The 138,534-nt window shown below is 48.9% G+C and overlaps 14 protein-coding genes, 2 long non-coding RNA genes, 1 other non-coding gene and 2 pseudogenes across 21 annotated transcripts; 10 read left to right on the top strand and 9 right to left on the bottom strand.

Annotated features, from left to right (window-relative positions):
- Positions 1–18,984: 18,984 nt before the first annotated feature.
- LOC120642272 (short-chain dehydrogenase PC-15) lies at positions 18,985–21,865 on the top strand. Its single transcript, XM_039918732.1, has 3 exons — positions 18,985–19,723; positions 20,673–20,832; positions 21,357–21,865. Exons 1-3 carry the CDS (start codon positions 19,366–19,368, stop codon positions 21,691–21,693), a joined length of 855 nt encoding a protein of 284 aa, XP_039774666.1. The 5' UTR covers positions 18,985–19,365; the 3' UTR covers positions 21,694–21,865.
- Positions 21,866–22,395: 530 nt separating this feature from the next.
- Positions 22,396–23,725, top strand: LOC120642273 (chlorophyll a-b binding protein CP24 10B, chloroplastic-like). The gene is made up of 2 exons (XM_039918733.1): positions 22,396–22,724; positions 22,811–23,725. Exons 1-2 carry the CDS (start codon positions 22,510–22,512, stop codon positions 23,358–23,360), a joined length of 765 nt encoding a protein of 254 aa, XP_039774667.1. The 5' UTR covers positions 22,396–22,509; the 3' UTR covers positions 23,361–23,725.
- A 3,662-nt stretch (positions 23,726–27,387) lies between these two features.
- Positions 27,388–29,539, bottom strand: LOC120642271 (putative ETHYLENE INSENSITIVE 3-like 4 protein). Of its 2 annotated transcripts, XM_039918731.1 has the most exons (2): positions 28,238–29,539; positions 27,388–28,006 (listed from the first exon to the last, which is right to left on the bottom strand). In XM_039918731.1, exons 1-2 carry the CDS (start codon positions 29,369–29,371, stop codon positions 27,746–27,748), a joined length of 1,395 nt encoding a protein of 464 aa, XP_039774665.1. In that variant the 5' UTR covers positions 29,372–29,539; the 3' UTR covers positions 27,388–27,745. The 2 variants fall into 2 exon arrangements, with proteins under 2 accessions (XP_039774665.1, XP_039774664.1); XM_039918730.1 differs by having other exon boundaries at positions 27,388–29,539.
- A 4,694-nt stretch (positions 29,540–34,233) lies between these two features.
- On the bottom strand, positions 34,234–35,489 carry LOC120642269 (PLAT domain-containing protein 3-like). The gene is made up of 2 exons (XM_039918728.1): positions 35,253–35,489; positions 34,234–35,094 (listed from the first exon to the last, which is right to left on the bottom strand). Exons 1-2 carry the CDS (start codon positions 35,304–35,306, stop codon positions 34,585–34,587), a joined length of 564 nt encoding a protein of 187 aa, XP_039774662.1. The 5' UTR covers positions 35,307–35,489; the 3' UTR covers positions 34,234–34,584.
- Positions 35,490–35,964: 475 nt separating this feature from the next.
- On the bottom strand, positions 35,965–36,810 carry LOC120642270 (PLAT domain-containing protein 3-like). The gene is made up of 2 exons (XM_039918729.1): positions 36,720–36,810; positions 35,965–36,616 (listed from the first exon to the last, which is right to left on the bottom strand). Exons 1-2 carry the CDS (start codon positions 36,771–36,773, stop codon positions 36,119–36,121), a joined length of 552 nt encoding a protein of 183 aa, XP_039774663.1. The 5' UTR covers positions 36,774–36,810; the 3' UTR covers positions 35,965–36,118.
- Positions 36,811–39,236: 2,426 nt separating this feature from the next.
- LOC120642268 (endoplasmic reticulum-Golgi intermediate compartment protein 3-like) lies at positions 39,237–44,455 on the top strand. The gene is made up of 13 exons (XM_039918727.1): positions 39,237–39,580; positions 40,121–40,194; positions 40,488–40,571; positions 40,716–40,796; positions 41,125–41,205; positions 41,837–41,929; positions 42,054–42,233; positions 42,357–42,424; positions 42,576–42,627; positions 42,760–42,813; positions 42,930–43,022; positions 43,227–43,293; positions 43,877–44,455. The coding sequence occupies exons 1-13, from the start codon at positions 39,439–39,441 to the stop codon at positions 43,966–43,968; spliced, it is 1,161 nt and encodes a 386-aa protein (XP_039774661.1). The 5' UTR covers positions 39,237–39,438; the 3' UTR covers positions 43,969–44,455.
- Positions 44,456–44,706: 251 nt separating this feature from the next.
- Positions 44,707–47,532, top strand: LOC120642267 (lipoyl synthase, mitochondrial). The gene is made up of 4 exons (XM_039918726.1): positions 44,707–45,266; positions 45,918–46,129; positions 46,248–46,627; positions 47,106–47,532. Exons 1-4 carry the CDS (start codon positions 44,824–44,826, stop codon positions 47,226–47,228), a joined length of 1,158 nt encoding a protein of 385 aa, XP_039774660.1. The 5' UTR covers positions 44,707–44,823; the 3' UTR covers positions 47,229–47,532.
- Positions 47,533–62,919: 15,387 nt separating this feature from the next.
- LOC120642266 lies at positions 62,920–63,986 on the top strand. Its single transcript, XM_039918725.1, has one exon. The coding sequence runs from the start codon at positions 63,085–63,087 to the stop codon at positions 63,775–63,777; it is 693 nt and encodes a 230-aa protein (XP_039774659.1). The 5' UTR covers positions 62,920–63,084; the 3' UTR covers positions 63,778–63,986.
- Positions 63,987–84,623: 20,637 nt separating this feature from the next.
- Positions 84,624–85,806, bottom strand: LOC120642265. The gene is made up of 3 exons (XR_005662549.1): positions 85,732–85,806; positions 85,423–85,618; positions 84,624–85,347 (listed from the first exon to the last, which is right to left on the bottom strand). It is a non-coding gene; the product is annotated as an uncharacterized LOC120642265 (long non-coding RNA).
- Positions 85,807–85,827: 21 nt separating this feature from the next.
- On the bottom strand, positions 85,828–88,659 carry LOC120640173 (retrovirus-related Pol polyprotein from transposon TNT 1-94). The gene is made up of 2 exons (XM_039916040.1): positions 86,903–88,659; positions 85,828–85,858 (listed from the first exon to the last, which is right to left on the bottom strand). The coding sequence occupies exons 1-2, from the start codon at positions 88,657–88,659 to the stop codon at positions 85,828–85,830; spliced, it is 1,788 nt and encodes a 595-aa protein (XP_039771974.1).
- A 2,141-nt stretch (positions 88,660–90,800) lies between these two features.
- On the top strand, positions 90,801–94,192 carry LOC120642264. The gene is made up of 5 exons (XM_039918723.1): positions 90,801–91,104; positions 91,233–91,306; positions 92,122–92,251; positions 92,622–92,927; positions 93,632–94,192. The coding sequence occupies exons 1-5, from the start codon at positions 90,979–90,981 to the stop codon at positions 93,899–93,901; spliced, it is 906 nt and encodes a 301-aa protein (XP_039774657.1). The 5' UTR covers positions 90,801–90,978; the 3' UTR covers positions 93,902–94,192.
- A 339-nt stretch (positions 94,193–94,531) lies between these two features.
- On the bottom strand, positions 94,532–94,604 carry TRNAR-ACG. The gene has a single exon. It is a non-coding gene; the product is annotated as a tRNA-Arg (tRNA).
- Positions 94,605–96,839: 2,235 nt separating this feature from the next.
- On the bottom strand, positions 96,840–100,324 carry LOC120642263 (annotated as a pseudogene).
- Positions 100,325–103,669: 3,345 nt separating this feature from the next.
- Positions 103,670–106,850, top strand: LOC120642261 (sugar transport protein MST1-like). 2 transcript variants are annotated; one of them, XM_039918721.1, is made up of 4 exons: positions 103,670–103,890; positions 103,995–104,209; positions 105,209–105,870; positions 105,963–106,850. In XM_039918721.1, exons 2-4 carry the CDS (start codon positions 104,161–104,163, stop codon positions 106,263–106,265), a joined length of 1,014 nt encoding a protein of 337 aa, XP_039774655.1. In that variant the 5' UTR covers positions 103,670–103,890; positions 103,995–104,160; the 3' UTR covers positions 106,266–106,850. The 2 variants fall into 2 exon arrangements, with proteins under 2 accessions (XP_039774655.1, XP_039774656.1); XM_039918722.1 differs by lacking the exons at positions 103,670–103,890; positions 103,995–104,209 and adding an exon at positions 104,217–105,106.
- A 9,036-nt stretch (positions 106,851–115,886) lies between these two features.
- On the top strand, positions 115,887–120,984 carry LOC120642260 (sugar transport protein MST1-like). The gene is made up of 3 exons (XM_039918720.1): positions 115,887–116,252; positions 119,184–120,139; positions 120,273–120,984. The coding sequence occupies exons 1-3, from the start codon at positions 116,117–116,119 to the stop codon at positions 120,708–120,710; spliced, it is 1,530 nt and encodes a 509-aa protein (XP_039774654.1). The 5' UTR covers positions 115,887–116,116; the 3' UTR covers positions 120,711–120,984.
- A 1,384-nt stretch (positions 120,985–122,368) lies between these two features.
- LOC120642259 (sugar transport protein MST1-like) lies at positions 122,369–125,801 on the bottom strand. 3 transcript variants are annotated; one of them, XM_039918719.1, is made up of 4 exons: positions 125,179–125,789; positions 123,862–124,190; positions 123,126–123,758; positions 122,369–123,027 (listed from the first exon to the last, which is right to left on the bottom strand). In XM_039918719.1, exons 1-4 carry the CDS (start codon positions 125,573–125,575, stop codon positions 122,575–122,577), a joined length of 1,812 nt encoding a protein of 603 aa, XP_039774653.1. In that variant the 5' UTR covers positions 125,576–125,789; the 3' UTR covers positions 122,369–122,574. The 3 variants fall into 3 exon arrangements, with proteins under 3 accessions (XP_039774653.1, XP_039774652.1, XP_039774651.1); XM_039918718.1 differs by having other exon boundaries at positions 123,126–124,190; positions 125,179–125,793; XM_039918717.1 differs by having other exon boundaries at positions 122,369–124,190; positions 125,179–125,801.
- Positions 125,802–127,079: 1,278 nt separating this feature from the next.
- On the bottom strand, positions 127,080–129,114 carry LOC120640172 (annotated as a pseudogene).
- A 3,669-nt stretch (positions 129,115–132,783) lies between these two features.
- Positions 132,784–133,491, top strand: LOC120640171. Its single transcript, XM_039916039.1, has 3 exons — positions 132,784–132,927; positions 133,008–133,258; positions 133,479–133,491. The coding sequence occupies exons 1-3, from the start codon at positions 132,784–132,786 to the stop codon at positions 133,489–133,491; spliced, it is 408 nt and encodes a 135-aa protein (XP_039771973.1).
- Positions 133,492–133,500: 9 nt separating this feature from the next.
- LOC120642258 lies at positions 133,501–134,043 on the top strand. The gene is made up of 2 exons (XR_005662548.1): positions 133,501–133,667; positions 133,858–134,043. It is a non-coding gene; the product is annotated as an uncharacterized LOC120642258 (long non-coding RNA).
- Positions 134,044–138,534: the final 4,491 nt, after the last annotated feature.

Raw genomic sequence — 138,534 nt, 5'->3', positions numbered from 1 at the left:
CCCGGAGGGAGCTCCAGTACTGGCGGGTACGTTTTCTGTAAACGATCGTCCCGTCACCATATTTTTTTGACTCTGGGACATCTCATACATTCATTAGCAAGGAGTGTGCCATTAGGCTGGGATTGAGAATAGAAAACACGCCAAATCCATACAATATTCATTCGCCCGGGGGCCAATTAATTACCAACCAAATTGTCAGCTGAGTGCCTCTCCAGTTACAAGGAAAAGGATTTATAGCACATCTTATAGTACTCCCAACTCAAAGAGTGGATATTATACTTGGCATGAACTGGATGAAAGAACAAGGAGTTATTTTAGACACTAATGCACATTCTGTGTACATAAAACCATCTGACCATGGGTCTATGACCTTATCTTTAAAGAACCTTGAGTCAACCACTTCCACTGTGAATCACACTGAGGGCAAGGCTTTGGCTGACATACCAGTGGTGTGTGAGTACCCGGATGTTTTTCCGGAGGATTTACTCGGGATGCCACTGGATCGCAATGTTGAATTTGCAATTGAATTGCAATCGGGAACGGCACCAATTTCCGAAGACCTTATCGGATGCCACCCAATGAACTGGTGGAATTAAAGAAGCAATTGCAAGAGTTTCTCGACAAAAGTTATATTCATCCTAGCGCTTCGCCCTGGGGCTGTCCAGCACTTTTTGTTAAAAAGAAAGATCAAAGCCTCAGGTTGTGTGTGGACTATAGACTTTTGAATGCCGTCACAATCAAGAATAAATATCCACTTCGCCGGATTGATATTTTGTTTGATCAGCTATTCGGGACCAAAGTATTTTCTAATATTGATCTCCGCTCGGGTTATCATCAGATCAAAATCCGAGCCGAAGATAATCCTAAGATGGCTTTCTCTACCAGATATGGACTTTATGAATATCTGGTGATGTCCTTCGGGTTAACAAACGCCCCGGCACATTTTATGTATCTCATGAACTCAGTATTTATGCCCGAGATGGATAAATTTGTTGTGGTTTTCATCGACGACATTCTTATAATTTCCAAGAACGAAGAAGAGCATGCAGAGCATCTTCGCATTGTCCTTCAGCGTCTCAGGGAGCACAAGTTATATGCCAAATTCAGCAAGTGCGAATTTTGGCTCAAAAAGGTACAAATTCTAGGCCATGTCATCTCGGAGGACGGTATTTCTGTCGACCCCAGCAAAATCCTAGATGTGCTAGATTGGAAGACCCCTGAGACAGTTTCGGAAATTCGAAGTTTTCTTGGGCTAGCAGGATATTATCGCCGGTTTGTACCGGACTTCTCCAAAATTGCTAGGCCCATGACATAATTGCTTAAGAAAGGGGTGGAATTTGTTTGGGACGACAAATGTGATCAGGCTTTCCAGACGTTGAGAAAGCTTTTAACGTCGGCCTCTGTTCTGGCTCAGCCAGATATCACTCGACCCTTCGATGTTTATTGTGATGCATCAGGTACGAGTCTTGGCCGCATTCTCATTACTGCCTTTGGCTTAGCCAGGTATTACTCTGGCCTTGACGTTTGTGTGTAATGCATTAAGTACGGGTCTCGACTGCGTCCTTATGCAAGATCAGCAGGTGATTGCTTATGCCTCCCGAGCACTTCGCCGACATGAGGAAAATTATGCCACCCATGATTTGGAACTGGCAGCAGTGGTGCATGCATTAAAGATCTGGCGCCATTATCTTCTGGGCAATCCAGTGCATATATACTCAGACCACAAGAGTCTCAAGTATATCTTTACTTAGAATGAGCTGAACTTGCGCCAGAGACGGTGGTTGGAATTGATTAAGGACTATGATCTGGAGATTCATTATCACCCGGGCAAGGCTAATGTTGTAGCCGATGCCTTAAGTCACAAAGCCAGTTGCAGTTGCATCTCAGCCACAATGGTGTGTGCAACTTTATGTCAGGAAATGGAGAAATTAAATCTAGCTATTGTATCTGAAGGCACATTTGCCAATATCACCCTCACACCTACGCTACGAGATCAGATTGTTGATGCACAGAAAAATAATGCAGGCATGGAGAAGATCAGACAAAGGCTTATGGAAAATGACCCTAGGGCTGCATGTTTTCACCAGGATAGTGAGGGTGTTTTGTGGTTTGATAATCGTCTGGTCATACCTAAAGATTTAGAGCTACGGAAGCGAATTCTTGATGAAGCTCATTTCTCGAGGTATTCAATCCACACAGGCAGTAATGAAATGTACCAAGATTTGAAGCAGCGCTTCTGGTGGACAAGGATGAAACGGGAAATCGCCAGATATGTGTCGGAGTGCGACACTTGTCAGAGGGTTAAAGCGAGCCATTTGAGATCAGCCGGCCTTTTACAACCCTTCAGTATTCCATCCTGGAAGTGGGAGGATATTAGTATGGATTTTATTGTTGGCTTACTCAAAACTTCCAAGGGTTATGATTCAATTTGAGTTATTGTGGATCGTCTCACCAAGTCGGCACATTTTCTGCCGGTAAAGACAACACATACGGCAAAACAATATGCCCAATTGTATATGGACCGTATTGTGAGTCTCCACGGGGTTCTGAAGACAATCATTTCAGACCGGGGTACTCAATTCATTGCCCGGTTCTGGGAACACTTTCACACCGCTCTTGGTACACAACTGATCTGTAGTTCAGCCTATCATCCTCAGACAGATGGCCAGACCGAGAGAATAAATCAGATTCTGGAGGATATGCTCAGAGCGTGTGCGCTCACCTATAGCCAGAAATGGGATGAATGTCTACCTTTAGCCGAGTTTGCTTATAACAATAGTTATCAGGAGAGCATCAGAATGGCTCCTTTTGAGGCATTATATGGGCGAAGGTGTAGGACCCCATTGAACTAGTCAGAAGCCGGAGAAAGGAACTTTTTCGGACCCGATATTGTTTGCGAAGCTGAAGAACAAGTCCGGGTTATTCATCAAAATTTAAAGATTGCGAAATCCCGACAAAAGAGTTACGCGAATAAGAAACGTCGATCTGTCTTGTTTCAGGCGGGAGATTATGTTTACCTGCGGGTCCCTCCAATGAAAGGGGTTCAGCGATTCGGCGTAAAAGGAAAACTTGCACCTCGCTACGTTGGGCCTTTTCTTATCATTGAGCAATGTGGGCTGGTAGCGTATCGCCTGGAACTTCCTGCCCAATTATCCGCGGTTCATAATATATTTCATGTTTCTCAGCTCCGGAAATGTCTCCGTGTTCCAGAAAAGGTGGTTGACATAGAGAAATTACAACTGGAGCCCGATCTTGTCTATCCAGAGCATCCATTAAAATTTGTCGATCACAAGACTCGGGTCACTCGAAATCACACTAGCAACTTCTATAGGTGCAATGGAATAATCACTCCGAGCGGAAAGCTACTTGGGAGACGGAGGAATTTGTTCGGACTAAATGTCTGGAATTGTTACAAGCCTATCGAGGTACTCACCAATTTCTAACTTTTCATTTAGCACCCTCATTAAATCTCGGGACGAGATTTCTTTTAGGGGGTAGAATTATAACCCCCAGGTATTTATCCTCGGTAATTAAGTTAATTAAAGTCATTAGTTTCAAACTCACACGGCAAAGCACAAAACCAAAACTTCTCCTGTCAGCCTGGGCCGGACCGGTCTGACCGGTCGAGACAACTGGTCTGACCGGTTGAACTGGGCTTCAACCATTTTGGGCCCCACAGCATTTAAACCACACACTCTGTCTCTCCCTCACCGACTCCTTCACCCTCACCATACTCAGCTCGCCTGCTGAGGTCTCTCCCACTCATTTTTCTTCTCCAAACCACTCGCGAAAATACTGAATTCATATATAATCTGAGGCTAAAATACTGAAAGTAAGGAATTACTTTAGTAGCTTTTCTGCAAAATAACCACCAGCCAAAAGCCTCGCATGTCTAGATATGTGGGCTAAGTTATACCCACTGGTCGGGTAAGTCTTGCTGTGTATTAGTTGCTCGGGGTTTGTTACCGCCATATTTTATTTCAAGGCACCCAGACGTCGATTTCTGCCCTTGCTGCGTCAAATTTATCCACAGAGATGCATAGGGGTGGGAAGTGATGGACCGAGACCAGTAGGTTAGGAGGCTGAGGGGTTGCACATGCGTGGGCTAGATGCGCACCCTGTCTGTTTTGTTGGAGCGGTCTGACCCGTGGCTACGTGGGGAGCTTCATGCAGACCGGTCTGACCGGTTGGTCGAACCGGTCTGACCGGTTGTCTAAAGGCTGAACACTAGAGGTGTTGTGGGATCTTTTTCATTTAAACTTGGCTACTCTATTGTAAAGTTGTAAATTATTCTATTTATGTAAACTTTGTAAAACTATTGTAGTTGGAGTTTAGTTTGTAAAAATTATGTAGTATTTATGTCGTGTTGTTGTATTTTCAAGTATTTGTCGTGCTTGTACCATTTACGCCCGCCTTCGCGTGGGACTACCGGTGTTGTTTCGATCGGGACGTGGGTTGAGAAAGGATCGCCAAATTAAGCCGTTAAGCTAATGCGCCCAATGAGTTCAAATGACGGCCATTACAATTAATTAGAGTTTTAATTTGGCGGTTCCGTCACAAGAGCCTACCAGGATCATCATTGTTTCATACTCCGCCTGCCCTCAACAAACTGTCCCGATGGTTTTCCTGTTGGAAGTTTGACTCGATTTGTAGAAAATACGTGCAATATTTATGTCTCCAAATAATTTTACTAAAAAATTAGATTTAAATATCTATCTAATGATATTAATTATGCCATAAATATGAATATTTTTTAATATATATTTGGTCAAAGTTATTTATCAGGAAGCAAAAATGATAGATGTTTCTCAGGATCATCATCGTTGCATACCTAATTAGGAAAAAAATTAGTTTACACTCTTGAACTATCATAAAAATCCAATTTTTAAACTTCAATTACAAAATCGGATAAAGGATGCCATCCAACTATTGAAACTGGACAAGTTTGGCCATTAGGATTGTTTCAAAGGTATTTTTATTTTATAAAAATTTAAAATATTTAAATTTAAACTAAAAATTTTATAAGTAATTCACTCTAAATAAAAAAATAAAACTAGTATCAATTTTTTCTAAAAATGTAACCTATCTATTGCCATTGTACTTCAAAGTTATTCGAGTCCAATTTTTTCATGTTCCTAGTATTTAGTTGCTTGTAATTATGTCTATTATTTTTGAACAAATAAGATTTACATAGATCAATAATATATAGGTTATAATTTTAGAAAAATGGTGGTACCCGTTTCATGTTTTCTGATTTAAATGAATTAGTTTTAATTTTTAGATTTAATTAGAAAAATTTTATCTTTTAAAAAATACAAAACCATCTTTTAAACGACCCTAACGGCCAAACTTATCCGTTTTCTACAGTTGGATGGCCCTCGTTATTTCGTTTTGTAGCTGAAGGTTGAAAATTGGACTTTTGTAATATATCGATGCTGTAAACTAGATTCTTCCCAAATAATTATTGTAATATTTATAGCGGGTTGTGGTATATATGGGCTTAATTGTGGTTGCATATGTTCTCATATCATGATGAATGATTTCTGAATATCTATTAAATCTTTTTTTGGTTGATGAAATTTGTTTGAAAATACATGATTTCTACTACACTATTGGTTTACATTTTTTTGTTAATTATTCTATACGTTTATTGATGATTTTGATTTACCTTTTTGTTATATATATTCCTGCATTACTGTGCTTTACAAAATAGAGATAACTTGTTTACTATATATTTTGAAAACATGTGCAATTCTACTACTAGTATCCATTAAAAAGCAGGTGTCTGTCTCTCTCTTGATATATATGACAGCTACTTATCAGTCCACACCAACATTTGAGCACTGATGAGCTCTGAAGAGGCAACTTCTCATCAGGTTCTCAGAAGTCAGAAAAACAGGTAGACACGATCAGAGAGCTTGAAGATGGATCTAACTTTTCATTCAGGAAGGAATCCGTCGGCCACACTTCTGTGAAATATCAACGACGACAATGTGCCCTGCTTCCTGTTTACAAGGATTCAGACTGACTGACTATGAGACCCATCGACAGACCAACCCCAGCAGAAACAGCTTCCGAACCACCCAAATGAGTCAACTGATCAAAACCTCCATAGTTAATAGCCGTTGCTGCAGCTACAACTACTGTCCTATCCACTGCCACTAGTGAAAGAAGTGACTCAGCAGCGCCACCGAAAGCAGACCGCGAGTGGCAGCTGCTGTCGCTGTTCACAGTTCGCAAGAGATTCCTGCACCATCGATGGCGGCCAGGGCCCAGGGCTCGGGTTAGAAGCAGGATTGCAGGCCAGAGCGGATCTCAAATTGGCGGGCCACGGCTAATACCTCACTACGTTAGTGCACTGCACGATCAGTCATCAGTACTCATCAGCAGGGTCGTCGTTTCACCGAAATCACGACGTGATCGCAGCTGAATTGCGTAGGAAGTTTCTCACACCGGGTCGATTCCTGCCTTGACTGCAAGATAGTGAACGGCTTCGTCAATCATGCTGTGGTGGCATGGCATCTCACCAACCTCTGCACTGCAGTGCAGCCAAGGAAGCCGTCAAGACAACCCAAGCTACACGCCAGTTTACCTGCCTTGGATACCAAGCTTCTCCTCTCTCGCTATATATACACACAGCTCTTGCGGTCTTGCCACACTCCTCTGTACGCTTAACACAGTGGACACAGGAGAGGATAAAGGAAGCCAAAAAACGAAACAAAAATCTACAGCCTTTGCTCTTTGGGCCTTTGGGGAAATTAAAGCCGGGACAGAGCAAAAAGATGGCGTCCATGATAGGTGGAGACTTCGCCGAGGCCTACGTCCGGAAGAACGCCTCCAAGGAGGAGGAGAGGAGGGCAGAAGCGAACGCCGTCGCCGCCGCAGATGGCGGCTCGGCGGCACAAGGGGAGAAGAAGGGCAGCGGTGGAGCATCAGGGAAGAAGACTGCTGCGGAAGAAGCTGGCGGCAAAGGAGACAGGGGTGGCCTCTTTGGGTTGATCAGCAAGAAGGTGCATCCCAAAGCTGGCGGACCCGGGGCCGGAGCTGCTTCTTCTTGAGGCCATTTTGAGCTGCTGCTGCTTGCAAAAAAATTTTGCGATGGAATCTTGCTAATTTAAAGTACTAAATGAAATCTATTTATAAATTTTTTTGCACAGATGAGTTGTAAATCGCGTGACGAATCTAATGATGCTAATTAATTCATGATTAACTAATAATTATCAGATGGTTACTGTAACATCACTGTTGCAAATTATGGATTAAGTAGGCTCATTAGATTCGTCTCGCGATTTACAGCACATCTATACAAAAAAAATTTATAAATAGACTTCATTTAGTACTCCATGCATGTGTCGAAATATTCGATGTGATGTTTTTTTTGTGTTTACGGGGTTTAAGGGATAGGAACTAAACAGGGTCTAAACGAAGTCTATTTGTAAATTTTTTTACAAATACGTGTAACTTTGCACGACGAATCTAATGACGGTAATTAATTCGTAATTAACTATAGTAATATTACAGTAACTATTCTCTAATTGTGCGATCAAATATCTCATTAGATTCGTCTTGCGGAGTAGCGCACGACTGTGAAGTTAGTTTTGTAAATTGTCTTTATTTAATATTAGTAATTAATGATCAAAATTTTATATTACAACTAGTACCGGAGAACCAAAGGGCCTGACACTTGGACAAGGTGTGTCTTGGTGTTGGTGCGGCGAGATCTGTCCTCTGCGCCGGTGACCTTTCCGGGCAGGACAGTGCAGTAGCACGCGAGGGCAATGTTTGGTTTTACAGTAAACTTTTTGCAAAAAAAAATCTTATATGCATGAAGTACTAAATGTAGTTTATTTATAAATTTTTTTCAGAGATGAGCGTAACTTTTCGCGACCAATCTAATGATAGTAATTAATTCATGATTTGCTACAGCGATGCTACAGTGACCATCATCTAATCGTGCGGTCAAAGTATTCATTAAATTGGTCTCGCGAATTTACCAGGAGTCCTGCTCCTGCAAGTGGTTTTGTAATTAGACTTTATTTAATACTCTAAATTAGTGATCAAAAGTTCACGAAATTTTTTTCACCCCAAAACCAAACATGGCCGAGACCTAAAATTACTGCTCAGCACCTCATCGCTCACAAACGCTCAGGGGATTAAATTAGAGAAAAAGTCCGCATTACCCCCTAAACTCTGCCTAAAGTCTAAAACTCAACCCTGATGTTTAAAACCGGCTAATTAACAACCCCAACTCCGGAAACCAGACACAAATGCCCTCTCCGCCCAAACCAGTCTGGTTTTGGCCCTGCTGGCATCCACATAGGCAAAACAGATCCAGCCTACCCATTCTCCCTCCGTCGGTGGCTCATGTTCTTCCCTCTCTCTTTCTCGAGTTCCTCTTTATCTCACCAGTCACCAGAGCAAGTCCCAGCTCCCTGCACCGGCGAGTTCAGTGAGGGAGGTGGCGAGCGCGTGGAGCGGGAGCTCATCCTCGTCGAGCTCATCGTCGACCCGCGGTGCCGGAGACGAGGGGAGGTCTTGATCCCTTGTTGCATCACTATCAGAGCTGCTAACCTGCTATCTGTTGTTTCTATTTCTCTGATTCTCTCGAATTATGACTAGATGTCTGCAGCCGCTAGATTGGCTCCTCCATCTTGATATTGACAGCTTGGGTGCCGGTGCTCTTTCTCTCCCCCATGAATTGTATTTCATCTTTTCTTTTTGCGGATAGAATTGTATTTCATCTGAACTGCCATCATCAAGATGATGCAAGTACTCAAAACATTGGGGGAGCAAGTACTCACCTTACAGCACTAGAATCCCCTGCCATCTCTACGACATTTGCTCCAGGATGATGCAAAAACAGAGTCAAAGGAGAGCTGCGTGAACTGGAGGCTGGAACATGAAGGGGGAGGTGGCTGTCGGCATCCAGAGAGAAACCGGAGGCAAGAACTCGAGAAAGGGCAGGTTGGATCAGTTTTCAAGGCTCACGGACACCTTGCCTACGTGGATGCCAGCAGCGCCAAAACCAGACTGGTTTGGACGGTGGGGGCGTTTGTGTCTGGTTTCGGGAGTTGGGGGTTGTTAACTAGCTGGTTTCAAATATCAGCATTGAGTTTTAGACTTTAGCCAAAATTTTAAAGGGGGTAATGTGGACTTTTTTCATTAAATTAAGCTAAGAAGTCATCCGATAGAGAAATGTACCCAGCTTGTTACGCTGTCGGCCGCTTCATACAGGCATACAGCGCTTGCGAGTTGCGACAAGCGTCGGCAGCTGCGGAAACGATTGATAGCTACCTGCTCTGCGCGCTTAGCTTAGGCCCCATTTGGATACAAGTGTTAATGGGGAAAGTGCTGAACATTAGCACTAGTATACTCAAAGAGAAGTGCTAGTAGGATGGGCTAAAATTTAATCAAGACTTATCAGTTATTTTTTTAATATTTTTGAATACTTTTAATAAAATCCTTAGTACGGATATGAATGCTAATATGTGTTAAAGCTTAGCATTTAACTTTAATCCATCAAACAGGCTCTTGATTGCGAAGACATATGTAGTGATCTAATCGCAGTCGCAAAGGATCGGATGAGCTCCGGAGAATTCCAAGCTCTAGTTATAAGGGCAGTCCCAATGCAGACTACACTCATAGAGTCTAAGCCTCAAAGACTCCATCACAAGAAACTATACTTCCCAATGCAAAGTGTGTTATTTTGGTTTATATGGCCCACTTGTCTCTCTCACATTCATTCTTGATTTGCGTGAAGACTTGGAGTATAAATAAGACTTGGAGTCTTGATTTCTCTTTCTCTTTTTTTCATAAATATACTACCACATCAGCAAAACACAATAAATAGGAGGCTTAAACTCCATGATAGAGTCTGGGTTGGGACTGTCCTAAATGCCCAACAGGCCAGCCCGGCTCGGCACAGCATGGGCACGGACTAGGCACAACCTAAAGGAGGTCGGGCCGGCACGCACGTCGTGCCTCCCAGACCGTGCCTCTCCAACCCACAGGCCTAAGCACAGCACGCCATATCGGGTCATGCCGGCCCAGGCACGATGGTCATAGCGGATCGTGCCGTGCTTGGACCGGGCCAAAAATTCAGACCACATGCCGACTGTCGGGCCTGGATTTTTTTCTTTTTTATATTTTTTTTTAAAAAAATTCAAAAATATATGTCCGTTTTAAAATATTTCAAAAATACCACCCGGTCGCCCGCCATAGGCGACAGGCCCTAAGTGTAATTTTTTTCTTCAAATTTGCAACGAGGTCCCTGGAAAAAAAGGGGGCCTGTCGCCCCCCCACGGGCGACAGGGGGGCCTGTCGCCCCCCCTCGGGCGACCACTGGGCCCAGCCCACGGGCGCGGCAGGGGGGCCTGTCGCCCCCCCCCCCCCCCCGCAGGCGACAGGGAGCGCCCCCCCCCCCTCGGGCGACCGGGGTAACCCCCCTTATATAAGATCCAACCCCCCTTCCCTCCTCATTTGAACCCGAAAATTCCACCAAAAATCCAGAAAAAAAGAGAGAGGTGAGGAGAAGGGAAGCAGTGAAGCCCTACCGGATTCAGCACTTGTGATCTGCAGGTTAGTACATTTAGTTTATATATTTTTCTATTTAAGTACTACGCATTTAAGTAGGAGTAATTTAAGTAGGGGTGAGTAATTTAATTTAATTAGTGCTATAGTAGAACCATTTAAGTAGGAGTTTAATGATACTTTAGTTTGTAGTTACATAGTAGTAAATTAGTTTAGAAAATTAGTACTACGCATTTATTATTACAATTGCAGTACTATTAGAGACGTGTTTATAAATTAATTATGATTTAGAATATAATTTGGCATATGCAGTATAGAATTTGAGTGTCATCACGTAGTTATGAATACTTATATGTTGTAGTTGAATTTCATACTTAGTTTTTACGGATTATTGAATAAGGTAGTGAAGTAAAGAGTATAACTCGATAAGTATTATGTGATATACAGATATGTCGAGCAAGATGCAGTTTCAAGTATTTTATGGTGACTACAATGTTATGTATGGGCCAAATGGAGTAGATCTTTTTGCCTTTAAGTGCACATCTAGCACCATAGATAAACCTCTGGAAAGGAGTTTTGGTTCCATATGTAAGTGGCTGCAGCGTGGGTTTCGTGTTGATCCGTTGACACATGTAATCACCGTCCAGTCTCTTGTTAATTGGGAGGTAGAAAGTGAATTATGGGAATTGATGATGATACACAGCACTGATGACTGACAGAAGTATATGCAAGCAGCTCTAGAGCGTGGGTGGCCTCTGGCCATTCTTGTTCAAATTCGGGAGAAGACACAAAATGAAATCCAACATTGTGCATATCAAGGAACTCCGAGTATTCGAAGAGAGACCAATTATGTTGAGCAAGATGAGTCAGAAGAGACAGAGAACCAAAACATGGGACCACAGGGCCTTGCTGATGAGGGAGAGAGGATACATAGCATTGTGGACGAGATGGAGGCAGAAGACCAAACCGCAATAGAGATGGAAGAATATGAGGGCTCATCTGATGACAAGCAGTACTCATTGCCAAAATAGTGGAAGGAGCATGGTTTTGGCAGTCATGTCGCAGAAAATGTACGAAATCAAGAGTGGGAGTACAGAGGGAATGAGGTAGTGCAAGGTGCAACATATCCAAACATTGAAGCCGTAAAAGATGCTGTGAGACTATGTGCAATATCATTGAAACGAGAATTCAGAGTCGTAAAGTCTGGCAGTAAAGAATATGAGGTGAAGTGTGTGAATGATGGATGTCCATGGCGAGTACATGCATTCAAGGGAAAATGGAAGTCAAATTGGAAATGTTCCATTGTGACAGAGCACACTTGTTTGTTGTCAGAAGTTCTTCCCTCGCATCGCAATATATCTTGCGACTTTGTTGCAAAGCAAATGTATGGGTTTATTATGGACAACCTAAATTATGAGCCAAAAATGATTGTTCGACACATTGAGCAGACTTACCAGTACACCATCAGTTATTTGAAGGCATGGAGGGCTAAACAAAGGGTGTTCGAGATGCGGTTCGGCACATACGAGACATCATATGATAACCTACCTCGTATGTTATCCCAGGTTACTGCTAGAAATCCTGGAAGCTTTTATGACACATACCTCGTACCAGCCGTGACTAGGGGACAAAGAATTATGCAACGAGCCTTCTTTTGCATAGGTGCTTGTGTTAGAGCATTTCAGTTTTGTCTTCCGGTGATCTGCATTGATGGCACATTTTTGACTGGAAGGTATAAAGGTCAGATACTCACCGCAATCGGTGTAGATTGCAACAACCAAATAGTTCCGCTCGCATTTGCATTTGTTGAGAATGAGAACATAGACAGTTGGTATTGGTTCCTTGAACGAGTGAAGATTCATGTTGTTGCTGCACGTCCAGATGTGTGCCTTATTAGTGATAGGCATGCAGGTCTGCTGCAATCAATACTGAAATTGCAACGTGGAACTGCGATAACGCCTCCTTTGTGGCCCGATGTCCAAAACAGGTGGTGCATTAGGTATATGGGTGCAAACTTCTATGACCACTTCAAGAACAAGAATCTTAAGAACTTGTTTAAGAGGTTGTGCACCCAAAATCAACAGAGAAAATTCAATGCATTATGGCAGATGCTTGATTAGTTGACTGCAGAGCTAGTGAAGGTAAGGGCATCAGGAGCAGGCACGAGTCAGGCTGCAGAGGCTAGGGATTCAATTGAGAATCCATTTTCACACTGGATTCGAGGTGCACCTAAGGAGAAATGATTATTCCTTTATGATACCAACGGAATACGGTATGGTATTCAGACAACGAACCATGCAGAGTGTTTCAATATGGTTATGCGTTCTTGTCGTGCCTTTCCTCTTGTGGGAATTGTTGAGTTCATCATGTATGGGTGCATGAAGTATTTCAGAGAGCGTTACACGGCTGCAAGCATAAATATCAGCAACCCCCAAATTCAGTTTTGCAAAAGAGTGACACAATATATGCAAGAGATGATTGAAAAGGCCAAACTGCACCGCGTCATATCGACAGGTACAATGGAGCATAGATTTGAGGTTCTATGCAAGGATAGAAGTGGTCGTGGTATCCGTAGAGATAGGGTGGTACAGGAGAGTTTGATTACAGTAGATGGCAAAGCCTTCTGTTCCTGCATGAAGCCTAAGTTATTGCATTTGCCATGCTCCCATCTCATTGCGACATGTGCAGAGTCTACGTTGCAGCCAGGAGTATTTGTTTCACCTTACTTCAGCAAGGAAGCAGCTGTATCCACCTGGGGACATGAGGTATACGGGATTGGAATTGTGGGGCCTTTCACTCAGGATAATGAGAATAAGATGTTTATTCCTGATCCAGCCACTAAGAAAGGCAAAGGCCGCCGTCAGACACGTCGTATTTGGAATGGTATGGACGAGTCGGAAGCAAGCAAGGCACAAAAGGGTTGCAGCCAATGTGGAGCGTTGGGTCACAACTACAAGAAGTGTCCTCAGAATGCACTTCACGATGTTGCTGACGTCGGTCCTTCCGGAAATCCCAGAGATGGAGCACCTCCTACGTTCAGACGAGCATCGGCGAGAATTGCTCGTGGAAGGCATTCGGTGTCATGATCCACAATTGTATTTCATGTGATTTAATGAAGGATAAGTTAGGTGCGGTAGGAGTTAGCGGCCGAGATCCTGCCGACGATGATGACGACTACATGCTCGAATAGCTCAAAATAGGAACCATAGTGTATCTAGCTGCGAGTACGAGATCACAGGTTGCCACTGCTCAGCACGGCGATCACGGGTTTCCCAAATGTCGCATTCTTTGCCCAGACATACGTGACATGTTTAGCAGTGCCCTTCCACCATTTCAAAAAGATGTGACAACACGACAACCACTGCAGCTCACCTTCAAAGCAGTCTCTCTGCCGAGGACGACGAACCTGTCATTCTACAGCGCAGGTCTGTGGCGTGTAGTGGGGAAGGCGGCATCTTGGCGCGATCGACCGAGCTGCATCAATGCAGCGCTGTGAGTCTGCATGCACAGAGATGCATCAAGTAGTCATTTCGAGAATCGAATCTAGCCTTTTCAGTGTTAGGTCAGCTAGCCTCTTCACTGTGTTGTCATGTAGGCTTTTTAGGTGCATTTACACTCCACACTCCGGGTATCAGACCTTTGTGCGCCTATAAATACTCCGAAGTTTGTGAACTCCCAGCAACACTTAATCAACAAAGCTCATTGTATGCCCAATGTCTGGAGGTGGGTCTAGCGGGAAGAATTACTACGGTTTTGGGAAAAGAAAAGGTGGAAGAAAGGGAGACCCCATAATATGGGAGGGACCTCTTGGACCTGATTCCTTTCCGGAACCAGTGTTTGAGTTTCCGCTACAGCAAAAGAGTGAATTTACCAATGAAACTCCTCTTCAACAATACGATAACCGTAGAGAACCGTGGCCAAAATGCAGACATGGTGAGGACTGCTTAGTGTAGATGTGCACCGATGGGATGGATGGCGGTCGGCGTTTCTTTAAATGTCCACACGCATGGGTAATACTCGGTTCTTTCATTTCTTTATTTTCAATGAGACACCTTACATGAAATTTATTTTGCAGTCTTCCGATGCTCCAGAAAACTGTGGTTTTACTAGGTGGGTCGATCCTGCACCAATTGATTCTGTTCAGGAGTTCATCGAGTACCTCCAGATAAAGATCTTTGATCTGGAATGCAAGGTGAACCATTATGAGGAAGTGAGCGAGGGTAACAAAGACGACGAAGTTGATGATACCAGCAATGCTGCCAGTTCGCAGGATGAAGCATGCACTATTCCTTACTGCAACTGCCCTTGTCACAAGAAGAAGGGTCCTGCGCCTCCGGCACCACCGCCTACACCACCTGCAATGGGTGGATACTGCGGAGAAGGCTCAACGCAGTTTGCTACGTGGGGGTACGGCTACTAGGACTACCCTAGTGGTAGTGACATGCTGCATCGTTGTGTTTGTTCTGTTTTTTTTTTAATTTACTTAAGGCATGTTAGGTTAGTCCGGAATCTGTTTACCATAGTTTGCAACGGGTTCTTCCATGCCACTGCATGTGTGATGTGTGTTTCATTATCGTTGTATTATGATGTAAAATTTGATGGTTCACATTATGTAATGCATTTCTTAATTCTTATTTCTTATCATTATATTAATTAAATATGTGCTTTTTAGTATTCTAGTGACATGTTTATACTTCGATGCTCCATTACGACTAAGTACGATTCAAACTCGACATTATGTACATGTCCAGTGAATACAAGTTAGGTACGAGATATATATACAAGTATAATACAACATTAACAATACTAAATGCGAATACATCTTAAACCGATGAACATAATATGTTATAGATCATGGCATGAAATCATCTAGGTCGTCATCCCAGTTGACAAATGGTGGTACTGCAGGTGGTGTAGTATGGCTCGACGAACCTCTTGGCTTTCCCTTTCTCTCTTTTCTGGATCTACGTTCATGTACAGGGGGAGGAACATCATGTGTTGGAGGCCATGGTTTGGGGGGCATGAAGTCATCCATGTCATCATCCCAGTTAACACATGTTTGTGCTGCAGGTGGTGCAACATGACTTGACGAACCTCTTGCCTTTTCCTTTGCCTCCTTTCTGATTCTAGGTTCATGTACAGGGGGAGGAATATCATGTGTTGGAGGCCATGGTTTGGGGGGCATGAAGTCATCCATGTCGTCATCCCAGTTAACACAAGTTGGTAGTTGAGGTGCTGAAGCATGACTCGACGAACCTCCGGGCATCTGTTCTTGCGCATGCCAAGTACTATCACCCGAAGATCATATCCGCCTCATTCGTCTAGTTTGCGGCATAAGTCCTCCGAAGATACATACCAATTTACGGAAATTTGGTATCGTTTTGTTAATCAACTCCGTGTCCTCGGGGTAATCCTAGCATATAATTAAAAAAACAATGTTACTGTTTTATAAATATGGATTCGAAATGACGGACAGGATTACAACTGAATGAGAGTTACCTTAATGTGCATCTCATACACCTCTGACCGCATCCATATCTTACAAGAACTTTGTAAGAATCCAATGATATTAGGATGATTCGCTAGTTCACATACTCTCATGTATATCTTCCGACGTTCTAGCAAGTGTCCCTTTGCATCTTGCGTTGTAATACCTCGAAATAATGTGAAATCTTTAAACTCTACTACTTTGGACAACACCATCTCTATCGTACCATCCGCTAACGGATCCAACTTCTTACTGATAACAAAATGGGTCATGATATCAAGTATTATACTAGATTTTTCTTCGGTTCATGAAAATCTTCCACAATTGGAGGCAGTCATTGCCTTATGCTGCAATATCGATAAGGTACTTTCATAATTCTATTCTAATTCATAATTAATTTAAAAACAAGTCTGTAATAGTACTGAAATTGTAATACTAAACGAGTGTTCTAAAGCACCAAATCTAATTCAGCTAATCCGCTAATTAAATTAAATTTTTATACAATATCAATGGATTCATACGGAAGTTACTGGTAGATCACAAGTACGCAATTCGGCAGAGCTTCGCCGCTTTTCTTCTCCTCACCCCTCTCTTTTTTCCTGAATTTTTAGGCTCAAATGACAAAGGGGATGGTGGCATATGGCGGCCAGGGCTTATATAGGGCAAAGGGGACCCTGTCGCCCATGGGGGGCGATTCGCTTTTTTTTTTTGCCAGGGACCTCGTCGCCCTACGGAGGGGCGACCGGGTGATATTTTTGAAATATTTCAAAACGGACATATATTTTTGAAATTTTTATTTTTTAAAAATATAAAAATGAAAAAAGCGCGTCGGGCCTCGGGCCGTGCGTGCCTGCTGCATGCGAGCCCGGTTGTGACTTGTGAGTGCCATCACGTGGTGGGCCTCTATCGGGCCAAGCCGTGGTGTGCAGACTGACTGTAGTCTTCAAATCCAGCGGGAAGCCACCAACACTAGTTTTTGATTCCTGATAAAAAAGAAGACACTCGATTTTGATTCCATGCGAGTTGTGACGTGACTGCTGCCCGATCTCCATCTCCACAAACTGGTCGCTGACTACACAGGTATGATCGCAATGGTCGGCTGAAAGATTTCTTACCTTAGGTCTCCTCCAGAGGTACAAATACCTAGCTCTAAGCACTCTAAAAGATAACCCTTTCAATGATTGAACTCTTAGCAGATAGCTCATAATATAAATGACCCCACACATCATTCTCTTACAATCTTAAAGTTCGTGTATGAGATTATCTCTTAAATAAGAGAAGAGATAGATCTTCACTTTTAGCACTATTTATTAATTAAAAAAATTCTTCAAACTGGCTAAGAGCAAGCTATTGGAGGAGACCTTAGGCCACTTTCAACAGTGACTACGTAGATAGCTGACGTGGTGCAGTTATATTTTCTTTCCTAAATTAAGACCGTGGATGCAATCGACTGTACCACTAGTTCATAGTTACTGTACCACTAGTTCATAGCTACTGAGTACTCTCTCTTCTTGTCCCCTCCTCCGCGTTAGAAAAAGAGCTGAGTTCGATGGTGACGTCGCCAGCTGTTGTAGTTGGCCTACAGGCAACGGCCGGCAGCCTATACATGTCGACAGCTGGCATGACACAGGGTCGCACAGGCAGCGCCCAACTGGGGTGGACGGACGGCTTGCGTGGCTGTGGCTCGGGTAGCCACGACAACATTGCGGTAGTAAGAGGAAAACCATGCGTTTTGACAGTGAAACAGTGTCATACTTGATCAGTGTCAATAAAAATTTTATGAAGAATTTTATGATATTAAATATCATTAATTTTGCTGACATGTTATGATAGAATTTTATGAAATGTGAGAAGAGTTTCATCACCATGAAACTCATCTGACACAGTCTAGATAATTGTGGCTATAAAACTCTCGCTGAGACTAGTCTTAGTGCAGTGGTATGTTGATCGCATTGGAGCAGTTAAAGTTTGACATCGACGTGAAACCATATCGCCAGTAGCTAGGACACTGTCTTATCCGCCAGCATTAGGACATTTTCTTCTTGTTTCTCACCATCATCAATATAGCACGTGTAACATTAATTAGTAACATAACTGAACACTGAACACAGAGTAGGTATACATACTCCTTCTCTAACTGTCACAGTATCATGCTCTCCCCTCTGTTTTCTCCCCTCTCGAACTCTCTAGTCGCTACAGTTGAGAGAGGCGAATAGAGGTGGGTCTCTTCCTCGCCTCGGTCTCCTACTGGCGGGTGGTGTAGGTCGTAGGCTAGGTCCTAGAGTGTCTAGGGGTAGGTGTCCGGCGGCGGCGGCGTCGTGGCATAAGGTCCTCTCGGGCTCTTCCTCGCCTCGGCGGTGCTGCACTCCGACGCCGTCGACGAGCTCGTGGAGGTGGGTCTCCCAGCGTGGAGCCCTATGTACAAGAGTCTGCCGGCGGAGGCTTGTCGTCCTCAGTGATGGCGGCTGGATCTGGCCTTGTGCTTGGTCTAGGGTGCTTCGACAGCAGCGGGTGCTGTGGTTGGCTGGTGAGTGGATCGACCTCGACTTCCCCGCGGCACGTGTCGACGGCGAGGTTCGATCCATGGTCGGAGGAGCTCGGGGCGTGTCCCCGGCCGACGTTCTTTCATCGGCGTTTCTATCCCGGCCTTCGCGTCGGGTGGCTACTGCGGCTCCTTTCAAAGCTTTCATGCGATGGGGTTCCTCCAGATCTGGGGTTGCCTTGGAGCCTTCTTCATCGGTGGCGGCTGGCGACGGACCGACGGCGGCGGTCGCTGGAGGCTCCTGGTTCTCGAGGATTTCACATGGTCCCGGGACTTTTCTGTAATTTGTGCTTCTCTCAGGGGCCTCTGTGTAAGTTGGTTGGACAGCTGTCCTTGTATCCTCCTGCATATCTGTACTCGTACGCGTATTTGTATGTCTTCTTTAACCAGTAATACAGGTACGTTTAATCCAAAAAAAACTCAGTATCACACTCGTATACAATCTCCCTGTTGTACTGCTGTCTGCTGCTGCCGGCGACGGCGAGGAGTCCTTCACAGACTCTGCTTCGTAACAACACCGCCGTCCGTCTGTGTCACGGAGGACGGCAAGTAATCCGACAAGAACACCGCTGGGAGTCGACAAGAACACCTTCTTCTCTTCATCAAAATCCACGGGATTTGCCTTCTTCTCTTCGTCAAAATCAAAATCCACGGGATTTCTGGCATTGAACGCGACTAGTACGCGAATCTGGGCACGCAGCGACAGCTCGGTGAATCGGCGCTCAACTCCTCGCGCCGCCCAGCAAATAAAAGAGAGTCCAAGAAACCAGATCCCGAACCAAGAATCCCACCCCAACCCCCGGCGATGTCGGCGTCAGGCGGCGAGGAGAGGGACCGGTCTCGGCCGGTGGTGCTGGTGACGGGGTGCTCGGATGGCGGCATCGGGCACGCGATGGCGCGCGCCTTCGTGGCGGCCGGGTGCGCCGTCGTCGCCACGGCGCGGTCGCGCGGCTCCATGCGCGACCTCCAGGGCGACCCGCGGTTCCTGCTGCTGGAGCTCGACGTGCGGTCCGAGGAGAGCGCGCGCGCCGCCGTGGCAGACGCGCTGCGGGAGCACGGCCGCATCGACGTGCTCGTCAACAACGCCGGGGTCCACCTCGTCGCGCCGCTCGCCGAGGTGCCCATGGATGCCTTCCACCAGGTCTTCGACACCAATGTCTATGGTAAGTTTTATAAGGGGAAAAAACGCTTCTTTTGTTCTTCTTGCTGTCTAGTACTGCTTTGTTTGTTGGTAAAACCGTGATTGCGCTGATTGCGATGTTGTCGAAGGAGGACAGAATTTTAGATCCTGGAATCTGAACCGGCGATTAAAAATTCATGGACTACAAAGTTTTGTTTTATTGGATCTACCTAAGTAAAGAGGGAGGGATAGCTATCTGAACATTATTTACATGAGTGATTTTAAGATGTCAGGAAACAATGAATTTTATTTCATCACTGGGGAACTGGACCGTGTGCTATATAATTTGAGTGCTTGAATTGGTTATAGGATAATTTTAAAAAAAGATTTGGTTATAGGATTTATGTCATCCCGTGTCTAGTTGTGTGTGGTCCAATTTCAGATCATATTAAAGAGTCATGTTGCCAGATCTCCTTTGACTACGAAAAGGAATATTGGAGTTCATAAACACAGGATTCAGTAAAATCTGAACCAGTAATGTCAGGGGTTCAATTATAATTTAGAACCCCTCTTCTGTCATCACTGGCAAAACTTGTGCTAAAGATGCATGAACACAAGTGCAGCCAGGTCAATATGATGATGTTTGTTTTAAAACGGGGTAATAAAATTGTCTCAGGCTATGAGCTCCCTGGATTTCTTTTCTAATGTTGGAAAGGATAACCTCTTAAACTGTAAAGTTTTTTAAAGCACAAGAATTGCCAACTATTAGTTTTTGCTCTCTCATCATGGAGGTTAATTTTATCAACCAAAGTGACCGGATGTAATTCCAACTTTCATTTAACCTAGTTGAGCTGTTGAAGAGTTGAATAGTTTGTTGATTTCAATTGATGTGCTTAGATGGCTCGCACTTCTTTTGAGATACTATTATGTTCACAAGTTCTGATACAGTACTTGTTTGACTGCAAGATAACTTTTGCCTATTTTTGCTGTAGGTACAATGAGGATGATTCAAGCTGTTATTCCTCACATGATGGAAACAAGGAAAGGTACAATTGTGAATGTTGGAAGTATTACTGCTTTGGCACCTGGACCGTGGGCTGGTGTGTATTCAGCGTCAAAAGCTGCTCTTCATGCATTGAGCGATTCAATGAGGTACCTATTCTTATATTGACATCTTTATTTCAACATCAAAACCTGGAGCCAAGGATCACAGGGATCTAATTTGCTGTAGTAATTGTGCAGTCAGTTGTGTATAGGCATAAGAATTGGGGTATTGCTTCTAAATACCCTGTTTTAAATCTAAAACTCTGAATTTAACTGCTGGGAAATAAATAAAAGTGACATCTAGTAGCATTGGGTATTATTTTTAGTATTACTAATGACGTCTTTATGCAATTACTTTATCGCTGCTCTCAAGTATCACATCAGCTAATTTGATCATATGGCAAGGCAATACAATACATGCAACATGTGTCAGTTTCCAATATTCTATCGCTTGTTCTTATGTGGTTAAGTCTTTTTTTGTTTATTTGCGTTCAGAAAAAAGTCTTTTCTGTATAAATTTCTAAGAAGAGTCTTTTCAGTTTGCTAGCTGATGGTTTGGATTCTGTTTCTGTACCTCTTTCTTTCTTTCATAGTTGTCATTCTAACTTGATATAAACTCGACTTCACTGTAGGGTTGAACTAAGAAGCTTCGGCATCAATGTGATGATTGTTGCCCCTGGAGGAACAAAATCGAATCTTGGGGATAAATCTGCGGCTAAGTATGATCAAATCAATGAGTGGAAGTACTACAAGAAGTACGAGGAGTCGCTCCGAGCCAGGACGGACGTTTCCCAGGGCCCTGGGTCCACTCCAGCCGAGGAGCTTGCAAAGAAGGTGGTTGCGCTGGCTCTGAAGAAAAACCCTCCAGCTCTGTTCGCTTACGGCCAGTTCACTGCTATTCTGTCCATGCTGTATTACACGCCGCTATGGTTTAGAGACTACTTCTACAGGCTGGTCATGAAATGCTAGTGCCTGGAGGTATAGGAAATATAGCTGCTCAGGCCCAGTTCAGTCCGTAGTTCTCACATACAGTAGTATTTAGTATATTTGTAACAGAAATTCATACACGTTGATTTATTTGTAGCTATACGCTGTATACTTTTTTGGTTGCAAATGAAAAGCTCTCCTGGTTTCTGTGTCAGGGCTGTGAAACTGAGAACATGGTTATGGTAGATTTGTAGCTGCAAAAGTAACTGCTTTAATATGCTGATACTCTTGAATTTATTTCATTGAATTTTTGCGATAAGCTTCTTGTACAGACTACAGAACCAACAGTATTGGTTCTTCCAATTCAAGTGCAAAAATTGCAAAAGATCTTACTGACTCTGTCCCACGCTGAAGCGTCGCCTTGCCCGGCGCCGGCGGGTATGCCATCTCCAGAGGTAAATATCGCAGTCCCAGCTCCCAGGTACGGGACAGCCTAGTAACGGGCAGTCCATCCCTCTCGCCACAGACACAGAGGCAGTGACACCTGCTGGGAGGAGGACCCCAAGTCCGAATCACGAGTGGGAGTCTGCCGTCCACGTGGCGCCCGGCGGCGCGGCAGAATCCGGTGGCGCGCGCTCCCCATTGGCCGGCGCTCTATCCACCCTACCGCCGCGGAGATTTCCGGCCACGGGAGGCGGCGGATCCCTCTCGTGGCTGCCCCCGCGCCGCGCGCGCCACGGTTAAATATCAAACCGCCGTGACGTCTCCAGCAGAGCACCGCCGCCAGCCATCAGCCACAAACTCCGCCGCGCCACGGGAAGGACCTGAAGACTTGCTTGTCCGTCACCAGGCCAGGCCATGGCGCTCGCGTCCACCTCCGCCGCCGCCCCCGCGGCCGTGCTCAAGACCCCGTTCCTCGGGGCCCGGCGCGCGCTCGCCAATGCCGCCTCCGTCGCCGCCAGGCCCGCGCCGCGCCGCGCGCTCGTCGTCGCCGCGGCCGCCGCCAAGAAGTCGTGGATCCCCGCCTTCAAGAGCGACGCCGAGTTCATCAACCCGCCGTGGCTCGATGGCTCGTAAGTCACCTATCTCTTCTTCCTTTCCTAGCTTGTCGTCGGAGACAAAGAGGAGCTGGAACCGACGACGTGATTTCCACGCGCAGGCTCCCCGGCGACTTCGGGTTCGACCCGCTGGGCCTGGGCAAGGACCCGGCGTTCCTCAAGTGGTACCGCGAGGCGGAGCTGATCCACGGGCGGTGGGCGATGGCCGCCGTGCTGGGCATCTTCGTCGGGCAGGCGTGGAGCGGCATCCCGTGGTTCGAGGCCGGCGCCGACCCGGGCGCCATCGCGCCCTTCTCCTTCGGCTCGCTCCTGGGCACGCAGCTGCTGCTGATGGGGTGGGTGGAGTCGAAGCGGTGGGTGGACTTCTTCAACCCGGACTCGCAGGCCGTCGAGTGGGCCACCCCCTGGTCGCGCACCGCCGAGAACTTCGCCAACTTCACCGGCGAGCAGGGCTACCCCGGCGGCAAGTTCTTCGACCCGCTCAGCCTCGCCGGCACCATCAAGGACGGCGTCTACATCCCCGACACCGACAAGCTCGAGCGGCTCAAGCTCGCCGAGATCAAGCACGCCCGCCTCGCCATGCTCGCCATGCTCATCTTCTACTTCGAGGCCGGCCAGGGCAAGACGCCGCTCGGCGCGCTCGGCCTATAATCTGCCGCCGACGGTGCCGCGTGTACTTGTACGCATCGATAGATTCGACCACGATTGCGCGCGTGGTGACTGGTGAGGGACGTTAAGGCTGCGCATCAGATCGGTCAGGCGCAAGCGTCAATGGACATTGCATTGGATCGGTTGGATTATTGGAGGTGAAAGAAGAGCGCGTAGCAGCAAATGTATCTCTGTTCGTGGCTTCTTTTGGGTGGTGTGCGTCAATCGAATGGGGAGTTTTTTTTTTTCAATTTCGTATGTACCATGTAATGTATAGTCTGCATCGATCTCTGTAATAAGGCAGGATAAAGTGAGGACATTTCCTTGATCTCTTAGAACAATGCTAGATGTTATATTGGATTCGGTAATACTAAGGATCAGACGTCCGATGGATCGGACACCCTTCCCTGGAAGCTGAATTTGCGATGGACCGGATGTTCTCGACCGAGCGGTTGAATCCGCGACATGCTAGGTCCCACTATCAGATTCTCCGTCCCCTCAGATCATCGTTATCCTCTCTCTTTTACCACCATGTCCTGCTGGCTAGTGCATCCTATTTTGTATTTTCTTTAGCCAGATCGCGACGCCCCAAGAAACTCGCGGTTCCGGCGGAGGAGCGCGGCTACACAGGCAATTTCAGCGTCCCGGCCTGGAGCTCGCGAGCCTGGAGCAGCGAGGCTCCACGCTGCTGCTGAGCTGGCGGAGCGATGGCTAGCTACAGCAAGCTGCTTGTCAGCGTTTGGAGTGGCAGGCAAGCAGGAGCCGCGGTGGCACTCAATTTTTTTTCTCTCTTTTTCTTTTTTGTTTGTAAAGTTTTTTGGTGCAACTTTTTTGTTTGTTAAGTTTTTTGTTTCATATTTATTTCTAGAAAAAAGTTATATTTTCATAAAAATACTATATAAAGTTATCTTCTCATAAAAATATTATATAATTTTTTGTTTTGAATATTTTTTACAAAAAAGTGTGCCTGTTATGTTATATTTTTTTATCCAAATTTTGTCTCAATTTTTTCTCCATTTCTCATCCAACTTCTTGTTTGAATTTTCCCCTAAATTCTCCTTGATCGATTTTTTGCTTCTATAAACTTGTATTGTATAACTTTTCTTATATTTTTTGTTTCTAGAAATTTATTTTTGTATAATTTTTTACATAAAATTGTTATTTATTTCTGTTTATAAAAAATATTATAAAATTTTGCATATAAATTTTTTTACCATATTTGATGATAGAGGATTGAGGAGCACAGTAAAATGAACGGGAGAATGTGCGAGCTGCGTGGGACCCAAAGATAATGGGCGGGCACAGTAAAAATGGGATGATGGGTCATGTTTGGTTTCAACTATGAATTTTTTTTAAAAAAAGACGAATATATGTATGGAGTACTAAACAAAGTTTATTTGTAAAACTTTTTCACATATAGGTATAACTTTTCGAGATGAATCTAATGAACCAAGTTCCATTACGATTGTCTACAGTGATGCTACAGTAACCGCACCTAATCATCCCCTAATCGTGCGGTTAAAGACCTCATTAGTTACAGTACTACTACAGTATCATAGTTGTGGAGGTAATTTTATAATTAAATTTTATTTAATACTATTAATTAGTGGTTAAAGTACTAAAAATTTCCATCAAAACTTTTTCAGGAGCGAACCAAACACGGCCCATGGTCGTGTTTGGTTAGCCGTCAAATCAAAATTACATTAAAAAAATAAATATCCGCATGAAGTATTAAATAAAGTCTATTTCTAAAACTTTTTTAAGAATGGGTGTAACTTTTCGAGACGAAACTGATGACGGTAATTAATTGATGATTTGCTACAGTGATGCTATAGTAACAATCCTCTAATTACGCGATCAAAGACCTCATTACATTCATCTCGCGATTTACACGGGGGTTGTGAAGTTAGTTTTGTAATTAGACTTTATTTAATACTCTAAATTAGTGATAAAAAAAATCCATAAAATTCTAACCAAACACGGCCATAAACGCAGGACGGCGCTGGTCGGAGATTGACTGCTTCGGCGCTGTGTGTCAGGAGGAGCTGCTCCGGCCACCGCCACCCCTGCGCAAGGAGCTGCTCAGCTGCCGCTCGGGCGCCACGAGGAGCTGCTCCGGCCGCCCCTGCCCCCGCGCAAGGAGCTGCTCGGTCGCCGCTCGGGCGCCCGGAGGAGCTGCTCCGGCCACCATCTCCGCGCAAGGGCGAAGGGCGAGCCGCGCCGCCTGTCGGGCGGGCTCAAGAGCCTGGGTGTGGCCCCGCGCCAGCCGCCGCTTCCCACTCGCTGGCTGCCGAAGAGCACGGGACGAGTGCAGAGGAAGAAGATGAGGAGTTTGACGGCGCTCATTTTGAAAGCGTATGTTTAAAGTGTTTCAGATGTTCCCAATGAATGTTGCGAGTGTTTTACGTGGATGTTGCAAAAGTAGATCTAGATGGTATGATATTACATATGCTTTTTATGTGTTGAGAGATTTTTATCTAGATGTTGCATCTTGAACGAGAGATTTGAATGGTCAATGCAACATGAAACAGATATTACGACGGATTTTTTTTACTCGTGAACGGATAGTTAATAATTTTTTCCAATATTTTTTTGAATATTGCAAACATGGATTATTCATGTTGCAGGTGTCTATTTCTCTATATTGCAAATGTTATTCTTAATGTTGCCACGAACCAACGGAGCGTCCGATAGAAATTTTTTCATGAGACGTCCGGGCGCTGCTATTGAATTTTAACAAACTTTATGTTTTTTCTAAACAATGCTATGTGCATACCGACGTGGGCAGATTCCAACGTAAAAGAAGTTCGCGTGTAGGCTGTTTCTCCCACGACTATCTCATCTTCATTGTTTAACCAGCTCTATAAACTACGATGAAGTTAATTGTTTTGATTTAGTGTTTGGAAGAATTTGTGCCTTTCCGGCTATAGAGATGTGATATCTCGGTCCAGGACTTAATAGGATTAATAGAATATTCATATCAATAAGTTGCAATTTCTTTTCTAGAAGCCGGTCTCGAAAAAACTCCGAAGTTAAACGTATTTGGCCCTGAGCAATTTCGGAATGGGTGACCGTGGTGGTGGAGGGCAGTTGGTTGGCTAATGTTTGTGCAAGTCACCGGAGACAAAGGGGGACGGAGGAGTCCTCCCTAACTTTAATTTTAACACCGATCACTGACATGTGGATCTTTCCACGCGTTAATAACATAAATGCAGATCAAAATGTGCAAAGCAATATAATGGCTGAAATAGAAAAGGGGAAAGGAAAATAGATTGTCGGACCTTCATTTGTGGTACAAAAGCAGACATATTTGTGCTTAATAATATGTCAATATTTGAATGGACAGATCCCTTTTATCAGTGACGGATCTAGAAATAATTAAAGGAGTGCTGATTTCTTCTTCCTCTTCTTCTTTCTTCTCAAAAATTGAGGGGGAGGCTTCATGGTTTTTTGGGGTCTAGGGGGGCTCCCCTAGACCGAGTGCTGTCTCCGCCCCTGTCTCTTATCTTTCTCGGGTTAAAGAAACACACTAACATGATTAGACTTCGGGGGTTTTTATAGACCAGGATGCTTCCTCTTAATAAAATACGGTGGAATCATGGTACCCCACCGGTCGAGTTTAGATTTGGCCTCTTATCCAGTTCTAGCCAAGTTGGGGAGTGATGGAGGATTCTCTAAAAAGTTCAGGTTGGAAGAGGGATTTATCCAATGATGTAGGGTCGGATAGGAAGTTGCAATGTTGATCACGGTCCGGACGGTGAAAGAGAGAGGGAGTGAGTGAGAACGGCTCAGTAGGAGAAACGGAAAACCCTGGAGCAAGGCGTACAGCGATCATCTGCTTGACAAGAAGGCGGTTGCTGATTGCATCAGGAGAGGCGTTTCCTTCTGCCTGACATGATCCTATATTTATCTGACAGGCTGACACCTTGGAACGAACAAACTATTACTATAGTGTTTTGTGGGAATGTGTATCCTGTTGAGAATTTGGCTAACATGCAGGGGCAGCCGGGAGCGATAGATGTACAGGTTGCATGCAGCATCACTTTGCTTTACTCTTGCTCAACTCACTCCGCCTCACAAGACCATTGCACAACACCCCACACAGGTACACACCACCGGTCCACCTGTGGTTACAATTACAAGCGTCTGAATCTTCACCGTGCAGGCGTGCAGACTGCAGCGGCGTATGCGAGGATTCTTACGCTGCAGAGTTTCTTCCATCGTCATGAAGATAGAGCTCCAAATGAACAAACTTAAGTAGCCTGCTTATCTCTCACCAAAATAAAATCAAAAGAACTTGAGGAAATAATTAAAACGGACGCAGGTAATTAACATAGCACTCCACCTAGCCTTATCATCATTCTAACTAACTCACCACTCTAGCAGCGTCAGTCGTAAACCCCCCACTGCCAGATCGGGCTGTTCGTGAAGTCACTCATGTCCACGACGTCAGCGACCCCCAGCAGGCTGCGGAGGAGCACGTCGTCTTCGTGCGCCGGCGCGCCGCCGCCGTGCTGCAGGAGACCGTGGAGGAGCATGTCGTCGTGGTGCGCCACCGGCGGCGCGCCGCCGCTGTGCTGCCCTCGGTCGCCTCCGCCGACCGCCACCGCGCCCTTCGCCTCGTGCTCGCCGTCGTCGTCGTCGGGCCCCTGCAGGCATCGGTAATAGAGCCTCATGAGCTCGTCGATCGAGCTGCGGTCCGCATCGGGGACACACTCTATGTCCGGCAGCGCCAGCAACGCCTTGCCGACGTCGACGCCGCCGCCGCCTGCCGTGCCGCCGCTCTCGCGTCCGACCTGGCGCTTGCGCTTGTCGACGTGCGCCGCCGCAAGTGGCGAGTCGCCGCCGCCGCCTGCCGTGCCGTCGCTCTCGCGTCCGACCTGGCGCTTGCGCTTGTCGACGTGCGCCGCCGCAAGTGGCGAGTGGCCGCCGCCGGTGTCCGGCCCCCTGTCGTCCTCCTCCTCCTCGATCGGCGTGATCTGCAGGGCGCGCTGCGCGTGGCGGTCGAGCGCCTCCTCCCGCGCGATGACCTTGGACCAGGTCTCGGCGTCCCGGGCGCTCATCTTGTGCTGCAGCCGCTTGGACTGCCACACGAGCTTGCGCATCTGGTCGAAGCGCGGGGACAGGTGCTTGATCACCGCGCTCAGCAGCGAGATCTTCCAGGCCTTCTTGAGGTCGTGCGGCTTCCGGTAGGGCGGCGCGCCCTGGAGCGCCTGCGCCTCGCCCTGCGTGCCCCACCAGGGCTCCCGCCCCGTCGGCCACCACGGCGGCGCCAGGCCCCGGTCCAGGGGGAAGCTCCGCTGCGGGGGCTCGCAGTGCTGGATGAGCGCGGAGAGCAGCGACCCCAGCGTGCTGTCCTGGATGTCGTGGAGGCCGTGCAGGAACGACGCCGCCGCCGCCATCGGGCTCCCCGGCTCCGCTGCCTGCTGGTGGGCGGCGAGGAGCGCCAGCGGGCCGGCGCGGTCGAAGCCGACGTCGTCCTTCCACCAGCCGCGGAGGCTGTCGGAGGAGCCGGAGACGGGGACGCCGTCCTCGCCCACGACGCCGTACACGAACCCGCGCGCGTTGCAGGCCTCCATCATCTTGAGCATGTGGCGGATGACGCCGTCCTGCGCCCGGAGCATCGCCTTGCGCCGGTACCGGTTCTCCGGCGACTCCTCCTTGTCCTTGCTGGAGCTGGACGACGCCGCCAGCATCTGGTCGTCCTGATGAGCGGGCTGCTGCTGGTGGTGGCCGTCGTCGGGGTGGGGGCCCCGGCCGGAGCGGCCCTCGAGCTTCATGAGCAGAAGCTGGTCCTTCCACATGCGCTTCTTGAGGTCGGCGATCTCGATGGACTCGGAGCCCGACTCGGAGTCGCTGAAGAGCTCCTCCTGGCTCGTTTCCGGCACCGGCTCCTCGGCGGCGCGGTGGCCGGCCTTGCCCTTGGCGCCGGCCTCGTCGTCGTCCATGGCTGGCCTGCTGGCAGCGTGAGCAGCGGGCTTCTGGTAGTAGTCGACGCTCTCGCCGTTTTCCATGGACTCTCGGTCGGATGTGTGTCTGCTGTCAGTCTGTCACGGTGCAGTGATGCGATGCGGGATTTCACGGACGGGGGCTAGTGGTGATGACGGTCGATGGAGAAAGGTGGTGTGGGGCATGGCGGGGTAGCGATCCACTCCAGCATTCGAGCCCGGCTAAAAAGGTCCGGCCGAATCTCTGCGTGGCGCGGAGAAGGTTGTGGAAGAACGCTCGCCGTGGCAGCGCCTCGGGGCCGGAGGGGCCGCCGGGGGGCGTCGTCGTCTTGTTACTTGTTAGGTACGCACTAGCCGGTAAATCAGCGTGTGCACGTGCGAGGCACTCGCTCGCTGGCTCTCACTTCACTTTACCCCCCATACTGCGAACGCATGGCACTTTCAACCGAGGCCTCAGCGAGAAGGACCCTGACAGGCAAGTCCGATCATGGGTACACACAGACGCAGTACGCCGTCGAGGCATCGACGACGTGATCGATCAACCTCAGCGACGAAGGAACGAAAGCAGAAGCAGAAGCAGCAGCAGCAGGCCGGCAGCACTAGAAGCTTCGTTCATACGGCCGGCAAGTCGGCAACCAAACATCCGACGACGATTCTTGCGGTGATGGCCACGAGTGGAAGGAAGAAAGTGGATGAGATTCTCCATGTCCCGCGCGCATGCTCCCGGCGCGATCCCGGAGATGGAGCTCGCCCGGGCCGGTGCATGCGAGCCATTTGTGACGGCTCCATGCCGCCATTGGCGTCGTCGCTGACGCAGGGGAAGAGTCTCTCCTTGTAGAGTAAGAATGGAAGCTTGGTCCTGTTTGGTTTCTATTCTGGGAATTCTAGAATGGGTTTGACCGTCAATTAATGGTGTCAAGCAAAACCAGTTTACAAAATCAATTTTAAAACTCCTACGCTATGAACCTGACGAATCTAATGAGGCTTTGACCGCGTGATTAGAGGATGGTTATTGTAGCATTACTCTAGCAAATCATCGATTTATTGCCGTTATTAGATTTATTGCGAAAAATTATCCCCATTTCTAAAATAATTTTGTAAATATACTTCATTTAGTACTTTATGTATGTGAGATTCTTATCTCAAAAAATGTGCATTTTAGGATCAAGAATGATCCAAACCTGGCTTGGGCGTTGACTTGTTTAGCTCCGCGCCCCCGAGGGGTCGCGACAGATCTCGCCGCCGAGACTGATGCCGGACGCACATGAGCATTTTGCCTTCGAACTTCCCGGTCGGTGAACCCGTTGCTGCTGGCCACCCGTTCTCTTTCCAAATCGTTGTCTGAACGGGGAGGTGAAGCATTATTTGTTGCTCCCGTTAGGAAGTTGTGGCGGTGATCAAACATCCACGGAGCTCGATCACGTGGCCGAACGTTTAACCCCTCCCATTGCTAAATCGTCAGGCTCACAGTAAACAAAAGACAGCAGCTTTAGACCGTCCACAGTGGAAGGAGGAAATGAAAGAGCAAATACACTGTTTGACACTGTACATGTACTGTTTGACACTGTAGACAGAGAGGACGTGGAAAACGAGGAGGGAGCAAATTTGCTCTTGCTCCCTCCGCTGTGGTCAGCCTTACTACCCCTCTAAGCTTGAGCAGCGGGACCGTCCGGCTCGATTGTTTTTTTTTAATTTCCTACTGTTCAAACAGAAAACGGAGTGAGATTTTGGGTTCTGACACATTTAACTAGTTTTTAATTTTTAATATAAAAATGTACTTTAATTACGGAATAATGTTCTAATCCTGCAAAATATCAAAACTAGGTCCCTTTTGTCCACTTTTTTTTCGCGACCGTGTCTAAGCACGTTTTTCATTAAGAGGAAGAGAAGCAAAGTACAATATAAAGATTGGTTTCGCAGAATGAAAAACAACCTAGTACAGAGTTAGACTATTACACGGCAGTCGATGTATGATATGGTAAACTACCTAAGGATCTATGACACCGTTACAGGTGTCACCACTCCGGTTGTCAGAGTATCCATCCCCGTCGGCAACAAAGCATCCAAGGCCTCAGTGCGAAACACTGAGGGAGGAAAAGAAAGCTTCCTCGAATTGCTGGAAGGATGAGGCATCCGGCGGGTGAGTGTCTGAAGTGAGGCCCAGCTTCCTCGTCATCACATTTTGCGCCTGGACCGTTGGATTTGTAGCACGGTGGCGCGACTTCTTTGGCAACCTCTCGCTTCGGCGGATGGTGAAGTCCTGTGGTTGCTGCCGTGAGCGCCGTCGTGGCGGCGAAGCGACCAGCACTGGTGGGGGAGCCTCTGTACAAACAACATGTGCAAAATTAGCGACCACTTCATTTATCGGCAAACTGGCGTCAGGGAACATCACCGGGGAATGGGTGTCCCCCAGCGATGCATCCACCCCATGAGAGGCGACCGGCAAAGGAGGCGAACACTCCACCGTTGGTGCACCAGCTGTCATCGCGAGCGAAGCAACGAGCTCCTCCAACATGGGGTCAACCCACGCCGGAGGCCCCTCACCCGCGCACAGCTCCAACTCTAGTGGATTAGGCATGGGGGAAATGTATGCAATAGTGGCGTTGTCGGTGCTGTCTGAGAAGCCGGCAGGCGTGCCCATGCTGACATCCCCCACTGGCAAACTCCGGCGCTGCCGACGTCGTCGTCGGAAACCAGCGCCCGTCACGGCACTCCGCACGGGCCCATCCGAGACCATCTGATCGCCTCTGGTCGCGTGCTGGGAGGCCGAAGAGTTGATGCTGCGAACAGAGCAACATGGCAGATCACCTCCCTTCGCCGCCGACCTCAGTCGCTTGCACTCCCTGGCAAGGTGGCCGAAGCCACGGCAACGCAAGCAACGTCGTGGCAACCAACAAGTCGCAACACGGTGCGAGTAGGAGAGACAGTTGAAGCATCTGTCGCGAAGCACTGCAGGGATCCTCAGGACCTGTAGGAGCTATTCTTGGCGATGTTGAACCTTGACGACCGCAGGTTGCGCTTCCGGTCGTGAGAGAATCTCCCGCCACTCATCGGCGTTGGGGACGGAGACTCGTCCATGGCGGCCAAGGCGTTGGCGGGCAGGGATACGGCCCTCCACCAGCCGGGCAGGCAAGCCGTGCATAAGCTGGGCGCGCGGCCAACTGCGTCCCCTCCGTCTTCGCCCTGGTTCCTGCCATCCAACGCCTATTCCATCTCGACCTCGCACCAAGACTAGACGAGTCAAGGTGCGTGATGGGGACGCAGCCATCGGCATTGCTGGGCGACGCACGACATCGAGATAGGATGTGGGGTGGTCGTCGTCAGACCCCTCGCCGTCTTCATCCGCCCATCGACGGCTCTTCGTGCGTCCACCGGAACGACATGGGCGGAACAGGGCCGCCTCCGGTGAGAGAGTGGAGGGGCGCGCTCCCCTAGACCCGGACGGTGGCGACGAGCCGCCGTCAGGCACGGTGGCTCCCCTGGCTGCCTGCGACCCAGCCCCCAGCGCAGCCAGATCTGGGCAGCCAGCGTCGAGGGGGTGACGGCCCGCAGGCTGGGTGGCAGCTCCCACCGCACCGGCCGGCGGAGTCGATGGCCGGGGGGGTGCCCCTGCAGAAGCGGCGGCGGTGGCCGACACCTGCGGCAGGGGTGCGTCGGATCCAGCCCCCTTTCCGAGTTGCGGGGGGGGGGGGGGTGGCCGTGGTGGCGGCACAGCAGGCCGCACCGGCGGCGTGGAGGGCGAGGGGTTGCTGGCGGTGGAGGCATCCTCCAAGACGCCCGGCGGGGGCGGCGTCGGCATCCGCCCGACGCGTGGCACAGCCCCGCATCCCGCGCGCTCGGGCACCCTCGCGGGCCTGGACACACATGGTGGAGGAGGAGAGGGGGACGCGGGGAGGTGAGGGGAGAGGATGGAGGGGGAGGCCGGCGCCGCCGGCGCCGCAGTGGCGGCCGACGGTGGCGGCGGGGAGGGAGCCAGGGGGCCCCTAGGGTTGTCTAGGTCCGAGCCCCTTCTCTTTAGTTTCAAATTTCTCCCCTTTTTTGTCCACCTAGCAGGAGGAATGTAAATTTCATCTACCCAGATGATGAAAATAAGATATTTCGTCCAATAAGACGACGTTTGTTTAAAGTATAATTTCATACTTGACCTGCTCTTAGTGTATCCTAAACTTAGGTCTATTGAATCCACTGTTAGACCATCCACAATGTGCTAGTGAAGTCTGAAAATAAATGGCCCATAGCGAGGAAACACGCATTGTACTCTCCAAAGCTCCTGCATGCGAAAAAAAATTAGCATGTAAAAGCTCGCGACCCACTGGAAATAAAATTTTGTTGTCTTGTTCCCTAGTACCAGGTGGCAGAGAATTCAAATTGCAACCGCGCAGAAAAATCATTGTTAAGGAACAGAGCGTCACTTAAACTTAGCATTAGAACCACAACGGGGATTGATGATTTGATTCTCTCTCTCTCTCTCTAGCTATCACTTTTTGGAGGAATTTATATATATGACCTAATCCAAGTAAAGACATGTTTTGTAGATGGATGGAGCAAGTGCTAACGCCATTGGTCGCATGGAAAAATTCTAGAGAAAGATGGAAACTTTTGTAGTGATATTATAATGCTCAAGAATATAAATGATCATTTGAAAGTGTTTTCAAATACAAACTCATCGATACCAAATTTCCGCGTGATATAGCATACACTTCTACAAGACAACAAGTGTTGGTAAAAAAAATGAAAGCTTGAGTTTCGAAATTTCGAACACATCTTTGTACTGTAAAAGAAGAAAAGAAATGGACGGAGTAGTGTCCGTGAAAGCCATTTCTCGCCCATCTAAAAAAATTCTCTTAATGAAATACTTTCGGAAAAAAAAAGCGACCAAGATGGGCGTCAGGTTTCGAATCAGAGATGAACTGAACTGGATGCAGAATGGGTAACAGGGCAAAGGTTCCTTGCATTGATCGATTCTGCCGACACGACCAAAAAATCACAATCACCATAGCTAGACACGGAGGGGGAAACCAATGCCAAGTGGCAGGAGACCGCATCAAAGGCAAATAAACTGACGCAGACATACAAACAACCTCATCAAAGTCAAACACGAACTCCCAGCAGCGATGGGAGCCTGAAGAAACGGTGGCTGGTTTTATTCTCCCGTACTAGCAAGCACTACTACAGAGATCGATCCGTGACCTCATCGCAGAAGCGCAATCCGATCAGCGAGATCACATAATTACATAGGGGGCGCAGGTGATCGAAGCCATGGAGGCTGGAGCTTCGGTTCACATCGCGGCGGCGGCCTCGGCGTCCTCCCGGCGCTTCTTCCCGCCGCAGTTGTCGACGGTGGAGTAGAGGCGGTAGGGCGACGCGTCGGTGGCGAGCCACTGCTCGACGGTGAAGAGCTGCTGCGCGCACCCGAGGTGGGGCCCCGTGGCGGTGACCTCGACGTAGTTGCAGTACCAGCCGTGGTGCGGGCCGGTGCCGTCGGAGGTGAGGTTCATGGCGCAGGGGGCCTGGCGCATGCAGGGGCCCCGGCCGCTGAAGATGTCCAGGTTGCCGCGCTCGTAGTAGTCGTGGCCGGCGCCCATGAGGCCGCCCCACCGCTCCAGGTCCGCGATCCGGATGCCCGACCCGTCGCCGCCCAGCAGCGTCACCCCGATCTTGGAGTCCGTGCCGCCCTTCCAGATGGACCCCGTGCGCACGTACACCGTGTACACGCACTTGTCCTCCGGGTCCGACGCCGCCGCCGCCGACACGCCCGTCACGGCGCCGCCCGCCGCCGCCGCGTGCGCCTGTCGATCGAGTAGCGGATGATGGTGGTTAATTAATAGTGGATTATTGAAGCAACGGCGGCGCGCGCGGCCGGCGGTGCGAGTGGAATCAAGCGACGGCGACTTTAGAAGCGGAGGGAGCGTGATATGTAGCATCAGCAGGCGAATGATGAGCTTACCGCGGCGGCGAAGACGGCGGCGGCGAAGAGTAGGCAGGGAGGGAGCTTTGCCATGGCCGGGCGTAGCTATCGAGGCTTCGATCGGAACGGAGGAATCTGACGAGGCTGGGAGACAGGTGGTGGGGAGAGACACGGTCACAGCACCGGAGCGAGTGGTGGGGGCGCGGGTCGCCCGCCGGTGGCCGGTGGGGCACTATATGGGGGCAGGGAGGACGACCCCACCGGACGTTGACACTTTGGGGGAGCTAGCTGGACGACGACGGCGAGTTGGTTTGGATCATGGGCGGCATATTCCACGGCTTCTGTTTAGCCATCTACGACTGCGAGAAGGCCAGCAGGGCCCCAGGTCGACCGAGGAGATCTGGCCGGCCGCGTGCACGTGAACCACGACGCTGCCGGCGGTAGTTGTCATCTGCGGTCGCCGTGGCTCCCGACCGGCTTGGGTCGATCGGATCGGCTGCCAGGTGCCGGCGCGCGAGCGTCCACGCTCTTCACAGATCGCGTCGGAGGGAAGTCGGGGTCAGCCGGGGAGCGAGAAGCCTCGGCGTTATTTTGGCCGGCCGGAGTAGTTGGCGGAGAGCGATCGACGACGACGCAGGACGCGAGCGGATAGACCTCTGCCTCTCCCCGGGGGATCCGGGCCCGCGCGCCAGTCACTCGGTCAGCCAGCCGGGAGAAGAGCTGAGCTGCTGTGACGCACGGCACCCAGGTGTCCACGGCGTATAGGGTGGTGATGCGATTTCATCCATCATCACTTGGATTTATAGTTTTTCTTTTCTTTTCCTTTCCAGGCAGGCGACCGCGGCAGACAGCAAGGATGTGTAATAGAAGAACAAACATTTACCCCGAGACACCACAGCATGATATCACTCCGCCGCGGCGCTCTTGGCGCAGGCGCCGCGCTCGGCGTAGAGCCGGTACGGCGGCGCATCCCTGGCGAGCCACTGCTCGACGCCGAACGCGGCCCTGGCGCAGGCCCGGTGCGGCCCGGCGGCGGTGACCTCGACGGACTTGCAGTACCAGCCGTGGTGCGCGCCGGAGCCGTCGGAGGTCAGGTTCACCGCGCACGGCGGGGACGACAGGCAGGGCCCCCGGCCGCTGAAGATGTCCACGCTGCCGCGCTCGTAGTAGTCGTGGCCGGCGCCCATGAGCCCGCCCCAGCGGGCCAGGTCCGGGATGGCGAACCCGCCGCCGTCGGCGGCGCGGAGCCCCAGCCCGATCACCGAGTCCGTCCCGGCCTTCCAGATCCACCCGGTCCGCACGAAGATCGTGTACACGCACGCGTTGTCGTCGCCGCCGCCGTAGCTCCCCGCGGCCGTCGTCGCGACGTGGACGCCGTACGCCGGCGATCTTGCCCCGGCGGCCTGTACCCGCGGAACGGCAGGCGGAAATGGACGGTGAGGAGAAGATGCGCGCGAGAGTGACATTGTCAGGACAATGCATTTATGCAAAGAGAGTGAAGCGTACCAGGATCACGAAGGAAAGGAAGAAGACGGCGGAGGAGAGTGCCTTGACGGCCATACTCAACACTGCAGAACAGATCGAGCTACTATACCTCGTAAAGTTCTACAGAGCTGAAGAAGCTGATGAACTTTGATGATGATATATAGAGAGCGGATTCAGAAACCAGAACACTGTGGGTTGCTAATTTTTTTTTTCTTAATCAGAGGGAGCAGTTGAGCACGATGCTGGCACATGCTGGTCTGGATCATGAACATGTATGTATTCTGCCGGTAAAATTAACTAGGTAGTTGCAGGAATGATGCGGGGGATCAGAATCAGGCATCAGGTTTCGCTCGGATCAGAATTGAAGCAGGTGACCATCGATCGTCATGTGGCGGCGTGGCGTGCGCACGGAGAACGGGGATCTAAATCTTAGTTAGACTATACAGGGGGATCATGCTTGATCATGCGCTTATTGGACGATTTAAGTATGCATTAACCTCTCTGACTCTCTGAGCAAGTGGTGGACAAGTGCACTGAAGTAAACTAAAGTGTCATCCGTGTAATGGCCAGGCTTGTTAAAGTCGAGTTTGTTCTTACATGGACTGCAAGTTTCAGTTCTTCAAAATTCTTAGCTCGCGATGAAGAAGATAGTAGCCGAGACGCTCTGTTTGGATCAGTTTAGAGGTTATGAAACTTGGCTAGTAGACCTTGTGGGAATATAAAGCATTATAAAAGTGAATAAAAATGCTAGTACGTCGTTCAAATTATAATTCATTTGAATAAGACGAGTGGTTAAATTTGAAGTAAAAAAAGTCAAATATTTTAAAGCTAGTAATAAAAACTAGATAAAACTGGGCGGAAACTAGCTTATTTAGATCAGCCACGTTCTGCAAGCTCTAGATGCTCCAAATATAGGACCTTGATAAAATTAATTAGACGGTGCTAGTGCTATTTGAACAAAATAATGATGTAACAGTAGAGGGGGAGACAAGAAGATATTTCTCATGCAAGAAACCGTTTGCCGCGAGAACCAAGGAAGGAGGAAGATTAGGAGAGGAAATGAGAGAGCAGAGAGATTGGATGAAGATTTATTTATTTAAAACCATCCATTGTGAATATAATTTTGTTGTAATGTCTACGTGGCACTATAAGTATGAAAAATGCCTAGTAGTATCGGGTTTGAGTCAATGTTCATTAGCTCATATTTGCAAATATGCATTTAAAACAGCATAATATCTGTGGAATTATTTGATGTAGTTTCTACAAAGTTTCACCTTATGCTCTGTGAGTGTTTCTTCCCGAGTTGTATTTTCAAATAAAAATAATTTTGCAACATGTCAATTAGCAATCCTGGTGTTTGAAAAAAATTTCATAAAAAACATAATTCTAAAAATTGGATCTCAACTATATATTTAATTAAGTGATCCGATTTGATTTGTATGCTAAAACTAACTGTATATAGCCAAAAAATAAGAGTATGAGATTCTTTTTACTCCACCGATATATCTAAAAAAAGTTAGATTGCATTTTTCGTAGAGCGGAAGGAATGTGCAATGTCGTTACCAGTTCGTGCAATGTGCTTCCGTAAGTTGAAGAAAATGGCAAAAGGATGGTGGAAAATGGTTTTCTGATTTTCATAAGACGAAGAAACGAGCAGATACGTAACTCGAGCACGGGGGCATATCATGTGCAATCGGGCTTACGATGCAATCGTGCAATCATGAGATCCAGTCCATCCAAACCATATCCAACGTTGTCCGGTATTTTGTGATTAAACCCTCCCACCTCACACCTAACTCCTCTCTAAATATTTGCCAAAAACACTCTGGCTGCCTCCATCCACCGTCCACGCTGTCGCCGTCCATGGACCGCCGCCTCTGGTCTCCGGGCGCGCCGCCCCACGGCCCCTTCGCTGCGCCGCGCGGGCGCAGCTCCCGACCCCGCCCGCGTCCGTGCCCGCCCGCCGGCGACGGCATGCCGTGCTTCCTGGGCCTCGCCGTGCGGAGGATGCGGCGCTGCGCCGCGCGGGCGACGCTCCTGACCCCACCCTCCTCGCCCCCGCGGTCCCGCGTCTGCGCCCGCGCCCACGCTTGTCGCCGGCGACGGCGTGCCGTGCTTCTTATGCCTCGCCGCGCCGGCGCCGCTCCCGCCCCCATGGTCTCTTGCGCCCGCGCCCACGCACGCTGCCGGCGACGGCGTGCCGTGCTTCCTGGGCCTCGCCATGCGGGGGATGCGGTCCCGCTGTCGAAGAAGCTTGCCGCTGCATGGAGCCTGGTGTTCCTGCCCCCGTCGGACACCGCGGAGGTCTTCGTCGACGTGTTCGCCGCAGCGTCGGACATGCTCGCCGTGGAGGGCTTCGTCGGGTGTTTTTGGCAAATATTTAGAGAGTTGGGTGGGAGGTGGGAGGATTTAATTGCAAAAGGCCGGACAACGTTGGATATGGTTTCGATGGACGGGATCTCTTGATTGCACAATTACACCATAAGCCTGATTGCAGGCGATATGCCCCCCTCGAGCACTGAGGAAGTTTTTACCCTTTTTGGGTTGCCTAACTCCTGCGAAGGCGAAACCCCCTCGAACAAGCCCACAATCTGAAAAAAAAAACGGTATCATGTCCCTGCTCCATTCCCGTATCGATCGAGCAAATCCGCGAAAATAAAGCGAAAATAGGGAGAGGCAGGGTCCGTCTCGTCTCCCCCGGTTCCGCGGCGCCGGCAATTCCCCCGAGATCCCGTCAGCCATGGACGGGCTCCTGTCCAAGCTCCGCAGCCTGGACGCCTACCCCAAGGTGAACGAGGACTTCTACAGCCGCACCCTCTCCGGCGGCATCATCACGCTCGCCTCCTCCGTCGTCATGCTCCTCCTCTTCGTCTCCGAGCTCCGTACGCCTCCCGCTCTTTCCCCCTCTCCTCCCCCTGAGCATCGAATCCCGATCCAGTCCGGACGGTTAGGTTTTTTGACCGTCGGCGATGCTAGATGCGGGCGCGCCAGCGGATGTGTCGACCACTGTTCGCGTTATGATTGTTTGGCGTTCTCCGCTGGATGTGTCGAGATCTCGCGGCGCGGTTAGAGGGTCAATGGATCAAACGAACATGGCAACGCGTATTTTGGTTGCTGAGAGTGAAATTGAGCTGTTCACAGGAAACGTGCGAAATTTCTGATCCATTTGTGTTGATGCAACTTGCAACATGTTGAAAATCGCCGCTACCATTTCCAATCTTGCACACACAATGCTTGGCTTTATTAGAATGTTGAAGTTTGAAGCAGCCTTTCTTATGTGTTTGTGGTTGGCTGCTTTGCTAATTTTGACTCCGTTCCCCCCCCCCCCCCCCCACTGGAATCGATCACGCTAACCAAAGTATCAGTGTTAATTATTTAGTATGCACTACTTGATTGTGACCTGTTAATGTTTTGTCGTGCAGGGTTATATCTTCATGCAGTTACAGAGACAACACTAAGGGTGGATACCTCAAGGGGCGAACAACTTCGCATAAATGTAATGTCTAGCTTTAATTAGAGATTCTCTGGTTTCCTGTAATTCTAGTTATATCTTCAAACTGTTTCATTGCCTTTTTACCGACTGTTGGCAAACAGCCAAAGAACTACTTTTTTATTTACTTGCAAATTGTTCATTCCTTTCTTGTATTTTTCTGTTGGTTATCGTATTTTCCAACTTGAACCTTATCTTTTTTCAACTTAATTCCTACTGATAAATTTGACCTCCTGGTCTGTCTAATTTAAGTTGGACATGAGCTGACATCTACCTTTGCCTGATGTCAAAAACTGCAGTTTGATGTCACCTTCCCAGCCCTTCAGTGTTCTATAATTAGCCTTGATGCAATGGACATCAGTGGGCAAGAGCACCTTGATGTGGTAGGCTTTTGTGTATTATCATTGTTGCTTGAGATATTTCTTTCTAAATATCTTGTATTGATTCGTAGCTGTCATAAGTTATGTATAAATGACGGTTGTTCACTTGCAGTAACTAACTTATTCCGGTTCAATGCTTTTATGTAGAAACATGATATATTCAAGCAACGAATTGATGCCCATGGCAATGTTATTGCTACGAGACAAGATGCTGTTGGTGGGATGAAGGTCAGAATCAGATTAATGCTTGTGCTTTTAATAGTTGCAATTTAAAGCCTATGGAGTATAGAACAACATTCTTTTGAAGCCACATGTGTCGAAATAATCACAAATCAGAAGTACCATGAATATTTGTTCTATACATGGAACTATCCTAGTAGTTTCATAGTATGCCAATGATTTGTTGGGCACCTGTCATCTGATTTAGTACCTTGATACGCCACAGAGTATATATTGAGTTCATCACAAACTTGTCTTCTAAGTGCTTTGTGTTGTTCAAATTCCAACTAGGTTTTGTCATAACTAAAGATGCATGTTTCCCTCCCTTTTGTAACAGATGGAAAAGCCCTTACAACATCATGGCGGGCGGCTTGAACATAATGAAACCTATTGTGGCTCTTGCTATGGTGCACAAGAAGTATGTCTTTTAAATTGCATGATAAAAATTTCATCTCTGACCATATATACAATTGCTTTACTGCCTTTTGTATTGCATGGATTACTTTTGGACTTCACTAATGCATGGATTTATTTTCTATTGTTCATTTTTGTTCTGATCTCTGTAATTTACCTTTCTGTGACCTGTAAATGAGCTTCTTCATCGTTTCTAAGTTTTCTTTGGAAAGAAGGCTTCATGTCACTTGATGCCAACTAATTAACATGTTATAACTGTTGTTGTATGTATAATGTAGCCCTATGTTTTAGTCCTATACTCTTAACGGATTACAGAGCAAGTACCTGATGTCACATATATTATGTGGGTCTAGTCTTTATCAATTTTGTTAGAATATCTTTTCATTTCGCTTACTCTTACAAAAAAAATACAGGACTGCTATGAAACATGTTGCCTTTACTCCATTTGGTTGATATTTTCTGGGGGATGTCATTTAAGATTTATAATGTAACCAATGCCTTACATTGACCAGTGTTTTTTTTTTCGTTGTAAGAATTTGAAGCCTTTTCTTCTCTTAGTTATTTTATTCAGATGAATCAGATTGTTATGTTATGTGATGCAACCTGGACTGAATATATCTCTTAATTGAATGTAGTCTGATGATCAATGTTGTAACACGTGTGAAGATGTTCGGGAAGCATACAGGAAAAAAGGTTGGGGTGTATCGAATCCAGATCTGCTTGACCAGGTACAGCCATCTATTCTGAGTTATAACTACCTGCAACATGCGTAACATAAGATGCACTTTGTGTAACCCTTGTTTCCTTTTACATTTGAGACAATTATCTTGCCTAATGTGCATTGTTCTGTAGTGCAAAAGGGAGGGCTTCCTTCAAAGCATAAAGGATGAAGAAGGTGAAGGATGCAATATTTATGGTTTTATTGAAGTTAACAAGGTTGCTGGGAATTTCCACTTTGCTCCTGGGAAAAGCTTCCAGCAGTCAAATGTGCATGTGCACGACTTGCTTCCATTCCAGAAGGACAGCTTCAATGTAATCATACTTGAGGAAATCCACAAATGATTTCTATAGTTGTGAATGCTGACAGCAAAATTAGTGTTTTCTCACTAGCATTCTTGCACAAAATTAACATTTTATTTTGTTTTACAATTCCAGGTTAGCCATAAGATAAATAAGTTAAGTTTTGGTGATTACTTTCCTGGTGTGGTTAATCCCCTTGACGGGTAGGTTCCTTTCTTCACATGTTATTAGCTCCCTCATTTTCTTCAAAAATATTAACTTCCTCATATGCTGTTTCCTGGGTTCCTAAGTGAGACAGTGTCCCCCAAGAAACCTTAGTGGCAATCTAACTTTGTGTACTTGTAAAATGTGTAGGGCGCAGTGGGTGCAGCATTCATCATATGGAATGTATCAATACTTCATCAAGGTTTGTCCTATCCTTTGATTAATCAGAACAAGTGTAGATTTTTTTTGTGCTGCATCTATTGCTCTTTTTTCTTTTAATCCTTCTACTTGCAACATGACTGAAGTAAGAGTAATTATTGTTTCTCCTTTCCAGGTTGTTCCCACTGCCTACACTGACATAAATGATCACATCATCCTCTCAAATCAGGTCATTTCTTTCTCTTTTCCCTTGTCTGGATACACATTCTCGTGATAGCTGATGCACATATATGTATTTATATGATCTTAAAGTGTTCCTTAAGATTCTGTGACTCATTGCCGCAGTTCTCTGTGACGGAACATTTTAGAAGTAGTGAAAGTGGTCGCATACAAGCTCTTCCTGGCGTGTTTTTCTTTTATGACCTTTCCCCAATCAAGGTACCTATTTAAATTCAACTGTTCTATTGAAGATAGATCATGCTGGCTGACCTGGTTTTCTTGATACTCTGGTTGTTTGATTTTTCACTTTTTGTCCTTTCAGTGATAGGAAAATTACTTTTACGATTTTAGTACTCAAACATGTGTTTTGCATTGGCACTTTTTCTGTACAGGAGTATAATTTGGCACCAATGGCTTTTGCAGGTCACATTCACAGAGCAACATGTGTCATTCTTGCACTTCTTAACCAATGTTTGCGCAATTGTTGGTGGTAATGTTCCTTGTGTCCTTTTTTCATTTATGCTAACTAGCCATTCTCTTATGCGCCTTTTCCTGTATTTATTAACTGCTAATGATTCAGTTGAACATTTGACATTTTAAACATATTTTTTTTCCTGCTTCGACCGTGTACCTTCTAAGCCTGTGTTGCATCACTAAATATGGTTACTGATATAGGCATATGGCTGAACCTGGTATACAACAGCTGAAATTAGACACAAATCTGGCTGTGGATTCTTCTATCCATATTTATTTAGACTATTCCTGACTTGTTGCCAAACTTCTTGCGGTGGACCTGTCAGAGCGTTGAACTCTGGGAGTGTTGAGACTCCCGTCCCAACCTGGGTGGCCGGGTTCAAAGCACGACACCGTCTTATAAGAAAGTCTGTGGGGAGTCCCACATGGGCGAGTTTTTCTTTTTTTATTCCTTTTTTTATCCTTGACTTGTTTCTTATTAGACATAAGGATTATTCTTGAAAATCGTGAGCTGAATATGCAAAATTTCCTGTAGTCATGTCTTCAGGTTATCTAAACTAGGAACTTCTAGGATTGAATAAAATCTTCTTGATGTGCAGGTGTGTTCACGGTTTCTGGAATCATAGATTCATTTGTATACCATGGCCAGAGAGCAATCAAGAAGAAGATGGAAATTGGCAAATTCAACTGAGTTACTGAGTGTTGCCTTCCAATTGCTGCCAATAATTCCATCTTCAGGGCTTCCTTTGGGAGAACTCTAGCTGTGGTAAAGCAAGACGGCTCCAAGCTCTTGGTGCACTTGCATAGTTTAGAAACACCTGCTCATTGAATATCGCACGGTGTGCTTGCTTGCTTCCTGCAGAAGATGCCAGGAAGCAAAATGATCAGCTTGTACACTTCGCTGTCATTCCTCTCTGTCAAATGAAACATTCCAGAGGCACTCCATTTTTGTACGCTGTAGTCTAACAGGAAAACATTTTCTGTGAGATGGTGTTTGTATCATTGTAAATCTGTGTAAGGGGGCACAAGCCTCTTTGTAGGATTTCTTTTTTGGGTTGCGATTATGTTATTTGTAACAGATTCTTTTTCTCAGATGTTTGTAGACTTCACAGATATAAAGAGTAAAAAAAATTGTAAAGACCATTTCAAGGAAAGAAAGTTTTTCTTCTTTGGTTTTCGTTCTCTACTGAGTTCAGCAGGCAAGGCTAGAGGTCACCAAGTCAATGAACGTGGATGACAATGACGTGGATGGCAATAGGATACCGTAAAGTATTCCCATTAGCTCTTATATTTACATCGATTGAAATTTACAGTATTGTAATTTGAGTTGACCAACGATGGCTTCAGTTTCAGCCTTTCAGGTCTTTACGCCAGCTGACCGCCAAGTGGTGCTCCAAGATCGGAAGCAGAATACGTCTTCCAGTGCCCAAAACGCTCTACCGGATTTCGCTTCCATCGAATCCTCTCTTCGACGTCCTCACCAAACAACCCCCCATCTCGTCTCCCACCGCAGCCGTCCACCACGGCCGCCGCCGGCGCTGCAGCCATGCACGGCCGCCGCCACCTCGCGGCCTCCCTGGCGCGGGCCCTGACCCAGGCCCCCTCCCGCTGCATCTCCTCCACCCCGTCGCTCCTCCAAACCCTCGACTCGTCCGTGTCCTCGCCTCCGTCCGCGCCTCCGTCGGCGGGGCGGCTCGCGGAGCTGCGCGCGCGGCTGCAGGCGGATGCGCCGTCGCTGGGGGACTTCACGTACTCGGTGGAGGTGGGGACGCGGAAGCGCCCGCTGCCCAAGCCCAAGTGGATGAAGGAGACCGTGCCGGGTGGCGCCAAGTACGCGGCCATCAAGGCCAAGCTGCGGGAGCTGAAGCTGCACACCGTCTGCGAGGAGGCACGGTGCCCCAACCTCGGCGAGTGCTGGTCCGGCGGCGAGACCGGAACCGCCACCGCCACAATTATGATCCTTGGGGACACCTGCACGCGCGGCTGCAGGTAAAGAGATCCGTCATGCTCATTGTACTGCTTGTTTCTGGTATCGTGTATACAGATGCTTAGGGTGTTTACAGGCGAGACCTTATTTTTGCTATATTCGGATTCTGTATATTAGAAATTGGTATTCACAATTCTCTTGCTTCTGTATGCTAGACATTTAGACTAACAAGCTGCAGTGCAAATCTTGGGCTGTTTGAATTCATATAACTTGATTTCTTCTGGATCTTGTAGATACTTTTGTACTTTTTATGATGTGAATATAAAGATCTTAGCTTCTATGCTGCAATGATGTTATCAATATGACAATATCTAAATTTACAAACTCTTAGACAGCACGGCGTAGTTCTATTTAGTGATAGACCAGTAAAAATGGATGATTTCTATATGAAGCAATTCTACAGGAAATCTGCTTATTCTATTGTGTCTTTGGTGTCCATTTTAGGGGAACCTGCAGGTTTTATGATTTAGGCCACATAAGTACATAATTTTAGCCTGTTTCATCAAAACTTTATTTTTTTGTTGTTGTGTGTGTGAGCCTGCATGACAAGGATGTGATTTCTTGCTGTTTGTGATGTAATTCACCTTTTGGAGAAATGAGCTTAAGGCCCATCTCTTAGTTGCTTATGAATTTGAGAAGTTAACAATTTTCAGATTCTGCAATGTCAAGACATCTCGAACTCCTCCACCACCAGATCCTGATGAGCCTTCCAATGTCGCTCAAGCTATTGCCTCATGGGGCCTTGAATATATAGTCATCACGAGTGTTGACCGGGATGATTTACCTGATCAGGGCAGTGGTCACTTTGCTGAAACAGTACAAAAGTTAAAGGCTTTGAAGCCAGAGATGCTTATTGAAGCACTTGGTAAGAGACATGTTTCACACTGAATTGCTTAGTCACTTGCATGTTAGCATGAAGTCAATCATCTGCCCGCTGTCAAATTACTGTAATATCTTGTATCCTTATACTACTAATTTTGCAGTACCTGATTTCCGTGGAGATCCAAGCTGTGTAGAGAAGGTTGCAACTTCTGGGTTGCATGTTTTTGCACACAACATTGAAACAGTGGAGGAGCTGCAAAGAAGTGTCCGAGACTATCGTGCAAATTTCAAACAATCTATAGATGTTCTGAAAATGGCAAAAGAGTATGCTCCTCCTGGTACCCTTACGAAGACATCAGTAATGCTGGGTTGCGGGGAGACTCCGGATCAAGTTATTAGCACCATGGAAAAAGTGCGGGATGCTGGTGTTGATGTTATAACATTTGGCCAGTACATGAGGCCATCAAAACGTCACATGCCTGTTTCTGAGTACGTTACACCTGAAGCTTTTGAGAAGTATAGGGCCCTTGGTGTTGAAATGGTATTGCCTACCCCACTTGCATTCCTGTTAGCCTTTTGTATTATGCAATGCGTTTATCCCCAAATACAGTTCCTATGCTACATATTATACATGACAAACTTGTTTTCAACCTTCACAGTGTTGTTGTCATACATGACAGTGTTCCTACGCTATTCTTGACCCTACTGTCTCTTTTGTGCGGATTATTGGTTGGCATAAGAACATAGAAAGATCTCATAAATAGAATGTTCTTCCTTCTTGTGATTCTATAATTGGTAACCAAAATTTTGTTGCGCTAGAGTAATGAAGATCTTGGAACTTGCAGTGTCATGTATGCTGCAGCAGTGCTTTGATTGCAAAACACTTGTTGCCCTTTTGGTTCCTAGAATCTTTCTCAGTTTTAATGAGCTTCAAGCAGACCATGGATCATATTTTGCATTGAGCTTGTTTAGCTGGGGTTGGTGACTAAATTTTTCATGGCCTTAATTCTTAATGGCAGGGTTTCCGTTATGTTGCATCTGGGCCTATGGTTCGGTCCTCCTACAAGGCTGGTGAATTCTACATCAAAGCTATGATTGAAGCTGATCGAGCAAAAGGATCCACTGCAGAGTCAAGTGCATAATTGACCCCTTGACATTGCTATGCTGCAAATAAGCTCCCCACTGCTTCATTGTCGGAAAGCCATGCTGATTTCTGCCACCACACATTTCTCCTTTTTTTATCATAGAATAACTCCTGCGGGCTCCTTTATGCCACTCTGCATTGCTTCGCGCTCCCTCGCGAGTTGAAACACTTGTGCTTCAGCAGATCAATTTTCTCCCCTTTTGTGGTCAGATTCATTTGTTGTAACATCACTTTAGGCCATCGCCACCTGTGTATTTTGATTGTACAGAATGTGAATACAGGGCTTGGAACTTGCCGTGTCAGTGGTGGATCCAATCGCCCAATCTGCTGTGGATCATAACAGGAGATGGGTACCTGCAGCAGCGCACAAATCCTGCTGATACACGCACTGCTGGGAGTCAACTGGACTGGGCCATCTTTTGTGCTGTCAACATGGCAAGGCCGTGCCAATGGCACGGTGCCATTGGCTCGTGGATGAGGCGCCTTTTTCTTTTTTATATTTAAAAAAATAAAAATTTTAAAAATATATGTTCGTTTTGAAAATTTTCGAAAATACCCCGGTCGCCCGGCCCAGGGGCGACAGGGGTCCTGTCGCCCAAGCAACGGGCGACAGGATCTTAATCTAATTTTTTTTGAATTTGCAAAGAGGTCCCTAGCCGGGGGGAGGGGGCTTGTCGCCACTTCCCCCGGCGACGGGGTCTCCCACCCTATATAAGCCCTGGCCTCCTTTACCTTCTCATTTGAGCCTAAAAATTGCACCAAAAATTCAAAAAAAAGAGAGAGGTGAAGTATCTTGATATCATGACCCATCTTATTATCAGTAAGAAGTTGGATTCGTTAGCGGATGGTACGATAGAGATGGTGTTGTCGAAAGTAGTAGAGGTTAAAGATTTGACATTATTTCGAGGTATTACAACGCAAGATGTAAAGGGACACCTGCTAGAACATCAGAAGATATACATGAGAGTATGTGAACTAGCGAATCATCCTAATATCATTGGATTCTTACAAAGCTCTTCTAAGATATGGATGCGGCCAGAGGTGTATGAGATGCACATTAAGGTAACTCTCATTCAGTTCTAATCTCGCCCGTCATTTGGAATCCATATGTTTGAAACAGTAACATTGTTGTTAATTATATGCTAGGATTACCCCGAGGACACGGAGTTGATTAACAAATCGATACCAAATTTCCGTAAATTGGTATGTATCTTCGGTGGACTTATGCCGCAAACTAGGCGAAGGAGGTGGAGAAGATCTTCGGGTGATAGTACTTGGCCTCCACAAGAACAGATGACCGGAGGTTCGTCAAGTCATGCTGCAGCACCTCAAGCACCAAATTGTGTTAACTTGGATGACGACATGGATGACTTTATGCCCCCCAAACCATGGCCTCCAACACGTGATGTTTCTTCCCTTGTACATGAACCTAGATCCAGAAAAGAGAGAAAGGAAAAGGGAAGAGGTTCGTCAAGTCATGCTGCAGCACCTCAAGCACCAACTTGTGTTAACTGGGATGACGACATGGATGACTTTATGCCCCCCAAACCATGGCCTCCAACACATGATGTTCCTCCCCCTGCACATGAACGTAGATCCAGAAAAGAGAGAAAGGGAAAGACAAGAGGTTCGTCGAGCCATACTACACCACCTGCAGCACCACCATCTGTCAACTGGGATGACGACCTAGATGATTTCATGCCATGATCTATAACATATGATGTTCATCGGTTCAAGATGTATTCGCATTTAGTATTATTAATGTTGTATTATGCTTGTATGTATGTCTCGTACCTAATTTGCATTCACTGGACATGTACATAATGTCGAGTTTGAATCGTAGTTAGTCCTAATGGAGCAACGAAGCATAAACATACCATCTATCGTATGTAATAGAAAATACGAGAGTGATCAGAGGCGAACGTTGAAGTGTACAAATAAGCGGTCCACAGCTATCTCATTACAAATAAACATCAGAGATACAAACTTCGGATATATCTAACCACCCCTAGGGCGTCGGACCCTCTTAGCCCTCTGCTGGGCACGGACATGGCCCTCGGAGTAGGTGTGATGATCCGGAGACCTCACCTGTCGCTCAGGACGCAAAAGGGGCTACGGTGTCTGCTGCTGAGAGATCCCAAGTGGTGCTCCTCCTAGCTGTGAATACCCCAAGACATCGGGGTCACCGGGCGCGCCAGGTGAGTCTGGAGTCAAGCTGTCAAGTTTGTCTAAGGCGAAGCCCTCGTTATCTGGAACGAACGTACTCGAAACAAACCCTGCGTAACATATAAACGTAAACCAACATATGTTGCGTGGTAAATTAGTGAGTGTATTGAAAGAGTATTTTGTACCAGGTCGAAAGGAGGAGGAAGAAGGTCCGGCGCCCGCATCGGAGTAGAATCCTACGCATAAAATGCGGATGTTAGCGTATGCTCGTGTCTTTCGTCATGACATGTAGAAACCGAAATACGAATCATAAACTAACCTGTGTAGGCCGGTATCTGTGGCCCCAGTACCATCCCTGGATACGGTCCGCCAACTGGTGGTGTCCCTCTAAATATTCCAGTATGACCGAACGCAGTAGCTGGATCGTATCCTATTTGTGATATTAGTAAATATGTAGGAACACTTGATCTAATTTTAAAGAGATATCTACGTTACCTGCAGTTGTGTAGTACTGCGATGTCGGCCCGTGCATGGTCGCCGGACACGGGAACGACGACGAGGCCTGTGACGACCCGTGGCTGTCTTCGTAATGCACACGGCTTCCCAAGTTGTGCACTACCTGACGCAACTGGTCATGCTGCCTCGACCATGCCTTTGTCTGCTCAAACTGGGTCATTGGGGATCCGGCACGTACCCTCGTCAGGTAAGTCGAGCAGTCCGTCTCCATCATGTTGCAATGACGAAACTGCATCCACTCAGTAAAGGAACAGTTAGAAACACATAAATTATCTTATGAATATATATATATATATATATATATATATATATATATATATATATATACAAATATGATCAAGAGACTCACCGCGCCAGCTAGTGCCTCCACGTGGTGCCAGGCATAGCCATCCTGAGGCCTCGCCTGGTGTGGCTGCGGGTGAGTGTCAACATAAACCAGACGAGCCCTAGTCCGGGGTAAGTAACAGGTGAGGTAAGCCCTAAAGGAGCTGTCTGTGTGTGGTCCTGTTGGATGGACCAAGTGCTCGTCTACATGTTCCCATTGGTCCACCCACGACTGCATCTTGGTGAGCCAATCATCATAGCACAGCAAGCCACTCCTTGACAACCTACAAAAGTGGACCACGATGAATCGTTAGATTCGACACGAATGTATGAGCCAAGTTCATTCATAATTACCTGTGGTCCTGGCGACTAACACGCTCCAACGCGGTGGGCACCAGAAACTCCTGGCGCTGCCCAAACTGTCTCCTGACTCTCCATGGGCAATATGCCTCAACCGCGATGTCATAAACCAGGACGGTTGTAGTAAGCCACACGCTCGCATTCGCGGAGTAGTGCGAAGACAGGCCTGCTGGTGCACGGGTAGCCACAACCTCTGGGCTGTAAGGCTTCCAGACAACGTCCTCGGGCGTCAGCATGTCGAGCTCCGAAACAAACTCAGGATATGCGCGTCTAACCTGTGTATGCGCCCAGGACCTCTGCAGTCCGAATAAGTAAAATTAAAAGTGCGCTAATGCATCATGTAACAATGAACAACAAAATTAGATTTGTTGCGAACATACCTGACACCAGATCTAGAGAGTTCCCATAGTGGGCCTGTCGTCCTCCTCGTCGCCGTACATGGCCTCGTGGTAAGGCTCGTGGCTGACGATGGGCCGACCATCGGCTAGCCTCTCGTACGACCAAAGTTGTAGCAGTAGTGGGCAGCCCGCCAGGATAACGTTCCCATGTGTCTTTATGCAGCCGTCGTAGAGTCCACGGTAAGTGGCTGCAAGTACCGCCTCACCCCAGCTGTAGGCCGGTACGTCCTCATCCCCATCCGCAATCTCCCGTGCATACGGAAGGAGAATCCTATCGACCGAGTTGCCATGAATGTTGTTGAATATGATGTAACCAAACAACCAAAGTAGGTACGCCTCCAGCGATCTGGTCACACTGTACTCGTCGGCATCCGCAGCCAACAGGGTAGGCTGCATAAAAAATTAAGATTAATGGTTTGAACCGACAATGCAACATGTGAATTGTAACAATTAAACTTAAATATGCAATGAATACGTACTGTAAACTGTAGGAACCAGGTCTTCGAAGGACCTGCTGCTCGCGGGTGCGGGTTGATCGGACTTGCTTCTTCCACGCGGTCAACCAGGGCAAAACGGGCCTCCAGGTCATCCTTCCACGAGGCCGCCACCACACGCGAACCTACATCCTCCCCGGCGATAGGGAGGCCGAGGAGGTAGGCCACGTCCTGTAGCGTAGGAGTCATCTCCCCACACGGGAGGTGGAACGTGTGTGTCTCCGGCCTCCATCTGTCAACGAGCGCCGTCAGGAGGGATCGGTCGAGCTGAATAGGCCCACCCTCGACAAGACGGCCCAGAGTCAGTAGACCGGACTCACGTAATATGCAATAAACAAAATTGTCGAAACAAAGGGATACCGACGAATACATAAGTGATAAACAATAATATTTCATTACATACCTGTCAACACAATCGTGGTGTATGGAGATCGCCTCCCCAGGTGGACGAGGACGTAGCACCTCTAGGGCTCGTGTAAGGATCACCGGGGTGTCCGACCCTAGAGGGGGAGGGGGTGAATAGGGTCGCTAATCGCTTTTCTATCCTAGGGCTCAATCTAATTGCATAAGATAAACCTAACACGTCCTACACATGCTAGTTATGACTAAGGTTTATCTATGCTACCCTCTACTTACCCCAAAAGACTTGCAACCTATAGTCAATCCTAATCAAACTAACTAGGAAAGTAAAGGTAAGCAAGAAAGAGTAAATGCGGAAACGTAATGCGGTAAGGGAGAGGATATGCGAACTCCCGTGAAGACACCAAGACACACGATTTAACGTGGTTCGGTTAGGACACCAAAGTCCCTCCCTACGTCCACGGCCACTTGCTCACAAAGAACAAGTGTGATACCGAGTCTCTTCGCTTGATCACCGTCTTGCCACGCCTCCAAGGCTCCCGACAAGCAAAGGCTAAGTGACACCAAGTCACAAAGACGAGGTCACCGCCACCGTCTATCTCGAAGCGTCACCACGGCACCGTCTTCACTATCTTGGAGCTTTAACACCAAGTAGGGACCTCCTTCCCCGCACAAAGTGTCGTTGCCACTCCACACCAAGTCGGAGGGTCACACGACGAGTACAAGTGTTTGCTTGCCGCAGCAAGACTTCTCTCAAGGGAGCTCTCGCAAGAACTAATCCCTTCGGTGGGGATACACTCGGTTGCAAATGCTTCATCTACAAGAAGAAAAGGCTCGGTAAGTTTGAAAGTAGATGTGATGAAGGTTTCTTTCTTGGTTATGCATCAAACTCCAAAGCATATAGAGTATTCAATCAAACCTCCGGGTTAGTTGAAGAAACATGTGATGTGGAGTTTGATGAATCTAATGGCTCCCAAGAGGAGGTTGTTGGCTATGAAAATGTAGGTGATGAAGAGATTGATGAAGCTTTGAAGAATATGTCCATTGGGGATATCAAGCCGGAAGAGGTGCATAAAGGCAATGATCAAGGGGGAGGACCTTCCTCATCTACACCAAGCACCTCCAAGGCACCCCAAGTGGATAAAGATCAAGAAAAAGATGATCCACTACCTCAAGAAGATGTGCCAACACCAACACCCCAAGTCCAAGAACAAGAAGAGCAAATTGTTCCACAACAAGTACAAGTCACACAAGATCCACCCCAACGACCATCCACGCAAATACCGCTAGTGAAGCATGGTCGCATCTCCAAGGATCATCCAATTGGTCAAATCATTGGTAGTCCTTCCAAGGGAGTAAGAACTCGCTCTAAGCATGCTTCATTTTATGAACATCACTCGTTTGTTTCTTGTATTGAACCCACTAGCATAGAGGAAGCGCTTGAGGACTCGGATTGGGTGATGGCCATGCAAGAAGAATTGAACAACTTCACCCGCAATGAAGTTTGGGTCCTCGAAGCTCCTCCAAAAGACAAGAACATCATCGGCACCAAGTGGGTCTTTCGAAACAAGCAAGATGAACATGGGGTGGTGATACGCAACAAAGCAAGACTTGTGGCAAAAGGGTTTTCTCAAGTCGAAGGTTTGGATTTTGGTGAAACCTTTGCTCCGGTCGCAAGACTTGAAGCTATCCGTATCCTTCTTGCTTACTCTTCACATCATAACATTAAGTTGTATCAAATGGATGTGAAAAGTGCATTCTTAAATGGCGTTATTAACGAACTTGTTTATGTTGAGCAACCTCCCGGGTTTGAAGATCCGAGGAATCCTAACCATGTTTATAGGTTGCACAAGGCACTCTATGGGCTAAAACAAGCTCCAAGGGCTTGGTATGAGAGGCTTCGTGACTTCCTAATCATGCAAGGCTTCAAGATCGGGAGGGTGGACACCACGTTGTTCACAAAAGACGTCAACGGGGATCTTTTCATTTGTCAAATTTATGTTGACGATATTATCTTTGGCTCAACTAATGATTTACTAAGCCATGAGTTTGCTACCATGATGTCTAGGGAATTCGAGATGTCCATGATTGGCGAATTGACCTTCTTCCTTGGTTTTCAAGTCAAACAAATGAAGGAAGGGACATTCATCCATCAAGAAAAATATACTAAAGATATCTTGAAGAAGTTCAAGATGGATGAGTGCAAGCCAATCAAGACACCCATGGCAACCAATGGGCATCTCGACTTGGATGTGGACGGTAAACCGGTTGATCAATCCCTCTATCGTTCAATGATAGGGTCTTTGCTTTACCTTACCGCATCTAGGCCCGATATAATGTTTAGTGTGTGCTTGTGTGCCCGCTTTCAAGCTAACCCAAAGGAGTCACACCTTTCGGCTGTGAATAGGATCCTTCGGTATCTCAAGCACACCCCTAGCATAGGCTTGTGGTACCCCAAAGGCGCTAGTTTAGATCTCTTGGGATACTCGGATTCGGATTTTGCCGGAAGCCGTGTGGATCGCAAGAGTACCTCCGGGGGTTGCCACTTGCTTGGGCGTTCTCTAGTTTCTTGGTCGAGTAAGAAGCAAAATTCCGTGGCTTTGTCCACCGCGGAAGCGGAATATATAGCGGCCGGTGCATGTTGTGCCCAAATCCTATATATGAAGCAAACCCTTTTGGACTTCGGTGTGAAACTAGATAGGATCCCGCTCCTTTGTGATAATGAAAGTGCCGTAAAAATTGCCAAAAATCCGGTTCAACACTCTCGCACAAAGCACATTGATATTCGCCATCACTTCTTGCGTGATCACGAAGCCAAAGGAGATATATCTCTACAAGGTGTGAGATCCGAGGAGCAATTGGCGGATATATTCACAAAACCTTTAGACGAGAGTACTTTTGTTAGGCTAAGGAGTGAGCTTAACGTTCTAGATGCTTCTAACGTCATATAATTGCCTTGTCATATAGATGCATTTCATATGTACATGAGCTAGGGGCTTGTCTAACCTTGTCAAGATAGTGATGAACATGGGTCTTGCATGAGCCGGTGGTCTTGGTTTTGCTCATGGCATGAAGAAAGGTTCATCATGAAGAAGCTTGACGAGGGTTCAAACTTGACAAGATAGATTTAAATTTTGCAATGCATGTGCTTGTCATATAGAATGCATCCATGTTTAATTTCACGCTTTGCATTGGCATTGCATCACGTTAGTAGCATCACAAGGGAGCAAATCACACTTCGAGAAAGATATTCATGCTAAATATGATATATCATCTCTACAAGGGTGATAAGATCAATGTTGTGCTTTCATGCCTATTGAGTCACGTTCTATCGAACTTAAATTTTCTATCTCTAAGTTCATAGGCAAAGTGGCTCATACATTTGGTTTTTGTGTTTAAACCTCGCTTGGATCTTAATTTGCCTAAGTTAATATAAAAGCTTGCGAGCATTTAGTTTGAGTGTTTGAGGGGTGAGGTTGTCTCTCGAAAATGATCCAAAACTGAGTGTTTATGGCTTTGGCTTTAAGTTTTTGGATCAGAAGTAGAGTTTGTAGTTCAGCAGAAATTTTCTTTAACCACCGGTTAAACCGACGCCTTGCTTTTCATCTCATCGGTTCAACCGGTGCTTAAGTCTTCGTGGCTAGGTTTCTGCAACGCCTCTGGAACAACCTCCGGCCGTTACTCCGATGGATCACCGGTGCTTCCGATGTATGGCGGATGAACCGACGCTTCAGCATCGGTTCAACCGGTGCTACTGCGTGGAGTAAATGGGCCTTGCATAGCCTCTGGACCTTACTCCTGCAGATGCACCGACGCTTGTCGGATGTTCCGGTGCCTCAGTGGCGGATCTTCCGGTGCCCCTTTTGACCACGTTTCAATCTCGTCCAGATCCGGTCAACTTTGCTCCGATGGTTACTCCGATGCTTTTTCTTTAAACCGTCGGACCTTCCGGTGCTTTAGGGTTGGCGGGCCCGCACGTCCTGTTTCTCTTAACCGTTCCGCGGGCCCCGCGAGTCAGTCTCACGCTCACCTTCTTCCTCGCGAACCGCCGCCCGTGCCCTCGCTCCGCCGCCACGCGCCCACTCGCCGCCACTGCTCCACACGCTCCGCCCCTGCGCCGCCGCACGCGCCTAGCTCCTCCTCGCCCGCGCCTCGCTCGCGCCTCGCCCGCTCCGCGCCTACGCCGCCTGCTTCACGCCCTCGCCGCGCCTGTGCACCTACGCTCCGACTCTTCCTCGCCGCGCCGCCGCTCATCACCGTCGCCAACAGACTCCTTTACGCGCGTAGCCCCTCCTGCTCCACTCCTTTGGAGTTTCCACCGCGTTTCGAGCCCTGATTTGAGTTCCTTGCACCTTTGGTTCAAGCGCGCTCAAGGTGTTCGAGCTTTTGCTCCAAAGGGGTTTTCTTCGATCTTTGTCGAATTCTCTTCTCTAATCCTCCAGGGTATGATCTTCACATGTGTCATGTTTCACTTTTCATATCTATCACACATGACCACACATGATCTTTGCCTCTCACTCACACACATAGGCTCTTTAACTTGATGAGATCTATATTAGTGTGTTCTTTCAGAAGTTATCCACTAGAATTCATGTCATAGGCTCAAATCAAAACTTTGTTTTGACTCTCTATGTCAGATGGCTGGTGACAAGAAGGGCAAGAGCAAGATGGTTGTGCAGAAAAAGAAGAAGCACACCCGTGAGGACCGCGAGCGAGAGCAGGCCGAGGCAGTGGCAGATGCAGCTGACAGGCAGGGCTCACTCAGGATCAGAGAGCCTCAGGCTCAGGGGGAGCCACAGCAGCAGTTACGTCGCTCAGGACGTACTCAGACAGCTCAGGCCACACCTGAGTCCCGCTCACGTCCACGGACTCGAGGTGGTGGCACTCAGAGGGGAGCAAGTCATGCACCGCAGCAGCACACCGACAGTCAGACTCAGACAGGTGGTCAGGACAGTGGTGAGGAGCTGCCCGAGGTTGAGTTGTTCGATCTCAGGGGTATTCCAGGACCTAGGGTCAAGAGATTGCGTTATGTGACCCCAGAGCAGTGGTTTCCCGAGCAGAGGGATGTCGGAGTTGATCGTCGTTTTTACACTCTGCTTCAGGAGTCTTTTTACCACACCTACTGCCAGTTGGACATCAAGATTAGTGAGCACAAGATGCTCCACTGGGTAGCTATGCGTGTAGCAGCAGGTGGGACTCCAGTGCTTCCTCTCTTTGAGAGATATGTTGGATTGCCTGCTCTACTCAGTGAGAGGTCCAGGTATATTCGAGAGTGGGTTCGAGTCTTCTACGCCACTCTGTTTATTGAGGAGGACCGGCAGTTTATAGACTTCATGTTCCAGGAAAGGCACTATCGTTTGACCCGAGCACGACTGGCTACCTATCTTGGAGTTCAGATTGCCGAGGAGCCACACTTCATACACTATCAGGCTTATGGCAGCACGGTACCTCCTCGACGTCCTCACAAGTCTCACGTTCCATCTGATGAGGAGATCAGTGTTCTGTTTCAGCAGCCTTTCCTACCTGGCACACCGAGGACTCCGGACAGGCTGACTCCCATGGCACACACTATCCATCTAGCCTTGAGGAAGAGCTTGTTGTTTCGGATTGGATACAATGAGGGGATCACAGCTCTGCAGCAGTGGCTTCTACTTCATATCATGACAGGTCGTGACTTTGACCTAGTCGACTTCTTTATCTGCGAACTAGAGGATGTGATTCTGGATGGCATGACAGTTCACCGTCGACATCCGTTTGCTCATTGGATCTGTTGGATTCTGGCTCAGCTAAGTCAGAATGAGCGTATGGATGAGCTGGAGCACTCGAGGACACAGTTCAGTTTTTACTCACCAGCTACTCCTCGAGACGGTCGTCGTGGCTCGAGAGGCCAACGCCGAGCACAGCGGGTTCTGGATGAGCGTTTCTTGGCTGAGGGCAGAGTTGCAGATGATCCGACAGCAGCCGAGGACGCTTCACTAGCAGCTGCAGAGGCCCAGCTCCCACACTACCTGATCACTGACTCAGAGGACTCGGAGGATGACGAGGACTTCATTCCCACTGTTACCGTCCCTCGAGGAGCTCATGATGATGAGGCAGGATCTTCTGGTGCAGCACGAGCTCCCGCTCCTCCAGTCTCCACCGCTCAGGTCACTCAGCCAGATGCACTCGCTACTATTCTTACTCGGCTCTCAGATCAGCAGGACAGATTTGCAGCAGCTCAGCTGAGCATGCAGGCCGAGCAGGCTCGCCAGCAGGAGGCCCAGACTCTGGTGCTTGAGGGGATTCGACAGCAGCAGGAGGCCATGAGGTTACAGCTTCAGCAGCAGTCCCAGATCCAGCAGCAGATGTTTACCTTCTTCTCGGGATGCTTCGGTCAGCTGTACCGACACACTGGACTGCCAGAGCCTCAGCTCCCTACACCCCAGCAGCTCCAGTTCGACCCCACTGCTCCTCCTCCACCTGCTGGCGGATTCATGCAGACACCCTTGTCATCTTTCCCGGGGTGTCCGACCCTAGAGGGGGAGGGGGTGAATAGGGTCGCTAATCGCTTTTCTATCCTAGGGCTCAATCTAATTGCATAAGATAAACCTAACACGTCCTACACATGCTAGTTATGACTAAGGTTTATCTATGCTACCCTCTACTTACCCCAAAAGACTTGCAACCTATAGTCAATCCTAATCAAACTAACTAGGAAAGTAAAGGTAAGCAAGAAAGAGTAAATGCGGAAACGTAATGCGGTAAGGGAGAGGATATGCGAACTCCCGTGAAGACACCAAGACACACGATTTAACGTGGTTCGGTTAGGACACCAAAGTCCCTCCCTACGTCCACGGCCACTTGCTCACAAAGAACAAGTGTGATACCGAGTCTCTTCGCTTGATCACCGTCTTGCCACGCCTCCAAGGCTCCCGACAAGCAAAGGCTAAGTGACACCAAGTCACAAAGACGAGGTCACCGCCACCGTCTATCTCGAAGCGTCACCACGGCACCGTCTTCACTATCTTGGAGCTTTAACACCAAGTAGGGACCTCCTTCCCCGCACAAAGTGTCGTTGCCACTCCACACCAAGTCGGAGGGTCACACGACGAGTACAAGTGTTTGCTTGCCGCAGCAAGACTTCTCTCAAGGGAGCTCTCACAAGAACTAATCCCTAATCAAGCACTAAGCACTCTAACAAGTGTGCTTAAGCCTATATGATGTACAATGAAGCTCTATGGTGGTTGGAGATGTTCTTGGGTGTGTTTGGGATGTTCAGCAACTCCAGCACACATCAAATGGACGGGGTGAGGCGTATATATAGGCCACCAAGTCTTGTAGCCGTTGCTCCAACGGTCAGCTGAAAAACTGCGTATCACCGGAAGAACCGATGCCTCTTGGTGGGGTAGCGTCGGTTCATCCGGTCACTCACAACATGAAGTAGCCGTTGAAGTCCTGACAGCAGACGCAGAGACCACCGGTTGAACCGATGCAATGCACCGATGCCTCACCGGTTCAACCGGTGCTGAAAGAATCTTCTCCTGGACGCTGACGTCATTACACCGGTGGTATGCACCGATGCACCGTCGGTTGAACCGGTGCTGAAGAAACTTCTCCTGGGCACTTGACATCGTCTCTGGTACAAAGGACGGCCAATGCACCGACGGTATGCTCCGATGCACCGTCGGTTGAACCGGTGCTGAAGAAACTTCTCCTGGGCGCTTGACATCGTCTCTGGTACATAGGACGCCCAATGCACCGATGCCCTATTTTGGACCGTCGGTTCAACCGGTGCCTATAGGCTGACTTGGCTTCGATTCCCTTCTGCACCAAGGTATTATGGCGTCGGTTCTTCCGACTACCACCGGATGCTCCGATGCCCTGGCGTCGGTTCTTCCGGTGCTCCTGAATCGAAGAGCTTTCAGGGCGCTGCCCTGAGACCCGCGAGGGGCGGCTCCCCCTCGACCCCCGTCCGCTAACCGGGTAGCGGAACCCCCGTAGGGGCGGCCCTTTGGGCCTAGCTACGCCTATCTTCTCTTTGTCATCACTTGAACCTAAAAGCCTGAGAATGGTCATCTAAGCAAACACATTAGTTCAAGTGTTGCGTGTGTCATCAATCGCCAAAACATTATATTGAAATATGGCATGAGAGGCCATTTTCGCTACAGCTCGGTGCTCAACTGCTGCAAAGAAAGACTTGTGGCTCGAGTCGATAACTGGGTCTAGCAAGGAGTCCATCTCCATACCTGCATTCAAAAATATATGAGAACACATAGGTACATATATGTTCCATACAAACTGAACGCACGATATTTATACATTACAGATATGTTCGATACAAACTCCATACACGATTACTACATATTACAGATATGTTCGATACAAACTCCACGCACGATTACTACATATTACAGATAGGTTCGATACAAACTGGACGGACGATATTTATATATTACAGATATGTTCCATACAAACTGGACGCACGATTACTACATATTACAGATATGTTCGATACAAACTCCACGCATGATTAGTATATAGGTACAAACTACACACTGGTGGATCATGACACCGAGTGCCTTCCACGAGCAATTCTCGCCGATGGTCGTTTGAACGTAGGAGGTGCTCCATCTCTGGGATTTCCGGAAGGACCGACGTCAGCAGCATCGTGAAGTACATTCTAAGGACACTTCTTGTAGTTGTGACCCAATGCTCTACATTGGCTGCAACGCTTTTGTGCCTTTCTTGCTTCGGACTCGTCCATACCATTCCGAATACGACGTGTCTGACGGCGGCCTTTGCCTTTCTTAGTGGCTGGATCAAAAATAAACATCTTGTCCTCATTATCCTGAATGAAAGGTCCCACTATTCCAATCATGTATACCTCATGTCCGTAGGTGGATACAGCTGCTTCCTTGATGAAGTAAGGTGAAACAAATACTCCTGGCTGCAACCCAGACTCTGCACATGCCGCAATGAGATGCGAGCATGGCAAATGCAATAACTTAGGCTTCATGCAAGAGCAGAAGACTTTGCCATCTACTGTAATCAAACTCTCCTGTACCACCCTATCTCTACGGATACCACGATCAGTTCTATCCTTGCATAGAACCTCAAACACATGCTATAGAGCTGCTTGCATGTACTTCTGCCAGTCATCAGTGCTGTGTATCATCATCAATTCTCATAAATCACTTTCTACCTCCCAATTAACAAGAGACTGGACGGTCATCACATGTGTCTCCGTATCAATACGGAACCCACGCTGCAACCACTTACATATGGAACCAAAACTCCTCTCCAGAGGTTTATCTATGGTGCTAGATGTGCACTTAAAGGCAGAAAGATCTACTCCATTTGGCCCATACAAAACATTGTAGTCACCAAAAAATACTTGAAACTGCATCTTACTCGACATATCTGTATATCACAGAATACTTATCGAGTTATACTCTTTACTTCACTACCTTATTCAATAATCCGTAAAAACTAAGTATGGATTTCAACTACAACATATAAGTATTCATAACTACGTGATGACACTCAAATTCTATATTGCATATGCGAAATTCTATTCTAAATCGTAATTAATTTATAAACACGTCTCTAATAGTACTGCAATTGTAATAATAAACGCATAGTACTAATTTTCTAAACTAATTTATTACTACGTAACTAAAGTATCATTAAACTCCTACTTAAATGATTCTACTATAGCACTAATTAAATTAAATTACTCTATAATACCAATAGAAAAATACATAAGCTAAATGTACTAACCTGCAGATCACAAGTGCGCAATCCGGCAGGGTTTCGCCGCTTCCCTTCTCCTCACCCCTCTTTTTTTCTAGATTTTTGGTGGAATTTTTGGGCTCAAATGAGGAGAAAATGGGGGTAGAATGCTTATATAGGAGGGGAAGGGCCGGTCGCCCGAGGGGGGGGGCGACAGGCCCCTCTGTCGCGCCTGTGGGTGGGCCCCCCGGTCGCCCGAGGGGGGGCCTGTGTCGCCCGTGGGTGGGGGGGGCGACAGGCCCCCCTTCCTTCCGCGCGCCCCCGACTAGGTACCTCGTTGCAAATTTGAAGAAAAAAAATATATTTAGGGTCTGTCGCCCCCATAGGGCGACCATGGTATATTTTTGAATTTTTTTGGAACGGGCATATATTTTTGAAATTTTGATTTTTTAATATAAAAAAAATCGCCGTGGATGAGCGCTTGGTGGAGTGTGGGGGTAGTAGGAGTGTGTTTCGTCATTCGTCGGATCGGTTTGGCATGGTGCCTTGCTCCAGTGGAAAAGGAGCTGACCGCTGCTGCAATGAGTCCAGGAGTATGTGGCGGAATGTGGCGTCGTCATTAACTGGAATGTGGCGTCGTCATTAACTGAATTGGTCAACACCCCATTCAGGGTGAGACGGTGAGTGTAGGTACCCCACCATCATGCTCGCCAGCCAGTGGCTCCTGGGTCAACCGAGCACTAGGAGGAGCGCTCGCCCTCAGCATATGCGTCTTCCCTGTGCTGTGCGCAGCTCTTCGACCCTACTCGGTGTTGAATCTTCCGAGCACGAATCACCTATAGCACGCGTTTAACAATAATCCCCGGAGAAGGGAGATGGAAAAAGAGGGCGGCTAATCCGCGTCTGAATTGACCCGCCGGCTAGTAAACTAGGCACGCGTGAGCAAGCATCGGTCCGAGGTGTACTGCAACGTCCGCCCGTCCTCATCTCTGCTTATCTGAAATTCTGAATCCGATTCAGACGCGCGTAGGCTCCGCCCGTCCTCATCTCTGCTTTTCCCTTCCCCGTGCGTCGACCAATCCAGCCTCCGCTTGGCCACAAAGCGATGCGTCGTCGATCGCATCAGCTCAGTGCGGGTGGTTATCAGAGATTCAGAGAAGCAAACGCATGTTGCTCTAGTGGGAAAAAAAAGCGTCATCGCTGCGTTCGAACCCATAGTTAACCATATCGGCGTCGCCATTTGGCGCGACGCGTCCTTATCTGCCCGTCGATCAGGTGATCGGGGGCGCCCGGCCTCGCCGCTCTTGCGGCTCCTCGACGGCCAAAGGCCAACCTCATCTGCCTATATATTCTGGGGCTCCTCATCATCCTTCTCCTGCCTACCTCATCTGCTCCGCTCGGCGCTCACACGGCCAAGGCCAACGCAGCTGATCGCGTGTGCGCGCCACTAGTTGGTGGTGCTCCGCCGCGTTCTGTTCTTGTTGACTCGTCGTCGTCGCTGGACGCGCGCGCAGCGCAGGGGACGATGGAGAGCGTGCGCGGGAAGCCGAGCCTCGAGCTCGGCGTCAAGGTCGTCAGGGTGGCCGTCCTGGACCCGGCGGATCAGCGGCTGGAGGGCGGCGGCGCCCTCTTCGTGAGGTACTACGTCCCGGCGGGCGACGGGCGGCGGCGGCTGCGCGTCGACACGCGGGAGGTTCCCTTCGGCGGCGGCCGCGACGGGGAGCCGTTCTGGGGCGAACTCGCGCGATTCGAGCGCTGGGGTGACCCGCCGAGCGTTGCGGGCGCTGCCGCCGCGGCGCCGGAACGAGGGGGGATCGCGTTCGAGCTGCGCTGGAGGCCGCGCCCGTCGTCGTCGCCGCCGTCCGGGCTGGCGTCGCTGCTGGGAGCCGGCGCGCGGAGGCGGCGGCCGTCGCGGGCGCTGGCGCGCGCGGAGCTCGCGTGGCCGGAGGACGCGGCGTCGCCGCTGGAGAGGTGGCTCACGCTCGCGCCGGCGGCGGGCCGCGAGCTGGGCGGGCGCAAGGCGCCCCGGCTGCTGGTCGAGGTCAGCAGCACCGCCCGCGCCGCCGTCGCCGGTGGTGGTGGTGGAGGGATGGGGGCGACGAGACCCGTCGGCGCGAGCGGGCTCTGCTGCTGCAGCGCCGGCGACCGCTGCGGCCAGTGCGGGTGGGTCGGCAGCGAGGAGGACATGTTCCTCGCGGCAACGTTCGTCAGTCAGTAGGCCGCGGCGACGCCGCAACTTGAGAAACGTTGATTGGAAAGAAAAAAAATTCCAAGGCGAGTGCATCGTCTTGCTTACATATATAATATTATAGTGCTAAACTGTGCACTGGCTAGCGGTTTGATTAGGGCGCCAGAGCACTTACTATATTGTATTCTTGTATGATACATATCCCACTCGTGTATAATTACCATTGCAGCTTCAGACACTACCGGAAACAACACGTGTGCCTGAGTGCCCGAGACTTTGCCGAGTGTATAATATCGAGCACTCGGCAGAGTTTACATTTGCCGAGTGCTTCAAAAAAGCCCTCGGCAAAAACCTGACACTCGGCAAAATTAATGTTTGCTGAGTGCCGCTCATCTGACACTCGACAAAATCAATCTTTGCCGAGTGCCTCTGATGAGACACTCGGCAAATATAACTTTGCCGAGTGCCTCAAAAAATACACTCGGCAAACATCCTCACGTGCCCCGCACGCGCCCGTTACCGTGGGGTGGCGTTCAGGCCGTTATTGTTTGCCGAGTGCCGGCTACGGGACACTCGGCAAACCCAGCTTTGCCGAGTGCCTGACAGTAAACACTCGGCAAATAATGTCACGTGCACCGCACACGACTGTTACCACGACCGTTACTCCGTTACCCCGACCGGTACCAGTTACCACGTCCGTTACAGTTACTAGTTGCCGAGTGCGAGGTGTAGGACACTCGGCAAAATATATTTTGCCGAGTGCCGTCCATGGGACACTCGGCAATGTTCTGTCAATGCCGAGTGCATTATGCTGGCACTCGGCATCTAGCCACCTTTGCCAAGTGTCTTTTTTGGCTCTCGTCAACGGGTTCTCCCTCGTTCACACCGTTTTTTGGGAAACAAAAGTTTTATCGTTGAGCTTGAATCGGAAACAATTAAGATGTGGAGATAGGAGTAATATTTTTGGGAGGTTTTCTAATGGCATGGCTGAAATTATATTAGGGATGGCATGGTAAAGTTTCAGGTCAAACGGAGAATGTTTGGCGCATGAAATGATAGGTCGAAGAGGGGTTTAGAGGTTAAACCGGGGTTCAGGGGCCTCTTTGTAATTATTTTTGAAAGGGCAAGGGCTTGATTGGAATTTTTGAAAATAATCGGGCTATTCAAAAAGGGTCAGGGGTATATTTAGAATTTTGTTTATATGGTGGAGGGACTAGTTCGCTAAATAAATAAAAGAGAAGGGCTTTTCTTTGAAAGGAACATATATGGGGCTCTTTAGAGAATAGAAAGAAGGGCGGGGGGTTTTTGGGCAAAATGCCCTTCTTCTTCCTCTCCCCCACGACCAAAACAGGGGAGGGGGAGGCCGGCGGCCCTGGGGGCTCGGGGGCGGCCGGGTAGGAGGGGAAAAGGGGCAGGGCGGCGCGGGGAATTGATTCCCCTCCTCGATTTGAGGGGTGGCGGCGGGCGGCGGCGCCACGGCGGCGGGCGGCGGCGCTGCGGGACCCGGCGGCGGCTAGGGCTAGGGGGAAACGGCGAGGGGAGCGAGGGCACCCCGCTGCTCTTCTCACCTTGGGCTGGGATGGAGCGAGGAGGTGCGCCCACGGTGGCCGGTGGGCGGCGGGCAGTGTTGTGTGCGGCGGCAGCGCTGGGAGCTTGGCCTTAGACCTGGCCCCTATGACGTCAGGGCCAATTTGTGAGGCTACGGGCCGACCCAATCTATCATCTATATATAGCCTCGTTGACTTAATAGATATAATAGGTTGACCCATTCAAACATAACATATAGTATAAATGAAGTTATATGTTCATACAACAAATAAATCAGTGTAAATAAGAGCAAGGTAGAGTGCAAAATTATTAAAACTAATATAGTATCATCTAGTGCTAGCTGAAAACTCTACAAACAACAATATTTCCAAAACCGTGATAATGTCATGAACCGAATCATGCGATGCTGAGTATTAGCTCAGTAGGTGAATTCTTTGAAACTAGTGCACTAGCAAGCTAGGTAGGATCGAACAAAGGTGAAGTGGGATTAGATCATTACAATGTTAGATCTGGTGCAGACTTGTCAGTATACCAACTGCCTTGATACCTACTATGGCCAGGCAAGCTGTGTGTCCAGGAGGAAGAAGAAGAATCGTTCTCCGTAGTTGCTTGGTGGCCAGCTGCTCCTTTGCACTTGGGGTTAGCTAGGTAGTGTATGCAAAGATCTGGTTCTAGTTCACTCACCATACAGGATACCCACGGGAGAATAACAGAGATGGAGCGCGGCATGAAGATTCATGGCCGCCGGATGACACTGAGACGCATCGAGATGCCGCCACCGCGCCTAGCTTGCTCGCCTCCATGTTTATCTATCTCCCATGCGTCAGATAGAACTAGAGATAAGATGGGATGGTAGAATAGAACTTGGGATTAAATGGGGTGATAGAGTTGTTTTGGGTCGACCCATCCGGCCCATTGGGTCGGTAGACTCCGGCTTCTATGGACTCTTATCAGACTTGAGGCCGGCTCATATGGCCCATTGGCCTTGCTTTTATGGGTCGGGTCCACTACCCGATGGGTCGACCCGGCCCGTTCCCATCTTGACCCAGGTCCAGCTAATTTATTTGTTGCTGTCAGTCTCAATCACTTCTGTTCGGTTTCTGCATGCACATAAACTTGAGTAGCTTAGCTCACGGCTGTTTTAGTCGAGCTCTTTGATACAGAGCTGCATTTTGAGTTCCATCGATCCTTGAGTGCTATTGTGCTAATATATACCAATCAGTTTCTTGATGGCAAAAGAGTGTACCTCTAAAGAATCTTGCATTTCCAATCTACTTTTAATGTCAGAACGTGCTAGCCGAGTGTTCACTGAATCTACTGTAAATCTATCATTAGCCCTGAAGAATCCAGCCAAGCGCTATATACTGGAGTATGTCACGTTGAGCCGTCAGAGAAACCCAACGACACATGCATTCATAACCTTAGTCTCAGATCAGATCGTAGCATCATACATATAAATATAGCATGTTATGCAATTTCTCAGGTGAAGAACCGTTTAACAATTAATGATATTTTTTCTTTGCTAAAATAGTAGAGCAACATGGAAGTGGAGTGGCTTGGGATTGGTAGCCTCCACTTTCGTTGCTACTAATGGCCACCGTACATTTTATTAGTCCCACTTGGCAATACTTATAATCCACTTGCTCCCATTGTTTTTCAGCTGTCTTTTATCCTTTGCTGCAACTCGATTGTAAACTAATAAGCACATGGGGATTGATCGGTACTAGATTAATCAGCAAGAGTATCACATCTGGATAAACCACCAATTTGCGTCGTTGAGCACCTCAACAACAAAGCAAACCCGCCTCGTCCAGCCGGTGACCATGAGAGGCTAGAGCTGCCAATCTCCTCCTCCTCCTCCCCCGTTTTCCCGCTCACCTGCTGCAAAGAGCACGCCAGTTGAGGAGAGGCGCAGCCAGAAAGAATGGGGTCGAAGACGAAGCAGCCCAACGGCCGAGGAGCCACCATGGGATTTGCCTTGGCGGCGTCTTACAGCCCTTCCGGGGGCGTCTTTGGCCTCTCACCACCGGAAGTCTCGCCGCGCGATGGCCGGAAGAAGAGGTATAGCTCTTTGATTACGGAGCAACAAGAGGTATAGCGCGATGGGTACCGATCAAACGGGTTGATCTTGACGTGGCGACGCCATTTGAAGTACTATGATTTGATCGAGATAAAAGATTCGAGAATCAGAAACTTGATGGGTGCAAAACAACTGGAATCCAATCCGGGAACAAAAGAAAAAGATTTCAATTGCTCAGATTATATTTTCAAAATTAAAATAAATCTAAAAAAGTCTAGATAAATCTTTTAATCCATGAAAAATATATCTTAAAAAAATCTCAAAAATGCCAATAAAAATCTTGGAGATATTTGAGACACGAGAAGTTCAAATAATATACTTAAATCTCGTGAAAAAGATTTTAGAACTTTCCATTAAATGGATTTAGCTCTATAGAAAAAAGTGAGAATAAATGCCAGAAAATTCTGGAAAATTCTCGAAATATTCAGAAGATGGATAATTATATTCAAAATTTTATTCACATCCCAAAATTGAAATTTTGGGGTGTGACACCTCAGCTGCCTTCGTCTGAGGCAGATGCCAAGCCTTGGACCCTCTCTCGGCCGTCAAGCCGGCAAAGCGAGGGTCGGTGCTCCTGATGTGCCGACTCGGTGAGGTTGGCGCGCCTCTGCCCTCGGCGGCTTCTGCAGAGCAAGCGGTGGAGAATTTCTTTCGCGAACCTCCACCGTGCCATGTGGACGCACTGCAGGACTTATTTCCGATGTTGAAGAACAAGAGCAAGAGCTCTCCCTTCGTGGGATAGAGCGTTGACTGAGGGCTACGCTCAGAGCCAGTCGTTAGGTTGTGCGGAATGTGAGTAGTTTATGTTGGAGTTTATCTTTCGGGTTGTGTTCAGCTGGCTTGCCGGCTTGTGTCCATCTGGAGTCCGTTCCATCTGGGTTGTAACCGAATACTGTACCAATTTCTTCTTCGTCTTAATACAATGATACGCTGCACGCGTATTCGAAATTTTTTTTGCCGGTAATATATTGCGGTGATCATAATTTAATTATTGAGTAGACCAAGTACCAAATAATTAAATATCTTACATACCTTTTTTTAATCAGGGGACATGCTGTTTTCATGGGACACAGATATGGATGTTCATTTGCACAGTTGGGCATGTACGGGAATTGAAGGAGAGGAGGTACTTTTCTAACCGGAAGTAACTAATTAATAAGCAAGGCCGGGCCAGTTCTGAATCGGAGCGTACTGGAGGTTTCCTCCCCTTTCTCTTTTCGAATAAAAGATAAAGGTGGCGCTGATCTCTCTCTCTCTCTATAGATAATGTGTACCGTGTAATTCGCTATTGCAAAGGAAATAAAATTTACTCTATCTCTTCAGCCAGAATAACCCTGACTATTCCGACAGTCCAATTAACTTGCAGTTATTATACTCTCTGTCCTAAAATATAAGGTATTATCCTAAATTAGGGTAGTCTAGCTAAGTTGCATCCTAGGAAACTTCAGCGAGATCTATCTACACATATCTGGTGCAAACCAAGGACCTCGTGCAAACCCGTGCAAACCTACTAAACAAAGTTTCAAAAAATTCTGAAACAAATCATGAATGTGCTTCTCAGATTACATCATCTATATATAAAATTTCATGGTCAAATTCGTCTTACTCTAGAAGTTACAAAAAAGACAAATTTGAGATGCATTTGAACCATTATTGTTGTCAGAAAATTTGTCTTTTTTGTAACTTTTAGAGTAAGATGAATTTGACCATAAAATTTTGTATATAGATGAGGTAAGCTGGGAAGCACATTCATGATTTTTTCAGAATTTTTTGAAACTTTTTTTAGTAGGTTTGCACGGGTTTGCACAAGATCCTTGGTTTGCACCAGATACGTGCCAGCAGGTAAAGGCATCGAAATTTATTTATAATTGATGCCAGATGCAATCAGCTAGCATTTTATTCCGGCGGGACGGACCTGTCCCAAGCACGTACGAATTCCATAGATTAAGTGTGTTGTTAGAAAAGATGCTCTTGTGCTGACGTCTAATGGAGGAGTTTGGACGTTAAAAATTTACCACGACGTACTGAAGAGAGAGATGGCTTGCTGGTGTGCACGTGTGATAGGAAAAGTAGTAGAAATTGCTGGAAATAAGGACATTCGATGTCACCTTATGATTTAGACACTGCAGAATAGCTTCTATACATGTCATATCATATAGACACATAAAAATTTATTCATAATGGATAGTTTTTTCAATAAAATATCATGCAATCTCCTCTCTTATTTGTTCTCCCTATCCTTTTTTTTCTTTTCTTGGTTCTCATGTAGACATGATGTCTCTCCTTTAAGTGCTAGACAGAAAGGCTCCCACGATTACCATATTAAGCATAAACTAGCATTCCAGTTTTATTAATCTCCACGCGGTACAGCTTGGCTCATGCACTCTCATATAAATCGCTGCAACAAACAAACTAAAAAAAATATGTGGTTTTACAACAGTACATTGAAATAAAATGATTATATCGTCATTATGTTCGTGTTAATAAGACTTCGAAACAAAAGCTCACATGAGTGTGTTTTGATCAAAGTGGTGAAGTTTATTTTTTAAAGCAAACCTTACTTCCTTTATCATGTAAATTAGTAGGAAGTTACTTCATATTAAATATTATTAGTGAGTTACTTTTGTTATGAGCCATAAAGTTAATTTTTTTTCTAATATACATGAACTATTAATGTACATTTCCTTAACTTTCAAGTAATGCAAAGTAACTTTTCTTAATAAAAGCACATATCATAAATTTACTTTTTATAATATTAATGCACCACAAAAATAACATTTCTTAACTTTGATGGAGTACGAAGTTACTTTTCTTAACACATGATTGCAAAGTTATTTTTTCTAATATTCACGAACTATTAATGTACATTTCCTTAGCTTTCACGTAGTGCAAAGTAACTTTTCTTAATAAAAGTATATATCATAAATTTACTTTTTCTAATATTAATGCACCACAAAAATAACATTTCTTAAGGAAATGGAATGTAAAAATGCACTATATTCTCCAAAAAAATCAACCCCATACAGCGACAATTGGAGGGGGTATTTATACCCCCTACCTTCGGCCGACAGCCACTGCTCCTCGGAGGTGGCAACGCCAACAACTCCACCGCTCTTTAATTATCTTATCATTTTACAATGATAAGCTATTTACTACTATACTAAAAATATCCTCAGGGCAGAGTGCGCGCGCACGATGGAGTTGGACCAGCATGTGGTGGGGTGGGCGACCAGGCTACTATTTATTTTATCGTAGCCTGCACGCACGTATGATTCCCGGGGAGCAGCAAAATGTTGTGGGCGATGGCGTCTCTAGATCCACGCCTTTTCGATCTCGATCAGTACACACTACCGCAATCTACTGCTAGATCTGAGTTGCTCTCATCAACGACACACCACCTCTAGGGAACCGTCTCGCCAAAACTCGCCAAAACTGTCAGCAAAGAAACGCTAGGGCCGAGTGGCCTTCTGCGGCCGGGTCCTATGGGTTTTGCCACACTACTCCATCTCACGCGTTTACCGTGTGCTTTTTTTGTTTGTCATGTGCAATATTTCGGACACACGGTAAACACATCAAAAAAACACACGGCAAAAACCGGCACACGACAAACACACCATTTGTCATGTGCCAGATATATGACACTCGGCAAAGCCGAGTTTGCCCAGTGCCTGATATATGAGACTCGGCAAAGAGGCTCTTTGCCGAGTGTCAAATATTTGGCACTCGGCAAATATAATTTTTGAATCTAATTTTAAACCACTAAATAAATTTAAATGAAGAAGTTTTCACCTACAAAGTTGTGTAACTTCACAAGATCTACAACTTTTATATAAATCTTTCATTTTTTGATAAGGTGATAGTAAATTTGTTCACAAAATCAATACCTCTCTGATATAGTTTCAAAAACTATATATGAGACCTATAATATTTGTGAACAGTATTACTACCACTATGTCCAATGAGAAAAAAATCAAAATAAAAGTTGTTGATCTTCAGAGGTTGAACAACTTTGTAGTGGAAATTTTTTTAAATTTGAAATCATCTTTTCAACGAAAAGTACGTTTGAACTTCTCAAATTTGAAATTCAAATTTTGTAAAAGACATCGGATGGAGAAAGTACCAAAACAAAAGTTGTAGATCTCGAAAAGTTATTAAACTTTGTATTTGACAATTTTTTTAATTTGAATTTGTTTAGGACCTCAAACAAACCATTTACAGTTTTACACACAAAAAATAAGAAAAATGAAAAAACATTTGCCGAGTGTTTTTATTAGGCACTCGGCAAAGAGGTCATATCATCAATCCACACCCATAGGATGGAGCTCTCCTATTGGTCCCCTCCTCCCCCACCGGATCAGGCCCCCTCTCATTTCTCTCCCTCCCTCCTCTCACTCTCTCTCCCTGCCTCCCTCCATCTTTGCCGACAACAGGGGCTGCCAGCGCCGGCCGGCCCCGGCGACGGCGCGGCCTCGAGCGCTAGCCGGCGGGAGCACCCGGCGGCGGCGCAACCCCGAGTGGCGGCCGGCGCGACGAGGGCCCCGAACGGCGGCGCGGCCCCGAATGGCGGCGCGGCCACGGGCGGCGGGGCAGCCCGCAGGAGGCGGCGGCCCGGCCACGGGGGCGCCCGCGGGCGGCAGTGGCGCAGCCCCGGGCGGCGGCCCGGCCCCGAATGGCGGCCAGTGGGGGCGCCCGCTGGCGGCGGTGGCGCGGCCACGGCCGACTGGGGCGCCCACGGGAGGCGGCGGCGGCCGGCGGCGGCGGCAGCGCGGCCACGAGTGGCGGCGCCTTCTCTTCTGGCTGGCCGGCGTGGTGGTGGTGACGGTGGCCGGCGGCATGGTTGTGGTGGCCGGCACTGCCGCTGCAGCAGTTGCCGATGTTTTTTTTATTTTTTTTTGGAAAATTATTTGCCGAGTGTCGCTTTGATGCCATGTGCACTTTGCCGCACGGCAAATTGCCGTGTGCAAAATAGGCTTTGGCGTGTGCCTCTTGCACACGGCAAACGCTCTGGCTCCCGTAGTAGTGACGTTGCATCATGCAAGAGATGCGATTGACCCTAGCTGTCTCCTTGATCAATAATCTTCTCTAGATTGCCACGTACTATGAGGTGCTAACGTGTGTACCATATATAGGGGCTTGGCTGCTGTTGTTGTGGTGCTAATTGTGTATTAATCACATCGATACGTGTGTGACGTTGGATCAAGACTCAAGAGCTTCTCCAACACTTGTACCGTTGCACTCGTCTAATGGTAACAGTCCATGATTATCTACCCACATGATTTACTAATTGATCCATATAACAAGCTTCGTTTAGCATAGTATGCATGATCTCGTTTGTATAAGCTACAGAGAATCCAAAACCGATTTACTTGCTCTGGCAGCCTGCACCACACATGTGAATTGTGATCAGCTACAAGCTGGGAAGTAGCTGATGACAGGGTCACTGACCTCTGCAATTAATTTAATTGATGTCACCCCCTAATAACAATAGCATACATTATACTGCTCTAATCACTAGTAGAAAACAAACCAAAGTAGCATAGGCACCGGTTCATCTTCATACCGGTATTTTTGGGGTTGATGGAATCTATGGATGAGCCTTAGATAACACCAACCGGTACCTAAGACTCACCATAGGTACCGGGTGGTAACTTTTACATTAGTACCGGGTGGTACCATCAACCGGTACCTATGGATGAGCCTTAGGTACCGGTTGGTATTACCAACCGGTACCTTAAGAGCCTTAGGTACCGGTTGGTAACACCTAAGTCTCATCCAAGGGTTACTTCAAAAGGAAAATATCTCTCTTCCCATCACAAGTGATGTGTAAGTGAGATAGTAAGGAAGGTGCACGTGACGCAAGAGGTCCCAAGTTCGAATCCCAGCCACCATCGCATGCATATTTTTGACAAAAATGAATGCCATTGGTACCAGTTGTGTTACCCGGTGTTAAAGGTAAGGGTCTTTGGTCTCGGTTTCGGGGTACCAGCTGAAAAAACCGATACCTAAAACCCTATTCAACCGGTGCCTAAGGTTTTTTTTCCAGTAGTGGATCCACACGCTGGCCGACATATAAAGGGTCATGATGCACGCATGCGCCTATCGTAATTAAAGCCGTCCCTGATCAGATCGACCCTTTATCATTTGTGGCAACTGTGTCAGGTAAAAGAAGAAGCAAGCATCTAACCTCTACTAGCATGCAGCAGCAACTTGCAGCAAAAGATATAATTCTGCTAAACACTGCCGAAAGAAACAACTTGGGGGTGTCTCGGTATTGGTAACCTCTCCACTGTCCTGGACACCGCATATATTATACTCCCAATCTGGAGCAACTTGTTTTTTTTAAAAAAAATTATGGAATAGTTTGGAGCAACTTGTTTGCATTGTCTAATGTTATCTTCTGAACTCTAACAGCGATTTTAATCCTCTGACGTAGCTATCCTATCCTCCTGTAGATACAGACATCGCATCCTGATGTCTACTACGTGCGTAGAGCCTATAGCAGGAGAGACTCCCCCTCAAAGCAAATCATATGCATGTGAACAATCAGAGTAGTGCAGTAGAGACACCCCAAGTAAAACTGTTTCCCAAAGTACGAAACAAATTTGAAAGAACAGGCCGCAGGATATACAACAATTTTCTTTTGAATAATAGTGCTGGATTTATAATTAGGCACATGATTCAAGTGCAATATGGGTGCGGTGGCAGATGCATGAACCTGCAAGGCTGTAGCATCAGCAGACGTTCAAGCCAATATATCAAATGACCGGCAACGTGACTCTCCCTTCACAAGGAAACAAACCGGTGCCATAAACAATCTGCGTCCAGCGCGTCTGCGATGAGTGCGCCGTCGAGCTCCCCGGCGTTAAAGCCCCCTCTCCGGCCGGTGAGAGCGCCATAGACTCACAGCATGCGCCTGCTGCTTAAGCATATGGATCTTTCTCCTCGATCTGTTTTTCCACTCACCTCCTTCATTCGCTAGCTAGATAGCTACCATCTCGATCACCTTGGTACAGTTTGATCGATCAATCGATCGATCAGGTACGGTTAGAGCCTATAAAGCTAGACGGATGGAGATTAAAAGAATGGCAACGCTGCCGGGCCTGGTGAAGAGGAAGCAGCAGCTCAACCAGCCCTACGGCCAAGGAGGCCTCTCCCTCTTTTCACCGGGACCTGCCCGGCGCGATGCCCGGAAGAGAAGGTATTACATGCATATGTCTCGAAACTGTAGTATCTTCTGAGCTCTTTTGGCTACAAAACATCTTTATTTAGTACTCCCTCCGTTCCAAATTATAAGACATTCCAAGAATCTTGTAGAGTCAAAACAATCTCAAGTTTGACCAAAATTATATGGAGAAATATAAAGATTTATGATATCAAATTGGTGTACTATAAAAATATAACTAATAAAAAATATAATAGTACTTAGTTTATATAATAAATATTATTATTTTATCTATTATCTTATTATTTGACCAATAAACGGATCCTCCACATTTGCTCTCAATGCCTAGAAATTCCCACGTTAATCGAAAAAAATAGAAAAATAAAATTACCCACCACTGCCATTACGATAAAAATTAGCCTAAAATACCACTGTGCCTAATTAAAAATCACCCACCAATGTCATTATGAAAAATTAAATATAAAATATCATTTAGTTATGTATTAGTTACAAATATATACTATTAATAAAAATAAAGCTAACAACAACCAATCAAAATAAAATAAGAATAAGAATAATTATTTGTATAATATTATTAAAGCTCAATAAATCAAATTGTTATTATAGGTAGATCATAGTTGAATTATTTTAATCAACAATAAGACATAATTTACGATAATGAACAGGATGATGTATGGTAAAAAAATAGTATAACTTTTAAGTAAGGATACAACGACATGCAAATTTTTGAATTTTCAATACTAGCCGCGCAAATGCGTGGGCTATACGCCTAGTTATATAAATTTGGTCAAACATAAAAAAAACTTTGACTCTCCAAAATTGTTGGAATGTCTTATAATTTGGAACGGAGGGAGTACTCCTTTTGTGTTGATCCGATCCTTTGTGTGAGAGAGAGAGAGAGAGATAGAGAGAGAGCTGATTCTGAATATTCAGAACCTGCAAGTGCACTTCGCTCTGATAGTATTTGCGTTCTATATCCGCGATGCACGTTAAGGTGCCTCTTTGTTAGTATACTGAACCTGTCAAATCGCAATGACTAAGGAGGCGTTTCTGCCTTCGTCGGCTCTAATATATGCCAATCAGAGAAAGGTTTTGATGATATTAAGGGAAAGGGAAATAATAACAGTACAAACGTCACAAATTTGATGATAACATATACCCCTAGTAGGTGATTGCAGGATTTGAATCCCCTACTTTGGATTTCATGTTTGCCTCCGTGCCAAAGAAAAAAAACGCCACACACAATGATGTCCAAATGTGGTTGATATATCCATCATCAAAAAATGGATGTGCATGATATTATTTTTTTCCCCAGGTGTGAGTCAAAGTTTTAGCTCCACATGCTTTGGAGATATCTACATCAACATTCTTAATGCCCTTGCCTCCAAAAACACACATGGGCCACTGGGCCTATATAGAAATTATCCATGCTCTCTCTGAGTCTGATCTGGAATATATATTGTTGCTGCAGGAAGGACAAGCATACATGGATCAAACATACGCTCACGCCTTATTTTGATGGCCACTTGTGGAGAAAGTACGGCCAGAAGGTGATCAAGGACGCTCCGCATCCTAGGTAATTTCATATTAGATAGCTGCTTTGGGCCAAATGGCTAGGTAACACCAGTAATCACTTAATTAGATCTAGCTAATTAACTCTCAACTTCTCAGCGGGCACCCTTTTTTTAAATGCTGCATTCTTATAATAATCTGTCTGCAATTGAATTTCAAATATGCTTTAATTTGTTTGTCCCCTCATACATTCATGAATTCATCGCAGGCTATACTTCAGATGTTCTTACCGCGAAGATAGGCACTGCCAGGCCTCCAAGCTGGTGCAGCAGGTGACCCACGGCCATGTTTGGTTAAGGGTCACATCATAATTTCACAAAAATACGAATGTCCGCATAGAGTACTAAATGAAGTCTATTTGCAAAACCATTTCAGGGATGCGTGTAACTTTTCGAGACGAATCTAATGACTCAAGTTTCATCATGATTGGCTATAGTGATGCTACAGTGACCGCGCTCAATTATTTACTAATCGTACGGTCAAATGCCTCATTAGTTAGAGTAGCTGCTACAGTGCCATATTTGTGGAGGTAATTTTATAATTAGACTTTATTTAATACCCTTAATTGGTGGTCAAAGTACCAAAAAGTTTTCATGAAAACGTTTTCACGGCTAAACCAAACATGGCCCACGACGACCCGCCACTGTACGAGGTGACCTACATGTACGAGCACACCTGCAACGAGGCACCCGTCGTCGTCCCAACCCCAGGCGTCGAGGCCGAGGTCGAGCCGCCGGCAAGCGGCGGCGGGCTGGTCCTCATGTTCGGTTCCTCCGGCGGCGGCTGTGAGGAACCGCCCAAAGTTAAACTCATTTAATCGGGTCATCATCCATTGATCTACCCAATTAAAGGAGATTAACCCCGGTAGTCCTTGAGATGCGTCCTGAACATGCCCAGGATGACACACCTCACTAAGCACAATTTGAGAACAGCATCACATACAAGCATATCCATACATAGAAGTCCCTTACATAAATAGATTCAAGTGACTACATTACAAGTTCAGAGTTTTGCAGCGAAATTATTTAAATATGTCTTTACGAACATAACCCAGAAGAGAACACTATATGGAGATAGTGCTCTACTTCAACCACCGGCCTTCAACTCTCATCCGCTCCACCGTCCACGGGGTAGAAGTACCCAAAGACGGACTCCTGCTGAGGCTCACCTGCATCAACTTAACGGCAGCACTGTGAGTACAAAAGGTACTCCGCAGGGTTTATCCAACAAGGGTCTAAAACCCGACTCTCAAGGAGGATGCATTTGGCTAGTAGCAAGGAAATTGGCAAGGTAATTAATTTTGCATAAAAGTATTTGATAAAGTTATGATAAGCAAAAGACTTCTATCCTATTAGCAATACACCAATCAAATTGCATAAAGTAAAGATGATCATCATGTGAGCAAGTCTAATTTTCCATGAACTTCAGTCGGTAACTCTACACCCGAAGTCAAAGTACAAGAGCTTGCTCCTTAACCATGGAGCCCGGGTATCGCAATAGATGAAAAACCCTACAGGGGTGTACAGCTTTTCCCACACGAGGCGCAAGCCCAACGCCCATACCCTTGGCGTAGGATAAGGGTTGAATCATGCCCTCAACCTTTCGCATACCCACACTCGACTATGAACGAACGGTCGTTATGGTTAGATGCACCGCATGACGGCCGATCACACCTCAACCAACCCGCACCGAATCCAGTCAAGGCAAAGTGTGACTTATGGTACTTAGCTTGCCATTCCCATAATTTGGTATCTGGTCCGTACGCATAAGTGCTCAAGTATCAAAGCGATGGGGTCACGGGCCTTAATCAACCCAATCAAACACTAAGCCAAGTGAGCTCCATCTCACTTGACCCTACCATTCATGCTCAAGTCCACATCATATTACAAGTGGTTCAACTTTTAAGAATTAAGCAAGCAACCTATTATTTGCGGGTGGTGGTGACCTTGCCACCTCCCGACTTCTACCGGAACTAAGCATGAATAAGCAATTAAATCGGGACGCCTACACAAGCATACTCACCTAAAAGGATTTATTCTGAACCAAGGAAGGTAATGCATAAGATAGGCGCTAAGCAAACATTTATACCATAGACATATGCACAATAAAGACTCATATATTTTAATTGATCCAAAATAGGGTAAAAAGATGCTTAGGTGCGTGTCTTGATTCACCAAAGAAGTGTCGTCGACGATGGACTCCGGCTCGGTCTCAACCTCCACTTGAGTTGGCGCTTTGGTCTCTACACGAGTGCAATGATACTTGATAAATAAATATACCATGAATAAGTTGCAAATGACATGAGATGACAAATTAATTATTCAGATAATTAATTTAATTGTCTTGGGGTAAAACATAATTTTAGTTGATTCTTGACATCATATTGAAGCTAACAAAATTTATTTCACATTATTCTAAGCTATATACAATTTTATATAAATTATACAAGATGAGACATGCAAATGCATCAAAACAGAAAAGCTGATTGGGCTGTTACCACAGTGCTACAGTAACCGCGGACAGTCCGCCCTTGAGGCCCGGACGGTCCGCCGATGAAATTCGGGACGGGTTCCAGAAAAGGTTTGGTTCTGTGTAGTTGTTCAAAAATGTGCTGCGGACCGTCCGCCGTACAAAGACAGATTGGGCTCCAGAAACACACCATTTCTGAGCGGGATTTGGAAATGAACTGCGGACCGTCCGCGGGTGAAGGGCAGACTGTCCGCCGTTCAATGGACTAGAAATCAACTTTCTGCGAGGTTTCTGGTGGTTTCGATGTGAAAGTGGCGGACCGTCCGCCGGGTTCGAGCGGACCGTCCGCAAGAACTCAGAGACGCATCGGCGAGGCCGCCGGCGACAAGTCCGGCCACGGCTTTGGTCGGGGTATGTTCCTAAAAGCTTCTAGGAGTGTCTAGGACTCAATCCAAGGGATGGATTTGATAGGAATCGATATTTGGAAGCTCTAGACCAACAATGGTGAAGAAATCCAAAATAAAACCCTAGAACTCAAACCCTAGAGAAGAGAGGATGATTCGAAAAGGAAGAGAGCTCACCGGCAATGGCTAGGGCTCCGGTGAGGTGCCACAAGTTGGAGTAGAGCGGCCTTGGAGAAGCTTGAGCTCGGGCTTGACCTTGTTCTTGAAGTAGAGGAAGAAGAACTTGAGGAAAATTGGGGGAAACTTCAATCCCGGGGAAGAAGATGATGGCTAGGCGGTGGAGCTCGGCGACGGCGACCTTCGGCGAAGCTCCGGCGAGGGTGGAGGCTCCAAACGGGGGAGAAGCTATGGGGGCTCCCCCATGGCGCCTAGGAGAGGAGAGGGGTCAGGTTGGGGAAGAAATGGATAAGAAGAGAGAAGAGAGGAGGCTCTGTTCGGGATAAAAATGAGTTGGACGAGTAGGGGCGGACTGTCCGCCCATAACTCGCGGACAGTCCGCGAGAGCGGGCTGTTACAGCGGCCACCACCATCGTGACGCGCGGATGCAGCTGCAAGAAGAGCGGCAGCAATGCCTCCGATATCCGAGACAGTTCTTGATGATGAACCCACCAGATCATCCGAACAGCAGCCAGCAATGTGCCTTCCCATCATCTGTCCCGCCGCCCACAACGTCGTGGTCATGGTCGTCCCGTCCTTTCCCATCATCGAATCGTCGTCGTCACCGACGCCACCATGGACAGACAACGAAGACGGCACCTTGACATGGGACTGGGACTCGTCCACATATGATTTATTAGACGGCCATTTACAGCTCGACGATCATGTGCAATTTTCCGGTAATATATGTAGTTACAAGTTACAACACGATTAAAAATCATTTTCTGAAAAATAATAATGTGTTGTTTCAAAAAAATAATTAATGTGTATGTATATGGATTAAACAAATATTAGTTAATTAGAGTTAACATTCTTTTGATCAGGGAGTTCGTTGTCGTGGAACACTGATGGAAGTGCACTAGATCTCCAGAGCATGGGAATAATTGAAGTGGAGGGTGTAACTTTCTAATTGGGAAATGGAAAAACTAAGGGCCATTTCTGGAGCGGCAGAAGGTGGAGCTCATCTTTTTTGTTTCCAAATGTGAAAGCTGAATCCATTATATGATTAAATGATGACATATATATCATGTAATTCATGATTGAAAATGGAAATAGAATTATGTTCATCACTACAAGATCTTCAATCTTTCACTATGTTTGCTCTACGAGTGATTGTCGACATTTATTTTTTGATGGAAACAGGAGGGGCACTCCCCTACTCGAGTTTATCTAAAATAAAAAGGAAAGGTTTTATACAAATACAGAAGAGAAAGAAGAAAAAAAGGAGATACAAAGTAAAAGGAAAACTATATAGACTGTAACCAAAGCTCCACAGCTCCGGCTTTAATCTATGAGAGAGCAGAGCCAATTCCTTCATGAAGTTCCTTTTGCATTGGTCGATAGAGGGATCGATATCAGACCCTATTTGTTTCATGGGTCTTTTGCATAAGTCCTTAAGTCTTATGAGTCTTTTTCATGGGTCTTCATGGAGACCCTCTTGAGAAGCTTTTTGAGACTTTTAGAAGATTTCAGCCTATCCATGCAGGCCTCCCCCCCATCACCGGTGAGCTGCGCATGCACGCAGTAGGGGCACTTTTGTACTTTGTTAGCTTCATTTTTATTGCATTGATTGTTTTTTTGTTGCTCCTGACAACGCATGGGTACGATCCTAATATTGGTTAAAAGAAAAACACGCTAGCACCAGTAGCACACATACCACACGCACACATCACACCAACTAGGCACACTGCACACATGTTCAACACATCTAGCATGCCATGTAACATGTGCAGCCCACGTTTTCAACACTGATGGGCGCACTCATTCTTGTTCGCATGTGTAAATATGAGGAAGATTGCGCGCTACACCGCGCCCACTTGGAAATATGGAGCAAAATTGTTGATGAGTTAATGATTACTTATGCATATAGTAGGAAGAGAAGTACACTGGAGGGCGTGGGAATGGGTCGATTGTTGCATATAGGCCGAATCCATGCCCCGCGTCGGGCTTCCTCTTTCTAGGAAACGTGTCACGCCCACAATGTCTCTCTTTCCCTGGTGTATAGGAGTAAGAGTATGTGGACATCCCGCCAAAATGCTAATGATTTTGGTCCATCCTAGACGACCAATGAAACAGGATGGTGGTTTTTGATATGGACGAGCCAAGCAGGGTGGAGTTCCTGGAGATGACGAGGTCGAACTCAAAATTAATCTTATCTCAAACTCTCTGAATTTGAATTTCCTAATACATGTCAATTAGAAAAGCCCGCGTCTTTGCCGCAAGGGACTCGTATCCCGCGTTGTAGTGTGGTAGTTGGTGCGAATTTTAGTTCATGTATGTAGTTGCGTACAGGCAAATGCATAACTTTTTAAAGCAGCATAGTTATGTTAAATCCACTATTTCCTAGTAGTCCGTCGAACGGCCCTTCTCTAATCATCAGCTGCTCGAGGTAGATGAGGCAGCTGTCCAAATTCCTGCACTCGACCCCCCGAGACCTGAAACAGTGGAGAGGAAATTAGTCAGCAGCTAGCGCCGCTACTTGCTGCTGCTGCAGGTGGTGGTGGTGTGGGTACTCGTAGTAGGGCGGATCAAAGATGCCGGCCACGGGGGACGCGTCCTTGGCCGGAAACGGCCCGTCCGGTGTCCGCGAAGAGGAGGTCCAGGTGGGACGTCACCTCTTCAGGCCACCTCCCCATCACCTGCCGCCGCATGATCTCGGCGCTGGCCTGTAACAACCGCCTCGCGGACGGTCCGCACTGGGTCGGCGGACGGTCCGCCCGAGGTGATGCCCAGATATTTATCTGGAAGGTCGAGGGACCCACTCGTCATTTCTCTCTTCTTCCTCTTTTCTTCCGGAGCTCGAGCTCCCGCGCCATCGTCGCCCCTTACTTCGATCTCCCTCCTCCGCCCACCAAACCTTGATTCCTTGCGTGGGAACCTTCCTCGGCACCTCTTCCACCTTCCCAAACCCCTAAACCGGCTTCTTACGGCCGGAATCGCTCCCGCCACCGTCGCACACCATTGGAGGTGCTTGAAGCTTGCTCCACCGTCGATCCGCCTCTCCGGTCGTCCTCCACTCAAACTGACCGCGGGAATGGATTCGTGGTGAGTTCCTTATGCTTCACAGCCTTTTTCCCCTTCCGTGGCGCGTCGCCGGCGCAGGAGCACAGCCGCCGCCGTCGTCGCCGCCCATGCTGCCGCCTGGGGCGAGGGTTAGAAATTAGGTATCGCGGACGGTCCACCTGGGAGGCGCGGACGGTCCGCCGGTCAGATTAGTTTTTGTCCAGAGACGATGTTGCCTCTGGTTGTTTTTGCAAGATTGACTGCGGACAGTCCGCTATAGGGGAGCGGACGGTCCGCAGTTGAAGCTTGAATTTGTTCCAGAGACGATGTCTCTGGTGGGGTTCGCAGGATTGAACTGCGGACGGTCCGCCACTTGGGCGCGGACAGTCCGCTGTAGAGTCTAGGAAATTGTCCAGAGACGTTTCCGTCTCTGGTGGATTGAGTACTTGAACTGCGGACGGTCTGCCAGGGGTGGCCGGACAGTCCGCAGGTAGAATGGGAAAGAGTTCCAGAGACGTTGTTGCCTCTGATGGGTTGGTAGGATAGTACGGCGGACAGTCCGCCACTTGGGCGCGGACAGTCCGCAGGGTATTTCAGTTAAAGTAAACTAGTTACATTTTTGGGCTGTACTCATTTATTTTATATGCATACGTGTAGCATCCGCTTCTGAGGGCGCCGTCTTTGAGGTGATCGCGGCACCACAAGAGCAGACGACGCAAGCCCAAGAGGAGAGGTGTGAGCACCCGGCCCAAGGCCCGTCTGACCCTAGTGTTGAGTAGCAGACACAAGGCAAGCCCCGGTGCACATCCTAGTATTTTAAATTATGACACCTATGTATGTTCCTACTACTTGTGCATTAAGTTCAGGAATTATTTAGAACCCTAGTTGCATGATCCATAGGATTCCCTGAGTTATACTAGCATGTATAGGACGATAGTTGTGCTAAGCTTAATGTTACCGGTAGAAGACGAGTGGTCTCCTGCACTCGCGAGATGTAGGATGTTAGGAGCCGAGTAATTTCCGGTTACTCGCGGGATACATTATTATCTTTATATAATTCAGTATTTGAGAATTGTTTTGAAATGGATATGGAAATGTGAGACCGGGCGGGGATGATGGATAGGTATGGCAACAGGACAGGGTTCCTGGGTGTCTTAGCCCCGTCTGTGTCGATTAAGGACCGGTGGATGTGGCAGTGCTGATCGGGGATTGAACTGTACTAACCGCATGCCGGGAGTATGAGGTAGTCGAAACCGGTAAGCCGAGTACTGCCTTGCTTCGAAAGTACAGGAACCCGCACCCAACTCCTGGGGCGAGTCGAGTAGTCGCGGAGAATTGGGATGCATATGTTTATTTTTTGTGGTCTCACGTTGAGCTTGGCTGACCATATGTCGTTGGGCTGGTTCCTGTAGTTCGAGGAGGGGAGGGGAATGGTTGGCATGTATAGTCCGACGAGGCAAATACGTGCCGTGTTGGTTAGGTCCACCTTGCAAGGTTAAATCGGATCGATTCGCCGTGTCTCGCGGTTATGAGGGCCTTGGTCTCTTTGTCACACCGTAGCAAAAATGTAGAATGTGAGTTAGGTATGTTTATATAAAATATTTAGCTCATTGAATTATTTTGCTTGCATCACCATGATTGCTATAGTAGATCTTTGCAAATATTAGATAAGAGTTAATTTATATAGAACCTGAAGCTAAAATAATGAAAGAAAGGAATTACTTTAGTTGTATTTTTTCTGCAAAATAACCACCAGCCAAAAGTCTTGTATGTCTAGATATGTGGGCTAAGTATACTCACTGGTCGGGTAAGCCTTGCTGAGTATTAGTATACTCAGGGTTTGTTGCCACAATATTTTCAGGGCACGCAGACGTAGACTTCTGTCCCTGCTGCGTCAAGTTCATCCGCCGGGATGCAGAGGGATGGGAGGTCGTGGAGCCAGATGTTTAGTTAGGAATCTCTCTAGGCACACTTGTGGTAGTTATAGGCCCTCTCCTTTAGTTGGACCTGGATTTCAGAAATGCGAAGTTTGTAAATTATGTAGTTAGTCAAACTTGGTTTGTAAAACTTAAGGTGAAGTCCTATGTATATTAGTTGTATTTTCAATTTTGGTGTCGTGCTTGTACCATCTGCGCCCACCTTCGCGTAGGACTATCGGTGATGTTTCGATCGGGACGTGGGTTGCGAAAGGATCGCCAAATTAAGCTGTTAAGCTAATGAGCCTGATGTGTTCAAATGACGGCCATTACGCTTAATTAGAGTTTTAATTTGGCGGTTCCGTCACATGGCCCAGAAGCCGCAGCCTGCGGCGCAGCCGACGAATGCGCTGGGGAGAGGGCGCGACGACGTGGGTTGGCAGGCGGCAGGGGAGAGCTAGCTCTGCCTGCCAGACGATCAAATCCATGGCGAGGAAGGAAAAAAAACTGGGGGTGCTGCCACCGTTTTGTTCTCCACAGGTTTGGTGCTCACGGGAGATCCCTGTTGGCGGCGCCTTCTTGGGAGAAAATGCACAAATGGACCTAAGATAACAGATTTGCAGAATCGTAAATGTAGCTTCATCGGCATCTCCGTGCATGACTTACACGAATCAACTTTGATGCTTCAAAAGGGACCAAAAGAATAATGTTTCTTAAAAGCAGTCATCAACCAAAGATAGCAAGCCATCACTCAAAATTTCAAATGAACTTTCAAGGTTTGCAAAACATAGCACCACTATCCCAGCCTCAAAAACACATGGCAGTTTAGAATAGCAGCAATATAGGAAAAACATAGCTATGCTTTCCACACTACCCTCATGACTGATTGATAAAAAATTTCAAACCGATGCGAAAACGTGCATGCGTAGAAATACTGAAGATTCCTTATGTAGAATTGCAATTTCCTCATAACAGATTGGCACCAGGTTTTCTACATATGACTGCCACCTAACCGCTGTTTTGGCCCCACTTGTTGGAAGGATCCATCCTGTGGATCATTAAACTCACCATCCTAGCTAGAGCATGCCACCAGGCTTCCCCAAAATCATGGTACACCTACATATAACAAGCACTACTACTAAGCTCTATCCCTATAACTGCTAATGGCATGGGCATGATGTGAAGCAACTGTTGTATAGATGAGTTCTCCTGAAAGTATATAAAAGAAAATCAGCAACTCAATAGGAAATAAAACACATTAGAAATTAGATAACAGATTAATACCCTGAACTGGATGTTAGAAGCAGTAAGAAACTCCTCCAACACAGCCTTTTATTCGGAAACAGCGAAACCAGGTGCACCTCCAATAAGCATTGCGGATACACCTTTTCTACTTAATATAGGAGCACCTGACATACCACTCGCAGCGACTCCCTTCATCTCCATGATAGCATCATCATCGCTCTGTGTAGATCCTCTTCTATTTTAAGAAGAAAATAAAAAAGTGTCAGAATAGAATACAGGTTACACAACATGTGAATTTGTAATGAATAAAGTATACAGATTAAACCAGAAAGGTGAGTACAAAATTACTTGACAAGGCATGGACAAGCTGCATGGAACTTTGGTATGGCATCGTCATCTTCCTCTTCCCACAGAAAGTTTGCATTTTCCAATTGATACAATGTGCTAACCATTCAACAACTTAAGTTCTGAGAACCTGGGACAACCGCGCAACCACAAGACTGGAATGGAACGGTCTTGGCTTACTAATTAGGTCTTTTTGGTTTGGAGTAACTTACCTGCAGGGTAGGGGAGGCAAACTTCTATGGCCCTCGTACTGAGTGGCCTCGTCTGTGCTTCTGTGTCTTGACGCCCACTAGACCTGCTCCATAGTCGCCGATCCACCCTCGCGGTTACTCCTTACCAACGAGATTCTTTGTAAATGCCTCGTAGTGAGTTTGTTAGTCATCTCACCTAAGGAAGTGTGATGAACAACTAGCGTAGCTCACGACTTGTGGGTAAAGATGTGCAACCTCTGCAGAGTGTAAAACTGGTATACTAGCCGTGCTCACGGTCATGAGCGGCCCAGATCCTCCTTTTGATTAGTGGGGCTACCTTGGTGGTTTCGGTTAGTTCTCAGAAGTTTCTTAATTAATTTGATTAATTTCTATGCAACTGGGTTTTGGTAATTTCATCAACTTGTAGTAAATAGCTTTAATAAAAATTTGCCAAGATTAAAAGCTAATGCAGTTGAGTCAGCCAACCTTAGAGCCTCATAGTTTGTGTTATACTTGTTGAGTACAAGTTGTGTACTCACTCTTGCCTACTCTACTCTTTTCCTCTTATTCTCTTTGGGGACACCCTACTGTCGCTCAGTTCCCGGTGACGCGGAGGAGTTCACCCGGAGCTACCAGGAGTACGAGAACTTCTAGGCGTTCGTCTCCCAGTCGACGTCCCTGTGGCGCCCAGCTTCTGAGAGTTTTTGTATATGTATCTACGCTTCCGCTGTATCAGACATTTTGTCATTCATGTAATAAATAACATTTGTATTCGCTTTATTATATCTTTTTACGTGATATGTGCTATGATATATTGTTCATTCTGTTGTATATACGTGTGACTTGATCCTGGCACGTATATGATTGCTCGGTTTGTGTCCTTTTGTAAATCGGGTGTTACAGAGTAGCTGCGCCAGCCTGGTGTCGCAGTAGAGATCGGGCCGCACAGATCTCCGTGCACCAGATCCAGGCGACCCGACGACCTGTGCAGGGAGCGGTCGGGGAAGGATGCGCGGCGTTGTTTTCCGGCGAGGCAGGCGTCGCAGAGCTGGTCGACATGGTCCAGGGGCGGAAGTCCCCGCACCAGACCGCCACGGCTCAGCCTCCGCAACGTGTCGAAGCCGATGTGCCCAAATCGCTCTTGCCAGCGCCACGAGGAATCGTTTGTGCGCGCCAGCAGAGCCACCGGCTGCGCTATGGTGAGGGTGATCTTGTAGAGACGATGAGGGCTCCGACGTACCTTTGCAAGGAGCACCCTATACGGGTCGCGAACCCGGAGCACACCATCTTCGATCTCGACCTTGCAGCCAACTTCGTCAAGCTGACCAAGGCTGATGATGTTGGAGCGGAGGCGCGGTATGTAGTAGATGTCAAGCAAGGACTGGTGACCCCCATTGCGCGCGGCGAAGATGACAGTCCCACGTCCGACGATGTCGACGAGGGAGCCGTCCCCGAACTTCACAGTGCCTTTGATGGAGCGGTCCAGCTCGGAGAACGCCGTGCAGTTGCCCGTCATGTGGTTTGACGCCCCGGTGTCGAGAAACCAGGTGTCGGTGACAGACGTGTCGGCGTTCGCACCAGACTCAGCGTCCTCCAGCTGCACCACAGCACGTTCTTCGTTGAGGAAGACTTGCCCGCCAACATGAACAGGGGGAATGTGGGGCGTGACTCGTTCGGCCTGTGTGGCGCGAACTGTCTCGCCGTCACCAGCAGCAGGTTCGGCCACCGCCATCAGCAAGGAAGGCTCGTCGGTGTCGTCACCGCCGGTTTCAGCGAGGAGCGCCGCTTCATCTCTCTTCTTCTTGCGGCATTCTCGGGCCCAATGGCCCTTCTTGCAGTACTTGCACTTGTCGGACTTTGTGGCCTCTCTGGCCGGCTCGTCGTAGGAGCCGCCAGCACGTGCGCCGCCCTTGTTCCCACCGCACGAACTGCCTGATGGCTTGCCGCTGTTGCTGCCGGAGCGGGAGCCCTCGCCCGCGAGTCGATGCTTGTAGCGCGCCAGCCACTCCTCCTCCGAGAGGAGCAGCTTGCCATTGGAGTTCGTGGACGTCGATTCGCGGCTCTTCTCACGCACCTTGGCCGACTTGAGGCGCCCAACAAGCTCGTCGGTCGACATGGCGTCGATGTCGAGCAGAGTCTCGATGGAGTGCGTGATTTGGTCGTACCGTGGAGGCACTGCCTGGAGTATGCGACGCACCATCGTTGTCTCCGCGGGGCGGTCGCCGAGGATGGTGAGCTCGCTGACGACGTGGTTGAACCGGTGCATGAAGTCGTCCACCTTCTTGTCTTCACGGAAGCTGAGCGCGTCGAACTCGCGGATGAGATCGGTGGCTTTCGCCTTGCGAATCCGATCAACACCCACGCGCTCGATCTTGAGGGAGTCCCAGGCTCGCTTCGCCGTGCCCTTCCCGTGGAAGGAGACACGCATCTCTCGCGGCGTCGCGCGGAGAATGGCCTCCATGGCCATGAGGTTGTCGTGCCGGTCGACGGTCCCGTGGCTCGCCGCCTCCCAGAGTTCACGTGCTTCAAGCATTACCTGCATGAGAACCGCCCAATCCGTGTAGTTGGTGCGAGTCAGCATGGGGTAGTTCGCCGATCCCACCTCGCGGACGACGCGCGTCGGCGGCGCGCCATCGTCACGGTGTCGGCGACCGCGGCGAGTAGGTGGCGTTGGCGATCGAGGAGCGCGGCGACGTGGGGGCGTGAGCGATCCGGAGGCGCGGTGGTGCGGCAGCGACATCGCGTAGGACCCCGGCTCTGATGCCAAATGTTATCCCCGGCGGCTCGGCGACGTACTCCGGCTTGCTGGAGCACCGGCGAGCGCAGGAACGAAGTGAACTCAACGCGAGGTGGCTGGTGAACACTAGAGTTGGATACACACGAGGTTTTTGTGCCGCAGAGAGCAACTTTTCTATTGTGCTTTATTCCATATAAGTAGGAAGTTAAACAACGTAACTACTGGCTAACAAACCTCCAGGATCGGGAACGTGCGTGCCATCCCACGCAGTCCTTGATCCGGTCTTGGCGGACAGCGCCGCGGTGCACACCCTCACGACGCAGCGCGGGTGTGCGCCTGAACCGGGCAACACGATCCTACTGATGCGCGCCCGCCTAACTACCTAACAGAAAGGAAAACTAGGAAGGAAATAAAACATCTAGCTTATCAACTAACACACACACACACCTTATCGCTTCTTACTTGACCAAACTTAGTCGCTCACCATCTGAATCACGAGCTATAACTAACCCCCCAGCTCGCAATTCTAGTGACGAATTGAGCTCAGCTTTTAGCTCGTAATGTTAAATCAGCCAAGGCAGCCGAGGTGGCTCGCGGGGTGGCTCGTTATCGTGGAGGTGAAAGATACGAGAAGATAAAAACAAAAAGGATTAAAAGTGAAAGTGCTCGAGCTGGCGTAGTTAAGCAACTTCAGAATTCTAGCCAAATCTCGCTTTTTATATTTCCTTTTAGCTCCATGTAGCTAAGATTTTCTCTCTATATTTGGACACACTCCAACAGACTAGCCAAATCTCACTCTTCATCAACACGAGCTCCCTCTTCATATGCGGTAGGAGCAGCAACTCATCTTGTACCTCTCCTTTCATGGCTGACGCCCCTCTCCTTTGCTTCCTTCACCACCACCGGTCAGTGCCCCTTACCCTCTCTACACCCCTCGCGTGGCGCACCGCCGGCGTTTGTCGCTGGGATTCACCTGGATCTGCCGCAAGCGGGTCACTAGGCTGGCCCTGAACGCAATGTGAGGAGGGGATAGAGGAGAGAGCTGCTGCTTTTGGAGGTGCTCCGTGGGGGAGAGAGGAAGGCTCCCTTGTGCTGCTCGGTGGGGAAGAAAGAAAAGTGGTAGGAGGCTGCTGTGTTGTTGCCGGTGAGGGAAAGAAGAGGAGCATGCCATGGCTGCTAGTCGATCTCGGCGCGCGGGCAAGGAGGGGAGGGCACGAAAGGAGGAGATGGCGTGGCGACGGAGCTCAGCAAAGATTGCTAGTGGAGCGTCACGGATCGCTAGCGAGATAGTGATATTGGAAAATAGAAAATCTGTTGGATCCAATTTTTACTCCAATTTAACTATTTTAACATACTGTATCTAAGTTCTTTTATAAAGGTGTTGGAGATGCTCAGTCTCTCTTACTGCGCCCACGTGGAGACGAGGCGTTCTAGCCACGCAAGTCGATTCAACTTCTCTGACTTCACGAAGTGAAGTCACAAAGATGAACAGTGTTTTGAGTCAACAGTGTTTTGAGTCTGGACGAACAGTATTCCCTACCGTGATTCACCGTAGCAGGTACTATTCACAGAACATTGTTCGAATGGGTACTGTTTTTCACTGTAGCATGAGTATTGTAGTTATCGATTCTATCCGTCCATCTCAAGTCGGACCGTCCACAGAGACTCAAAAGTCGCGAGAACAGTGTTCGCTGACTTGTGCACGCAATTAGCCGTCGCAGTGACAGTGAATCCCGCGTGGGCGAAACTGTGAGTGGGAGAGCGTAGCTTCCGTACCAAGGGAGGGCGGTGCTACAGCCTGCGACGGCCGATGCGCGAGCCACGGACCACGAGCCCACCGGCACCCTGCCCGCACAAGATCCTCTACAATAATCTCCCAACTTGCTCGTCCGAGATGGACCCACTCATCATCCACCACGTACCCCCAAAGAAAGGCAAGCACATTTGGATACACGGATTCGGGATCCGCTGCTCCACCCGGGGCCAGGTGGGCCGGGACCAACGCCTCCCTCCCCTCCAATTCGAATCCAAGTTGCCCCTAGAACGCACCGACAGACAGGTGGCTCTGGCATCATCCGACCCCACATGTCATACGAACAGTCACGTGATCGGGGCGGGGCACGCGTGGATGGGTACCTGTACTGCACAAACCCGCCGCACCGGCAAATCTTTTCGAAGCGAGGTGTCCGGCTGTCGCGGCCATTTCGGGCAGGCGGAAGCGCCGAGCGAAAGCATCCCTCGTCAGCGTCACCCCCGCCCCGCAGGCCGCAGCCGCTCCTCCGCAGGCAGGAAGGGAGGGAGGGAGGGAGGGGGAGCAGCGCAATGGAGAGGGCGGTGCCGGTGCGGAAGCCGCACACCTCCACGGCCGACCTGCTCACCTGGTCGGCCGCGGGCCCCGACGCGGCCGCCGGGGCCTCGCCGGCCGCGTCCTCCCGCCCCAGCCTCAAGGTTCGCTTCCCGCCTACCCCGCGCCACGCGGTGGCGTGCCGCGAGCCGGCCAATCGTGTTCCCTGTTTGCCGCATCTGCGCGCGGCGCGGCTGACTTGCGTGGCTCGTGGTGTTTTTTTTTTTGGCAGCCGGCGGCGGGGATCACGCCGGCGATGTTCGGCGCGCCGGTGAGCGAGCAGGAGGCCGAGGATCTGAGCAAGAGGTGAGATCTGGGGGGGGGGGGGGGGACTCCCGCCCCCCGCATTCCGCCCTGACCCGCTCTCGATCTGTGTCGTTTGCTCCGTTTCCGGCTTGCTTTGTCCGGCTCCGATCCGATCTAGCGACGTCCGGCGCTTGCACTGCTTGGATGCGTGCTCTGGTCGATCCGGCTGAGTTCAAGCGCAGCAACTACAAACCCTGTTCGGGTTGCTCGGGATTTAGCGAGAAAGAGAAAACAGGCTGCCTTTAGCGAGAAGTGGCGGCTGCGTTCAATGCTTGGGACGCCGTCCCATGGTGGCGGCTGGAGAGCAGTCGCTTGCAGCCCATGTGTGTGTGTGTGTGACGCGGCTACTGTCCAAATCCGTGGCATCAGCTGTCGATTGTTGGTGGTGCTACAATACAAGTTTCTTAGCACTGACTGAAAGTGATTTCAGCGATGCAGAACACAAGCGTCCGATTTGAAATTTGGATATTTCTATCACACTGTGATGCCGGGCTGTGCACACCGACATCCTTGATGTAGGCTGTAGTTTTGTCACTGCTTGTTTGGTACGATGTTCCTATTTGGTAGTTTTTAATGTATCAACAATTTTGTTTTACATGGAGTGTGTTACAAAATATCAGGCAACTGCAATGAATCTTGTGTACATTTCTTTTAGAAAATTTATGTTTTACATGAAAACATGTAGCCGAGAACTCTAGGAATGGAGTTCATGACATGAATGATGGCAGCCAAACATCTGGGGATTTTCCTGTAAATGCAACTTTCAGCATTGCTTCCAATATTTCAACACTAACCTTCCTGTTGACCTATTGTAGTGAAAGGAAATTTTGTTCTGGCTCAAAGTTGAAAGAAATGAGTGGGAGTGGCATCTTTGCTGAAAAGAGTGAAAATGGTGAGTCAGAGGCTTCAAGTCATGCAAACAAAACTTCAGTAAGGATGTACCAGGTACTAATCCTATTCAAATCCTTCTAGCCAAACTTCTCCTTCGCTTATTGGTATTGTCCTTCGCTTATTGGTATTGCTATACAGTGGTTATCAATCCTAAACTGTATTATATGTTAAGTTAAGGGCTTGAGGCACGTTTTATTCCATTTCTGTTAGGGAAAGGCACTATGATTTATATTTCAAAGGAACTGCATCTGCTGTAGCACATATTTCTAATGTTGTCTTAAATTTATGTTAATGTAACCATGCTCATAACCTTTCGTGTTCCCCAATAGCTGTATAGCTTATTTTCTCTGATTACCTTGTGTTGATTAATTGTAAATCACATGAGTATGGCTTTCTTACTATGTGATTCACCTTTTATCGACAGCAAACTGTGACTGGAATAAGCCAAATCTCATTTAGTGCTGATGGAAGTGTTTCACCGAAGAAGCCATCTTCTATACCTGAAGTGGCTAAGCAGCGAGAGCTTAGTGGTACTCTGGAAGATGCTGATGCTAAAATCAATAAGCAGCTTTCTGAGGCTAAGACCAAGGAGCTCAGCGGGAGCGATATCTTTGGTCCGCCTCCTGAGATTCCTGCCAGGCCATTGGCTGCTCGTAACATGGAGCTTCAAGGAAATGTGGACTTCTCACTTCCACAGAGGAGCGTCCACACATCAGTTAAAGTATCTCATGTAAGTGATTGACTTCTTGTTGATGTTTTGATGTACATTTTATTTGTTTCTTGACTGTATATGCACTACCATTTAAACACCTACGTGCCTATAATACAAAAATTGGTTCTCATGTCTTGAAATATGTCAAACAGATATCAGCTCCAACTTTATATGTTTTATACATTTCTGAGTGTGTACAATCTAGTATTTCATTCTGCAATGTTCTGTATATGATTTTATTTGTTTTATGTTGGTCGAATGATGCAATTATTTGAGTTGCTAGCTATTTTAATAAAATTGCAATATGCTGATAGTACATGCTGTTACTTTTTATACAAACAATCAAATCGGTCTATGGAGAATGTCTGACCAACTGAGAATTCGGAGCTGGGCTTTTAAAATGTTGTTTGAATCTTCCTTGAGCCTGATACCGTGCTGATTTGATACGCTTAATAGTTATTTCTACCATCATTATATAGGATAATATTTAACGGGAAGTTTTGGAATTTCGGTTGCATTTATGTTAAAGGAATGTGTTTGTAAGGCTTTCAGATGAAATACACCAGCTAAGCTAACTGCAGCGCATTGAACAATCTCTAATCATTTCTAAATAATGTCCTCTTATGACTTGAAATTCATGGAAAATCAACTAGCTGCTTTTCATCATGTTAGCATGAACATCTTACCTCTCTGAGTCTATGTACACTGAATGGCTTTTGCAGCCTGCTGGAGGACCAAGCAACATCTCCTTCAGCGAAGAGCCTGTGGTGAAGACAGCAAAGAAAATCCACAACCAGAAGTTCCAGGAACTGACAGGAAACAACATATTCAAGGAGGAAGCCCCTGCCTCAGCTGAGAAGTCTCTGAGTTCTGCAAAGCTGAAGGAGATGAGCGGCAGTGACATCTTCGCTGATGGAACACCTGCTCCTCGAGAATACCTTGGTGGTGTCCGGAAGCCCCCTGGTGGTGAGAGCAGCATCGCACTGATCTAATTGTTGTCGTCTGCTCTATCCGGACTGGCTAGCTCCCGGATCCCCCTTGTCACTGAAATGCGTGGCATGTGCATTTCCTGACCTCCCAGTTCTTAATTGTGCTAGGGGATCTTAATCTATGCTGGGTATCTTTAGTCTAATATAATTTAGAGTCAGCAGAATCTGACTCGATCACTTGGCTCATATCTGATACGCCTGCGTGTCATCTCGTCATCTTCGTTTTGTGCTACTTATATGTATTAATCCCTCTGAACTGAGAACTTGTGCAATAAATAATTATTTTTGAACTCATTCCTGTTCCCCTCATTGGATGTTTAGATCATTGCTTGTGTTAACAAATAATCAAATATGATGCAAGTCTCTGCGATGCAGCTGTGCCTTCTGCTATTTGCACTCAGAAACATTTTAAGATATCTGAGTTGCAATATCCGGAGTGGATTTCTGCAAATATGTTTGCTCCAAAATATAAAATATTCCAGATGATTTTGATGCATTTCTAAATTCTAGCTTATGGCAAAAAAAAGGGGGAGAAAATTCGACTCCGCAGGGGATTGCAGCTGTGCCTTCCGCTATTTGCACTCAGAAACAGTTCAAGATATCTGAAAATCTTATGGCAAAAAAGGAAACAAACGACTCCGCTGGGGATCGAACCCAGAATCTCTGGTTCCGTAGACCAGCGCCTTATCCATTGGGCCACGGAGTCCTTGATGCTGTGGGGGAGGTTAAATTTATTTTGTAAAAAGTTAACATTGCATCACGTTTTTAAAAAACCGCAAACATTACTGAGCACCGAATAAGGTGCTTGTGGTTTTTACTTACAACAACTCTTACTCGGATGGAGAACACAGCCGACAAATTAAAGCGATTAACACTTGGAATGTCCCAGAAGGCTTTGTAAACGAACATCGCATTGGTCCTAGTACCAGTTGCGCTCCTAATGGTGTCAGTGCCACCCCTTTGGTCTCTAGCACTGGCACGATCGCCACAACGTATGGCAGTCATGATGGCGATCCAAGCCGCGTAGTAGATGAAGGTAGGGTTACTTAGCATGCACATCATGGAGAGGAACATAGGTATGAATGAACATGGCCCCCAGGTTAGCAGCCATGCCAACCGGCCGGATCTCCATGGGGAAACAAATATCTCGTTTGGGATCATCCAGGTCAGCAGCCCCTGTTAACCACCCAAACGACGCCAAGTACACGCATAATTTTCAGCCAACAAAATTCAGCGTCATGTCCGGTCCATAAATTATAGTCGGGGTCAGGTTTGTTTTGCTCAGGTCTAGATGCAAGTGATTTTGTCCATGGAAAACAAGCTCATTTTTCAGGTTTTGATCAAATTTGTGAACTAATGAGTAATGACCCTCTCTACATCAATCAGTTACCAACGTGAACTTGACATGGCGGATGATCATGATGAAGATGAACCGACAGTTAAGAACAGAGTCTTGCAGCGGTACACATAGAATGTGTTGCTGCCAGCCTGATTTCTCCAAAAACCACTAGGCTGAGAATCTGGGAATGAACATTAGGGGATGAATTGAAGAAAATTAAATTGATTATTTAACCATAAATTATAAATATAAAATAGGTACTACAACATACTTCATCCACATAGTGACATAGTACACTGCAACGAGCACTGCAAGGGCAACGAGAAACAGGTTCCACAAACCCAATGGCGGATGCAGTCTTGGTTGTTTGTGGTGTGTGTGTGTTGGGGGGGGGGGGGGGGGGTTGTCTTCTCTTCCTCCTCTACATTCATCTCTGTTTCCTTTTTCTTCCTTTTTTCTCCTCCTCCACCTCATGCTCCAATGGAGTTTCCAGGCTGGGGGGGGGGGGGGGGCGGGGGTTGTCTTCTCTTCCTCCTCTACATTCATCTCTGTTTCCTTTTTCTTCCTTTTTTCTCCTCCTCCACCTCATGCTCCAATGGAGTTTCCAGGCTGGGGGGTGCCCCAGCCCCCACGCTAGATCCACCCCTGCACAAATCCATCTCGACCTTCCTCTTCCAATAAGCGCGCCACAAGAAGTAGGGGACAAGTGTGATGTCACCATAGTCAGAATAACGCTCGATAGGAGAGAAATGTGGCCTGCGAAAGAATTGCATGCAAATAAAAATATAACATTTAATTAGCTCGTATGCCCCTGCACAAACCCATCTCAACCTTCTCTTCCAATAAGCGCGCCACAAGCAGTAGGGGACAAGTGTGATGGTCACCATAGCCAGAATAACGCTCGACCGGAGAGAAACATGGCCACGAAAGAATTGCATGCAAATGAAAAAATGACGTTTAATTACCTCATATGTTATTATATATATATAGACACACTAAATATACAGCGGCGGAGCCAAGGGGGTGCTGGGGGCTCAAGCTCCCTCTGTTGCTAGGTGCACCATACACACACATTTTCGTTCTCGCTTCCCACAAGAAAAATGGTTAATCAAGGCTTAATACACATTCTAAACATGGCTGTTTAAGTTAACTCCAATAATTCAACTATAGGTAGGGGAACACATATGTCACCCATAGTCATTCTAGTAATATCGAAAGCCGCAAAATCAAACATTGCAAGATTGAGCTTAGTAAATTACAACATATAGAAGTGTGAATATAAATAATCATATAGTTAACAAAATACATATAAAATGAACGGAGTACATCATGACATGAAAAGAATATGATGAGCAACATTGCATTGTTTTCCATAGTAGTAGTAGTGCTTAATAAAAGAAGTTTGAATTAGGCTAAAACTAGAATGATTTATTTTTTTGGGACAGAGGTGCTAGTAATAAAACTGTTTTTGGAGTTGTTTCTCGCAGTTTCAAAAGTTGCCTGCATGCTCTGTTTTTTTATGTAACAAAAAAAAAAGACTGTTTATTTGACCATCCGATGGGGGACCGTCCATCTAGTAGCAGTACCCAAAACTTACAAAAATCACGAAAAAGAAATGTGTACTTAATTTCGTGTTTAGTTGGCACACAACTCTTCCTCCGATGACGAACACAAGAGACAAACTGAAGCCATTCACAAACAGAACACGTCCGAGGAAGCTTGTCACCGCCACAAACGAGAAGCGTTGCATCATCTATCCGTCAGTTCACATCAGGGTTCCTCGTCGATCTTTGTTGGCGGCTGCACGAAGCGGCCCCAGTACCAGTGGCGCTCCCAGACGGCGCCCATGGCCTCGAGCGGCACCCCCTTGGTCTCCGGCAGGAACGCCGCCACGAAAGCGGTCATGACGGCGACCCAGGCCGCGTAGTAGATGAAGGTGGCGTACTTGAGCGCGCACAGCGTGGAGAGGAACGTCTGCGTGAGCAGGAACGTGGCGCCGAGGTTGACGGCCACGCTGATGCCCTGCCCCGCCGACCGGATCTCCACGGGGAATATCTCGCCGGGGATCACCCAGGTCAGCGGCCCCCACGACCACCCGAACGACGCCGAGAACACGCACGTCAGAGCCAGCACCGCCAGGGAGTAGGGCCTCGCCATCGCGGACCCGCCGTCGCCGCCGATCTGCGAGCCCATGATCCACGCCACCGCGACCTGGCAGGTGATCATGACGAACCCGCCGGTCAGGAGCAGCGGCCGGCGGCCGTACCGGTCGACGGTGACGGTGGAGACGAGCGTGGAGCCCAGGTTCACGGCGCCGAGGACGACGGCGCCCATGAGCGCGCCGTCGCTGCCGAAGCCGGCCGTCTGGAACAGCACGGGCGAGAAGAAGGCGATGACGATGACCCCCGTGAGCTGCTGGAACAGCGGCACCGCCACGGCCATCGCCAGGTGGTGGCGGTGCTCCCGCCGGAGGATCCTCCGGAACGCGCCCTCCTCGTGGGCGCGCGCCGCCTCGACGGCGCGGGACACGGCCTCCAGCTCGGCGCCCACGTCGGCCTTGGGGCCCCTGACGCGCCGGAGCGCGGCGCGGGCACCCCGTCGTGAAGGCGCCCCGCCACTTGGGCGGCGCCGTCTCCGCCAGGTACACCGGCGCCGCCTGCCATTATTGCCATGCGACATCACGTCACGTCACGTCACGTCTCGAGCTCGTGGGTCCAAGGTGTCACGCACGTATGACGTATGCAATCATCATGATAGATCACTCTACTTGCATTTGCATAACAACAGGTGTGGATTAAATTAAAGGTGATACGGAAAGGACAGGCAACTACTACTCCAAGAAAGCCGGATGCCTCGCTCACGAGCTGCATTGCAGCTACCGATCGAAAGGTGACGCGACTGTGCATCCACTATTCAATCAGCTTGGACGACGGGCTTGAGAGCGATGGGTCGGCTCAATCCAGGCTGTGTTTAGCCCCCCTGAAATCTTAGTAGTGCGAAAAAAAAGTTGTAGCACACTGTAGTATGTTTCGTGTGTGTGGTAGATATTGTCCTACTATGACCTAACTAGGCTCAAAAGATTCACCTCGCAACGTACATCAAAACTATACAATCAGTTTTTTTATTTACCTACATTTAGTACTCTATGTATGGGTCATTTGCTACATTTAATGTTTCGATGTGATGGAAATGTGATGAAGATGTGATGTTTTGTGGGGGTTTTTGTGGGAACTGAACACAGCCCCAGCCACGGGCTCTAGCTACCCTCGAGGGAGAGGGACAGGGACGTACAGGAAGCAATCAAGCAAATGAAGCAGGACGAGCGTCAGCACGCCGCACCGCAACAAACCATTCCGATCTTCATGGCCATGGCCACCTATCTACAGGCTAACAGTCCTACTCCCTTGTGCCTGGTGGCCACCAACACATAACTTCACGTGTTCTGATCTGTAGGAATTTTTGCCCGAGAGTAACCTTATTAAAACTCTAAAAAGAGTAACCATATTAGCAAACACTTGGACTCGCATCACATCATCAGTTCTGAAAAGAAACATTTGTCAAAAAAGTTTTGGTGCTGGGTTTAACTCATGTCGATAAGAACACTACGGCTCGAGTTGGCATTGTGATAGCTTTCCAAAAGTAAGACTGGGACTGTAGTAAAAAAATCCTACAACAAACTAGATTCCACAGCATATATATATATATATATATATATATATATATATATATATATATATAGAAGGCAAAAAACAAACTATTCCTAAGACGTCTTAGTTTTTTTAATTAGATATACTAGTATAAGAGGGTGCTTGAAAAAGTAGACATATTATTATTAGCGAGGGGTAGGTTAATTTGTTTAATACTTTAATTTGTAGCTCTATCTATACCTATAGAGATCCACAACAGACATCAGAGCCACGCCTGGAGTTCATGAGTTTATCCGTCACTCCTTTTTCTGCACAACGCACTTGCAATTTCTCTTGTATCCTGAGTAATGTTGTTAATTTTGTTGTTGCAAAATGAAAGGGTCACTTCGTTTGATCATTAACTGGAGCTACCTAGTTTTCATAGTTTGCACGAAAAGATTGGTTTGCACCTGATACGTTCTCATTTTATAACGAAAATGTGCAACGGGCCAATGGTATTACTACTATCTCAAAGCAATGTTTGTATCTCAATCTGCCTAAAGTTTTTTTTTGAAATTTAAGTCTGCCTAAAGTCATTAACGTTTTTCCCCTGAAGAACCTCTTCGGTTTTGTGTAGGCCCATAACCAGGCTCCAACTTAATGCCAATTTGCACGAGGGGGTTGGTTTGCATCTGATATGTTCCCGTTTGCCATATCATATCTCATACCAAACCAAAATGAAACAAAAACGGTGAGCTACTGGTACTTCGGTACTTCCGATACAGTTTAAGCAGCGAGAAAGAGTAGACTTTCTCCTTCAACTTAAAAGCAGTTTATCATTGTACTAAACACAGAATAGTTTAATCAGAATGAATTGCTGTTGAAACAACCGTTTCAAAGATTACAGCAGTGAAACTCTACCTGGTTGGTGAAGCCGATGCCGAAGCCGAGCAGCATGCGCCCGACGATGAGCATGGCGATGTTGACGGCGGCGGCGTTCACTGCCGCACCGGCGAAGAAGAGCGCGCCGCCGGCGAGCATGACGGCCTGCCTCCCGACCGCCTTGGTGACGCGGCTGGCCACGAGCGAGGCGGCCAGCCCGGCCAGGTAGAGCGAGGAGGTGAACGCCGTGAGGGCGTGGCTGTCGTAGACGCAGTACTGGTCCCGCCGCGCCGCGGCCATCCGGCGCAGCACCCCCGGGAAGAAGGCGGACAGGAAGGACTCCATGGCCGTGACGCCCCCCGAGATGCCGATGTCGTAGCCGAAGATGAGGCCGCCGGACGCCGCCATGAGGCAGGTAACGACGACGGAGAAGGTCACGCGCCCGCCGTAGTCCGCGGACGGCGCCGCGCCCGCCACGGCGAACCCGCCCCCGGCCATTCTTGCGGCTCGATCACTCGCGCGCGCGCGCCGGCTCACGTGCTGCAAGCCTACCGACCTGTCGTCAGGGGACAGCTAGGCTGATGCACTGGGGCAGTGAGGCAGTGACCAGGTGCTGCAGCACTGCTATATACAAGCGACCGCTCTGCTTCAACGTGAGCAATTTTTGGCCCTGTGTTCAGTTCCCACTGTAAACGCAAAAACAAAAAAACGTAAAATTTTGTGAAGGAATTTTGCTAATTTAAAGTACTAAATGAAGTCTATTTATAAAACTTTTTGCATAGATAGGCTGTAAATCGCGAGACGAATCTAATGAGCTTACTTAACCCATAATTTGCAACAGTAATGCTACAGTAACAGTCCGCTAATTATTGATTAATCATAGATTAATTAGCATCATTAGATTCGTCTCGCGATTTACAACACATCTATGCAAAAAGTTTTGTAAATAAACTTCATTTAATTATTCAAATTAGCAAGATTTCGTCGCAAAAAAAATTTACGTTTACATGGCAAGGAACTAAACAGGCCTTTGTCATGTGAGCGCCTTCATTCCCTCACCAGATTATTCAATTCTCGAGCAAGCTCCCAGTGATCTTGAATCTGTCAGTCACAAGCTCGTAGCTACCCCCGGATCGCGACGTGTGAAGAATCAAATGAGGCCCTGTCTAGATCTTTACTCGTAAACACAAAAAAAAAACGTCACATTAAATATTGGGACACATGTATGGAGTATTAAATGAAGTCTATTTACAAAACTTTTTGCATGAATGGGCTGTAAATCGCGATACGAATCTAATGAGCCTACTTAATCTATGATTTGCAACAGTGATGCTACAGTAACAATCCGCTAATTATGGATTAATTATAGATTAATTAGCATCATTAGATTCGTCTCGCGATTTACAACCCATCAATACAAAAATTTTTGTAAATAGACTTTATTTAATACTTCAAATTAGCAAGATTCCAACACAAAATTTTTACGTGTAAAAAACTAAACACGACCTGAAGCGCCTGCCGGGGTTCCGCAATGCTTGCCAGGGATCCATCCAGTCGGCTGTCTGCCTGTCAGCCTTGTGGCTGGTACTTTGCTCGTTCCTTGCCCTGAGGTTCCTGTGATGGTAGACTCTGTCTCCTGCAGGGTGCGCTACTGTACTATGATTTCATTCCTCCGGAGAAATTGAAGAGGGAAAACACCGGAGAAAAATCCAATGAGATTACTGGGCCGCCAGAACGCGATGGATAAAATGCCCTTGGGCTTGTCGGAGGCGTGGGCACGCTGCTTAGAGGCCCACCTTGGGCCTCTGGGCCGAAATAATTTTGCCCCTCTTTTCCGGAAATCTTATTATCTTTTGGAATTGTTTCTTTATCACTTTTCACTGTTTGAGATTCATGCAATACGGGCTAGCCATCAAATTTTTTAGCTCTACCACCATCTCATCTCCTCCAGCTGTCCCTCCGCTCCCTCGCCTTCCCCCTCCGGGCACCGCCGCCACCGCACCAGCTTCTCGCCGCGCGCCGCCACCCTCATCCCTGCTTCCCGCCACCGCCCATGCTTCCCGCCGCCACTGGAGAAGAAGATGAAATAAAATAATGTTGATCTAGAGTTTTAATAAATGTTGAATCTGTTCTATTGAGATGTTGAAATAATTTGAAAAAATATTGAAGGTAGTATTTTTCTCCGGCAGTGGGGGTGCGGCAAAAGTCTAGAAGGGCACGGCAGAGGTGGTGTGTCCGACTGGGCAGTTGGTGGGCGGTTCGATCGTCGGCCGGGTCGCCGTTGGCTGCAGGCGGGGGGGTCCTGGTGATAGAGCGGCAGGCAGCTGTGGCGCCATGGGCCGTGGGGGAGGTGGGACGTTGGCCGGTGACAAAGGTGGTGCCGATGCGGATGGCAGAGTTTGAGAGGAAGAAGGATGAGGAAAGAAGAGAAAAAAATAGATAAAGAAGGAAAGAGGAAGAACAGAATAGGTGGGGTCCAGTGTTCGCTGGTCGCGAACACGAGTCCGCTAGCGGCTTCCTGCCCCCGCCATGGCTATATCCCACAGTCTTTTGACCACGTCATGACTCTGGATCCGGCACCCGTGCTCTTCGGCTTCCGCAACGCTTACTCCCTCCGGTGGCTAGTGGCCTAGCCCTCTCTCCATCATGCTCTATGCTTCTCCGACCTCGTTCTTAGGGCGGCGTGTGGGTTGACACGCGATCGGCTTCCATGGCGATGCACATGACGACGGCGGCGAACGGGATGCCGATGGTGGCATGTTCCATGTTGGCGTAGGAGCACCTCCTAGAACAGCGATGGGGCGCGGTGGCCAAGAGCCAAGGCGTCCAAGTTCAAGAAGGCTTGTGCAAATGTTGAATCATTTTTTTCAAGAAGATCCCTAAATTGAATCGCGATCCAAATTAGAAGATATTCTGCAAATACTTCTTTCGTTAATTTATATGAAGGTTTCTAAATCAGATCGCAATTTATATTCACGATCCAAATTAGGATTGAGATCCTCTGCAATCGACTGTAGTGACTGACACATGCGCCTGATGGGCCCTCGGGCTTGCGTGCAGCAGTCAGGCTGCAAAGGAGTTGATTCTGCAAATTAGGTCAATCTCAGTGGGAGTGTCATCGACACAGTTAACTAGACTGAAATATTAAGAACCGTGCCAATGGAGAGTTATCACCATGACACTCCTCTTATATTTTATGATACTCCTCTTTTCTCTCTCCTCATACTATTGGTACATATTAACAAATTTAATGTCATGACACTTTTATAACATTCTCCACTAAAATTGGCCAGTGAGTTTTCGGGCAGCGCCGGAGCAGGCAACACAGCTCGCTGCCGCCAGTGAACTCCTCTATTCCTGTGCGCCCCGCTTGGGCCTCGGCGGGCACCCAGTCGCCTACATCTGGAGGCGAAGGCCAGTTGACAGAGCAGGCTGCTGGCAAGCCACTGTTCATTGTCAGATCCGTAAATCGCCAATTCGTTAGGATCGGTCTCGCGCAGTACATGACGTGTCGCCAGTCGCCACTCGCCACGGTTGATATTTCCGCTATTTTTTCCCCCGCGACGGTGGTCCATCACGGCCCAGCTACCCCGCGATCGGCGATTGGACGGCGCTAGCACATCATCCGGACCGTTGCCTAAAAAGCACGTGGCGTGACCCAGGCACCGCGGTACAAGCTGGCTGATGCCGGCGTCCTGGCCGTCGGGGGTCGCAGATCCGACGGCGATGCCCGTCTCCGTGGCAGGTATTTTTTTTTCTCACACCAGTACCATTCAGCAGACACCAGCCAGATAGTTATATTTTTCTCTCATAATAAATCAGCACCAACCACGTCACAACCAACACACAGGCATCAGATCGGAGGGCGCACGGCGACAGATCGATCCATGGGGCCGGGTTTTGTCAGTTCACACCCACCGACGCGACCTGTATAGGAGTAGAGTAATCGAGGGCGTGTGGAGTTTTTGGTTGGTTTAGTTTGGTGGCCTGGTGGGGGATTAGACGGATAGGCTCCTCGTGCTCCTCGCGCGCCGCCGCCTGCAGCAATCCCGACGACCGGGCTCCGGAGCGAGCAGAGCCCACGGTTCGGCGAGGCAGAGGGCGGTGCGGTGGCGCCGCCCGCGCGGCTCGGCGCGTCCCAGCAGGTGAGTGCGCACGAACGAGCTAAGCAATTTGCAGGCGCGCGTTCTTGGGATTCGGGTTACTCGGTAGTATTACTGAAGCGGTCATGTGTTGCCGCCGTCTGCAGCTCGCACAGGCCGCCGCCCGCCGGGGTGGGGACGACGAACAAGCTAGCCGCAGAGGCGCCGCGGCGTCCAGGTGGTCTCGTCGGCGCGTCCTGCGGAGCGCGTAGGAGAACTCGCCGCCGCCAGCCAGCATGGCGAGTCGCGGCGGTGGACGGGAGTGACCGACCGATGCAGCACGCGCAGGGGCAGAGCAGAGCTGAGCTGAGCATCGCGCGAGGTGAGTAAACAACTTGCTCGTCGCGTCACCCGGCTCCATCCATGCCACGCGACTCTCTGTTCCACTTTACCCTTCCTCCCCATTTGGTGCTGGCACCTTCGTACACTCCGTACACACTAGTAGGAAAACGCGGCACTGGGGCTTTGCGTTGATGCGACTCGAGTGCCTCATCCTTGGGATGGTGGTCGGCCGGCTCGGCAAGCTTTGGCAATGGAGGTACGGAGCACTGACTAGCTAGCCTATTGGTAGTTGCCAAAGGCGCTGCTGCTGCTGTCTCCACGTTTCTGCTCTCTCTCTCCCTGCAATAGCTCAACAGTCCCCATGAGTCCACGATCGGCTCGCCGGCAACATGATGATGGCGTCGTCCTCCGCTACCCACGCAATTGCCGATTGGCGAGGGAAAAGTTGAAGCTGGATGCGAAACATCCCAAGCTTCACCTTTCTTTTGCGGACATCAATTAAAGATCGATACATTCATCAGTTCACCCCGTGTAGATCCGTTTTATGTCGATTAGGTTTCGTGTTGTAGGTTTTCTTTTTCTTTTTTATCTGAAAGACAAACGAGTGCTGCGAATTGTCGTTGCTAGATGTGACGCCTCAACTGTTGTACGATTCCCCAATTTCTGAGTTGATAGCACACAAAATGTGTTAGCACAACAAATTGTAGAGTATCAGGGAGAGGGTTTAGGATGATGCTGGGATGCGAGCAGATAAGAGACCTGTTGTCAGCCAATGGAATGCGGAGCCAGGATTGTCCTGGGCCATCATGGTGCCTGAGCCCAGCACCACCTGGGCTGTGTTGTGGGGTTCGTAGGGTGAGTCGGTAAGGGCAAGTGACTAGTTAGTTTTCTTGCTCCTTCCTCCAAAAGAAATGGTTATCTTCCTCCTAGACCACGCGTACGCGTTTCGAGTTCTGAATCCGTATCATTTTGGCCGTCGAATTATTCAGCATCAGTGACAGACGAAGACGTTCTGAATTTGAGTATTTGATTGACACAGGGCAAGCTAGCGGCACCATGATATTCCAGTCACTGTGCCTTGGCGTCCTGCCATTGCTGGACGCCGTCGGCGGTCTGGTTGCCGGTTTCCGCAGCTCCGTCGCCCTTCCTAGCCCGAGTCACGGTGCCCAGTTCACCCATGTCCTCGGCGACGAGGAGACAGATGTGGCTAAATCCAGCCACGCCGCCGAGGACGGCGACCCTCTCGACCTGTGGCGGCTCTGGACGCTGGATCTGCTCGACACCAGCCACGTCCACGCCGACCTGGTGTTCCCGTGCGCGTGCACTGTCGACAGCACTCCTCCGCGCTCGCAACGATCCCAGGCGAAGCAGCGGAGGAGGAGAGCCGCCATCGGAGGCAGGAGCAGCCGCGACGGCGGCTCGTTCCGGCGGCTGGCGGCGAGGCACGAGCGGCACCTGATGTACGCCGTGGTGGTGGCCATGCTGCAGGTGTTCCTGCGCCTGACGCGCGCCAACGCCACCACGCTGCTCCTGCCGATGCTGGCGCAGGCCGCGGGCCGCGGGCGCGCCGCCGCCCGGGCCGGCGACGCCGTGCTGGTGCTGGTGAACACCTGCGGCGTCCTCGGGTCCGCCCTCGCCGCCAGGAAGTTCGGCAGGGAGGCCATGTGCGCCATCAGCGGCGTCCTCATCGTCTTCTGCCAGGTGCGTGCGTACGCTTCTGGGTTTTCTTTTTCTGTACGTGCGGACGCACAGCTCGACATGGATTCTAACGAGAAAATAGGGTGCTCCGGCAGGTCGCGGTGCCGGCGATCATGGGTGCCGCGCACGCGGGGCTGAGCGGCGGCGGCGCGCGGATGGCGGGCGGGCACGCGGCGGGGATGTTCGCGCTGGCGTGCGCCGTGTCGGGCGGGTTCAGCTGGGCGTGGGGCGCGCTGTTCTGGGCCGTGCCGGGCGAGGGCATCCGGTCCGCGGGGCAGGCGGCCGGCGCGGCGCTCGGCTTCGGCCTCGGCTTCGCGCAGATGCAGTGCTTCCTCCTCACGCTGCGCCAGCTCAAGCACGCCGCCTTCGCCTACTACGCCGTCTGGATCTGGTCCTGAGAACCCGTGTGGCCGCCCCGGCGATGCCGATGCGCGCGCGCGCGCGTGCACCCCCACCCGTTGACACGCCGCATCTCGATCGCGGGGTTCGGGAACTTTGAGGAGGCTGGTCCTGGCCGATCGCATCGTATCTGCCGCGGCTGCAGCTGTGCTCTTGCTCGCCGGTGACGGGGACGGACGGCGACCCGAGCATGGTGGCGCCACAATACTGCGCTCTCGTGTTCGCTGCCCTCGTCCGGCGACTTCAAGTGATCGACGAAGCAAAGCCACGCCCACGCGCATCGATCCGTCCTCGCCCGTGAGCGTGAGCCAATGAACTTGGCATGCATCTCGATACTCTGTGTATAATGCGTCGCACTACAGACGGGACACAAGGATAGAGACGTATCCTCTCTATTTTTTCTGCGTGGCGCGCCCGCGACACTCTACATGATTAAAGGTCGATACTCGATCAAAGATGTAAAGTTCTGAATTGCTGCTGAATTGCTGAATGCTGGGGGTAGTTTCGTTTAAGGAACCAGGGATTGTAATTAAATTTAGAACTTTGAGAAAGAAATGAATGAACGAGCAATGCAGGACGAACTACATGAACCTTTCATGAACGCGGATGCACCTAAGTTCACATCAGAGAGACTCGAACTCGGATGATCTTTGCAAGTTCTTCAGACTCAGAACTTGAGAGGTCAGAGGATCAACTGATTCGTTCGTTGGATGAGGCCCTGAATGATGCTGTACTGCTGTCGAACAAACACCTTTGGTAGCCGAATTTATACTGCCAGTATGCAGTACAGTACCATGCTAAGCACTGATATGCCCTTACCAAATTAGCACAGGGTAGGGGTACCACCGCAGTGCACAGATTCGGCGTTACCGGAAGCTTTAGCCCCCATCCGACCCTAGTGCGGCTAGCTTGTCACTCACGCGACTTTGGAGCTCGGCCCCGCCGCCGGTCTAATCCCGCGCCGTGCCCGGAAAGTCAGGTGACCACCTCCATGACCGGGGTGGTGGTGCCGTTGCATCAGCCGTCGCTCCATCGCTCGGCTAGCTGGCCGCACCGCGCGCGGGCACGGACAAGGCCAGGGCGAGGCCACAAGTGCAGCGCACGGCCGGCGGGCGCGCGAGGCCACAACTGGCCGGGCGACACAACAAGTGACCGGCCGGGCGCCGCCACGCCGGGGGATAGGCCAGGTGCAGCGTACGGCGGGCGCGCACGGCCGCCGCCACTGGCCGGGCGACACGAGCAGCGGCGTGGCCGCGACGCGCCGGAGAGGGACAACCGGTCGGACAGGAACACATCATGGCTTCACCTACGCTTTGGTTGACCCGAGCGCGAGCTGTGTGATCCCGGGGCCGGGGGAGAGAGGGATTTCAGCGAGGACCATGATGGCGCGGTGGCCGGCCGGCCGTCCGCCCGATCGGAGTGGGACGGGACGATGAGGAGCGTGGGTTTTTGTCATCTGTGCCGCGCGCGAGCGCTAGCTTTTGGGAGCCGCGGCATGTGAGCGGCCAGCGCCGTTACTCCTTCGGCCGTGTCACGGTCTGCTAGTGGCGCTATCACCCACCGGCCGCAGCAGTAGCCGCGGGACAGAGGCGGAGCTCCCCATGCGGCACGGTGGGGCAGCTGCCCCACCTACCGCCGGAGTAGATCCCCTAGTACCCTTCTGTCTTCCTCCCCTCCGGCCAACGAAGGAGCGGCGGCGTCCAGCGTTCGATGTGCCGAGAAGACGAGAGCACAGCCGTCCGCGTCCAACGAAGGAAATACGCTTCAGCAGTTCGGCCACCATTCAGGAAAGGAAGAAGGGCCCAATAAGGCCCAATCGCCCCAAGTTGAAGTGCCCCCAACCGGCAGAGGCAAAACCTATACCCAGCGGCGCTCGACCTCGACCTCGACAACCTGTCCAGCTCTAGCGAGCGCTCGGGGTTGCCAGCCGCCACCGCATTAGGAGCTCCACGCCGCGTGGCTGGTCGCTTGCTTGCCGTATCCGCCCGCCCGCCTCGTGCTGCTGCCGCCTGCAGTCTGCTGGCTGCCGGCTCGCCGCTCGCCTCGCCTCAGCTGCCCCGCGCTGCGCGCCGCCGCTGCCCGCGTGGTGCTCGCCGCTAGCATTCTGTGCTCGTGGCTGTCGCGCAGGACGAAGGCTGGGCAGACGCGCCGAAGCTGCCGCACGCTGGCCGGAGCCCGAAAGGGGCAAGGGAGGCGCCAAGGCAGGCAGCCGGGTGCCCGGGCGCCGGCCAGTGCCAGGGTCCAGTCGGCGCTCAGGCTGAGCAGGTTGCTGCTGGCGGCTGCAGTGCAGGCTGCTGCTCTGAATCTCTGATGGAGGAGGTGGGTGATGTTGGCACTGGATTGTTGAATTTTGATCTTCAAATATTACACACAAAGTCACTAACTGATCTGTTCTTCAAATTTACAGCTATGTTAGCTCTTGGATTGTTGAATTTTGGTCTTTAATTTGAACACTTGTTCTTGTTTAGTTGGTCTTCATTGAATTAATGGACTACTATATCTTCAAATGAGAGGTGCCATCATCAATCATTATCTGAATTTGCCACAGATTAGCTATTGATGTGTGTCCTTTCGATGTCATTAAAAGGTTTTATCTGCAATGCGCCCCACCTAGATTTTTGTTCGAGCTCCGCCACTACCGCGGGATATATAGATCAATGAGATTTACCGGTCAAGTGGCCATCAATCCATCTTTTCTTCTAATAAAGAAAAGCAAGTGAGAGCCTGTTCGGATGAACTAAAGCGGCTGGGCTGGCTGAGCGGCTGCGACGGGACGAGTAACGACGTTAATGACCAAAAAGCTGCTTTTTCAACCCGCGATGGCAAACAACCCCTACTCCCACGCCGCACACGCTCCGCCTCCATCCGCACGCTGCTCCGCGCCGCCGCCTGGCGCCGCACCCCTGGCTCAGCCCGACACTGGCCTACTCCGGCACCTCCTCTAGCACCTGCTGCTCGCCATCTTCGCTCTCCCCCCTTCAATGCCGACGGGTCCGCTTCCGCGCCATCCGCCTTGCTCCTCTGCGGCAAAGGCACTCCGTCGGCGAGCGACCCAGCCGCAGCGCGCAGATGGAGCCGTAGGCCCCCTGCTCCTACTCCCCCGCGCCGTCGGTCGGGACCGGCTGCTCCGCCCCGACTCCTCTGCGCGACCCCTACCCTCCACATCCTTGCCGCGCTCTGGGCCGGCCGCCCCGCCCCTGCCCTTCGCGCCGCCGTCATGCTCCGCACCACCGCCGCGCTACGGGCCGGGCGCACCGCCCCTGCCCTCCACGCCGCCGTGGCGCTCCGCGCCGCCGCCGCGCTACAGGCTGGCGATAAGAGAGAGAGAGAGAGAGAGAGTGGGTTCTTGTTGGCGATAAGAGAGAGTGGATGAACAAGCAACTGGACAGAAATTTTTTTTATTAGTCTTAGGACTCACACACTCTCTTTTCCGTTAACAGATGCTAGCGACATTACTCGTCCCATTCGAGCCAGCCAGCCAGCCCAGCCGGTTTAGTTCATCCGAACAGGGTCGGTTTAGTTCAATTCCTGTATTTTCGCAGGTACATGTAGTGACATATAGTGCGGTAGTGCAGCACCCAGGTGAAAGGTGCTGGCCAACCCAAGCTCGGATTACGGGTCTGAGGGTCTCATAAAAAGGAGTCTTCTTTGCACGTGGCTATTTCCATAGTGGCAAAATAGGCGTTTTAGTCCGTCAACTTTAATTGAGGGTCAAGTTCATCCCTCAACTTTTAGATAAGCCAATATAGTTTCTTAACTTTCATTTTTGGGTCAAACTCATTCTTGTGCTATATTCTACTCCATAATAACATGAGATTTATGCAAAAAGTCATCTTTACCCTTGTCTTCTTCCCCTTATAAATTCCTCAGTAACTTTCTATTACTAAAAAATTGCTAATGCAAGCAAATTATTGTAGTGGCATCAACATCAATGCATTTAGGTGCTGAATATCATGAGTGTTAATTTTGAAATAGAATTTTATATATCCATACATTGTATTGTATTGCAGGCGCATGCTGAGTGTAATTGAGGGGGAAGAATAAGCCAAGGGTAAAAGAATTTTTTGCATTTATATCATATTATTATGGAGGATAATATCAACATAAGGAAAGGGTATGATCCTAAAACAAAACTTGAGAGACTATATTGGTCAATTTGAAAATTGAGGGACGAATTTGACCCTTATAATAAAGTTAAGGGACCAAAATAGCTATTTTGCCTTCCATAATTATACTAGATGCAGGCACGTCACGGGTAGCTGGCTTTCTAGGGTATTTTCTCGGTCCTGCAGCTCGAAAAAGTTTCTTCTTGTTGGAATACCTCAGGACGTACAACCTTTGTACCTTGGAGGTAGATGTAGACCAGACGTATCTCAACATACTCCCTCCGTATTATAAAAAAAAGTCGTTTCGGACATTGACACGGTCTTTAAAAACAATTTTAATCACAAACTTTTTTCTATAAAAAATTTATAAAATATAATCAACATATATTTTTCCGAAAACTACATTTCAAGCTGAATATACTTATATTATATCACTTTTATATTTTCAAACTCAACCCAAAATAATTGATTTATAGTTAAAGTATAAAATGTTTGACTTAAGATAAAACTCAAAACGACTTCTATACAATGCGGAGGGAGTGTATATTTTTCTACTCATGGTTCTTAGTCTAACCGTTAGTTTTCAAGGTTGAGGAAATCACCATGGCCACCTAGTTGACGACAAGTATATCATCTACCACTGAAAGAATTAATAGATCCAGCTTAAATTCTAAAATATCAATATATTTTTGACCCGACCAGATAGTCAGATTCTAGCATTAGAAATTTTGTCAATCGAGTTACCCTCAATCCGCTGCTCGTCGTACCATTCTCTTCCCGCATCTTGGCCGGTTTCCATTGCCACATCCGCAACCATCTTCCACTGCTAGATGTTAGCACCGTGTAGTGGCAGTTGTAGCAATGACACGGGTAGGATATATATAAGATGGGCAAAAGCTTTGGAAACACTCTCATCGCGGTGGACTGGTGGAGTGACGCAATAATCAGGAGTTGAAAAAGCAGGCTGCGAAGACCCAAACACAGCAACACCGCACGCACACCACCCATGTCGCGGTCGCGCTCGCCTAACCCAAAACGTAGCGCGCTTGCTTGACGGATGATGGGAGCCGCGCGCGGACGCAGCATGACTTGCAGTTGCAGAGTAGCTAGGAGAACGCGACGGCCATGCCCGCAGCGGAGCACCGGGCGGCAGGCTGCACGGCCGCGTCGATCGAGCACTCCACCACCGCCCTCTACACTCTAGCGGCGGCTAGCTAGCTAGCACCAGTTACATTTGACGCGCGATTAGGATTAGAATAGTATTATCTACCAAACAATCGTGCCCTGATCATGACGCGTCCACTTGACTGTGTAGACCAATAATCACTGCTAGTCTGCTACTCCGATCCTGTGCTCCGTGATCATATCTCACCGGCCACCATGTAAAGGCGCACGCACGCATGTTATCGTTCTGCAGTAGAAATTAAGATTATTCTGACGGTGGTTTTGTTCCGAGCAGATACTTTACTATACGTGAGAAACATATCAAGATATATATACGTGTTCCTAATATTTTAGATAGAAAAAATGTTTTTACATATGTTCTGTTTGCACTTTACAACTTCGCAGACGTATTGCGAATTTGTATTCTCTTTCTTTCATAAAATAATATCAAATGTCTTCGTTTTTTAGTTTGACCATGTTTTCTGAAAAAAATTATAACATACTCCCTCCGTCCCACAAAGAGTGTAGTTTTAGGAAATTTCAGACACATTACTTATCTAAACAAATGACTTTGTTACCCCTAATTATTTCTACCAATTATGATTGAAAACCGCATTATTTATTTGGTTTTCTAGAAATGTAGGGTATTCACTACCGGAAAACGGTATTTTGCCGTGTGCTAGAATCTTCGCCGTGTGCATTATTTCGGGCACACGACGAAGACCTTTTTTACCGTGTGTCGCCAGAAGAACACACGGCAAAGCAAAAACACACAGGAAACCTTACTCTTCGCCGTGTGCCAAGGGCCATCACACGGCAAACCTTGCTCTCTCGCCGTGTGCCAGAACCAAGGACACACGGCGAAGTCTGAAAGTTCACCGTGTGTCCACGGTGCAGACACACGGCGAACAGACGCCGACGCCGTCAGCTAGCCCGGACGGCGTCTTCTCGCTTTTTTTCGCCGTGCGCCTATATATACACACGGCGAAAAGGTTCGCCGTGTGCGCGACTTTTGACCACGGCAAACAAGGGCTTCGCCGTCCCTGTAGCGGCCGTCGGCGCTTTGCCATCGGCGAACAGAAATGTCATGCTACTTTAATATTAGCACATATTTAGTTAACCAAATAGAGTCCCAATACTTAATAATTAGGGTAATTAGGGGTAGGAGAGTCTTTTATATAGCCATAATTTATTCTAAAAACTCCAGAATGCCTTATATTTGGTGACGGAGGGAGTAATATTGGAGTCTTCGGGTTTGGATTTGACTAGTATTTAGTTAGCTGCCTAGAAAATACGTGCAGAATGTGGAGTGTGTTGACCGGATTTCAAGAGCTCGGCTTCCTCTGACAGCACGGTGTGAGTGACAGCGGCAATGTGCTGTCAGAGGAGCCAGAGTTGGAGGATGAGAGAGGAAGAGAAGAGTGAGAAAAAAGATTTGATGCTACAATGTAATAGTGTTGCTACAGTACTGTCCCCATGTCAGATGGAGCCCAAGCCTTTTTTGCGAAACAGGGTAGATTATAGGGCTGGAAACGAGCCGAGCCGAACCAGGCTCGGCTCGGTCATCTAGTGAGTCGAGCCTGGCTCGGCTCGGTAATTTCACGAGCCGTTGAAAGAGGTTCGGCTCGGCTCGTTATCGGCTCGCGAGCCGGCGCGAGCCGGCTCGAGCTGGCTCACGAGCCACAGCTAGTTATTGCATATTTGCATCACAGTTCACAGATTCACAGATCACATACAAGAGTGCAACCACATCAAGATTTCAACAGTACCACATAAAGATTTTAACAGTAATATATCAAGATTTTAACAGTACCATAGCCACAACAAGGTAAAATGAAGAGAAAACATTTTAAATTACATGACAATTGACAAGTGGTCCATAGGTGGCTCAGCTCGCGAGCCGGCTCGCGAGCCAGAGCGAGCTGGCTTGGCTCGGCTTGGTATTTTAGCGAGCCGAGAAATGAGGCTCGGCTCGGCTCGTTCCAGGCTCGCGAGCCGCTCCGAGCCCGAGCCGGCTCGCGAGCCGCGATCTTTTTTTCCAGTCCTAGTAGATTATATTAATGAAGCACAGTACATCCCCCTTTTACATAAAGGACCCTACAAGAAATAGAAATTACATCGAGGTCCACAACATCGTCTTATCCGATGAGCAGCTCTGCCTACCCAATCCGGAAGCAAATCCACCCGTCGCCATCGCCGGAGACTCCAAAGCATTTGGTCCGCCGCAACTTCCAGCGCCCCAGACCCACTGGGACACATTTTCCTCTGAACGAGCGTCGGCGATCTCCGCACCATGGCCAACGGAGGAAGCAAATCCGACGCCGCCACGCCGGAAAGAAGTCTAGGAAGGACGACGATGAGCTCGCCGGCCAACCAGACAAGGACCCCAACAAGGGGGGAAGACCATAGCTCTACCCCGCACGCTAGAAGGTAGAGAAGATCTAACCTCACAAGCAGCCCACCGTGGATGGCGGCGCCACCGGTGACGTCAACGGAGACTGCAAGGAGGAGCAAAAGGCTCCTGCGACCCTCGCCGGAGACGACGCCGACACCGCCGCCGCCGCCGCTGGAGAAGCACAGGAGAAAGGAAACCAAAGCCGACGACTCGCACGCCATCGCCGGCCTGCTCGCCATCGCCGGTAAACGAGCTAGTAGAGAATATCTACAGCTATACAGGTTCCACGCGCCAAGATGCCGGGCTCCCCTACCCGCTCCGCCGGCCGGAGGCCGCCGGAGGGTAGGGAGCCGGCAGATCGGCGGGTTAAAGGCGCTCGCCTGCTTTTCGCCCTCTCTTTCCTGTAGCAGCAAGAAGGGGGGAGAAGCAGCGAGAAGATTGATCTTGCGTTGATTTCAGTAAAGGTGACTTGGTCGCCTTTGCCTGAGCCCAAGCCTCTTGGAGCCACACCAAACACCAATATATCCCTCAACCCCGAGCTGTGTTTTTTGGGGGTGTTTTATCAACATGTACACTGCCTTTATTTATTCGTGACATTTGTTTGACGTGCAGAAAACGTATACTAACGGTCTAACAAGCAACAACTTATATAGCATAGTTTATAGAAGAAAGGCTTGTACTACCTTCCTCCTTATTTGGTTGCTCCAGGTATATCATCTTGAGTCCGTTGCATATAGTCCAAACTTTCCAGCACAAAATGGGGAAGGGCAGTTACTTGCTCCCCTGGTCCTCTGTTTCTAGAATATACAAACATAAATGTCCAGAGGGCACTATGGTAACTTACTCTCTCAATTTGGAACAAGATGATCAGCTTGTCCTGGACGCCATAAATATCTAAAAACGGAGGAGCACAACAAGCAAAAGAGTCGGTTTTACCATCCTTTAAGAGATATTTAGAGATATAAGTGCTCCCAAAATAAAGTAACACTACCCATGCCCAGGGATAAGTGATGTCGGGTTGTCTTAAGTTAACCTCTTCAAACCAGAGGCGAAGCTAGATCCAAGAGCACCCCGGTGCACCTCTTCTTCATATCTATAGCAATTCTATAATTATTAAGTAATGCTCCACTAAGTAGCTTTAGATTTCCATTTGGATCCTGATGCACGTGCAGCACCAGGGTAGATGAACATGGCGCTTCAAACTTCCTTTAGAGTCACTTCCCCCTATATTTTGCTGGATATTTTGTTTATGTGTTGATTTGAGATATCTGAAAATGAATTGAGTAAATCTTTTTTCAAATACAGTTCATAATGTTTTTGCCGGATATTTTGTTTATGTGTTGATTTTAGATATCTGAAAATGAATTGAGTAAATCTTTTTTCAAATACAGTTCATAATGTTTTATAAATAACATTTATTGACAATAAGTACGGATAAAAGTTGCGTCTTAGATGCCGTATCACCATCGAAAACATCGCTTACAGGATTAACTTGATAAAGTAAAATTTAGCACGTAGTACTAATTTTTGCACTCCAGGGACCATATGTAAAAACCTCAGGGGGAAGTATTTCAAGTGCCTGAACAGCCAGGCAGCAAACACATACACAAGTGGGCCCTCTTGACCAGAGAGACAAAGAGCGATAATGATCAGAAGAGAAGATCACGTCTTCTGACCGCCAGTGACCCCAAACCAGACTGAAATGCGTGAACCTCGCTACGTTCCCGTATGATGCGGGCGTTTCCCACAACTTCCACCCCGTACGGTGCCTTGATCCAATCATGCATGCCATCCGGCCGGGGCACCCTTTCACTAACTTGCAGGGTCAGTACAGCCACCTTATGTGACAAATTCCTGTCACGTTAATGTTCCTCGGATGCCCTTGTGGTGGGGGTGGGGGCCGAAGAGAAAGGGCATTTCTGAGACCAGGTGAAAGTAGCCGGGGGCATTATAAAAGCTGCAGCTCATGGACGCTACCGTTTGGCAGCAGCAGCGCACCACGGGAACACACCAGCCGCTCGCAGGGGGATCGCATCAACCTCGGGCGCTCTGGGCTCTCGTGCAGCCTGCCTGCCTGCCCCCTCACCTGCTGCTTCTTGCCTAGCTCGCCGCCGGCCGCAGCGCGGCGCGCGCGCCTCTGGTCGAGTACCAGCCGGGGGGGGGGGGGAGCAGCGGCGGCCGCGAAATGCCCGGCGGCGCCTTCCTCCTCAACAGCGGCGGCATGGCGGCCTACGGCGGCGGGCTCACCGTCCCCGTCGTGGTGACCTGCTTCATGGCGGCCTCCGGCGGCCTCATCTTCGGCTACGACATTGGCATCTCAGGTGCGCCGCCGCCGCACCCCCGTCCCCCTCTTCTCCTCTACTCCCTCACCGCGCGCGTAGCAGCCCAAGATGTTTAGAGTAGCTTACGCATTCGCCGTCTCGGTCGCGTGATTGGACGGACTCGAAAGCCGATTAGGACTCGATCATATCGGCTCGTCTCCCTCACCGCGTCACCGTTCCTCGTTCTTGTATCTGTACTACACCCATGCCACGACACTCCGTAGAGCTGATCGATCGGGTTCTTGATTGGGGAACTGGATTTAATTTCCAGCCGCCGTCGATGGCTCGATGCCCTGGAGCGCATCAGGCCGCCGGTCTTCCGGGGCTCTTTTGCTTCTTCCTCGTCAAGACGTCAACTCACTAGCTTCTTCAAGATGCGACGGCGGCCGCTCAAGCCTCCAGGCGGCGACAAAGCTGCTCCCACCCCCTCCATGGCCCCACTCCCAGGTCCCCCAGCAAGCACCCCCGAATCGGCGATTAATTTTTAATCCGCGCGTGCGCCTGCCGTCCATCAACCTCGAACCAAAGCAAACAATTTTCAAAACCGCAGAGCCAAGATCCGAGATTCCGAGCCTGCTGGACGGAGCAAGGGGACGGGGAGATCGTGGCGAGCTCCCGATCAGTTGATGTCCTTTCCGGACTGATATTTTTTCACCGCACAGTTCCTCCAAAAGCTACGCACCTCCGTGAACAGTGCAGGTGCAGTAGCCAGTAGACAGGGCATCGCCGCTGAAAGATATTCCGACACCAAATCGGGCCCGCGCCGTACACCTCCCTTTGGGGCCGGGGGGCCCGTCTCGCGCAGGGGATCCTGCGGGTTTCCTTGACCGCACCGTGGTCCATGGCTCCGATCCCCGGCGCGCACGCGATCCGATCGAGACCAGGCGCGATGGGAATTTGGGTGGGCGGCACTGTGCGCGGCAGCGTACGGGGCTCGTGCCGCGCGCGTCGCACCGCCGCCGGCCACGAGCGTTCACGCGCCGGGTCAGCTAGCTCTGCTCGGCGGCCGCGGTTGCCGCCACGCCGCCTTTGCTTGCGCTAGGCCTCCCCTTGCCGTGCCGTTCGTACCAGCACCACACGTCAACAGGTTTGGACCCCGTACGTTATCCGCCCCGCGGTTGCACATCACGCCCGGCGTCTGCGATCTCGGCTCGGGAGGTCGACGCCGCGGCTGCGATCCTACAGCCACCACTGTTTCCGCCGCTCCCCGTGGTTCACGGGCATCTCTTGCTCGCCGGGAGGAAAAGAAACGGAGATCAAGGCTTTTGTTGGTAGGCTTGGGCGTAGCATAAGTAGGCTACTCGATGACAATCTCGCGACTGGCAGTTTTTTTCTTCTGTTGTGCAAGTAGGCGTCTGTCGTTTCCTACTGATGCATGTGTGTGAGTGCGTGACAAGATCGGCATTTCTTTCAATGGGTACGGGACGCGATGTTGATACGATGAATAATTGAGTACGATCGGTAAAAAGCGATTTACATCGGAATAGAATATTTGTACTGCCTTTTTTCTAATAGTGATATTTTAGTGCTGGTTCTAAGGACAAAAAAAAAGGGTGATGCTAAAAATCTTTAAAAGACCTAAAACGTGGGGGATTTTTGCCCCCCATTGAGCCACGTCAGCCAGAATACCCCGGCCGTCGGATCGCGCGTGGATGGCTCAGATTATCTGGAAGACTTGGCAATTTTACAAAAACCCCTTGAACTTTATCAAAATTAATATATAGTCCAGCCCACACTCAATTAATTTTATAAGAAACCCCCTTGAGCTTCGCTAAAATAGTATTTGCTCAAGCCACCTCTCAAACAGTTTTACGGTAACCCCCTCGAGCTTCATATAAATACAATTTTAATCAAGCCAACTCTTAGGCAGTTTTCTGGAAACCACCGCTAACTTTGAATGAATGCCAGCGGGGCTGCCAGTTTTACAAAACTCCCCCAAACATTATCGAAATTAAACTACAGTCTAACCACACCTCCGACAATTTACTGAAACCCCCCTGAGCTTTTCATAAATACCATTTATTCAAGCCACCTCTCCGGCAATTTTACGATAACCCTCTCGATCCAGCCACATCTCAGGTAATTTTATGACAACCAACCCACGATTCATGCATTTTTTACAAAACCCAAGCTCTACAACAATTAACTCACGCTCCACAGACTTTTACGAAAAAGGCCTTAAACTTCCTAAAAATATACCCGCAGCTCGAAACTTTGCAGAAAAGGCCCTCAAAATTCATGACGATCAACCCATGGCCCCTGCATTCTAACTAAATAATAATACACTAATGTTTCTATAAATTAATCCATAGCCTAAAATTTCGCGAAAACATTCCCAGTCTTCGTACCAATCACTAGGCTACAAGTCATGGCGCGGCAACGCCGCGCCAGTCTTTCTAGTCTATCACCTAAAATTGGGCAGAGACAACTCGACACCGGATCCGTCCAATCCGCATCCTTGGCTCGGTAGTGTTCAACTTCCTCTCCTTTGTCTCGTCTTGCTCCTATGCTTCAGGTTCCTCTCGTCGCCACACTTCTCTCCTCCCTCTCCGAAGCAGACAGAAGCACGAACCATGGCGACCATCACCATGGTAGCCCGGCCAAAATCAAGGAGGTTAAAAATAAAAAAATTGAAATCACGATTCACGTGAGTGCTTTTAGTGATTTATGGGCAAGCGTATGATAGAAGGTGCGCTTGTGCATATGTGTAGTCGTGCTTGTAATCTTGTATAAAAAAAAAGTTGGCTCTACTACTGTGCAGTACTTCCATACGCCATTTGAAGGTATGTTTATCATGAGAAAAATGGAACTAGAAACGGTACTGACTAATGCTGGATGTGATCGTGCGCTTCTTTGGCCTCTGATGATTTCACTAGCTCCAACCAAACCAACTTGTTCATGTGTTCTCACATCAACAATAACCTCCATCAGGAGGTGTGTCGGAGATGGAGTCTTTCCTGAAGAAGTTCTTCCCGGGGCTGCTCAAGACGGCGGCGCCCGCCAACAAGGACGACGTGTACTGCATCTACAACAACCAGGCGCTCACGGCCTTCACCTCGTCGCTCTACGCGTTCGGCATGGTGGGGACGCTGCTGGCGAGCCGCGTCACCCGCCGGCTCGGCCGCCAGGCCATCATGCTCATCGGCGGCTGCCTGTTCCTGGCGGGCGCCCTCGTCAACGCCGCCGCGGCGAACGTCGCCATGCTCATCGTCGGGCGGATGCTGCTCGGCCTGGGCCTCGGGTTCTCCGGCCAGGCCACGCCGGTGTACCTCGCCGAGGTGGCGCCCCCGCGCTGGCGCGGCGGCTTCATCTCGGCCTTCCCCCTCTTCATCAGCGTCGGGTACCTCGTCGCCAACCTCATCAACTACGGCACGTCGCGGATCCCGGGCTGGGGCTGGCGCCTGTCGCTCGGCCTCGCCGCCGTCCCGGCCGCCGTCATGGTGGCGGGCGCCGCGTTCATCCCGGACACCCCCAGCAGCCTCGTCCTCCGCGGGAAGCACGACGACGCCCGCGCCGCGCTGCAGCGGGTGCGCGGCAAGGGCGTGGACATCGGCCCCGAGTTCGCCGACATACTCGCCGCCGCGGAGCACGCCCGGCGGAACGAGGAGGGCGCGTTCCGGCGGATCCTGCGGCGGGAGTACCGGCCGTACCTGGTGATGGCCGTGGCGTTCCCGGTGTTCCTGAACCTCACCGGTGTGGCCGTGACCGCCTTCTTCTCGCCGATCCTGTTCCGCACCGTCGGGTTCGAGAGCGACGCGGCGCTTATGGGCGCCGTCATCCTGGGCCTGATGGACATCGGCGGCATCCTCGCGTCGGGCTTCGCCATGGACCGCTACGGCCGGAAGCTGCTCTTCGTGATCGGCGGCGCGCTCATGTTCACGTGCCAGGCAAATACAAATCTTATTCACACGTTTCAATATTCCTCGATTCTTCTTCTCCTCGTATACGAACACACTCGAATCATAACCTTGACAAAAACTAAGAGAAAACATTTGCTGCTTTATTTATCTATAATCGCAGGTGACCATGGCGAGCATAATCGGCTCGCAGCTCGGCAACGGGAGCAAGATGCCCAAGGGGTACGCGGTGGCGGTGCTGATCGCGACCTTCGTCTTCTCGGCGAGCTTCAGCTGGTCGTGGGGCGCGCTGTACTGGGCCATCCCCGGCGAGATCTACCCGGTGGAGGTCCGGGCGGCGGGGCAGGGCGCTTCCGTGGCGCTCAGCCTGGGGCTCAACTTCCTGCAGGCGCAGTTCTTCCTGGCGATGCTGTGCTGCTTCAAGTACGGCGCCTTCCTCTTCTACGCGTCGTGGCTGGTGGTGATGACGGCCTTCGCCGTGGCGCTGGTGCCGGAGACCAAGGGCGTGCCGCTCGAGTCCATGGGCCACGTCTTCGCGCGCCACTGGTACTGGGGCAGGTTCGTCAAGGACCAGAATAAGTTTGGCGACGAGTCCACCTAATAGTAGCTACTGTAATGATTCAGAATCAGCGTGTGATTGGTGTATAGTCCCGGTAGATAATTTATAAGGTAAATACATATCGTGTGTGTGCATGCCTTTGTGATGACTGAATAACCTAAGAAGCTCATCCATGCAGTACATTTTGAGATTTGAAATTTACCTAGTACATAGGAGAGTCTTCTACAATGTGCTTTTCTATTGTCAGTAAATTCAACTAGCAGAATGGTCCGCTAGTCTAATTTCAGCTATCATAGTGATAAATAATTAATATTTATCTGTTTTCTCTAAGTAGTTTTTTTTATCATAGCGGTGAGTAAATTGCAGGTTGTTTTGAGTTGTTCTTCTCTGGTTGTTTTTCTAAATAATCACATCAATGTACCATCTCCTTTCTTGCGTCTTGAGCAATCCAACTTTGTCGCCGACGATCAAGATCTTGGTCCACATATGATCGACAGATATATATCATAGACTAGGTTATGTTCTTCCACACTTTTTTTTAGCATGTTTAGCTCTATCCCCCGGATATTTTGAACTGGACCGACTTCATATTCTCCCACTATTTTTCTTTAACATATTCAGTCCAGCTTTTGTGTATTTATTTTGGGTTATGCTTCCGATGTCATTCTTAGCAAATACACCAAGGAACCATCTTCATTTCCACACCTTGAGCAAGTCAATTTTCTCGGTAGTCATCAGTTCATCACAATCTCGATGCATGTGTAGTCCATCGCCATCGTGAACTAAACCTCCCCTCCTATTTTCCATCCTAATTTACTTTTTAGTCACTATTTCTAATTTGACATGTACTATTGAATTAGTTTAGACCGTTAGATCTTCACAAAATCCAATGGTGTAATTTCTTTTATTTTTTAATTAATGTGGGAATTTATAAACCCTCTCAGCAAACATAGTGGCTTCTTTTAACACTTCATTATTAGCTGGATTTGATTTGGAATTTTTGGTTGACTGCTAATTTTTTATATTCTTAATATTGAATTTATCTATTTATTAACAGTAACTCTTTTTCATCAAATGCTAATTTTCTTATTTTTGTGATCCCTAATTTAGCTGTTTACTAATCGTTTCGATGTGGACTCTTTGGTTAAGTTCTTTCTTTTATTTTTTTCTAATTTTTTATTTATTTATTTACTAATCGTATTCGGCATAGACTCTTAGGTCATGTCCTATTTTTCTTAATTTCTAAATTAGATGCTTATTAATCGTATTTGATATAGACTTTGGATTAATTTACACCTTCAGAAAATATATTTTTTTCTATACTAATGTGGGGATTTTTAGATCCTTTCGACGAAAGTGTTGACTTCTTTTAATATTCCCTTATTAATATAATAGATTCTTCGAAAGCTACCCCTCCAAGTCGGATAGTTTACTTTAGGTTTGCTGTCTTATATTTTTTTTTTTTTAATTTTGATCAAATTTATAGAAAAAGCAACATGCCTCCAAATGTTAAAATGAGAAACGCTTGAAGGTGATTCAGGGGAAGTTTCTTGATTTCACTTGGGTGCAGATCCTGCTGAATCTCGAATCTTTGCTGGCGCCACGGCAAAAGCATCCACGCGGTCGAAGGTTTGCAATTACCCCTCAAGGCCTCCAAGCCACTGGCAGAACTGCAGGCAAAACCATCAACGCAAAGCACCTGGTGGCAAGTCACAATTGACAATGACTACGAGCAGCGATCAACGCTACAGAAACATCAGGCTTTACCAGAGTACTGCATACATCAAGCAGTCAAGCTACACTAGAGAATTAAGGAACTACATGTTGGATGGACGCAGCGACCACTTTAGAATTTTAGCCCACGGACATGTTCTGTTATTCGATCGGTCGCATTCATTCGTCTCTCCTACAGGCAGTTCACCTGCGCCTCCAGCTTGGCGTCCCCGACGACGACGAACCTCCTCCAGTACCAGTGGCGCGCCCAGACGGCGGGCATGGCCTCCAGCGGCACGCCCTTGGTCTCCGGCAGGAACGCGGCGACGAAGGCCGTCATCACCACGACCCAGCCGGCGTAGAACAGGAAGATGGCGTACCTCATGGCGCAGAGCAGGGAGACGAACACCTGCGTCTGCGCGAAGGAGAGGCAGAGCGCGATGGACACCGTCAGGGCCTGCCCCGCCGACCGGATCTCCACGGGGTAGATCTCGCTGGGCACCACCCACTTGAGCGGGCCCCACGACACGCCGAAGCTCAGCGTGTACAGGCACATGAGCATCAGCACGGCCAGCGCGTAGCCGCGCGGCATGGCCGCCGCGCCCTGCTTCCCGAGATGGCCCGCCAGGATCCACGCCATCGCCAGCTTCGTTGCGTTGTCGAGTGGAAGCAGCAGGGAGGCGATTAAGAACATGGATCTAGACATTATCAGCGTAGGTAGTGCTGGCGATATCCGGATTATACCTGGCAAACGATCATCGCTGCGCCGCCGGTGAGGAACAAGAACCTGCGGCCGGCTCGGTCCATGGCGACGGAGGACAGGAACGACGCGGTCAAGTTCACGAGGCTGAGGATCACGGACCCGAGGATGGCCCTCTGGCTGCTGAACCCGACCGTCCGGAACAGCACCGGCGAGAAGACGGTCAGGGCAATCACGCCGGTGAGGTCGAAGAAGGAGGGGATGGCCACCACCATCACCAGGTAGTGCCGGTACCCCGCGCCGCGCAGCCTCGCGTACGCGCCCTCGTCGTTCCGGCGGGCCTCCTCGACGGCGCGGACGATGCCCTTGAACTCGGCCTCGGTGTCCGCGCCCGGGCCGCGGAGGCGCTGCAGCGAGGCGCGCGCCGCGTCGGCCTCGCCGCGCAGGACCAGGCTGCTGGGGGTGTCCGGGACGAGCAGGGCGCCCAGGACGACGGCGGCCGCGGGCACGGCGGCGAGGCCGAGCGACACGCGCCAGCCCCACCCGGGGATGCGGTTGGTGAGGTAGTTGGTGACGGTGGCGGCCAGCGATCCCAGCACGAGGAAGATGTGGTACGCCGTGGTGAACGCGCCGCGCCACCGCGCCGGCGACGTCTCGGCGAGGTACAAAGGTGCAGCCTGTAGCAGCAGACATACCCAAGGTGCGGTGGGCTCTGTTTACATACTGGGCCAAGATGTTACTGGGCCTCTGTAGTGTGGGCTCTTTTCTAGCTGCACCGACCTGTGTGGTGAAGCCGACGCCGAAGCCGAGCAGCATCCGGCCGACGATGAGCATGGCGACGTTGGCGGCGCCGGCGTTGATCGCCGAGCCCGCGAGGAACAGCACGCCGCCGGCCAGCATGACGGCCTGGCGGCCCGCCGTCCTCGTGACGCGGCTCGCTACCAGCGACGAGAGCATGGCGGCGATGTACAGCGACGAGGTGAAGGCCGTGAGCAGCTGGTCGTCGTACCTGCAGTAGGCGTCGTGCCCGGCGCCGGCGGCGCTCCTCATCCGGCTCGACACCTCCGGGAAGAATTTCCGCAGGAACGACTCCATTTGCGTCACACCACCTGTACGTGTTTAAGTTTGTACCCAAAAAAAGAACACGCGTAATGAAATAAAATAATACCCAAAAAGGGAAAATAATTGATAGAATAATTAATCCATTACATTTTCAGCGTTATACCAGTATATGCTACTTGTTTAATAGAGTTTTATATATATCAGCTGGTGACGACGAATCTTTTCTTTTTGGAAGACTATTCAATCGTGCAATTATTTGATAAAAGTTTTCCACACGACGTGCCACGGCAGCGCCCAAAAGCATGATCTGCTAGCTAAAGAAAAATCAAAGGATATGTGCTAGTGCCTTTTCTTACCAGCTACTAGCTAGCATATATGCTTCTGTGGCTCTCTCTATCTCCCAGGATATATCCTACTCGTACATGCAAAACGCCTAGTACATCTTTTAGCGCCCCCCCCCCCCCCCCCCCCCAAAAGCAGCTCACTGAGCCGGCCTAAACACAAATGAGAGATGGCCTTGCTCGGAGCTGATGGCTTTTGTTGCGGAAACTAAAGCTCGAGATGCAGCTGAGAGCATTATATATAGAGTGTACAGAGGCCTCATGTTTAATTAATTGCTTTTTTTCCTTGCGAGAAAGTATGAGCAGAAATTGAATGAGGAGGAGAAACAAACTGATTTTTTTTTATACTTGAGGAGAAACTGATTTGACTTATATCTATCAAAGGAAACGGCAGGTCAATCAAGGGATATAAAGCCAAATCCTGTGACGTATGGTCTGAGGCGTACGTCCGTGTGGTCGAGGTGCGAAAAGACAAGGCTGCTCGCACACGAACGTCGATGAGAATTCACAAACAGCTGGTGCCAAATTGCCAGCAATCATCTACGGCCTCCCCTGAAGATACGGTGATAATTATTTGGTGGGGATGGAGAGAGGTTTCGCAGATCGCCAAGAGGAAAAGCTTAGAAACCGAAGATCCATGGCGGGGCTGAGGAGCCGTTCGGGGGGGGGGGGCATATGTATACACGCGCCGCACCTGAGACGCCAATGTCGTAGCCGAAGATGAGGCCGCAGGAGGCGGCCATGAGGCAGGTGACCGCGACGGGGACCGTCACGCCGCCGCCGTAGTCTTCGCGCGCGCGGCCGCCGCCCTCCGCCGCCGCGGCGAGCCCGCCTTCGGCCATCCGAGGTCCGGCGCAGGCGCTCCCTGCTCCGGGCCGGCAAGTGCTATCGCGCAGCGCGAGAGCTGGTGGTGTGGCCTGCGGTCTGTGGGCTGTGGCGAGGTGGCGATTAATTAGCCGGAAGCCAAGAGGCAAGAGGAGCTGCGCGTTTATATAGGCAGGCACGGGCCACGGCACGGGTCCCCCGCTGGCACGAGGCTCGCCGCAGGCCGCAAGCCCCAGCTCCGCGCCGCGCCGGCTCTGTGCAGTCATGGGAGATTCTTTTGCCCTTCCGGAGCACCGCGTGGAGCGCGGCAATGAATGGCCTGATGGATTATGGATACAAGGCACGGAGCAGGAACGGACGTCGTACGTAGGGGCACTCTGCTCGGTACGCTACTCGGTACTCGGCGCATCAATGAGATCATTATTTTGTCTTGTTTCTTTGCGGGGCGAGAATGCATCGATCGTCCGTCCAGGATGGTGCAAATAGGCAGGTACTAGCTAGGATCACCTATAGGAGGCTGGATATGTCGTTCTTTATCTAAAAAATAGGAGGCTATATACGTGGAAAAGCTGAGCGTTCCGGAAAAAAAATATGTGAAAAGGCCGAGCGAAAGATGATCTTTCGGCTCAGCTGATGATTAAAATTAGTAGGTGCATTAAGGAATATGTTTAGATATACTGTACTAGCTACTAACGATGATATCGTATTTTAGCTGATTTGGAGGAGAGAAACAGCAAAAAAAAAAAAGGTTTTACGATAGCAATTAATCGCCTCCCTGCTTTGTTCCTCCTTCCGACTCTCGTTCTAGTGGAGCTTGGCGAGCTCGCCGGGGTCACTGCGGCCTTCCATCCATGGCCGGCGTCGCCTGCCTTGGTATCGATTCTGCCAGCTGGCCACTGCGTTTATTGCCACAGCCCACAGTGTAGCTTTTGATCCCGTTGACCAGCAGCGGTGCGAGCATTCACCCTGCAGGTAGCATGGGCGCGCACCACTGCACACAGCAACTCACAACAATAATGTAATTAATAGTGTGTACTTTCAGCAGCAAAAAATCAGATGGACCAACAGAGAATCGTCTCTGCCCAATCGAATCGAATGTGATTGATGGTGTTTGGCTAGCCGTCATCTCAAAGTGCCTAGCTAGTGCCGTCTTGAGTGCCAAGTGGTTTTCAATGAACCCTAGAACAAATGCACGCACATATATTGTAGTAGCTCTCATGTACAACCTGTAAACACCTCTCAGAGTCTCCAATCATGAGAATATGAATATATAGCGAATGCGGACAATTTGAATTGAGCCTCGTGGGCTATTTTTTTTGTAAGTGCCGTTGCTCGATTTCCAGCAACCCGAGAGTTGAATAATTTTCTTGGCGGTATTTGGCCGCTAAGGCAATTCCATTTAGGGCAGTGTACTCCTGCCCTAAACAACACACACACATACTCTTAACATATATAGTGGGGAACACTACGCTCTAGCTGGTTCGTGAAGTTTCATTTCCTTCCTATATAGCAAGGTGAGAATGAAAGCAAACCAACCAATTGTTCCATCAACCAAAGATGCACAAGGCGGTGAGTGGGGGGATACAGAAGCGGACACTAGCTATGGTCCGGCCCGGTGGTCAAGTCATTCATTCCCTCCTTGTGGTGAGGGTGAAGTCAACAAACCCACAATGATGGGAAGACGCTTTGGATTTAAAATCGAAGTTCCAAAAGAGAAGCCCATCGTGCCGGAACGGGGAAGAGACTGGCCGCTTACTTGTCCTTTAATTTATTTTTTTATTACTCCATGTACGTACTATGCGCTAAAGCGTGCGACAAATTCAAGTGAGATCAGATGCTTTGCGAGCCACGCGTACGGTACGGTGCACCCTTTTGATCGATTCCATCCGATCCGATCCCAATTGGATGGCGCCTGACCTTCCGTCGACCGGCAGGGTCACAGTATAGTGGGCACGAACCGATACCTGGCTAGTTGCCTACCAGCTCCGCCGGTGACGTGGCAATTATTCGGCGACCAGTGCACCACCTCTGATTTGCCGCCACACACGCTTCACCTGGGCGACATGGCGTGTGGCGTCAACTTGTGCTACAGGCTGTTCACTTGGGCGGGACCTCCGGTCTGTGCCCGGCGCCCGGCGTCGTCGACGAACCTCCTCCAGTACCAGTGCCGCGCCCACACCGACCGCATGGCCTCCAACGGCACGCCCCTCGTCTCCGGCAGGAACGCCGCCACGAAGGCCGTCATGGCCAGGAGCCAGGCGGCGTAGAACAGGAACACGGCGTGCCTCATGGCGCAGAGCAGGGCGATGAACACCTGCAGCTCCACGAAGGAGATGCAGAGCGTGATGGAGATGCTCATGGCCTGCCCCGCCGACCGGACCTCCGCCGGGTAGATCTCGCTCGGCACCACCCACCGGAGCGGCGCCCACGACAGCCCGAAGCTGAAGGTGCACGCGCAGATCAGGACCAGCACCCCCGTCGCGTAGCTCCGCGGCATGGCCACGCCGCCGTGCTTCCCCAGGTGCTCCGCCATGATCCATGAGATGGCCACCGTAATTATGCACAATCATGGAGGTCGGGGGAAGGTCGTCAGATCGATTGACATTGTTGGTGAAGTCCACGGTAACACACACTCCTCACTACTAGCTAGCAGTAGATCCTCCAGGATGCATGCTTACCTCGCAAAGCATCATGCCTAGGCCGCCGACGATGAACAGAAACCTGCGTCCAGTGCGGTCCATGACGACGGAGGACAGCAATGTCGAGGCCAGGTTCGTGGCGCTGTTTATCACGGAGCCAAGGATGACCCGCTGGCTGCTGAACCCGACCGTCCGGAACAGCACCGGCGAGAAAACGGAGATGACGATCATGCCGGTGAACTCGTAGAAGACGGGTATGGCCACCCCGATCGCCAGGTAGTGCCGGTACTCCTTGCTGAACAGCCGCCGGAAGGCGCCCTCGTCGTTCTGCCGCGCCGCGTCCACGGCGCGCAGGATGTCCTTGAACTCGGCGTCGACGTCCGCGCCTGATCCGCGGACGCGCTGCAGCGCGGCTCGGGCCCCGTCGGGCCGGCCGCGCATGGCGAGGCTGATGGGAGTGTCCGGGACGAAAGAGGGCTCCCAGGACGATGGCGGCGCCCGGCACGGCGGCCAGGCCGAGGGAGACGCGCCATCCCCAGCCGGGGATGCGGTTGGTGAAGTAGTTGGTGACGGTCGCGGACAGGATGCCGATGACGACGAAGGCATTGTAGGCCGACGTGAAGGCGCCGCGCCACTTCGCCGGCGCTTTCTCGGATAAATACACCGGAGCAGCCTGTAAAACCACCAAATGATTAAAGATTAAATCCGGGGGAAATGTAACAACTGGCTCTGATCAAAACATAGTACTCCCTCCGTTCCAAATCATAAGTCATTCCAAGAATTTTGGAGAGTCAAACTTTTCTAAGTTTGACCAAATTTATACAATAAGATAATAATATTTACGATATCAATTAAGTATCATTAGATTCTTTGTTAGTTATATTTTCATAGTATACCTATTTGATGTCATAAATCTTTGTATTTTTCTCTATAATTTGGGTCAAACATTGAGATGGTTTGACTCTCCAAGATTCTTGGAATAACTTATAATTTGAAACGGAGGGAGTACTAGTTTATAACATGGAAATTCCTGTCGTAATTTATACCTGCAAGGTGAACCCGAGGCCGAAGCCGAGCAGCATCCGGCCGATGATGAGCATGGCGATGTTCACGGAGGCGGCGTTAATGATGGAGCTGGCGAGGAACAGCGCGCTGCCGATGAGCATGATGGCCTGGCGGCCCACCCTCCTGGTCACGCGGCTCGCCACCAGCGATGACAGCGTGCCGGCGATCCATAACGACGACGTGAACGCGGTCAGCCACCGCTACTGGAAACCAAGAGTTCGCCGTGTGCCAAAAATTTCACCGTGTGCAATTCCTCGAGCACACGGTGAAAATCATATTTGCCGTGCGCAGCACCAAAACCACACGGCGAAACAGGAACACACGGCGAAATACGACTTCGCCGTGTGCCGCGTACAAGACACACGGCGACCCCAGACTTCGCCGTGTGCCCACTCTACGGCACACGGCGAAGCTAATTCCACGTGGGCTGCCGCTAACGGTCGTTGGCTGCCGTACGACGCCGTCAAGATTCGCCGTGTGCCAAGGCACAGCACACGGCGAACATCTGTCTTTGCCATGTGCCTCAGGGCAGCACACGGCGAAGGTACAGCCACGTGTGCCCGATCCTAACAGGTGTTGAACGACGTTGTCTTTGCCGTGCGCTGACGTTAGGCACACGGCAAACACAAGGCTTTGCCGTGTGCCAAACACAGACACACGGCAAACACAAGTCTTTGCTGTGTGCCGACCCTTAAGCACACGGCAAAATTAAAGAAACTGGTCGAATCATTACAGGCAGCACATGAATACAAACATTATAAGTAATCATTTATAAATTATATAAAATCGAAACGTGGTCGAAAAATTACGAAATTTGTCGTGCACTCACGTTATCATATATGGACTCTGTGGTATAAATTTGGTTGCATTATTAACTTGTTTCACGAACACTGCTTAGAAACCGATGATTCTCCGAAAAAGATCCGTATACTTTTAAAGATTTCAGTTACGTCTGAATGTGTAATGATTTGCAAATAATAATTTGGGTTCCAAACTTTTCCAATAGGCAATACACCACATAAAAGAAGTTTATGTTGAATCACGACAATTTTCTGGATTTTTGGCCATTTTTTAAATTTTTAGTACTATTATAATTGAAGTGGTAATATTTAAATTGACATAAACATGCATAAAAAATACAAAATTTTCAAAGAATCACTTCATATGATATGCTTAGTTAATTTGGTAATAATTTTAAATTTACATTCCATTAAATTTAGTGAAACATGATTGTAAATAAATTAGTTAAAAAAATAGCTTTGACGTGTGCCAAAACTCTAGGGCACACGGTAAAGTGGTGATTTCTGGAAAAGAAGAATTCCAATTTAGATTAATAAAATGTTTGCCGTGTGTCCTTTGTGTAGCACACGGCGAACATATTTCTTCGCCGTGTGCCGAGATCCAGAACACACGGCAAAGGATTTCGCCGTGTGTTGTATTGTTTTGCCGTGTGTCGTGGATCTGACACACGGCGAAGTGTTTAACACTTAGCCGTTTTGAACGCTATCTCTCACCCTCTCTCACTCTCTCACCCTCTCAGCCCGAGCTCCGCCCGACACGCCGCCGCCCCCGCGCCCCGCACCGCCGCCCCGAGCTCTGGCCAGCCCCGCCCCGAGCTCCTCCCCGCCCCGCCCCAAGCTCCGCTCCGCCCCGTCCGTCGCGCCGCCGCGCCGCGCCCCGCACCCCCCGCCAGTCGCGGCGCCGCGGTCCGGCCCGCCCCGCCCGTCGCGCCACCGCGGCCCGGCCCCGACGCGCCGGCGCGACCCTGCCCCGTCTGTCATGGCGTCCCGCCCCGTCCATCGCGGCCCGCCCCGTCTGGTCCGTCGCCGCGCCGGGCCCCGACGCGCCGGGCCCCGAGCTCCGACCAGCCCCACCCCGAGCTCCTCCCCGCCCGGCCCCGATGCGCCGCGCTGCCGCGGCCCTGCTCGGCACGGAGAGAGGAGGCCGCGTCCCGCCGGGCCCCGTCCGTCGCGCCGCCGCGGTCCGCCCCGCCTCGCCCCGCTCGTCGCGCCGCCACGGCCCTGCCCCGTGCGCCGCCGCGGCCCTGCTCAGCGCGGAGAGAGGAGTCCGCGGTCCCGCCCCGCCCCGCCCGTCGCTGAGGCTCTACCCCGACGACGCGGTCCGTGAGTCCGCAGCCCCACCCCGATGAGGCCGAGCTGTGCCTCGGCCCACCGCGACACCGGCCCGCTGCGACGCCGCAACCCCCGGCGCCGTCCCGGCTGTACGTTTGACCTGTCCGACCCTGTGCCCTCTTTTTTGTTCATTTAAATTCGAATGGCGATATTGAATTTTTCAATTGACACAATTTTGTTAATTAGATTGGGACAAGGAGGAGAGAATAGGACGACGAGGAGAAGGAGGCCACGCCGCGCACGCCGTCGAGCCCATAGGTGAGCAGCATAAGCAACCCTTGCTTTTAGTATTATGTTCGTAGCTGACGTAACCTAGTCGTGATAGTGATGATGAGACATATGATCCAGCTAATCCCGATGAAGATGATTATTTCTAATACATGTATGATCCGTACTAATTGATTTATTAATGTTACTTTCTAATTATGTCACATTTATTTTCTTTCTCTTTATAAGATCGTTTTGTATATATGTGCTGATTGGTTTACTATTTTTAATTGCAGGTGATTGAAGAAAGATGCCGGGCGGCGGACTTCAATGATCGGTCGCCTCACTGTACAGAAGAATGATGCCACACTCGGATGCTGGTGAGGGCTCCGATAGGAGTTCCGGGTTGGGGCGAGGTAAGGGTCAAGGGAAGGGTGGACCCAAGAGGGGTCGAGGGAAGGGTGGAGGCAGGAGGCGTCGAGAGCCTTCGCCTGTACCGCCGTCTCAGGAGGAGGAGGAGGAGCAGGAGCCTACCTAGGACCAAGAGCAGGAGCGGGAGGAGGAGGAGTGGCAGGCGGACGCGCAGGAGGAGGAGGGGGAGTCGTCTGAGGAGGACACGGCCGAGGATACCTCTACGTCGGCTGTCTGGTTGCGAGGTCCTTCGCGACTCCCAGATAGGCCGATACCTGTTGCCTTGCGCCCGCTGATTCGACCGAGTGGGGATATGTAAGTAATTTGACATGTTATTACTACTTTTTCATTTCCTAACTCGAAAATCACGGTACAAACAAATATTTTCTCTTAATCACTTTTGCAGGAGTTGGACTGTCCTCAGTGGCGGTGCTCACAAACGCAAGGTCAACGGCATCCTGGGTCTTTTGTGCAGGGACCACTTCCCAAGCCTAGTCCACTATCAAGGACGGTACGAGCCGGCCTGGACGTGGGACCACTACATCGCCGCCAACAACGATCAATTGGATCGGAGCGGCAGAGCATTTGAGAACAAGGCGGAGCGGGTAAAGGCCGAGCTCTGGGTAAGTTTTTCCCGGCAAAAAATGGTCAATACATCACATTCATTGAACATTTTGTTAATAATGACATGATCCATCGTCTTTATATGCAGGATTTTTACAGGTGTGACGAGGGATACGAGAAGCGGGCGGCGATTGTGGCTCACAATCGATGCGTTAAACTCGTGAAGGACATGCATTATGAGGCGCAAGTCCAGTGCGTCATCAACTATTGTGCACATTTCCTAAAGCAGAAGATCGGGAAGACTGAGGCGAGGGATTTGAAGCTGACCCGAGAGCAATATTTACAGGTAAGTTCAAATTTATTGTAAGATGAAAAACATCGTTAAATGTCTCTCTTCTTACATGTCATGCATTTGATCACGTGTAGGTTCCTGCGTGGTGGTGTCGTAATGACACCATGTGCTGGGAGCGCATAGTGGACAAATGGTTCGACCCCGAGTGGCAGGCTTTGCACGACGCTAGCCGGCAGCAGCGATTGCTGATGCCAGGTCCAGCGCACCATCAAGGCAGCCTCAACAACGACGAGTACAGGGCTAGATGGGTACATACTACACAGACTCATTTCACTAATCTAACGTTCAATTCAGCATAATTTGTAATCAACTTCTTCCTTTTTCGCAGTCGTCCTCACATGAAGGCCAGGAGTGCAACCCGTTCGTGGGATGGGCTCTGGCCCGCAAGGGCAAGGCGACATCCAACGTCACCTACAACCCTGACGACCAGCCCTCGGCGTCCAGCAACCCGTCCGTCCACAGTCATATCCAGGCGTACACAAAGATGGGAAGACAGGTCCATGGGCCAGACTGGGATCCGAGGACCCAGCCCCTTGATGGAGAAGTCATTATGAGGGTGGGAGGAGGCAAGAAACATGGGTGCTACTACATTGGCGATGGCTTTGTAGACACGGCCAGCACTCCCACCCTCTCTCAGATTCGAGCGAGGAGCACGGCCAATAGCCCGTCCATACGCCCACGGCTGTCCGCGTCGCAACTCCAAGTGCAGGAAATTCAGGTTATTTTTTATTTATTCATAGTTCGTTCGTTTTGTAAATATATTTGATTTGCATTGTAACATTGTCATTAAATATTGTAGAACCAAATGCTAGCGCAAAAGGCGGCGTACGAGACGGCGTTGGCCGAAGAGAGGAGATTACGACAAGAGAACGAGCAGAAGCAGGCGGCCGAGATGGCCCAGATGTACAACTACATTCAAAGTCTTTCTGTCCAAATGGGTAATCCCATCCCAGCCTTCCATGTGGTTCCTGCTCCTACTACTCCTCCGGTGAGTATCTTGAAAACCCTTTAGTTTATTTTGAAGTATTAGATACTTAGAGAACTTTAGACTTAGAGATTGTGACTTATATTACTCACTTTACGATTTAGGGGATCTACATATTTAGATTTGTTTAAATTATAACTTGAGAACTTGGTTTTTGTCTCACCTGCAATTTAATGTCTTACATTTTTTGCAGAATCTATCGGCGGCATCGAATACGCCAGACTTGTCGCCGGGCATCTCACCGACGCTCCCACAGCAGTTGTTCCCACCTCAGTTCGGCGGCCCACCACCGTTCGACGGCCCACCGCAGCCATAAACTAGTTTATTTCAATATTTATGGACTTGTGAACTTCTGGATATGTATTTGTGAACTTCTGGATATGTTGTGAACTTGCAGGACTTTGAATTGGACTTCTGGATGTGTTTGAAGTTATTTGTGGTTAGTTGTGATATATATATTATGATATATAGTGCCTGTGATGTTTGTTGTGATATATATGTGATATGTAATGCCTGTGATATATATGTTGTGATATGAGGTCCTTTATATGTGAAAAACAAAAAAAAAGATTTGTTTGGTCACTTTGCCGTGTGCCAGGGACTAGGCACACGGCAAAGTAGCCATATGGACAGCCCTGGACACCAAGTTCGCCGTGTGCCTAGGCCGTGCACACGGCGAACTGACCATAATTCGCCGTGTGCCCTTGGTAAGGGCACACGACGAATATGGCAGCGTTGCCGTGTGCCTGCCATCCGGGCACACGGCGAATCTGGGAGCGTTGCCGTGTGCCTGCCGTCCGGGCACACGGCGAACAGCCGCCGACGCCATCAGCTGGCCGTGACGGCGTCTGCCCGCTTTTTTTCACCATGCGCCTATATATACACACGGCGAAAAGGTTTGCCGTGTGCCCGACTTTTGGCACACGGCAAACAAGGTCTTTGCCGTCCCCATGGCTGCCGTCCGCGCTTTGCCGTCGGCCACCGTCGGCGAAGTCTTCGCCGTGTGCCTACGTGTCTTCGCCGTGTGCCTCGGGCACACGGCGAACTCGTGGTCTCCAGTTGTGCACTGATTGTTGTACTTGCAGTAGGCGTCGACCCAGGGGCGAAGCCAGCCTCCCGATTCACTGATGTCAGACCCTTTTTTTACTGATGTCATTAACCTTAAATACAGTACTTAAACAATACTTTACATTAAGTTTCTAAAATCCATTGTTGTCAGCTGACAACATTAGTAAGCTGTAGCTCCGCCCCTGCGTCGACCTTGGCATTCTTCCTCCCCTCCATCACGTCCGGGAAGAACTTGCTCAGGAACGAGTCCATTTGTGTCACGCCACCTGGATCAACCAAAAAACAAGTGCATTGGAGCTAATTATTAGCAGTTAAAATCGCACTACTATACAGACTCTGATCTGGATGCAAGTATTCCTGTCATGGCGCATGGGCCTGTCCTAATTAGGGCTGGACCCCGAGCCAACTCAGCTCGGCTCAACTCATTATTCTAACGAGCCAGCTCGGCTCGGCTCCTTAACAAAATGTTTAAAAATAGCAGCTCGGCTCGGCTGTTAATAGATTTCAAGCCAGGAAGTTGTCAAGATGATTTGTTAGAAATTTATTATTTTTATATCTCACAAATGAAGTCGAGTTTGCACAAGATATTTTACAAGGTTGTGTATCATCATATCATCTACATGTGTGATTTTTTGGTGAATTTAGACGACTTTATTGCCGTGGTTTGCACGGGTTTTCACGAAGATTGTGGTTTCCACCAGATTTGTTCCCATCTATCTCATGCCCTATTTCATCTATTAAATTCTAACACATACTATAAAATACATATTTATAATTATGTACTTGTAAAAGATTTATTTTGCATCACACCTTCATGTGTGTTTGATATATATTTAACTAAATCGTTTATTTGTGAATTGATACTTTTATCTCTTCCATCATACATAAATGGAGGCACATATTGTGGATATTATTTTTATGTAAACAATAGTATAAATAATATATTAATAATGATAGAAATAATAATTTAGAACTTTATATTGGTTCACTTTAATATTTATTATAATTATATAATTTAGATTCAGATTTAAGGGTTACTTTCACTTTTAATAATGACATAATTGGATGATTTATATGCAAATTTAGAGGATTATTCACATTATTTTTAATGGCATATGTGCGTAATTTACCCCAACATTTTTTTATAATGGCAGACGTGAGTAATTTAGATGCATGTTTTGGGGGGCTCTTTAGTTTATTTTCATAATGGCAGAGGTGGGTAATTTTATTAAGGAAGATAACAGATCTAGTGACTACTACAATTAGAGTTGTCAGATTGAAGGCCGGATGTTTTTGATTTTTATGAGAATTTTCTAAAATTTCTCTATTTTTAAGAGTATCTACCCAGGATTAGGTGGCTTCACACGTGGAGGCTCAAAAGAAACCTTCAAATAGTAATAGTAAGATAGCACGCGTTACTGCGCGCGATTTTGTTGCAGAAGTGTGATTCTCGTGCCGGCCGCTACAGAAGTGCGAGCTAGATGGGTGTGGGCGGGGGGGGGGGGGGAGGAGGGGTTGGAGCGACCCCCAGCGAGGGGTGAGAGTTGGGGGAGAGCGGCCGCCGATGAGGTCACCGGCGGCCAGGGTGGTGGTCGAGACGGCGGAATTTAGGGTTTTGGTTTTTCGGGGCTCCAATGGCTACCGGCTTTAGGCTCGGCGGTAAAAGATGGTGGCTGTTTGGTCGGCGGTGGAGATGCGGCAGCACCACCGGCTGGGGCTGAACATCGGGTGGTCAGTGGTTGGAAGCGGGGGCGAGAAGAAGGTCGGGAAGGGGGAAGTTGACGGTGGCAGTGGGTGGTGGGCACGCGGCGCGGTGGCTCTCGCCGCCGGCTAGGGCGGAGGAAGGTCTTCTGCGATTGCTTTACCGAATCTCACACAAAGCAATGAATAGATGCCTCCCACGAATTCACCCAGTATGGTCTGCTACTACAGTTTGGGATTCATCATCGGTTAAGTCAATGCATCTGGCAGGATCACATGTGAAAGGATCGTGGCCCAAGAAGGGGGGTTGAATTGAGACTTTTTCAAATTTCTATCTAGTCCTTAACCTAGACTAGTATTGCCCAATCTACAAATTTGAAACCTAGTCACTAGAGCATGGTAGCACAATGTCCTTAGATAGGTAAACACACTATCATGATCATTTTGTCTAAAAGGTTTCACACTAGCAAGACAAAACCTAAGCAAAAGATCACACTACCATGCAAGTTGTCCTAGTCAAACTATAAGCAATCAAATGCAAGAATAATAACAAAAGTATTTAATTGCTTGAAATAAAAGTATGGGACACGAGACAACCGGATTTTTCCCGTGGTATCGAGGAGTTGACGCCCCCCCTAATCCACGTTGGAGCACCCACACAAGGGTATAGCTCCCTTGCTTCACCAAGGAGCAAGTGATCACTAAGAATGCTCCTTCTCCATCTCCAGAACGGCGAGCTTCACACCGTGTACAATCTTCTTGTCTTGGGGCTCCCACAAACTCCAAGAGCTCACCAAGAACCTCCCGATCACCAAGACCGGCTAGGTGCCGTCAAACACCAAGAGTAACAAGCTCCTAAGCCTTCACTTGACCTACACTCAGTTGGCCCTAGCTCAAGCACACTTGCTACACTTGCAAAGGATGAATTCTTCAAGGTTGAATGACAAACAATGTACTAGATCTTCTCTTGTTTGCTCAAAGCACTTTCTCTTCTTCTCAAGGGTGGCCTCAAGTATTCAGGGTGTCAAAGGCAACTGAAATGAGCTAGGGGGTGCCCTTATATAGAGTGGAGAGGGTCCCATAGCCGTTGGAAGTTCACTGCAGAAAAACCGTGACCACCGGAAGAACCGACGGGTGACAAAGTTGAAGCGTCGGTTCAACCGGTCTCCCTGTGTCCAGATTTTAACCGTCGGGGTTCTGACACAGTATCCAGGCTTGCATCATTGCACCGGTGCATACTCTGTAGGGGCATCGGTTCAACCGGTGCTGAAGAGGTTCACTGATCAATTCAAACAAGCTCTCTGGAACATAGAACATCCAATGCACCGGTGCTTTGATTCTGAAGCGTCGGTTCAACCGGTGCTGAAGAAGATTTGAGGTCCACTAAAACATGTTCTCTGGAACAAAGTACATCTAATGCACTGGTGCTTTTCTTGGAACCATCGGTTCAACCGGTGCTATAGAGTTTTTGACTTGATTCCTGCCTGCATCCAGAGAAGATAGACCGACAGGGCATCGGTCCTTCCGCCAAGCATCGGATGCTCCGATGATAGGGCACCGGTTCAACCGGCGCTGCTGTTTTTCTTTGTTTTCAGCTGAATTGACTTGGATTTGAATGTGACTTCGATTGTTTCTTCTTCCAAGCGTTGTGTTAACTTCTATTGACCATCTTGAGCTGTTTTTGAGCGAGTGTGCAAGATTTCTAAGGCCAACTCAATTTTGATCAAGCTACTAACTCATGAACCCCTCTTAATAGTACGGTCAAGAACTAAAAACTATAAACCCTATCTAAATCAAGTGTCCTTCATCACCTTGTGACACTTGAGACTAGACAGGTCCTTAATCTTTGAAATTGAGTCCTTGGCACGCATGGTTGTTCCGAATTGAGGGGTCTCTTTTCACATTTCATATGAAACTAATTTAATCATTAATTTTTCCTTCAAAACACACGTTAGTCGCATATGGTTGTCATAAATCACCGAAACTTACCATTAGCATCTATCGACCTAGATGCACTTCAATCTCCCCATTTTTGGTGATTGATGACAACACAAAGTAGAGATACACAAGATATGAAATTGAAAGCGATAAACAAGCATGC

The sequence above is a fragment of the Panicum virgatum genome, chromosome 7K (genome assembly GCF_016808335.1).
Source record: "Panicum virgatum strain AP13 chromosome 7K, P.virgatum_v5, whole genome shotgun sequence".
Taxonomy (NCBI): domain Eukaryota; kingdom Viridiplantae; phylum Streptophyta; class Magnoliopsida; order Poales; family Poaceae; genus Panicum; species Panicum virgatum.
This window is presented reverse-complemented; position numbering and strand designations above follow the sequence as displayed.

Bases quoted from the DNA above. Each gene is read 5' to 3' on its own strand.
- LOC120642268 (XM_039918727.1), top strand. From the start codon at position 39,439: ATGGACGGGCTCCTGTCCAAGCTCCGCAGCCTGGACGCCTACCCCAAG. The intron at 41,930-42,053 runs GTACAGCCATCT...ATTGTTCTGTAG, and splicing joins ATCCAGATCTGCTTGACCAG to TGCAAAAGGGAGGGCTTCCT. The intron at 42,628-42,759 runs GTTTGTCCTATC...TCTCCTTTCCAG, and splicing joins TGTATCAATACTTCATCAAG to GTTGTTCCCACTGCCTACAC.
- LOC120642261 (XM_039918721.1), top strand. From the start codon at position 104,161: ATGCAGCACGCGCAGGGGCAGAGCAGAGCTGAGCTGAGCATCGCGCGA. The intron at 104,210-105,208 runs GTGAGTAAACAA...TGATTGACACAG, and splicing joins TGAGCTGAGCATCGCGCGAG to GGCAAGCTAGCGGCACCATG. The intron at 105,871-105,962 runs GTGCGTGCGTAC...GTGCTCCGGCAG, and splicing joins TCCTCATCGTCTTCTGCCAG to GTCGCGGTGCCGGCGATCAT.
- LOC120642273 (XM_039918733.1), top strand. From the start codon at position 22,510: ATGGCGCTCGCGTCCACCTCCGCCGCCGCCCCCGCGGCCGTGCTCAAG. The intron at 22,725-22,810 runs GTAAGTCACCTA...TTCCACGCGCAG, and splicing joins CCGCCGTGGCTCGATGGCTC to GCTCCCCGGCGACTTCGGGT.
- LOC120642259 (XM_039918717.1), bottom strand. From the start codon at position 125,575: ATGACTGCACAGAGCCGGCGCGGCGCGGAGCTGGGGCTTGCGGCCTGC. The intron at 124,191-125,178 runs GTGCGGCGCGTG...AAACACGTACAG, and splicing joins CTACGACATTGGCGTCTCAG to GTGGTGTGACGCAAATGGAG.
- LOC120642266 (XM_039918725.1), top strand. From the start codon at position 63,085: ATGGAGAGCGTGCGCGGGAAGCCGAGCCTCGAGCTCGGCGTCAAGGTC.
- LOC120642264 (XM_039918723.1), top strand. From the start codon at position 90,979: ATGGAGAGGGCGGTGCCGGTGCGGAAGCCGCACACCTCCACGGCCGAC. The intron at 91,105-91,232 runs GTTCGCTTCCCG...TTTTTTTGGCAG, and splicing joins CCTCCCGCCCCAGCCTCAAG to CCGGCGGCGGGGATCACGCC. The intron at 92,252-92,621 runs GTACTAATCCTA...TTTTATCGACAG, and splicing joins CTTCAGTAAGGATGTACCAG to CAAACTGTGACTGGAATAAG.
- LOC120640171 (XM_039916039.1), top strand. From the start codon at position 132,784: ATGTGCTGGGAGCGCATAGTGGACAAATGGTTCGACCCCGAGTGGCAG. The intron at 132,928-133,007 runs GTACATACTACA...CCTTTTTCGCAG, and splicing joins ACGAGTACAGGGCTAGATGG to TCGTCCTCACATGAAGGCCA.
- LOC120642269 (XM_039918728.1), bottom strand. From the start codon at position 35,306: ATGGCAAAGCTCCCTCCCTGCCTACTCTTCGCCGCCGCCGTCTTCGCC. The intron at 35,095-35,252 runs GTAAGCTCATCA...CTCGATCGACAG, and splicing joins CCGCCGTCTTCGCCGCCGCG to GCGCACGCGGCGGCGGCGGG.
- LOC120640173 (XM_039916040.1), bottom strand. From the start codon at position 88,659: ATGTCGCTGCCGCACCACCGCGCCTCCGGATCGCTCACGCCCCCACGT. The intron at 85,859-86,902 runs GTCGTCGGGTCG...CGGTTGTCCCAG, and splicing joins CCCGACCGCTCCCTGCACAG to GTTCTCAGAACTTAAGTTGT.
- LOC120642267 (XM_039918726.1), top strand. From the start codon at position 44,824: ATGCACGGCCGCCGCCACCTCGCGGCCTCCCTGGCGCGGGCCCTGACC. The intron at 45,267-45,917 runs GTAAAGAGATCC...AACAATTTTCAG, and splicing joins ACCTGCACGCGCGGCTGCAG to ATTCTGCAATGTCAAGACAT. The intron at 46,130-46,247 runs GTAAGAGACATG...CTAATTTTGCAG, and splicing joins GATGCTTATTGAAGCACTTG to TACCTGATTTCCGTGGAGAT.
- LOC120642260 (XM_039918720.1), top strand. From the start codon at position 116,117: ATGCCCGGCGGCGCCTTCCTCCTCAACAGCGGCGGCATGGCGGCCTAC. The intron at 116,253-119,183 runs GTGCGCCGCCGC...AACCTCCATCAG, and splicing joins CTACGACATTGGCATCTCAG to GAGGTGTGTCGGAGATGGAG. The intron at 120,140-120,272 runs GCAAATACAAAT...CTATAATCGCAG, and splicing joins CGCTCATGTTCACGTGCCAG to GTGACCATGGCGAGCATAAT.
- LOC120642271 (XM_039918730.1), bottom strand. From the start codon at position 29,371: ATGGAAAACGGCGAGAGCGTCGACTACTACCAGAAGCCCGCTGCTCAC.
- LOC120642272 (XM_039918732.1), top strand. From the start codon at position 19,366: ATGTCGGCGTCAGGCGGCGAGGAGAGGGACCGGTCTCGGCCGGTGGTG. The intron at 19,724-20,672 runs GTAAGTTTTATA...TTTTTGCTGTAG, and splicing joins CTTCGACACCAATGTCTATG to GTACAATGAGGATGATTCAA. The intron at 20,833-21,356 runs GTACCTATTCTT...ACTTCACTGTAG, and splicing joins GCATTGAGCGATTCAATGAG to GGTTGAACTAAGAAGCTTCG.
- LOC120642270 (XM_039918729.1), bottom strand. From the start codon at position 36,773: ATGGCCGTCAAGGCACTCTCCTCCGCCGTCTTCTTCCTTTCCTTCGTG. The intron at 36,617-36,719 runs GTACGCTTCACT...CCGCGGGTACAG, and splicing joins TCCTTTCCTTCGTGATCCTG to GCCGCCGGGGCAAGATCGCC.